Below are 121,896 nucleotides of genomic sequence, written 5' to 3'. Positions count from 1 at the left end.
TTACCAACATTCACCACACGTTTAGATAGTTACAATGACTTATGATCACTACAGCTCGAGCAAAATATTATCTCTCCATTATTTTTTATTTAAATACAGCTGTACTAACAACCAACTTTGATCGACAAGTAATCTGATTGGTTGGGCATACACCGACCAAAATACAGCGTGAGAGCACTGCCGTGTGAAAAACATTCATAATTACCGCTCATGATAATATAAATTGTAATATATTCTGTACACCTTCATTACATTCATAACATTCACATGCTTCTAAAACATATAATGCCACATATGTCACTATGACAGCTGACATCACCCTTTGATAAAACACTATGATCCCAAATTCGATGCTTATTAAAGTACATTTTCCCATAGTATAATAATTATTAAATACAGTCATTAACTTCTTTCTTTTAAGTCCCTTCAACGCGCAATCGGGTTGAAATGTATGTATATATTTATATTTCTACTGTTGTCGGACGTCATTATATTTAAAACGCTTAGGTCGTCCCCACAGTATCCGATCTGATATAACCAGCATTTTTTATGTTATCTGTAAGGAACCTATTTTATATTTTTATTTGCCCTGATATCGTGTCGGGTAATGTGGAAATGCTCTTTAATTTATTTTTCATTATACTTAACTTGCAATGGTGACATAATCTTCTCGTTTTTTTTTAATTTTTAATCGGCCATACATGATACATGTTACAATTCGCCTTTGCAAGTTTCGTAGTAATAGGGTTGTAGGATTTTTCATCATTGATATATCGATATCGATACACAATCATGTTAATCGAAGCTCATCCATTTTTCTTACACAGATAACATCATAATAATTAATTAAATGAAGTACCATATGCATATTAAGATAAAATATATGGGGTTAAATGTCTCTACTAATTATATATTATTACATTTTAAGAGAAACAATAAATGAATAATAAAACTCCTCGCTCCCAAACCTTCGTCTATATAAAAATTGATCTCGTTCGAATCTTGCATCGAATCCTCTCCAATTACCGACTTCGCGTAAACGAAAACATCAAATTATCTTTGAACTTCGTAAGTATTTTCTCCAAAAAGAAAATCATATGATACAGATGAACAGTCAAAAAGTTGTCCTAACTAAAAATTATAAATCATAATAATCGGATGCAAATCAAATACGGATTTCAATTCCGCAAACATAAACGGTTTCGACTAGTTTCCTAAAAAAAAAAAAAAACAAAATAAAAGCAATCTTGTACAGCTGAAATCATTAGGAACATACATCTGTCATCTCTGAGCAACTCTTTGAGAAAAATCGTTCAAGAAATTCAACTCTACACTAACATACTTATCACAGGTTAAGGGGACAAGAGAAAGTATTAGTGTTCTCTCAATATAGCGATTACGTGTAAAATAACCTAATACAACTTAAGGATAAGTCCGCGCGTTATTGGCGAAATTAAAATCGTTTTAAAATATAAACTAAAATTAGTATAAATTGTAAGCCCACTGCCCAACGCTGGGCGGCTGAGATCGATTACTTATGTATATGTAACCACTGGCGGTGCTCAAGCGCTTGAAGCCTTATGACAATCGGTCAATTCCGCAAACTTATAGCCTATCGAATCCAATTCTTTCGATTTCCCATCGAAATCGCCAGGAACGGTCGTCGCCGATATCCCAATAATAATTTTTATAGTATGACAAAAATAATCTCTTTACGACGACGGCCGATTCGGGCGACATCGTTCTGTCTGTGTTACATCGGTAGGCGAGTCGGTCTCGCCTGTGACGTCATCACGAAGGTTCGAACCGGCGTGGTGCGCTCATATCCTGATCCCGATCGCTTCACATCCCTATGCCGATCGGCTGACTAATTGACTCGAGGCTTGGTCCGTTCATGTCACAGCACTATAGTCCGGCTCCGAGCACACACGTCAACGTCCGGCACTCAGTCCCACCCGTTCTCTTTCACCATGTGAGCGAGCTCGATTATGAACTTGCCCTCTTTGTATTTCTGACTCGACTCGAAGGCATACTCCTGGAAAATAAAAATATAATTAGATCATGCCATGATGAGCAGAAAATGAATTTAGTTTTAGACCCATCCTAAAGTATTGTAATTATTTTCACATTGATCCCCATTAAGTTATTCTTAATGCTTTTGAAACTTTCAATAATTTAAGTCAGGATTTTTTAAGGATTTTAATTTTTTTAGATTTTTTGAATTATCTGGTAAGTCATAATTATAAACACATTAATGCCCACTACACGGCACGGGCCTCTTTGTCAGAATGAGACAGGATTAGGTCGTAGTCCATCCACCACGCTGGCCAAGTGAGAATTTAATGTTTTCAGTTATCGTGAAAGACACAGTTTAATTGCTTAAATTACAAAGGCACATAACTCCTAAAAGATCAACCTCGGCCTCGGCCCTCGGTAAGTAGATACATTGTAGCTATTAATTAGGGTTGTGAAGCACCCTAATTTTCCGGGACGACACGACGTCCCGCTTTTTCAACTCAGAGAGAATTGAAGGCCATCGGGGACAACTAAAATATTTTGCGGATATCCCCTCGTTTCTCCATTAGATTAGGCTCAAGGCACTCACATATTTCCATCCCAGCATGGTCTTGCAGCACTCGCAGTAAATGTCTGCCACGGCGTGCAGACCTGTCAGCAAGACACGCTCCTCAGCCGGACCGCAGCCCACGTTTACACTGGAATTATTAAAAATAAAAAAATAAGGTTTTATTTACCTAAAATTAAATTTAAATTAAAAATTTAAAACCTCCAACACTAGTCAAGCGTTTTCATTTGATACACATATTGAGGGAATTGTAAAAAGATAATATTTCGTTATTTTGTGGTGGCGGCCATCTTTGTTTTGAAATGTATCATAGAAAACAGCTACAGGACAAAAATAAATAAATAAATAAACAACTAATAACTTAGCTAGGTAAGAATTGGCATTATTGTGGGTCACCTCATTAGTTCTGCGTTGCAGTAGCAATTCTCAGTAGCCTTTTGTAGGCGCGTATACATACATGCGTACTTAAATCAAATAAGTACTCAATAATGTCTCCATATAAAGATTTGTAAAAAATTTAACCGAAAATTTTAATTAGATAACGAAGAAAGAAAAACGTATTTCAAGTAGTTAGATGTGATTTTGTTTTTTAATTTTTTTCCAACATTTTAATTAAATCGTATATAATTATAACGTAGTAAGTAAACGTATTTTTTTTTTTTTTCTATTGACAAAATTTTGCTGAACTGTGTCGGCAATTTCAACCAATCAAAAATATGGTCAAGATAAGGTAAGGTTACCTTTATTTTTTTCGTTGTAAAGAACTTTATAGATTTTAATAGTTTTAATTCTTTCAACCTCATTTAAACATCATTTACTTTCAAGGCAAGAGTGAAAAGGCTTTTTTAGGCTACCGCGGCCCAACTTATTATTGTTTTCCATCAGGCATGATGGTCAAGCGAAAGCCTATCTAAGTAGTATAAATATAGTTTGCTCTCAAGGATTCAGTGCATCTTAAATGAAATATGCTTGACAGTAGCCCAATGTAGTGAAGAATTAGGCCGAGTAACGAATAAATTACAATATTGAGACAATTTTATGTGTAGCTCGCTTCATTCGATGTTACATTCAAATTATTGTGCAAATAGGTTGATAACTATAGTATGTACCTACCTATCTTCCTACTTGCGCAAGCTTATTTTGTATTATACTAAGTACCTATTATATAATACACACACACACACACACACACACGTAACATTAATATAAGTTATACACTGCCGCTACATACTTCTTCAATACATATCATTGTAGACATGTCAAAAGAAAGATTCACAAAATGGGATAGGTATGCACAGTGGCGTGCACTTCACACGGGCACAAAAGTACTGCCCATCCTAAAAATTTTTGTGTCTCATAAAGGAGAAGAATTTTTCCATTTCATGCCATCTTCCTTACCCGAGTCAAAAGCCCAGCGGCGTGCACAAAGTGTGCACTCAGCTTATATCTTAAATTATAGTCGCAATTTTATATTATTGCTAATTATTTGTCTATAATTATTTGACAGTCACATGTTATATATATATACTACTATACTCATTTAAGGCTTAGCGATACTGAATACTTTAAAAACAAAATCAAACTCAGACGAAGTCGCGGGCAACAGCTAGTTGTTCAATAAAACATAGGTCAAGTCACATTACTACTGCACAATAGGTATAACTTATATTAATGTTGGGCGCTGGGCTTTTGACTCGGGTATGCAATATACAAGGAACTAGTTTAGTTTGATGTAGGTAGTTCGTACAACTAAAAAATAGCATGCAAATTTTAATGATGTAAACACTTACACTGAATTGAAGAGATACGCGCGCCCCTGGCTGCCTTGGAACGACTGTAAAATAACAGCAAACAATTTAAAACTACAGCAAAACAAATAAGACGGTTAATGAGTTAATTTAGAAACATCACGAGTTGCGGCTACGGTTTGTGAAGAAGGCTTCATGCAACTTTGTTGCTTTCTTGACAAACTCGGATTAATGATTGGGAACTGCGCTTCTAGCAGATACTTTTGTTGAAGAAGGAATTGTGTCTTGGCCACGGGACAAATCGCCATGTGCGACTTTTTAAAAATTTAAATTTTTGTTTCGCTTTTTTATTACCTCCTTACCGACAAACACGTGTTGCTTAACTGCGATAGCCCTAACAGGCAGTGGCGTGCACTCGGTTTCTTGCCAGGGTATGCATACCGCAGTAGAATTGCATAAAATGGCAAAAATCCTGCTCCTATACGAGTTATATATCAATTTTAGGGTAGGCAGTGCTTTTGTGCATGTACTAAGTGCACGCCACTGCTAAAAGCTCGTTAGCATCTTAGACTGCATCATAACTTATCAGCAGTTGAGATTGCAGTAAAGGGCTAACTTGTAGTGGAATTAAAAAAATAAAAACTGTCATTTTATAATAGGGTACAGTGAGAGCTAAGAAGTCAAATATGTGGTTGAAACAGGGTCTAACAGGGAAGAGTAGAAAAAGGAAAATCATTATCACCATCACTTTAACAGATTGTCGTCCACTCTGGTCATAGTGGACATAGGTCGTTTTAAAATAAGATTGTTTATTAATTTCGGGTAAATATTGATGTTAATAAAAGATCGACTTGCGATAACAGAGAGCTACCGTGTAATGTTCTTGTTTCAAAAAATGCCTTCAGCACGAAGGCAGGCTCTCATCTAGGATATAATAAGCTCATCAGAGCTTAGTATTGCTTTTTTAGCGCAAAACAGGTGGTAAAATCAGCTACCTTCGTCCAGATTCCACTATTCAGATTGGACTATATTATAGTATTGCAACCAGTAAAGCCCCACTCAACTCAACAACTCTTTCATTTACAACGTGTAAATGAAAACCGATATAATACTTCACAGGCTGTAGAGGTACATTATGTACTGTCTCTGAGACTTATCTGTGAAACCGAAAACCTAATAGTGTTTGAGTGAACCACTGCCATAGTTTTTTATAAAAGAAATCGGACACAGCCCTAACATCACATGCAAAATGAAAATCATTAAGACTCCGGCCACTTTACTTGGTACGCGTCGCGTAGTGTAGGTAAAATGCGCGTGTCGATTTTTTCTTTTCAATAGTGCTGTCATAAGTAAACACTTAGGATTAAAGATTTTAAACTAAGATTTTCATGGTTGATCAACATTTCTTAAATATAGTTCAACTGGTACATACCACGATAATATTTTGGATTTGTCGATATTTCGACCCAGTTGCAAAATATTGTCGTATTATTAAAGTATTATCGTTATGTACCCGTTCAACTATATTTAAGAAACACTTAGGATGTTTTGAATTCGTTTGTATGGGATAAAAAAATGCTTCTTTAGATTTAATATATTTACAGGATGATTCTTTATGAAATATACTTATGCACACCTCAACATTTATTTCGTAATTCGGTTACACGGTGTCAGTGGCGTGCATAGAGGGTATGCAGCAGGGCTAGCACAGGTAGGAGATAAAAATCATATACCCCTATTATATCCCTTGACAAGGGATATAATTAACAGGTCCACCGGATATAATTCACATGTCCACCTGCCATTCACATGTAAACCACGGGAACATCGAATAGGAGAAGTTTACCCCCGTTTATAATTACACATATATTGTCTGGATATTATTTCCCCTTGTGCGCCAATGCTCTGAGAGTTGATAAAGCTATTGGAGACGATAATTTTTTAACTCTCCTGCCCATGCTAGATATAGAATGAAGAAAATCTTCAGTACGAGTGATAAAAAACTTAAGGATAGGCTTTGTAAGAGTTATACAAAGCATACTCTTGAGTATTTATAACTCGTACTGGAGATTTTCTTAATTTGGTATCACCTGCATACCCTGTGCATACCCTCTATGCACGTTGTGTATAATAGTAATGTAAAAAAAATGCCTTGAGCACGAAGGCAGCGTCTCTCACCTTGGATATAAGCTCGTCGTGGCTGGCCAGGTGCGCGCGGCAGTGGATGCAGCTGTAGGTGCGGTGCGCCGGCGGCAGGTACGCCTGGAACGTCTTGACGGGCGTGCGCGCGACCGCCGCGCCCTCGCCTGCCACCCCGCCACGGTTAGTCACCCCCTCACGCATGAGTGCCTGCTAGCTACCAACACACGACCCGTCAGCACCGCCTCCGCGCCCCCGCTCCCGCTCGCATTGCGGACGTAACACGCGCCTCGCTACGCTCTGTGACGTCAGCTTGACAGTTCTTAAGGCGTAGACAAATCCATTTTCCGGTTTTATTACCATACTACATTTAGCTAGGTTTTATGAGATCTGATTTCTTTCAATTATTGAGGGTATTTACTTATTGATCTTTGTGTAACTTGCACCAAAAAACATTTAATTCTAAGACTCCGGCAAGCACTTTCCAAGTAAGTAATTCTCCCTTATAAAAATTTAGATATGATTTTTCCATTTCCACTTGATGTAAAACACACGCACAAGAGATTTTTCGGAGAAATGATGACACCGATCAAAAAAAAGAAAAAAAATATGCGCGTGATTCACTCGTGTTTAAAGGTAAGCCCTGACTGATATAAACTAATACTATTTTTTTTTAAATAATATTATTTCTTTCTATTACTAATCCTCGTCACAACAAACGATATAAGAAAACTTATCAGATAGAAAATTTGAATTATTTTACATAGGAGAAATTTACAATACATGTCATTTCGATTACAATTCTATTCATAATTTTGATCTTGCTTCTTTAACATTGGCAGAAAATGGATTCAGTTTACAAGTTCAGTTTTATGTCAGTTCTGTGACATAATTTGACGTCACAAAATGTATTAAAAGCGCGTTGTTACGACTCCAATACCGTAGAGAATAAGGGTTCTGTGTTACCAAACTCGTGAATGCAACGTGATGCATTGCAGTTACCGCAATCGTTAGTATTGGCGGAAATCATGCTGTTATTGCGAAAACTTTGAATTTTAGCCAATAGCGTATTAGTATCGGCCAATAAGAACAATAGCGACAACAGCATTGGTTGCATCATCGTTTGGTAACCCAGTGGCAGCTTAAATCAACAAACTCGTCCCACCTCCAATCTCGAGTTTGCCCTAAGTGCACTATATACAACTGCCATTGGGATTGCTTTATTCAATTATAGATCCAGATTATACACGCGGCAAACTGACAGATGACATTTCACATAAAGCAAACAGACTTGACAGTCAGCATTCAAAGCCTTTAGCGTAAGTTATAAAGTAAACAAACGTCATATCCGCGGCGTCAGATGAACATTATATGTTGTATGAACGTAAAAAAATACCCATTTAATACTACAGCGGTAACTAAATTTACAATCGGTAGAAAATCCATCCGCCTGGGATAAATTTGTTACATTTTATATGCAACAACTGCCAAAAAGTTTATTCCTTAGTTTTAAATTACGTCAAGGCGATTGAAAAATCAGCACTAAATCTATACCTAAAACGTATTCCGAAAAATATTTTAGAAGAGCCGATTTGTTTAAATGAAAGCAAACATTTTTAAACACTTGATAATTTATTCTATTATTTGCTTCCCATTATTTTTTACGCGTTAGTATTAACTGTTTCCGTAGCTTTTTAAAGTTAGCTATTAAATATAAGAACAATATCTATCATTCAAATTAGTACCTGGGATATCGACTCTCTAAAGACTTCGGAACTTATCCCAACATTTTGAAGTCAACGTGAATAATCAAATGTTAGTGAAAAGTTACCGAACTAAATTTCCAACAACAGAATCCCGATCGCAGTTTTCTCCTTCTATAGTGCACGTGGGGCATCAAAGTAACAGCACTCATGCGTTAAACATAACAGTAGCAACATATCATAGTAAACTGTATACACTGTAAACTAAACAAAATACCTCTCTCTAATTTTACTAACAAAGCTGCAAACCTACTAGAATAATTAACTAGCTTAAGAAACTAAATAAAACAAATTCTAAAACTTCGATAGCACCGCAAAGGGGCATAGTTTTCGAGATGCAGTAGCATTGTCCCTTTGAATCATCATTATCAACGCACGTACTGGCTCACTATAGGGCACGAGTCTCCTCGCAGAATGAGCAGGGACAGGGTTTAGACCATAGTCCACCACGCTGGCTAAGTCCAGACTTCACACGCCCCTGATATGGAGAACTCTTAGGCATGCAGGTATCCTCGTGATGTTTACCTCCACTGTTGAATGAAGTCATATTTAAGTGCTTAGAACGCACATAAATCAAATAAGCTATAAACCTAGGAAAACATAAGCAAGCTTTGCATAAAGCAGCTTTTGGAGTGGATGCCAACGAGGAAGGGGGCACCAGCTATTTTTAATGAATTGGGGGAAAACGGTTGACGAGTCTACGGGGGATTCTAGAGCTACCAGTTATCCTGGCTAGAGAATTATAGCTTGGTTATACAAAACGCATTGCTATATAATTATAGCATCTTAGGCACTATCCTCGTTGCGCAAGCTTCGAAGACGTTTCAGATTTTTTTTTTAGTATAAAGATTACTTAAGTTAAATTTTCTTTAAATGTGTGTAATCCACAAGAATCGTATATATGTTATGTGCGCTATCCAATGTCTGGTCACTAAATTAATATGTATTTCAGGCAGCGATAGAAAAACATGTACCCATACCCAATCCGCATCAAACTCATCAAATTGCCATCAATTGTAGCAATTAAAATCACTGTACCTACCAGTTCCTTTGTATACAGGATGTGTCGTATATACTGTAATAATCTTACTGCTGCATATTATTATGTTAGCCTAATTTAATATCGAACTATGAAATGCTGGTGAACTTTCAGATTTATGAATAACTAGCTTCTGCGTGGACTTCAGAATTAGGTCTGAAGCTTCGTTCGTTAACAATCTTTAATCCTACCACGGGAACTTTTTGAGAGATGGGTATAGAAAGTATATATCCTTTTCCATAGCATAGGTGACATGCATATCAAATTGTAAAGCTGTCTGACGGGGCTTAGCTCGTAAACTATTTTTATTTGCCATCGGGAATTACTTAAGGAATCAGGATAAAAGGTAGCCTATGTTTTTTTCCATGTCAAAGGCTACCAAATGCATGACAAATTTCATCCAAATCCTTTCAGCCGTTTTTGCGTGATTTAGTAACAAACATCCACACTTTCACATTTATAATATCAGTAGGATTAAAGAATAAAAAGGGAATTATAGGCATTTGGTAGTATCCTTGTTATACCTTTTCTAAGGTTCCAAAAATTTAAATTTCTTATTTCTTCAACGATATCAAATTATCTTGAGCTATTAGCTGCGCATAATGCTAAAAAAACATTTAAAAGATAATGCCTGCATTTTGTATAAAACTTTAAAAGGCGGAATTTTATAATTTGATGTCGGTATACAAAATCTCAAGATAAGAATAGATTTTCTTATTACTAATGACCAAAACAACGACGTTTTATAACCTAGATATTAAAAATGTCTTTTATAGATAATAACTACTATCTAGCAGTATGTATCAAGGCCTACAGACCGTTATCTGTACGTCTGTCCATTAATAACGAAACACTCTGTTTATGAGTAGAAGGCTACTATTCATTTGCATAGAAACAATAGAGCGTTTCTAATGCACAGTTGATATTAAAACATTTGTGTCTATTGTAAGATATTACACTGTTTCTGTACGCATTACAAGGGCGCTGAAAAGAAATGGCCAGAAGGGCTATTTATGACGGCCGATTGGCGCAGTGGGCAGCGACCCTGCTTTCAGAGTCCAAGGCAGTGGGTTCGATTCCCATGTTTGTGTGATGAACATGAATGTTTTCTGGTCAGTGTCTGTATGTTTATCTATATGTTATATATAGTACTAGCTGTTGCCCGCGACTTCGTCTGCGTTAGATTTTGTTTTTCGATCACAATCATCAGATCTACACAAAGTTTGGGCAAAATTAAACACATATTATAACCTCTATAGTACAAGTATAATTATTCAAATCGGTTATAATTTGTCCGGAGTGGAGTTATAGTGTAAAATCGTCAAACATTTTCATCCGCTCTCCCAAAGGAACCGAGCTTAATGTAGAGATAAAAAGTATTATATATTACTTCTAACACTTCCGAGAATATGTGTAAAAAAATTCATGAGGATCGGTTAAGCAGTTTTTGCGTAAAAGCGTAACAAACAAACTCATAAAATTATTTATCAGTTATCTTAGTACCCATAACACAAGCTGCGCTTACTTTGGGACAAGATGGCGATGTGTGTATTTGTCGTAGTATATTTATTATTATTATTATTATTTATATAATTGTATCATCTCCATAAGCCTAATAAGTGTCTCACTGTTCCGCCTATGGTGAGGTGCGACCAAGAGAAGCTAGCAATACAAGCTTCCATCTGTTGTCGTGACTACGACCGCATGATTTTCGTTTCATCAATAATCTCGCTATGCAAAGTTTCAGATGGATTTAGCTTTGAATTTACCGTGTAAAGAAACAATTGTTTGTTTCAATACACGATAAACAACTAAACAAGTCTGTCGTGAAAATTCCCGGGGCCTAAGCCCTTCTAGTTCTGAGAGAAAACCCTTGCCCTGTAGTTGGCCGACAATGGGTTGATATTGATGTTTGAAGAATGACTCCCGTGAACCGTTCCTACAGTTTAGTACCTACTGCACATCTCACCATATTAACTTAAAATAGTCGTCTATAGTCTTAACTATCCTAAGAGCCAGTTACATGCTGACAAACTATATTGTCACTAGATGGCGCTCTGCCGATTCCATACCAATCGTCCTTAATTTCCACGCGATCGAATAAGTTCACGTAGGTGGAAAGTTTCACACATGGCACCAGTGTTTATGGTGCAGACCCGTTATGGCGTACTATTTCTTATATATCGAACCGTGGCCGCCGTATTGGCGTTACCGCCGAATCAAAAAATTAAGAAAAAAAAGGTTGATTTGTATATTAAAATAAAGCTTCTTTTCGAATAATTTTTCTTTTGTCGGTTATGCTAATTCGGTTATTAAGATAAATAGTACGCCATAAATTCTATGCTTCTATTTTTCCGATAGATCTTTATACTCATCTACGTACACCCTAGTATTACAATTTATTGTACCTAAGTTTATATATCGTACCTTAGAGAGAGGTAATATCATATAGATTAAGATCACAAAACTAAAAGTAAAATTAAAGTTAATAAAAAACTAAAAATAGTGCCAACACAAAATATTGACAATATTTTTAACCAAAAGTACTCTTCAATAATCAGCATATTGTCAATAATAGAAAATCCTATTATAATATTAAGGATTACTTAAACGATAAAAAAGCTTGGGTGGGAATTGCTCTAGCTTCATAGCTTAATATAAATTTACTGTGAGATGGTGATAACAAAAAAGATTTACCCGGCTAAGTTTGTTGTGGGTTCTTCTTAGACCAGGGCGCGTTCGGAACCCTCGTAGCTTTAGGTTTAAGTTGGCGAACGAAGTTATCCCCATCCTCTTACAATTATGTAAACATATATGTATGAACGCTTCATAAATGATAGTTAGGCCTGACGGTGATAGGCCTACATGAATAAAGAAATTTTGAATTTGAATTTTGAATTTAATATTGACGTATGGAGCCTATGGGTGTCGCAATAAAGGTGTATACAGACCTGCCTGGCGCGAGCAGCACGCACCCGCCGCCCACATGAGCCGCGCGGACCGCCGGTCACCTGCCGCGCGCGCCCTCGCGCCGCGCCGCGCGCTCCTTCCTACCGCCCGCCACCCTCTGTCGGCAACAACAACATGTGCTATAGACAACATAGAAAAAAAAAAATTGTGTGTACTTATGTACACGCGTTAGAAGTTATACTTCTTTGGCGTAACCGGATAAAAATCTTTTCTTTTAAGCTAAAAGGTAATATTCAAACTTATCTTAGTTTTAAGCTAAACTGTAATATTTTTTGAAAGGCCTTAAAGGACTTGAATCCATGGACGTAAAATAAAAAAAAAATCTATTCAAAAATTCTTTAATCTTTCGCTTTATTCTACGCTTCTAGAAAAATACGACACTAACAATAGTAATGTACTATTTAATACATTGGAAGTTTTATTATACCGTATTATCAAGTGAAATATAGTTTATTTAAATATCACATAAAATATATTTCTACATAATTAAAGAAATAGACATAATAAAAATAATTAAATTTGGAATACTAATAGACTCATTATAGGGCAACCAAGTTTCACTCAAGATAAAAATTTGAAATTTTTGTGCTATTGAATCAATTAAATCACCGGAATGAGTCCGCAGACCCTGGCAATTGAAAGTGTACACTGTCAAACATAGCTAACTTCAGGGTGTCGGTTTTTGGTAACGGTGGTGCGCCGGGGGAGGCGCGCGCATCGTAAAAATTTAAGTATCGTTATTTTTCCCTAACGAGCCAAAAGAAGGACAACTTCACAAAATAAAAAAACTATAAAGTGCAATGAAATTAAGCTTAATTTGCTATACTCCGCGAGAAGCAGGAGAATCAATATTGTGTTTTTTATAAATTCCTCAATCTTTATGCTCCACACCAAACATATCTTTCGCTACGTATTCTCCACGCACGTTTCGCTCAGACACCGGAGCATCCTCAGAAGATGTTGACTTTACAAAGACAACATCTTCTGAGGTGTTAAAGAAACAGTAGATTGCACAACAAGTGCATAAAACAAGCTATTCTATAACAGAGTTACTTTTTTTGGATTTTGATTGTTACAAATACAAATCTTTAAAAAAATATATATAAATCATCAATAGCTTGCCAGAGTCCACTGCTGGGCTAAAGGCCTCTCTCAACTAGACGATTTTCCCATAATTACCACGGTGGGTTGACGGGTTGGTGATGGTGGTGCAGTAAATGGTAGTAGTAGCACAAAGGATGCTGCTACGCGTTCTCCGTTACATGCCCTTAGTCGCCTCGTACGATAACCGCGGGAATAGGCATGGTGAATACACTGTGCTTATTCTGTGGTTGCCGGTTTTATTACAGGCACATGAGGTCATCTTTGCCTGAGGTTGATGGACGCATTGCGCACTATTGCAGGACGTGTTCCGTGCGTGCCCTTCGAAGTGTTGCTCTGGTTATAGGCAATGGTTATCATCAGGTGTGCGATCCGCTTTATCCATCAATTATTACTAAAAAATGTAGTCCAAAAAGTAGTAAGAAATCATTAAAAGTTATAATCAGATAAACTGTGACTCAAACTCATTAGACAGTAACAAGTTCATCGCACTAAATGAGGAAATATTGGGTTCAAAAGTCTACGAAATACGAATCAATCAGCGGAGCGGCAATGCCGTAACGCACTGTCACCGTGACACGAACCGCGACGGGCTAGGTACTGAAAACGTGCAAAAAAAATAAAAAAGCTCTTACTCTATTTAAGGTTATATTACTTTTAAATGAAAAAAAAACATTTGCTACCGAATACAATTTTTTAGTGCTAAAAAAAGTAATAGTATTTTTTAAGTCATTAAACAATTAATGAAAATTTAATTATTTAAAAGTACCTACTCTTTTTAAGGACACTACAAAAGTTAATTATAACGCTTTACATGTACATCACAAACGTTAAGGACAAGAAATCTAGAGAAGTAGGTAAGTATAAAGTAAGTAGTACAAATGCAGCCATCTGTGCAAGTGAGTTTATTTGTAAAAAAGCGGTGATAGGAGAGTGGGTAAGAATTCAGCTTCTCTTTTCGGGGGACCTAGATCCCGGACAAACATCTCTAACTTTTCGTATTTACCTGTGTGTTAAAATGTTACTAGCTTTGACGGTAAACTAAAACATCGTGAGGAAACAGGTATGCAAATCAGCTCGTCATGTTTTGGAGGGCCTGTGAAGTCTACTCCGCACTTGGCCAGCATGGTGTACTACGGCCTAAACCCTTCTCATTCAGAGAGGATTCCATAGTTATTAATTGGGTCGGTAGGTAGTTAATGGGCTGAAGATTAGTGAAAGGTGTCACATAAACCCTTGAACAACAATTAATTAACTAATTGTCGTTTTCTGCGTTCATTTTTCAAGCGAAAAGTTAGGTCGTATATGTATAGTGAATTGGAGCGGATATTACTCATGGCAAATAGGTTCGTTAGGGAAATGGGTGATGGCATTGCATGTGGCTCTAGTTAGCCATTAAGCAAATAGAGTCGATAATACTTTTGTTGTGGATACAGAAATTGTGGTCAAATGATCATCACTATAATGAAGTTTTTTGTTATTAATACCTATTGGGACTTGAAAGAAAAACTTCAGGTAAAGAACCTTCTATTATTAATTGAAGGTTACGCCGTTGGATATGCAGCATAAGGTGGTGATTTGCGAAACGGTTATAGAAGGTAAACTAAGAAGAGTAAAGAATAGGAATGTCACAAGTGAGATTACGACGGACGATCGGTCAGTTGTTTTGAGAAACCTTATAGAACGTACAAAATTTTAAATTTTAATTTTTGTCAACGCACATTATTGAGAAAAATTTAAAGGTTCTTGCCGCGGTTCGAACTCGCTCCCCTCGAAAGTGAAGACAAAGTCCAAACCACTGGGATATCGCAGCTTATCAATTTGCAAGCTATAAATAAATAATCCTCTGAAAAAAATATTTTATTTTATTGAGGTATTTATTTATTCTCTTTATTTGTACACCCCATCATGCAGAAAAAAAAAACAAACACTTAAAGAATGTAGTAGGATACAAAAGGTGGCCTCATCGCTAAGTAGCGATCTCTGCCAGGCAACCTCCTTAGGATTAGGAAAACTAAAAAGAAAAACAAAAATTAATGTTTTATTAAGAAAAATTATGCTTAATAAAACAATTCAACTCTTGGAGGTAGTGTCAAGGCTAGCTACAAAGAACAATATTTGGTACGCCAGTCACGCTTGTGCAGTTTGTTTAACATATTAAGGCTCGTAAAATTATTATATAATTTGATATATTGCTACTAGTTCTTCCCGCTACTACAACCGCGTGTAGGTTCTTATTTTCCACCACTGCTCAATAAAGAAGTGTAATGTTATAAGCTGGCATAGCCTTAAGTTATGTACAACGCACGCAACTCCCTAAATTATGTACGACGTATGGAGTTACACACTCCGAAAAGTTAGAGATGCGTGCTGAAATCGTACTCGGTGCCACAGAATAGGGACCAGGGGAAAAAAGGGAAACAGGGACCAGGGGAACACAAGGGAAAAGGGGACCAGGGAAAGAAAAGGGAAGAAGGGACCTGAGGAAGAATAGGGAAAAAGGGACCAGGCCACTGGAAGAAGTGGCAGAAATCGTACCCGCTTCGTAAAAATTTAATCGCGAAAAGATAATTTGATGTAGCCTTAACCTAGATTTCAGTTAACCGGATTTATTCCAGATATATAGTTCAAATCTCAAAGGTCGACTGTAAAGTCAAACCATTAGGTAAATGAGTTAATGTCTAATGTAGGATGAAAGTTAGCTTTTCAAAGATTGCACTGGTTTAATGTTTTTTTTTTCTTAAATAGGTATTTATTTTTTAACCCTGACGTGTCTGTCTTTGGCATTGTGGCTCTCGAACGGATGAACTGATTTTGATTTTGTTTTTTTTTTGTTTGAAAGGTGAATAAGTCGGGAGTGTTTCTAGCTATGTTTAATGAAAATCGGACCAAGATGGCCGCCGCTACAAAATGGCGGATTTTTTTGTATCAAATGTATGGAGGGTAGAGGTAAGGAGAGTCATCTTATATTGGAGAAAAGTTGAAAAAGTGTCCAGTTGTATGCGCTAAATAACAGTTCAAAAATCCTCCACAATGGCGCTGGTGGATGCACAGGGTATGGTATGAATGTAGCAATCGTAGATGAATTGAAGTATGCCGAGTTAAAAAATTTAATGTCATTATCGACTAAAGTAGTTAATTATTGAGAATTTCAACAACTTACGTTGTACAAAATATTGTGGTAAATATAACCTTACTTCCTTGTTTATTTTTCAAGCCTACTCTAACAATATTTATATTTGGCGCTTCTTTTAAGAGTTACCTTGATGCAAATGTGGCGCCATCCTAATTTAATACATTTTGACGACACTTTTTCATATACACAGATGATCCTCCTTACCTCTACCCTCCATAATCAAATGAATGGTCTTGACTAGTGCCGGGTTTAGTAAATTTTTAAATAGCAATAACACTGGCAACCGCACCTTTCAGACCAGAAAGGCTGCTTGACGGCAGAAATAAGCATGGCTAGTACCTTCCCCGGACGGGCAACGTCACAAAAAGCTGTCTTACTGCCATTATCATAGTAATATGAGTTTAATGGCTGATATGATCTGAATTCGTTTTAATGGATGTTTATTGAAACGTTTCATTTTTAGAATAGAAGAAGAGTGGAATAGCTCTATTTGCTGAAATACAGTACATTTGGTCTAACAATGAGTTGTGCCCCTTTACATTCACCTCATCATCAGCGATAATTTCATAATTTAATCGCTTAAAGCAAGTTATTTAAATAGCTTTTATTAAAAAAGCACATAACTCTTCGCATTAACGGCTTCGCACGCTCAGGTTGCCTATAAAAGATAACTTTTAGTGATTAGTCCGCCTTTGCATCCTAACACTAAGTGCTATTTGATAAACGACCCGGGAGGTATCTTTCGAGTCCGTGTAGGACTGAAATGAATGAAGTATTTATATCAAAATACCCACCAACTCAATGTCATGAACATTGGTTTTTGTCAAATATAATTTTGATTGTTTCTTGGAAACTATTAATTAACTAAATAATGATTATTAGCATATTTGTAAAAACCTAATCAATTTAATAAAATAACTGGTCAATATAAATTTATAGTTATCATAAGTTTAATTATTTACCCACTTTATAAAATAACTGTAGCATATTGTGTGTTTCTTTTGTGTTGCAATAAAGTTTTTCTATTCTATTCTATAACTCTGAAAAGTCAGTGGTGAGTGCCGGGGCTCGATCTCGATCTGCACGAAAGGAAAGCCGAAGCCCTACCCAATAGGCTATCACCGCTTCGTAGTCATTAGAGACTAAAATCATCGGGTATCGAAGATTTTTGTAGCCTTGTGTACGACGGGCCTTTGTTGACACAATCGACGCGGGCGACTTCTGTCCCGCGTCCCGCTCGGTTTGAACAAAGCTTTGGGATACTCAATACTCACTGTACGCAATGTTCACCATTGTTGCTTCTATTGAAAGAGGGGTAGATACGTATAACACTGTGAAGTTAGTTCGCGTAACCTCACGCTGTGAATAAGTACAATGCCAATTCGGACAATACGCTAAGCCTTTTCAACGAGTTACCGAGTCAGACAGGATAGAAAAAAAAAACACCGGTATCCGCTTGTCTTTGAGGAATAATATATTATGGTTTAATATATCCTAACCTAACTATAGAAAAGTTGTCCGTTTTATTTTAGGGCCAAGTTAAGTCAGAATGGTATAGGGCTAACCTGTTTTAGGTCATCATCGTCATCATATGAACCCTTTACACCAGCCCACTACAGGGACGGGTCTCCCACAATAAGTAGGGGTTAAGGACGTAGTCCACTATGCTCCGGGTATGGAACCCAGAATCTTCAACTTAAAAGTACACAACACAGCGCTCACCTATAAATATGATAAATGGGTTAGTCTGTCGGATTGTTTATTTTATGAATTGTATGTTACAAGTATTATACAAATTCTTATTGAAATACTATGTATAAGAATATTTTCATAAAAATATTCATCAGCCATCTTAGTACCTACCCATAACACAAGCTACGCTTACTTTGGGATTAGATGGCGACGTGTGTATTGTCGTTTATTTATGTATTTATATTTAATCCAACCATTAAATTTTCCGAACTGACAAACACACTTTCGCATTTATCATATCAGTTGGGATTTGGTAGGCATCACGTAACATGAGTCATACAATTTGATAGACCATCCGATGTTATCGCGAACCGTGTACAGAATTTAGAGTTGGCCGGTGAGCTTTTGAAACAATAGCAAGTGGTAGTAAAGATCGTTAAGATAGGATTTGAAAACAGAGCAAGATTTATACGAGTTCTTTACGTGTATTTTTTGAATCATATTACAGATTCATTCGTAGCTTTAGGTTTAAGTTGGCGAACGAAGTTATCACCATCGCCTTACAATTATGTAAACATTTATGTATGAACGCTTCAGAAGTGCCTGTAATAGGCCTACATGAATAAAAAAATTTCAATTTGAATTTGATTCTCGTTTATTACTGTCGTAAGCTGTTGGAATCTTTTCGTATGAATCTTAAGAGATAGATGAAAATAAATACGTTATTAGGGTGTTACTTTAACCGTGTTTGCATCGCACGCATCGGAAGCTCCCAAAAGGAATATTTTTTACAGTGGTTTCAAAATTCTTATTTTTGATGATGCGCTCCTATTGGTCGTAGCATGATGGTAAATAGCCTTCCTCGATAAATGGACTAGACAAAACAAAAATATTCTTAAAATTCGAACCAGTAGTTCCTGAGATTAGCGCGTTCAAGAAAACCAAGCTCTTTAGCTTTATAATATTAGTATATACCTGTCTGGCATATCGTAAATGGTTTTGCTTGGTGCATCCCACGCAGAATGACTAATAATATCCTGTCATTCGCAATGCTTCCAAGTTATGAAACTTTTTTGCCATAACATTATGTCGCTGGATACAATATACAGCTCATACAGTTATCGGAATAAACTCCCACTAATACGAACACATATCCTATCATCAGTGGCGTGCACTTCATACATGCACAAAAGCACTGCATACCCTAAAATTTTTGTATGACTCATAAATGCGAAGGATTGTTCCATTTTATGGCACCTTCCTTCTTTATGCATACCCTGGTCAAAAACCCTGTGCACGCCACTGCCTATCATCCATTGAACTCATTTTATTATGAGAGTAGTACAGCTTTTTGTGACGGAGCTCGTCCCGGGAAGCACTTCCGCCATGATTATTTCTGCCGCCAAGCAGGCGGCAAGCATTTCTGTCTGAAAGGTGCGGTTGCCAGTGCTATTTCAAGAACATGATAATGAACACCTACGGCTCAGGTTGATCGAAACAGATCACAGTTATCCACTTACAATCTGTGGAAAGATTTTTATTTGTTTGTATACAATAAAATTTAAAATTCAAAATTAATTTATGTCAAGTCTGTTTGTGTGTAGTGATTCTACCACCGGTTCGGAAGGCAGATTCTACCGAGAAGAAGCCGGCAAGAAGCTCAGCAGTTGCTCTTTTCCAATATCAGCAATTTATATTTTACATTTTAACATTCATTTTTCTATCTTGTGAGAGATGAAAGCGGAGCCGGATGCTTCCAAGCAACCTTTTCATTAAGAAATTCATCAATTGTATAATAACCTCGCTGTAATAAATGTGTTTTAACACATTCTTTAAACTTATGCATTGGTAGGTCCAAAATTACCTTCCGTCCAAAAACCGACTTCATTGTACGTGCACTTCATTTTTGAAGAGTTTCGTTTTTTTCTCCGAAATTCATCACGAGATCTATATGAAATTTAAATGAGACCATTTCATCATAAACCTCTTACGAACAAATAAATAATTTTGCAAATCTGTCAATACAAATATCCGATAAAATCCTCTGCTTTTGTTATTTCGTTGCGACAAAGACAATGCAAGATTTTAATTTGGCCGAGACAAACAAAACTGCAATTGGGAGTACGACCCAACGTTATTAAGCCGAGCTTTACGGAGTCGCATTATAAAAGCGGACTGCGAAGTTTTTATTGATCCTCAGGTCGGACTTGCAATCACTTATTAAGTCGAATGATCGCTTTAAAATGTTACTCTCTTAACTCTTTAGAACTTTGTTTTATACTTCAAACACTGCAGGAATATGAATGAGAACCTATAAAACTGTTGCAAAGCATAAACTATTGAAGAAAGGAAATAATTGAAGTAAATAAGATGTTCTACAAGCAGTTTTTGTATCTCTGTGGATTTACAATATCTTTCCAAACTTCTTTTGCTTCTTTTTCTATTGCTTTTTTTGGCTTTTAGGTGTGCCAAATCGGCACGTTGTATTTCGTCAATGTCACGTATACTTGGAAGATCCACAAAGGTGATTGTCAAAAAGTAAACATTACATAAATATACTTTTTATAAATCTTAGTATTCCAAAATAAGGCGTTCGTAATGGAATGTGGTCTTTGGTTAGTGTTATAATTCAAAGATTTTTTTTATCATAAATCATAATGGTATATATTTAGAGCTTTTCCGAACTACGGAAAGTTGCCATCAAACAGCTGTCAAACCAATATTTTATATTCTGTATTATCAGTAGCCAACAGCTGATAACATGACGTCTTCTCACTTTATCTCGGTGGTTCACCGTTCACCGAGGTTCGGCCTCACATGAGGCGCCCTCAGGCCGACGGTCCCTTCGATTCTTCGAGCCCTAGGGTTCAAACTCTTCCTGGCAGAGCCCCATTCCGAGGCTCGCCAACAAGCCCGCGTTACGCTTTTAAAATCATTAGCGTGAATCAGCTACACACAATCCGACAAAAAAAAAACTGTATCTCGGTTTGCAACTAAAGTATTAAACAAAATTATATATTATACTAATAGTTTCTAACGTTGTTTTAGTATCCACCGAGATTGAAGACAGAAATAACGATATATGTTTATTCTTTAAAAATAACGTTATAAATTATTTATTTGTCAGGATAAATTGACGGCCCGAGAATATTATGTCCCATCTGGTGGTACGTGAAACACTATCGCCTAGAAACATAGCAACGCTTCGCAGGGCATCCTGCGATGAACAGCCCTGTGGCCATCAACATTATCATAGCATGGGCAGGAGACAATTATATAATAAACGGGGGTAAACTTCCATATTCCCTTGCTTTAGCAGGTGGATATGTTAAATATATCCCTTGTCAGGGGATATAATCGGGGGATATAATTTTTGTCTCTTGCCCGTGCTAACGCGAGGCGCCTGTTATTACACCTGCAACCACGTCCTTTAGACACGGAACACAGCATTGCAACAATGCTGCTTGACGACAGAAATAAGCGTAGCTGAAGTACTTCCCTGGACGAGCTCAGTCCAAAGAAAGCCAAGATATAAATAACCAGCCACAGGCGCAGTGGGTAGCGACCCTGCTTTCTGAGTTCAAGGCTGTGTATTCAATTCCCAGATCTGCAAAATTCCTGTGCGACGAACATTAATGTTTTTCAGTGGCTGGGTGTTTATCTTTATATTATTAATATTTATGTATATTATTCATAAAAATATTCATCAGTCATCTTAGTACCCATAAAACAAGCTACGCTTACTTTGGGGCTAGATGGCAATGTGTATATTGTCGTTTATTTATTTATTTACATTTAATGCAATCACGGATATCCCTGAGAGTTTTTATGAATGAAATCTTAAAACTAATAAATTATTATTGACCGAAAAGAATAAAATATTTACGCACCGCACATAGAAATACCTGCCCAGACAGTTAGGCATAACAAATAAGCCGTCAAGAATCAAGATTCACTATCTATAAATATTTTCGCGCTTCGGAGTTCGTTACCCCCCAGGACAATGACACATATTCTAATCTCCTTCACCGCTAAATCGGTTTAATTGAAGTTGCGAAATAATGAACCGTCTCATGAATATTCATCAGGTATAGTTTCGAACTGGTTACTTAAACAATACGCTGAGGAAATAATATACGGCTGTTAAATTTACCTATGTTTTAATTTTGATGTGGAACATCTATAGACCGAGGGTAAACCTGATACAGGCCGTAGCGACGCTTCGCCACGCTATATGTTTGAATTTTTGTATTTCGTATTTAATAATAAAAATAAATATACATTTTGTAATAAACAGTAATTATTAACCGACTTACAAAAAGGAGACGTTATTAATTCAGTTGTATTTTTTTTTTATTTGTGGGACAACTTTGTAATGCTTATCTTTTCATTACGCAATATCTGAGTGCTGTCGAAATCTGTTCATATAACTTATAGAAAACCAATTCGATGTTTTCACATCTGCCAGGCGGCGTCCCGTGGCGGCTCACACATTTTTTAAATATATTTATTTTCAAAATTTCTATTTCTAGTATTACCTAGATTTTCTTATTATTTCAGCAATATTCACCAAAATTGATGAACATAAGTAATTATCTATCATGAAATTATTTTATTGTTGTTTTATTTTTCTATAAAAATCCTAAATATTACAGGATTCGGTAAACAACCCTCGTAACTTACTTTATATTCCAGTACAAAATGGACGGCAATGTTTAACTGTTTTATATAAGTTATTTTGAGCACAACTCTCTATTCGGTTTCATCCAACATCGTACCGGGAAGTTAAATCCCGAGAATATAAATTCGAGAATCGGTCCTGCCGTGAAAAAAACCCGGGACCTCCCACTGTTAAGACCAAGTATCACACTACTACGCCAGGTAGGGTTTCAAATGCAGCAATCAAAGTAATACTTTTAGGTATTTCAAAAATAATGAATGTACCTATATAAAAGAGAACGGGCAGCAGCGTCCCTTGTGCTACTACTACAATCTACTACGATATCGGACCCATTTGCCTAGCGTGGTGACTATAGGCAAACCCTCGCATTGAGAGAAGCGTTTAGACTTACAGTGTACCTACTGGTATAGGCTATTGATTGTTGAAATAATTTTGGACACCTATAATACTTATCATCATCATCATCATCATCAGTGGCGTGCACTTCATATATGCATAAAAGCACTGCCTACCCTAAAATTTTTGTGTAACTCATAAAGGAGAAGGATTTTTCAATTTTATGCCATGTTCCTTCTTTATAAATGAATAGATAAATATACTACGACAATACACACATCGCCATCTAGCCACAAAGTAAGCGTACCTTGTGTTATGGGTACTAAGATGACTGATGAATATCTTTATGAATAATATACATTAATACTTATAATATACAGATAAACACCCAGACACTGAAAAACATTCACGCTCATCACACAAACATTTTCCAGTTGTAGGAATCGAACCCACGGCCTTGGACTCAGAAAGCAGGGTCGCTGCCCACTGCGCTAGTCGGCCGTCAATTTATGCATACCCTGGTCAAAAACCGACCCATTACGGCCCACTACAGGGTACCGATCTCAATCACAGAATGGCGCAGTGGGGTTTAGGCCGTTGTCCACAACGCTGGCCTAGTGCGGTGGACTCCACACACCTTTGAGAACATTGTGCAGAACAATCTAGAAAAGGCATGCAGGTTTCCTCACGATGTGTTCCTTCACCGTTGATGAAGTGATAATTTAATTACATAAAACCCATATAACTTAGAAAAGTTAGAGATGCGTGCTGGGATTCGAACTCGGGAAGTCGAGCTCCTGTGCAATCAACGCTTCTAGCCGCGTAAGAGGCAATGTACATTAAACATTAAAATAATGTCGCTAACAAATGTTTCGTTAAAATTCGAGTGCTCTGAGTCTCATTCGCGGCGACACGGTGACGCGTATACAAGATTTCTAGTCTCTTTTTGTTAAGATCTCTACGGCAAACAAACAGCTGGGCAACGTTTATGCAATATAACTAGTATCTCTTGCATCGGACTCAAGTATCGAACGGGCCAGTTGAAGGCCAAGAGTTCTCGCTGCGAGAAGCCACACACTAAAGTGTCAAGTGCTGGTAGAACGGGGGACAAAAATAGCTACTAAACACTAAAACAGCTACTTCTGTAACACTGTAGGTAACTTTTCTTTGACCCAGTATAATATTCTTCCTGTATTTAACCTCATTAAACTTTTTCTTTTTTGTTTACTTCAAGTTCAACCTTGCCTGCAATCCGACCTGGTATTGAGTGATGATACAGTATAACTATAATAAATAAACTACGCAAATACACACATCGCCATCTAGCCCCAAAATAAGCGTAGCTTGTTTGACGACAGATTGGAGCAGTTGAAGGTAAGCGACCTTGCTTTCTGAGTCCAAGGTCGTGGGTTCGCTTCCCACAACTGGAAAATGTTTGCGCGATGAACATGAATGTTTTTCAGTGTCTTGGTGTTTATCTGTATATTATAAGTATTTATGTGTATTATATTCATAAAAAAATATTTATCAGCTATCTTAGTACCCATAACACAAGCTACGCTTACTTTGGGACTAGATGGCGATGTGTGTATTGTCGTAGTATGTTTATTTATTTATTATTCGAACCGTAAGTAAACATGCTTTCACCTGGACTGACGGGGCAGATTTGAATCCTCATCAGCATCGTCAACACATAACCGGTTCAACAAATTGCACGGGCATCTTATCAGAATCTTCCTATTATAGTATAAAGGATTACGTAAACGATAAAAAAGCTTGGGTGTAAACAATTGCTCTAACCAGGTTGCTTCTTAAATATTTTCTAATGACAATGTGAGATGGTGATAACAAAAAGAACACCCGGCTAAGTTTGTTGTGGGCTTCTTCTTAGACCAGGGCGCGATTGGAACCCTCGTAGCTTTAGTTTTAAGTTTACGATTGTAGTTATCGCCATCACTACTCACTGCTATGTATACATTTTGTATATAATAACGCATCAAAAGTGCCATCTATGTGCCTATTTGAATAAAGAAATATTTGACTTTTGACTTTGAATGAAAAGGGTTAAGAAACCCTCACATAGCGTGATATAAAGACAAAAATATAAATTTGTTTGCTTAATGGATTAGACTAAGTTAATTTTACCTTACAAAATCATCGTTATTAACCGATTGTTGCCCACTGCTGGACATGTAGAGAGGTCTTATATGTAGAGATTTTAAAAATCCACTCGTTTACGTAAAAAAATACGTATTAATCAAATTGATAAATAACTAAAAACTAACTAACTACCTAAAAATCTTAAAGAGTGCAAAAATATACAAAAATAACCTTCAAAAAATTACTAAAAGACCATTTTCAGAATAAATCTCAAACTTTACATTTAGAAAATAAAACTTTACTTTTTTTCTATCTAAGAAACATAGAAATTTAATTACCTCACTAACTAGTAAAAGTTTCAGTTGTCACATCTAGTTGTGGATGAATCCATGTTACCTATGCAGTATGCAGTCACATAGCCGCGACTCGCATCAGCAGTTGACCGTCAATATGATTTTGATGCGCGACGGTGCTTCAAAACTACCCACTTACAATTTACAATTTATTTATTGTGCGCTCGAAGATGCAATTTTATATAATTACCCTCTTTTTGTAAATTAGCCTGTAAGTTCCATTTAAGTGTAAATTCCTTTATGGAACAATAAATATCTAAAACCAGAAATATACTGCACCATACAGGCCAAGTGCTGTAGTTGGTAGACTTCACACGTCTTTGAGAAGGTAACGAAGAACTCTCAGGCGTGCAGGTTTCCTCACGGTGTTTACCTTCACCGTTAAGTGACATTTTAATTTCTTAAATTAGAAACGCACATAACTCCGAAAAGTTAAAAGTTCATAATGGGGCTCGAACTCGGTCCCCAGAAAGCGAAGCCGAAGACTCACCGACTAGTCTTGCAACGTAGATTTGAATAGCTTTCGCGAATTATAGTAAACTGAACTTTATGCTCATTGTATGTCATGCATTTCCGCAAAGTACCGCCCACTTCTATCCAATACGTAACTCACTATGTACATATTCTTTGTATATATAGTTACTGTTATATAATCTAATATGAGGAAGTGCAATCGAACCAAACTCTACATTAGGACACGGACGCTCTCGCCAACGCCTCGCATATTTTGGTCTCTTTATTATTAGACGATCGTCGGCAGTAACCTTGTGTCAAATTAAATTTCAAGTTCAATAACTATTTGGTTATATACTGCTTTCATATACAGTTTGTTAACAGCGTGAGATTACTGCGTAAGAGACCGCTCCGGGCAGCAGTGGACAAAGACGTGACCGCCGATAAAAGCGAGTGGAAGTAAAAGATATTATTCTACCCTAAATAGCGTCGTGATATAAAGACAAAAATAAAAATTTGTTTGTTTAATGCATTAAACAAACGTTTAAGTTAATTTTACCTTACAAAATCACCCACTGCTGGACATAGGTCTAATGTAGAGAGTTTAAATCCACATGTTTACGTAAATAAATTCGTTTAAGTTTTAAAAATAGTACTCGTATATCAGAATTAGCACCAGTGTTTTAATCAAATTGATAAATATTGATAATATATGATAATTCCCTAATTACTATTTTTATCGAAGTATCTAAAGTATACGGAAAGAAAACATTGTTATTTGTTATTTATTAGGAGACCATCGTGTCTGGGAAACATGGCGTTATCACCCGTTGATAAGAAAATACGGATATTTTAAAATATATAGGTCGACTGTACGTCGTAAGGTTTAGTTTGGGTTCAGGGCGAATTGCGTCAGAGCGAGTCCGATAAAGACAACGTGATGTTATGCAACAAGATAACGGAGACAATAATTTTAATCTACGCACAATTCTACTACATAAATGGTAAACAGCACGGTCTATATTCGGTTAATGGTAATGCGGAATAGATGGAAAACGCAACTGAGTCGTGCACATGTGTACACAACTGCACAGTTTAGTGATGTACCTAACGCTCATGATGTTATGGTATAGTATTTGGGTATTGTTCATCATTATCAATAAACAGAAAATGCTTTTATAACTGAAAAATAGTCTGCAGTCCAAACAACAAATTTTTAAAGAATCTTTTTTTGAGCACCTTAGATGTTGTACTAAGAATAAATCTTTATTTATAATATTGAGGCAACGGAAAGAGTTTAAGAGTAAAAAAAGCGTTGCCGGCTTTTTTGTTTAAAATCGGATATATTCCTTAGTAGAAGTGAAGCGTTGATAGCCTTGGGGTTAGGGTTTCGATTTTCCTTTTGGGAGTAGGTAGGTACGAGGCCGATTTCGCTTTCGGAGTTAAGTGCGTTTTTAATTTAAGCAATTAAAATATCACTTGCTTAAAAGTGAAGGAAAACATTGTGAGGAAAATCACATGCCTATCTAATACCCACATAACGTACAAAAAGGGGCGTGGAGTCAGTGGTCCAGCGTGGTAGACAAAGGACTAAACTGTTCCCATTCTGCAAAAACCCGTGCCCTATAGTGGGCCAGTAGATCTAATAAATGCGAAAGTGTGTTTGTTTGTTTGTTTGTATTTTTCTGCTCCCTTCACGCCATAAGCGACCAATCAACTAGGCTTATGGCTTAGACTTATTTGAGAGGACACCGAGTGACATAGGCTACTTTTAATCCCAGGAAAAGAAAAAGCGATTCCCACGGGATTTGTAAAAAAAGTAATATACAAACGAAGCACGCGGATAAATGCTAGTATGTTTGTGATGGTGATGATGATGATTCCCTCGTAGCGAAAATCAGTACGTGTCACATCACTAGTGACTTTACATAAGCGCAACGGCTGCATGCAGCAAGGCACGTTAAGACTCAAGGACTTCGCGCTAAGGATTAGTTTCGATTGCATAAGCAAAGAAGTTTATTGACTTTGATATCCCATTCGCAATACCTCGCAGTGCAGACTACTTCCGCGATTAGAACGAGTTGTTGAAGTACTGGCAGTTCCTTGCGACTTCGTATGAGTATAACTTCTGATAAGTTTTTCCCATACATACTTTTATAATCTTAACCCCGAACCGTCGGATGGCATCGTCTTACTTCGTTTTTCTTTTTTTGTAAAGGTCGTGAATTAAAAAATAGCCTTTTATATATATATATATAAATAATTTTAATCGAACTGGTATTTACTAAGTTAAGCGCGTTCCAACCAAAAAAAAAATCATCCCCTACTTAACTCCTCTCAGGGGTTGGTTTTTTATAAATTCTGAAACCTAACTTCCTCTATTTAACTCCCCTATGGGGTAAATAATGAAAAGGTATAAAGCCAAATAGCCTTCCCCGAAAATTAGACTACCGTATTGCAAAGAAAGATTTTTTCAACAAACAAACAAACTCTTTCGCTTTATTATTAGTTAATAGATATTAGTAGATAGATTGGTATGGAATGTAGCCACGTGAAGAACTTAATCTAATTAGTTTTTTACTAGAGACGGGCACTGGAAACCCGTACTACACTAACAAGTTTATTTTCATCATACAAAGTAACCTGTCCATTCGAGGGGACCGTGTTCGATACCCGGCACGCACCTCTAACTTTTCGGAGTAATGTGCGTTTTAAGCGTAAAATATCACTCGCGTTAACGGCGAAGGACAACATCCGGCGTTAAGTCGAAGTTCTACCCACTGGGCTATAACCGCTTCACCTTGCCCTATAGTGGGCCGGTAATTGGTCGATCATGGTGATGATAAATTTAATATCAAAATAGTGTATATTTAAAAAAATAGACACATTCATAACAGTGGCACAAGGTTTAATACCAGGGTAGGCATAATTAAAAAACTTGGCAGATAATGGAAGTATCCTCCTACTTTACGAGTGAAATAACTGTGTAGGGTAGGCAGTGCTTCTGTGCATGTATGAAGTGCACGCCACTGATTCATAACAACGAGATATTATCATTACCTACCTTAGAATACGTATGGAAGACGAAACAAATGGATAAGTTATATTTTTTTTATTGAAATGCGACGTTTACGGGCATTAAATTTGCGTACAATAGTTTTTATGTTCAAACTTTAGTGTAAACATATAGTGAGATCACACCCGTTTCTATTTCTACACGTGCATCTTGCAACAAACGTTATAGTGAAGTATCTTAACCAGTTTATCTAAACACTTGCGTTATTACGTATAACTAGAATTTTACTCCACCTGGCACATATTCCATCTGGTTATTACGAACGATTAACACCTATTAATGTTTATTGCAAATTTCTGTCCATATAAAGAGGTTTCCCACCTGCTACATTAGCTATGGCCATAAGAAAAAGAATATAGCATGGTATCTGCTTTGTGCGTGCCCCAACACCGCGTCAGAAACATTACTTCCCCTCCAATTCCGCATCACCCCGCTGGCGTCTTATGGATGCGACCAGGGTTGTCACTGTTTTTTATTAGATCAGAATCAAAAAAGTTCGTACTTTGAAAGTTTGATTTACTGATAAATCATACTTCATGACGGTATATTAGATATGATGCAATTTAATCAAAGTAGGTATTAGTCTTTGACTTCTCGGTAACTGCGCTGGGGCACTCGGGCGCAGGTTGAAACCCTCAGAAAATTTGTAATAGAAAAGTTGTAGGTACGCATCATAAGTCCCCTTTTTTAAGCTTACATTATGACTATTTGACACTCAGAAGGCTAAGCGGGTGATGGAGAGACCCATGCTACGTGATCATATCTGAAATTTTGAGATCCTAAGAACAACTAGAGTTACGGACTCAAAGAGTCTCGAAACTGAAGTGGGCGGGGCACATAGCTAGCACTGGTAAGACCAGTATTGGTCGACTCCAACGAGGTCTAGTGCGTCGCAGGGAACCGCTGGACACAAGTGGCAGAAACCGTGGAATTTAGAACTCCCTTAAAATACCTCTATCCAGCAGTGGACGTCTATCAGCTGATATAATCTTCTTCCTCCAACTTTAGGTTGGTCGGCTCCCCTAATTTTCTGGCGCCAAGACAATCTGTCCTGGGTTGTCAGTCAGGCAGTTCCTCCTACAATAGCAGTTTCGTTCTGGTCCACAACGTATCCAGAGGTCCTTCTCTGCCTATCTTATGTTCGGGTAGTTGCAGTACTTTCTTTACGACATATTCCTCGTATCTTCGCATCACGTGACCATACCATCGGAGACGGCTCTCGGTTAGTTTTTCTGATATATGCGCGACTTTGAAAATACCGCGGACACGCTTCTTTCACACTCTGTCCAGACTATCAGCTGATATCATGATGAGAAAATCCCAAGAAAACCTACTTTTTCGCTTGTTTGTCTTATTCTTGTTCTGGTTTTTTAACGTTATTTTCACGGAATTACCGCTTCGACGAGGAAAGGCTTTGTTTAGAATTGTTAGTCAACTAATCGCTTTTAAAGAATGTGTGTCAACTGTTTTCCATTTGCTTTGTCCCCGGCGATTTCCGGAAGAATTTGTTGTATGCATGACTCACTCACTATTTCGCTTGTTATAATTGAGTTTTGGGCCAAATTCTTCCCGATACAGTCATATTTAGTTTAGTCTGATACAGTCATATTTAGTTTAGTCTTTTCGTTTTTCTATGTAGTTTTTCTAATCCGGTTGCCTGCTCCAGAGATCGCTTAGCGATAAGGCCTCCTTTAGTATCCTACGTAATTCTTGAAGTGTTTGTTCTTTTTTTTTTGTTTTTCTGAATGATGTGGTAAACATAAAGAGTATAAATAAATAAAAAAATATTTAGGAACACTGTTTATAACGACAGTGTCTGATTGTTACAACACTAGCAGTTGCCCGTGTTTTTTATCCGCTTTTAGTCGTCTGGTTTGTTTAGATCCCGTGGAAACCGTTTGTTTTCCTGGAATAAACAGGAGTCTATGTGGCGGAAGGAGCTTCCTTTCAACAAACTCTATATGCCAAAAATCAAGTTGATCGGTTGCTTAGTTAGGACGTAAAGGAAAGGGAAACAAACACACATTCACATACACACACAAACTTAGATACGCTTAAAATACATAATATGGCAAATTTTACCTCTCTTTGCGCAAAAACAACTTAAGAAAAAGAGCGCCGCAGTTGTGACTTTTTTATTACGCGTTGTTTTATTGAAACTTTGCAACTACCCGTGCCCGAAGACAGAAAGAGAGTGACAGAGGGGTGGTTGGGTAACGAAGATTGATGGTTTGGTGTGGTGGCGCTTCTTGGAAAAGGCCTATGTTCAGTGGACGTGGACTTCCGCAGACCAAAATGATGATGATGATGATAATATTTATATCATCATTTCGGTGTGATGGTATTTTGACTTTCTGACTTTTTAACTTTCTGAGTCCAAGGCCGTGGGTTCGATTTCCACAACTGTAAAATATTTGTGTGATAAACATGAATGTTTTTCAGTGTATGGGTGTTTATCTTTATCTGATTATATATTATAAGTACTTATGTGTATTCTATTCATAAAAAAATATTAATCAACTATCTTAGTACCCATAACACAAGCTACGCTTAGCTGGCTGGCTCGATGGCGATGAGTGTATTGTCGTAGTATATTTATTTATTAAAAATATATATATATATATATTATATATATATATACTGGGACAATTTTGTTACAATTTTCCATTAGGTTAGGGAACTAAACTAAAGAACTAAACTAAAGTGTTTGTACTTGCATTAAAACGGTTTTATGATATTCCATTAGTCTGTGACTCTATGTGAACTATTTGATATCTATTTATAGTCAAACAAATTAGTCGCAACTCGCAAGCGCAACATCAACATCACGTGAAAAGGTCACGTTTCGCTCTATAATAGGTACCTGTTTATTTCACATTCAGAACTACGTAGTTAGTTCATGCAATCTATTTACCTTTACATGAAATAGTTCTACTAACTGTACGGTTTAGGGTGAGAGTCCGAGTTAGAATGAGAGTCTAATCATCGTCATCATCATCATCTCATCATCACCATCTGCAGCTCAAAAATATCCTGCTGCTGTCCATGCTGCTTAAATGTTGATCTTTTCTAAACAATCCTATTAATTTACTGCTTGCTGCCCTCTATGAGATGGCAGTCTCATTGCTTTTATGAAAATTAAGCTTAATTTGCTATGTATATATTGACTTTAATTATACATTGTAAAGTCAACATCTCCTGAGGATGCTCCGGTTTCGGTGCGAAACGTGCGTAGAGGGTACATTGCCGAAGATCTGTTTGGTGTGGAGTATACGGATTGAAGTAATTATAAATTACAACATACAGATTCTGTGTGGCAAATAAGCTTAAAATTCATAATCCGTTAAATTTTAAATATTATTTATTGCACCACCTACCTCTTTTCTATGTTTTTTCCTTTTACGCCATTGGTTGCCTGGAAGAAATCGCTATGTAGCGATAAGGCCACCAAATTGTACTCTCTTGATATGTATTTATATCTCTGTAACTACTCTTTTTCTTTGGTGTACAATAAAAGTGTATTCATTCATTCATTCCGTTTCTTTGTCTTTCCTAACGTCAAAGGTTGTTTAGTGATAAAGCCGCCTTTGCACGCTCTATTTTCTATACTAAGTTTCTTCCGTATATGTGTTTACTTTGTATATTAATGTGTTTGTGCAATACACCTTTCAAACAAACATGCAAAGAAACAAGTAAATTATTTAATCCTTAAATCAAAAACGTACATAACTCCAAAACCAGGGACCGAAACCAGCCTGAATGGGAGGCTGAAGCTCTAACCACTAGGCTACTACCAACGCTTAGAAAATCAGTAATTAACCATTTAAAACCGTCCTCAAATATACTTTTACTTCATTGTTTAGTTTGTTGTAAAAAAAAACATTACTCCTATATTAGTACAAAAAAAATGTATATGCAAATAACTGACGCTCCAATCCATTTGAAATAGCACAGCAGTGATTCACAAACCTGCAATACAACTTCTTAGCAATCATCTGTAGGATGCTGTTGGTGCTTACCCGCAGCCTTCGCACCAAGGAGCCACATCTTTTACGCATTGTGGCTTAAAAGCAGTAAATTATCCTTTCCGCAAAGGGCCCTGATGCGTTACAGAAGCGGGGCAGCTTCATCAACACCCCTAATAAATATAAATAAATAATATAGATAAATATACTACGACAATAAACACATCGCCATGTAGCCCCAAAGTAAGCGTAGCTTGTGTTATGGGTACTGAGATAGCTGATGAATATTTTTTTATGAATATAATACACATAAATACTTATAATATACAGATAAACACTCAGACACTGAAAAACATTCATGTTCATCACACAAACACTCTCCAGTTGTGGGAATCGAACCCACGGCCTTGGACTCAGAAAGCAGGGTCGCTGCCCAATGCGCCACTCGGCCATCAAAATGCATTACTATAGTGTATCCGGAATGCATTGTAAGTTTTCCGAGAGTATTTGGTGCACAGGCTGCACGTCTAGAAATTAGGGTAAGATTCTGAACAATTAAGAGACTGAAATAAGAGACTTAACAAGATTCTGTGACTTTAACAGCGTTATAACGTGCAAACACACAGGCCAGCATATTGGCTCTAACTGACAACGCTCTCCGTCCTCTCTGGATGTCGATGTCTTATTGAACAGTTATTATAAATTTTGATTTCAAAACTTATATAGTTTTTTAAGTTGCATAAATTAATGAACGCTTGGTTTAGGAATTATGAACGCCCCGTCCCGACCTTTTCAGAGTCAACGGAAGCTTTTAACTATAAACTATATCTCATCCGGCGAGTCTTCATAGCCCACTTAAATTCTTAGTAGCATAAAATGTCGATGCACTTACAAGTACCTACCTACTGACCTACATAGGTCAAAACTAAATATCTGTCTTCCGAACCGGTGGTAGAGTGATTACAAACAGACTGACTTGACGTTACAAAAGTGCTTATAAACTAGGCCTACTTGAAATAAATTAATTTATAATTTTAAATTTTAATTTAACAATATACCTGTCCTAAAATTTTAAAATGCCCGTTTCATGTCTCGTTGGTTTATTGGTTCAACTACTGATCACGAGGTTCTGAATACGATTGTCGGGTCAGGCCCAAAACACAATCGTTACGCAAATCAGCACTGGAGCAGCGTTAAACGAAAGCGAGAGTGTAGGATCTCAACCCTCTCTGCAATATAGAAAAAAAAACGTGAGTTGTCTTACGTACAAGCGTTAAAAATTATACCTTGGCGTAACAAAATAAAAATCTTTTTAAAAATTTTACTTTTCGCCTTATTCTACGTTTGTAGAAAAAACTAAACTAACAATAGAGAAAAGATATTTCATACATTGAAAGTTTATTATAACGCACTAAACAAATTTTATTTAAATATCACAAAAAAACGTGTGTGTACTTATGTACACTCGTTAGTTATACTTCTTTGGCGTAACAAGATAAAAATATTTTCAAAAATTTTATCTTTCACCTTATTCTACGTGTGTAGAAAAAACTACACTAACAATAGACAAAAAGGTATTTATACATTGAAAGTTTTATTATAACGCATTATCATTATCTAGTTTAATAAAGTTTATTTAAATATCACAAATACGTATCGTGAATACAGTTGTCAGTTGTCGCGCAAACATAGATTTCCTTACTTTTACTTTGTTGACTATAGCTAACTTCAGGGTGTCGGTTTTTTGTGACGGTGTGCGAGCGCATCGTAAAAATCTCATTATATTTCCCTAACGCGCCAAAAGAACTATTACTTCAATAAAATCTGATGAATTAAGCCCCTCCTCCTTTTTTTAAGTCGGTTAAAAATAAGGTATATGCGTGTTTTACTTAACTATGTACTTACTCTAACGAAACCTTCTAAGTTGGTTATTATAAGGCTGTTATATTTTTTTTTTTTTTTTTTTTTTTATGTGTTCCTTCCTATTTTCCTCCGACATGGCGGTCGGAGACTGTTCTAGGTCGGTACTTACAATTTCACTCAGTTATTGTATTTGCTCTGTTTTGTGTATTTTCATAGACATTAAGGTGCAGATTTGTCATTCGGTGTACATTCTTATCTAGCATGCTGATTATACGTATATACTACTTTTACATGACACAAGCTAATAATATTTAACCATATATATATATATATATATATATATATATATATATATATATATATATATATTTTTTTTTTTTTTTTTTTCTTTTACAGTTGTATTTTTTTTTTTTATTATTCTGTTCAGTATTTTTTTTTTTTTTTTTTTTTTCCTCGATGATATCTTTCAAAGATATACCATATATAACAAAATTTTATTTTCTAAGTACTCATAAATATTATGACTTATTCCAATATTTACCCGTTCATGTTTATAGTTAAGTGTTACTTTGATATACAGTTGGTGTACATTAATTATTATGTACCCTTTGCAATCCAGTTTCATAACGTTTTGCTTAGTCTAATTTACTATGTGCTGTCCACACAGTAGCTAGAGCTCTTACATTTACACATTTTTGTTTTTTTTTTTTTTTTTTGGGTTGGGTTGGGTAAATAGTCTATTTAATTGTTGCAATATTATTGCAATATGCACTATTGCAATCCTCTTTGTATTTTTAGTTTGTACTTATAAATTGAAAATTAAGATAAAAAACAAAATAAAATAAAAAATTAAAATAAATTTTGTCTTAAAATTTGTATACTTGTAGCTACCTGTTATCTATTTATCCGTATCTATTTAATATTTATTAATATTAAGGTAATCAGTTCACGTTTTATTTTCTTTTATTATCTTTTCTGCAATTGTTACGCCAAATTCCAAAAAACTTTGTCTTTTTTCTAAATTTTTCATGATCTCCTTTAAGTTTTCAGGTGTTACTTTTATTCCTATCTCTATCTCTAGGTCTTGTCTTTCCCTGCCGAACCTCGGACAATCTGTTAGCAGGTGAATGATATCTTCGTTAGCATTTGGATCGCATTTACAACTTGGACTGTCTTTACACTTAAATTTGTGAAGGTAAAAGCCAAAACCTCCATGCCCTGTTAAGATTTGCACTGCAGTTGAGGTTGGTTGGATCTTCCGAATTATTTTATATGCGTCTCCACACGATGTTTCAGCCACCGTTGAAGCAAGTGATATTTTAATTTGCTTAAACCGCACATAACTTAGAAAAGTTGAAGGTGCTTGCTGGGATTACAACTCGACCCAAAGAAAGTGAAGCGGAAGTCCTAACCAAGCTAACACTTCTTACTAGGCTATCACCGCTATAAGAAATATTTTATTTTGATCCTACTATCCTACTATATATCCTACTATCCTACTATATATCCTACTAATATTATAGATGTAAAAGTGTGGATGTTTGTTGCTCAATCACGCAAAAACTGCTGAACGGATTTAGATGAAATTTGGCATGCATGTAGCCTTTGACGTGGAAAAGAACATAGGATTCCTTTTATCCCGATTTCTTAAGAAGTTCCCGAGTGGAAATTGAAAATTGTTTACGAGCTAAGCCTTTTAAATTAAAAAATGGACATGTCCTTTCTATACCGATTTCTAGGATAGAAAAAGATTGTTAACGAACGAAGCTTTAGTCCCAATTCTGAAATCCACGCAGACGAAGTCGCGGGCATAAGCTAGTAATATATAAACTCCGAAGGATCATGATTATGAACAAATTGAACCAAACATTTCGCAGTCGTATTCGACGCCATTGGTAATACCAATGACCTTTAATCAACGCGGCCTGAAAACGATGACAGTTATATAGATGAATACGCTATAAATTTACCGCCATATATCACCGAAGTGATAATTTATATGAATTTGTGCGACGTCACAGAACGGCACTGGCGTGTCACAACACAAATTGTGGCAGCTGCTATGAAAGGACGGCTGATCCTTTCGTAATGTATGATCCTCCAGCTAAAGGTTGTGACAGGTAAAAAGAGCGCTGACAATTACCAAAGAAGGAAAATTAAAAAAAGTATAATGTAGTTAACATATAACTCATATTTTACTTAAAATATAATTATATGTTTAACGTATTCTTACTTATGATACTTATGATATATACACTGATATATATATATATCATCAGTGGCATCAGTGGGATTACTACAAAACTTTAAAAAGCTGTAATAAAAGCCCAAGAAGAACGTGGAAATAGCTAGTGGATTATAGAAGTAAAACGATATTAAAATAATTTTAAATCGAAGGTAAAGCTCGCGATGACGCTACTACCCTTACCTTTGACGCGAGATAAATATTGCTGTGTATGCATGGCATTCGTAATATGAAAATTAAGCTTAAATTGCTATACATACTCCGCGAAAAGCAGGTGAATCTGTATGGTGCAATTTATATTTTCTTCAATCCTTATACTCCACACCAAACAGATCTAATGTACCCTCTGCGCAGGTTTCGCTACTGTACTGTTGACTTAAAAATGAATAATTGTTAAGCTGTTATAATAATAACTGTTGTTTGTTATGGCTTATAGTTAAATAGAACAAGTAAGTTTGAGCGATTATAAGTATAGCTACATAAGTTATTTTAAGTGTAAACGTTTTCTCATGACTTTGGTCTTTGTATAAGTTATATATATCTCGCAGGAAACTCTCCGACCATTATATTTAATGACGTGTATATAATGAGTGTGTATTTTAAATAATTATTTCAATATTGCCTTGACATTGATGAATCAGTTAGCCAATAAAGCAAAATTGCTGCTTTTGTATTTTGAGATCGTTTTAAATGGACCCATTTGAGTTCTTGCAGTAATTCCTCAAATGCACGCCTATTGGGACGAGAAAATAATTTAAGAGAGACCCATTGAGTTTGTTGTCGGTAAAAAGGGCTAACTGCTAGGTTTCTAATCGGTTTCTTCTCGATAATTTCCGAACAGGTTTCATGTTCTAACATGTTCGGAAGGTATCGAGAGCCACTACAAACAGACACCCGACTAACTACCAGTGGATAGATAGGTAGAGGGTAAAAAAAGACTACTAGGCCTACTTTATAAGCAGAAAGTTGTAGTGAAAAAAGCAAACCTACCTAAAAGCTAACCTACTTTAAAGCAGTGGCGTGCATAGAGGGTATGCACAGGGTATGCAGATTATATAAAATGAAGAAAACCTCCAGTACGAGTCATAAATAAGCTTTTTATAACACTTACAATGCCTATCCTAAGTTTTTTAAAACATTTTAGCCCGCTACCATCTTAGACTGCTTCATCACTTACCAGGTGAGATTACAGTCAGGGGCTATCCTGTAGTGTAAAAAAAAAAATTATACATACCATAGTTACTTGAAAAAAATACTCTACACGGTCCAAAATCTTTTAGATTACAATATCGATAATGTGGCTCTTGGAAACAGAAATCGTACCACAGAAATCTGGTGCCGTACTAATTCATCCAACTTTAAATCACGTGCTTTGACATGGCAACACGCCAAAGTAAAATGCAGACAATAAACCTGAATTGTTAAATCGTTGTCCTAACAGGCTTCCAATAGCTAAACAAGGAAATAAATTCAAGTGTCTAGTATTTTAGTTCAACATGACATATATTTTTCTTGTGCGCCGTTATGTACAGTTCAGTCAGTACAAATACTTAAGCGAGTTTAAAAATATTTCAGTATAAAATAAATTAAAGTGTCTAGTCTTTTAGTTCAACATTACATATTACCTATATTTTATTTATGCAAAGGTAATAAAGCTGAATTGTTGAGGTTCTAACAGGCTTCTAATAGCGAAACAAGGAAATAAATTCAAGTGTCTAGTATTTTAGTTCAACATGACATATTTTTCTTGTGCGCCATTATGTACAGTTCAGTCCTGTACAAATACTTACGCGAGTATAAGATGATTTTAGTTTAAAATAAATTCATACATAAATTCAAGTGTCTAGTCTTTTATTAACCAAGCTCTTATTAATTTCGCCCCAGCATGGCTAGCCTGCGCAGGAGACAATTATATCTCCGGCGAAAGGATAAAAATTTATCTTCTCCCATCTACTCTCAGAGCACAAAGTGAAAATAACATCCAAATAATATATGTGCCTTTTAATTCATTTATTTGCTTAAAATATAAAAAAATAATATACATACCACATACATACCTATTTAGTCGCTGCCTACGACCAGCAAAATACTTACGCGAGTTTATTTTAGTATAAAATATATTCATAAATAAATTCAAGTGTCTAGTCTTTTAGTTCAACATCACATATTACCTATAGTTTAGTTACGACAAGCATATCTTAAGCTAGGTAAATAAAATTAATTAAACATTTATACCATACAATTGAAAATATAAATAAATTAATACATAAAATAATTATTCAAATATCATCTTATGTGTTTGTGCGGGCTAATATTATTTGAAATGGCTATAATATTTTCATCCCAAATTCACAAGAATGTAAAGCCTTGTTGCCAAATTCACAAGAATGTAAACCTTTATTGGTATAAACCATCCGCACTTGTGTGGTGGAATAAGGCTTTAAACACATTCTGAGAGGAGACACGCGTTTTATAGTGGGACATTATCGTCCCACTATCGCGTTGATAATGGTGATTATAATGATGAATTAAAACTACGTAAAGAAAGTAGTATTCTATTTTATTGTATTGTATCACTAGTAGTATTACGGTTTACTAGGTATATCAATAAAACTACTCCTTTAATCGTCAATGATGTGTGCACAACCGTATTCATTTTTCATCTCTCACAAGATAGAAAAATGAATTTTAAAATGTAAAATGTAAATTGTTAATGTTGGAAAAGAGCAACTGCTGAGTTTCTTGCCGGCTTCTTCTCGGTAGAATCTGCCTTCCGAACCGGTGGTAGAGTCACTACACACAGACAGACTTGACGTTTCAAAAGTGCTTATATTAGGCCTACTTGAAATAAATGAATTTTGAATTTATTGACTGGCACAACTATCCACTATAAGATATTGCTGCCAGTCAATATATTATATTTGCAGGTGTTTGGCACGCTCCTGGCGTGCCGATACTCGGAACTTCGAATTGTTCTAGGCGTTACGTTACGTTACAAACAATTGGGTTTGAAATTCGAATCCTTGACTCCTTTGTCTAGACTGCACTGATCGAACCTTTCGAACTATTAAAGTAAATCTTGGAACTTAAAAAGATTCAAATCCGACGTCTAAAATAGCTCGCCCGTTCTAAAAGCTTTTCGTGTGATGGCGGACGTGGCTCTTCCTTGAAGAGTTCGCAAATGAGTGATTTCGGAGCGTTCCGCCGAGTCCCGTTCACGGATGATTGGCAACCAATTAGGTGAACGATGACGTTCATAATGTTTAGTTCACTTTAGCTGTCCCACAGCTAATGGCAAACCTGCTCGGATAGGCCAAAAATTGTTTAGGTATCAATATTTTTGGTTAATATTCTCGGAAAACACATTCACCGATACACATGATACCCGGTTATTTATTTCCTTAACTTATAAAATTAACACTCAGTCATTGTGTTACACAAGTAGTACAAAAACCATTTTTCTTAAACTGTGATCTACTAATTAGGTAGATTGATACATAAATAAATATAATACGACAATACACACATCGCCATCTAGCCCCAAAGTAAGCGTAGCTTGTGTTATGGGTACTGAGATAGCTGATGAATATTTTTTTATGGACCGGACCGAAACTGGAGTATCCTCGGGAGATATTGACTTTACACTTAATAATTGTTGTTACTTTATTTATTGTAAACCTGCTTGGTTGTATCTGCTTTTCGCGTAGTGTAGCAAATTAAGCTTAATTTTCATAATACATATATTACCAGCAACTTCTTATTTATAAGGTATGTTTACGCGCTTTATTTCCAGGGGCTTGTTAATTTACCGGGGCTCATAAGTATCCCTTTCTGAAAAGTATCTCCAGGATTAGCTCAATCTCAATGCAAAATTTGGCCATGATCGATTTAGCTGCAAGAACGTGCACGCGTAACAAAGGGGTAATTTTTGAAATTAATATTTTTTTGACGACCTCTCTGGCGCCGTGGTGAGCGGTGTGTTCTTATTAGTCCTCGGTTCGATTCCCAGTGGGTGCTATTTAAAAAATAATAAATTCTGAATTTTTTTTGGTCCGGTCTGGCTATGCTTCATCATTCATCCATGGATTGTTACCACCCTACCGACAAAGACGAACCAGCAGCCAAGCGCTCTAGAACGACGTCTTGTATGTAATTCGTCATTTTGCGGTGGCGGCCATCTTGGACCGATTTTCATCAAACAGCACAAAACTGCCTAATTCACCTTTCAAAAAAAACAAAATAGTTTCATCCGTTCGGGAATTACGATGCCACAGATAGTATCATTATAACACCCCGTCCTTTTATGCGTCAGGGAATTAAAAAGAACAATAATGTTGAAATTAATTATCCCAATATATCCATGAAGGTAGGGTTCAAGAGTTTAGAGTTACCCATTTAAATTTAATTGCAGAAACCATTACGAGAGAAAACTTTCGAGAAATTTACCACAACACGGTAAAAGTTACGGTACGTATCTCGTTTCAATACTTACACTAACTATGATTTTTTTAAATTTACTTTTTAATTGGGTAAATGCAGTACCATTTATCTACTTTGAAACGGAGTTGGGACGCAATAACTTGGCAGGATACTTCATCATCAACATTAACCTAATTCCGGCCCACTGCAATGTACGGATCTTGTCTCAGAATGTGAAGGGTTCAGATTGGTGTCCATCACCCTGGACAAATGCTGATTGGTAGATTTACATGCCTTTGAGAACGTTTTAGAGAACTATCAGGCATGCAGGTTTCTTAACGATTTTTTACCTTACTGGTGGACTCAGGACGTCTTCGAATCGAGCTCATATCTCACTTACCTACTCTATAAGGATGACCTCAAGCTGTATGCTTTAAAACGATCAAAACTTGTGACATTTTTAAAGATAACTCAGATGTTTAGCAATGACATAGGAATGGAATTTTTAGAGAATATTTTTTTTTTAAAACGTAAAAGTGTCGGCAAAAGCTAGATTTTTTCGGATTTCCGTCCTACTTGAGTCCATTCCCATGACTTGTACAAACCGTTTTGTACTTGGTTTGACTTTTCCTTAAAAATATTTTATTAGAATAGAACAGAGTTTTATGAATGTTATCATGCGTTTGACTTTTAAATAGCTTCTCTACATCTAGAGCTTCTCTAATCCGAGAGGCACAGTCTATTACCATTTTTAAAAAACTTGTCAAAGATCATTTTCTGTCTGCATCTGCGGATCTTTAACTTGCCTATTCCCTTCTGTTTTATTTGTGGTTTGACAATATTGTATATATTTATTTATTATTGATATTAATTATATAGGTATATATTAATTATTATCACTATCTATATATTTTATTGTAAGTTTGTTATATGTACATATTATATTTGTATATATAGGTTTATGCATGTTTATTTGCAACACAGTACAGTTAAATGCACCACCTACCTCTCTTCTTGAGCTGTTTTTAGCGCCTTTGGTTGCCTGGAAGAGATCGCTATGTAGCGATAAGGCCGCCAAATTGTATACCTTTTGTTAAATTTTTACTGTTAATTTGTTATGTTTATGTGGTGTACAATAAAAGTGTATTCATTCATTCATTCATTCATCTCTTCTCAACATAGTTTCAGATAAAGTTTCTAACCGCGCCTGTCTGTTCCTAACCGCTAACTTCTCTGTAACAACGCGACGGATTTTGTCGCGGTAACGCGTAATATAATTTCACACAACATTATAGATATAATATAATAACTTATTTAATGAAGCACAGCTACTTTCTAGATATAATATAATAACTTAATTAATGAAGTTGTTTTATAAGTAGAAAAAACTAATGTTTTGCAAAACGTAGTCGTTGAAAAACATTTAAAAGGCATTTTTTTTTAATTTATACCTGTGCTAAGCCCAATAATGAGATGTCAATTAATAAGACATCAATAGAATGCACCAGCGATTTTTTACAGCAACAGGTATAACAAAGAAACCACAAACCGCTACCAATGTATAAGCGATTTAAAACCGCTTTTAATTTAATAGAATTCAATAGGTTTCTCAATGTTTGCGTGGTTTTATTGATACCCTGTGGCTATGTGAATGTTGTGGTTTTGAAAACGGTTGCGGGAAAGTACTCAGGTACGTTCATATTAGGACGACGTATTTGCATCGGGTCGCAGCGCAAAAATCGACGTAAATCACGTTCATAGAACTTATGCGCATATTACTAGTAATAATAAGTTTATTCATATACAAATTTACTTTCAAATTTATTGCCCAATAAAGTTACAATTTTATTACAATTCCCCAATCCTACTAATATTATAAATGAGAAAGTGTGGATGTTTGTTACTCAAACACGCAAAAACGGCTGAACAGATTTGGATGTAATTTGGCATGCATGTAGCCTTTGGCATGGAAAAGAACATAGGCTACCGTTTATCCCGGGAAATAAGAGAGTTCTCGCGGGAATAAAAAACCTCCCCCCGAATGAAAGAATAAAAAATCCACGCGATTGAAGTCGCAGATAACAGCCAGTAAAAAAATTAAACTTTAAGTGACAGAGCTCGTCCGGAGGAGTACTACCGCCACGCTTATTTCTGCTGACGAGTATTGCTGTATTGTCTGATCTGAAAGCTGTGGTTGCCGGTGTAATTACGAGTACAAGCACGTGAGACTTAACACCTACGGTTCATGGACACAGGCCACTTTTTAGAATGTGTTCCTCGCACAACCTGCTCTGTTAATAGGCTGTGACCGACAATTATTCCTATAAAAAGAATACATATAAACTATCACTATATACACACACACATAATTTCGACAGCTGATTGGCGCAGTGGGCAGCGACCCTGCTTTCTGGGTCCAAGGCCGTGGGTTCGATTCCCACAACAGGTAAATGCTTGTGTGATGAACATGAATGTTTATCAGTGTCTGGGTATTTATCGGCCTGAGCGGCCTGCATTACTGTGCGGAGGATTTCCGAATGCGCGATGCGACCCGCTAACTTAACCGCTGCGGTCCGTCGGACTCAGCACCTCCACAATCCATAACGTCTATTTTCTATTGCAGTTTTAAAATCCGTTATTAAAATATCCGTTATTTTAATGAGAAGCAAAAAAGAAAATTGCTAAAGATATAACAGAGTGGTATCCTAGAGACGGTAAGAGAAGAAGGGGAAGACCATTCCGAAGGTGGGAAGTTGACTTAAAAGCGACAGACTTGTCGCGAAGCATCGAAGAACCTGGGGGAGGCCTATGCTAAAACAAGACAATCAAGCGTAACCGGTGTCTCGATAAGTAAATAATCAGTAAGATAAGATTGTTGAAAAGGCTATAAATAAATAAATAAAAAGATCCGTTATTGCGTTGCGATTCTGCTAGCTCCGCGTTGCAGCGGCACGTCCTAATCTGAGCGTACCTGTACAGTGTGTTCGCTTGTTTGTTTACTTGAAACTCAAATCTTACGGGAAAAAACTGTTTGCTATCAATCGCTAGTGCTTAATCCAGAACTCCAGAAGAGTCAACGGGTAGCGTCGCGATTCGCCTAGTTCCGCGTTACAGCGGCACGTGCTAATCTGAGCGTACCTCTACAGTGTGTTCGTTTATTTGATTACTTGAATCGCTAATCTTACAGGTAAAAACGGCTTTTAATAGCTGTATATGCTAGATCCAGAACTCCAGAAGTGTCAACGGGTGTTTACCTGTAAAAAAAGAAAAGACAATTAATGTCTATTTTCTATCAAAAGATAAACACGACACGGTAAATGTAAAAAGTAAATAAACAAGAGATATGTCTGCCACAAAAATAAACATAATAATGCTTTGAGAAAGTCTACGCGATTAAGAGAAGACATCATTTGTGATTAACTCGATGACCCTTAGATTGTATCAATAATAGCAAAAAATAATTGCAAAAAATTTGGAAAATCCTAAAGTGCACGACTCATTAATAAAATAGCTATCCAATTATTTGTCAATAAATAACGAAAAAAAAAACACATGAGTCGTGCAAAATAAAAAGAAAAAAAATATATAAAATAAATAAAACAGCTGTACTAGGAAAGTGATGCACAGGCGCCCCTGGTGGAATAAAATGTACATAATATCTATAGATATAGATATACAGTCTTGCAGTTTTCGTTTTTTATTAATTGCAATTAAACTGCACTGAATTAATTAATCATTCGCATTCAGTGACCTACAATCGTAGATTAGAATTTAAAAAAAAATAATTTAACTCAAATAATGGATTTTTTCACAAGTTAGAGTGTTTTCGGGTTTCGCACATGACGGACAGGAAAATTTTTTGACCTATTTTGGTGTTTGTTTCCAATTCTATTGCAGTAAATCAATTTTTTAAAAGTATGGATCTAATCTCCATTAAATTATCTCGACAATAGTATGCAATATATCTTGATTCCGTGAACTAACAAGGCTATAATAATAAAAATAGCCGCCGAAATGAGGCGAAAAAAATTTTTCGATCGTAAAGCACTCTCTGATGCTTCGCATCATGAGTCGTGCAAAAAAAAAAAGTAAATTACAACAGTTTAGATAAAATTACAATATTTGTCGCTCTTTACGATCATAAGTGAACGGAGTTCCTTGACGTTACTTAAGATAGGGAACATTTGATGCAGGTACTAAAACGACTGCGCCACAGCTAGATAAATAAATTAAAAATATTAGTTCAAATTATTTTACTTACAGAAGGATATAATTGAATGTCAACTGTAATCTTAACTAATATTACCTACCGCATATTGTACCTTTAGTATAAGATTTGCTCGTTTGCAATCGAGAAGTCGTTTTCGAGTATTAAAGTACTTTAACATCAGAGTAAAATAAATTTTATGAGTATTGTTTTAAAGCTCAAATTTGCCTGCCATACTTCAGCAATTGCTTTTCGCAAGCAACAATAAAAATCAAATATGGTATTTGCGACTCTAAAATGAGTGCGATAAGGTACATTTTTCATTGACGGTATTCAGTTTGATATGCGAAAACGACTCCTCGATTGCGGGAGAGGAAATCTTGTACTAAGTCTACTGACGTACAACATGCAATAACAAGAATAACGAGTATACGATATCAACGCACACGTTTCCAGCGATCCCTTTGTTTACACGTAGAACAGCTGAGCGGGTTGTCGTGACGTGCAAAGTGGTTATCGATACACGCGTGTACCTCCCACAGAGGTTAAGACGGAGTAAATGGTGACCGATAGACCACCCACGTGCTAATATCGCTCTCAACCAATAAATATAGGCTCTAAGTGTTATTGTATCAGGCTTTTTCTTAGAGGATATGATTGTCTTGCAAATGTAACCTTAACGTACTCGTAAGTGATAGTAAACTTCGAAAGAAGTTAATTATTTAATGCCTCTTTGATCTAGTAGTTATCATGTTCAACTACGGATCACGAGGTACCGGGTTCGAATCCCGGGTGTTGTGTATTTTATTTTAAAGATTATATACCGAATTTGTATATAATTTAGTCCGTGTCTAGACAAATTCTTGTAGCAACACCCGAAACCTCGTCAAACCGGTCCTATATATGGGTCTCGAGACTTCCGCCTTGTTTCCACGTGGAGTTATTTTTTTTTACTATAAAGTAATATTTATTTGTTTAGGCTCGGTTTCGGGTCAGATACCTAGTGCGCAGAAACAGAATAGTAAACAAAAAAAAATTGTCAAGAAAGAAAAGACTTTGTAAAACAACTTTTTTAGTTGTTTTACAGCCAGAAATAAATATTTTTAACAACAATTTTAAGTCGGTGCGAAGGTAACATGTAATGTCTTTTTACAGGCTTTTTATTAGCTTCACTTGTATGTATGTTTGTATGTTTGTAAGCGACTTCTTTGGGCGCGATTCCCTTTGACCATTTTGAACGATCAGATTTGATTCAAACTTTGTAGTCATATCGAGGGACCGATGACAATACACTACTCTGAGAAGATTATTCCAATTTTCAATATAAAAAATAAGATTTTATAGTTTTTTCGAACTATTAATTACAATAACTACAGCGCCATCTAGACCCTAATGTAAAAAACCCTAGACTCAAATGTAAAATACCTATGGCGTTTCCAACAGATGGCGTTCGCGTACCTAACAAATTCCACAGAAAACATTAAGCTACTAGATGGTAGAGGGCGTTAGCTGTAACTTTTTAATGGGCTGTTTTAAATAAGTTATCACGGAATTGATAGTAGATTAGATCAAATAACAGTTTAAAATAAACCAAACTAAAAAGTAGAAAATAATTATAATTTAATAATTTTTATTTAAAAAAAAGCGTGGGGTGCTTTTTAAGATATTATCAAAATAATATGATGATGATGATGAACCACTCTACTCATATCTGTCAATAAAATATTTATAACTATTGACACCATACACCCCACGCTTCTTTTACAATAAAATTATTAATTTATATTTATTGAAATTTGTACCACTATTCTTAATTTAAATTTATTAAAATTTATTTTCAATTTTTTAATTCGGTTTTTATATAAAAAGCGTGTTTTTTAAACTATTATTTATATATAGTAGAAAGTATCTGGTAATTTTCTACATTTTACTTGGCACCGACTTGTCATAAACAGTGATAGTGCAGTGGCGTTTACCCCAGGACGATTCTATTTATTTACTTACAGCAAGTTGGCCCATAAAAGAAACACATAAAATACTACAAGTGTTACAGCATCTCATTCGGCCGATTTATATTAAGTATCTCTAGTAATATTATTCACCTAACGTGACTTGGTTTTTGAACGTTAATCGTTTTTACTTTATCCGGTCCGACATTGAGAACCAATAAAATAAAATTAAAACGATATTGGACAACTTTAAAAGGCTGCGAACATTTCATTAACTTATTTAGTAGTACGGGAACATGATTGGTAAGTGTAGAAACCTGTACTTTATACATAGCGTATTTATTATCAATGGTAGTAGCTCGGAACCTTATTTATACTAGCATGTTTACTTTCTGTCACGCAATACCACAACAGTAAAGTTGAAACTCATCAAAATGTGTATTTATTTTCATTCTACATAGTTAAAGCTAGTAAAGTAATGAAAAATAAAAATACGAGTACTTAATGTGTAGCTTATTTCGAGTTAACACAAATAGAGTTCACTTATGTAAATGAGGAAATTATCAAGAGATAAAGACTAGTAAGCAGGTAAATTTTTTATAATATATATTTCTTGTGTGCGTGTGTATGTCACTGAACTCCTCCTAAACGGCTGGACCGATTTGAATGAATTTTTCGTTATGCGTTTGGATGGCACCCTGGATGGTTTAGATTCACAAATCAGCCCGACAGATGGCGCAGGGGTCAGCTTGTTTTTTTATAAAGGTATTGATTTAGCAGACTACCTTTTTCTCACGTTACAAAAAAAAACATAAAATGATAGGTTCGTACACCTATGTAAGATATACTCATCTCACATTGGTGTATATATCGTTGTGGCTACTGGAATTGTAAACTAAATATAGTAATATTGTTTAGTCTATCCCAACGTTTATTTGGCGAAATCTTACTGAGAAAGTAAGATCATTCAAGATTGGTTTTACGTCGTTAGTAGCAGGAGAGCCTTTTGCGACAGAGCTCGTCCGGGGAAGTACTACTACAACGCTTATTTCTGCCGCGGAGCAGCAGTGTTGAAATTCTGTGTTCCGTTATGCAGGGCGCGGTTGCCAGTGTCATTATGTGAGGCTTAACACATTGATGGACACAGGACGGCATGTTGCCGGACATGCACCTTGCATGCCCAGTGAAGAATTGCTCCGTTTATAGGCTAGGTATTTCCACGTCAATTATTACTATAGAGAAATTAAGACATACATTAAATCTTGGCTAAAAGATTACGATTATGAGGGTACAGAGAAAATATTTCATAAGAATATCTAATTTAAATAAAACAAATTACAAATTAAAATTGAAACAAAAAAAAATTACACACAAACACACACGCACACACACGCACACACACACACACATACAAACACGCTCACACCCCACAAACAAATCAAATGAACCTAAGCACCCGCCTCAAAAATTTATATAATTTTCTTTTATTTTTTCATTTATTTATTTGTTTTTTTTAGTATTACAATTTACAATTAGTTTTGCGTACAACGTTATGCATTTTAAGTTGTTATTTGTCGTTGTATAGCGTTATTTATAAAAATATTCATCACTTTGGGGCTTGGGGCTTGGGGCTTACTTTGGGGCACGACGGCGATGTGTGTATTGTCGTCGTTATAAATACGTACAATACACGCACGAAAATCAAAGTCAAATTCAAATCATTGCCTGCCCTTGCCCGTACCTTTTCTATTCAAATAGGCAGTTTTGGACCCACATTTTATCATTGCCATAACGTGAATCATGATCATTTTACAGTTGCCCATGACTGCAATCCCATCTGGTGGCAAGTGATGATGCAGTCTAAGATGGTACCGGGCTAACATTTTAGGGAGAGTGGCCGTTGTATTTAAACCATATCCCTAATCAGTTTCTAGGCAACATCGTACCGGAACGCTTAATGACGTAGCGGCGCATCTTTGTTGGTACGGTGGTAACTAGCCACGGCCAAAGCCGCCTATCTGACCAGAACAGAGAAAATTCGGAAATAACAAATTCGGGAATCGAACCCAGGACCTCGAACTTGAAACTACAGCGCTCACCGCTGCGCCATGGAGGTCATCGAAAACAGATCATCCAAAATTACCATAAAATATTATTATGATCTCGGTATGAAGGTTGGCGCCAATCAAGTCAGTTCGTTTGTTAACTGTTAATGTTACTCGTTTTTTTTTAATTACAGCAAAACGGTACCTGTGCGAAACACTCAAAATAATATCCACAGTCGAGAGTTTGCGTTTTTAAAGCCTCATTATTATAACTGTATTACATAACTGTACAGGCGAATTCCGAATTACAAAATAATGTGAGAAGCGAAAAATGTTCTATTGTAAAGAGTTTCTGGAAGTGGGTTAATATATTATAAGATGGGTCCGATAAGAAAGTTCAGAGTCACTTAGCGGGCTACCACTCGGTACATTCGTTATACAGCTATCCCATAGCTGTATACCGAAAGTACGAAAAAAAGTAATTTATGGGAGTTATTTAGATATATAAATAATATTTATTTACACCCCATTGTAGGTTTCTGATAGGAATCTCTTTCTAGCGATAAGACTTAAGCGGTTGTAGCCCAGTGTGTAGGAGCTCGACTTTACTTCAGGGGGGGGCGAGTTCGAATCCCAGCACGCTGACATGCATTACGCACCATTTCCTTTTCTAAGTTATGTGCGTTTTAAAAATCACATGCTTCAACTTTCAACTTTTCTGTTTCTCTACGATTCATATCAATCAATCAATCAAAAGACAAAGGCAAATTTTTTACTTGAATGAATGAATGAATACACATCTATTGTACACCAAAGAAACAAAAAGTAGTTACAAAGATATAAATACAATCAAGAGAGTACAATTTGGTGGCCTTATCGTACTTATTTTACTTATTAATTATTCATTGTAAAGTCTACATCTCCTGAGGATGCTCCGGTTTCGGAGCAAAACTGGCGTAGAGGGTACATTGCCGCGGACCTGTTTGGTGTGGAGTATACGGATTGAAGAAATTATAAATCCCTCCATACAGATTCTCCTGCTGTTCGCGGAGTATAGCATATTAAGCTTAATTTTCATGACTCATTTCATCTTCAGTTCGATACTAAAACTTGATAGCTCTATCCATTACTGTCGAAATATTTAAAAATAATAATTAATTTTATTCTCTATTGTAGCTACATATAAATGATTGCATGCCACACAGGCAAGTGACCTTTTACGTACAATTAAAAAATAAATAACTTGACTGACTTATCTTATCTCGAATCTTATTAAATAGTTACGGAAGGGGAGGTGGCTACAATCAATTAACTAATTAAACAGGTACATACTTAAGTAGCTCTTGTATATCTTGGTTATATCTATAATTATATTAAAACGGTTATAGCGCAGTGGGTAGGAGCTCGACTTCACTTTCGGGGGGCCGAGTTCGAATCCCAGCACGCACCTCTAACTTTTCCAAGTTATGTTCGTTTGAATTAATTAAAATAACATTTGTGGAAAACATCGTGAGGAAACCTGCATGCCTGAGAGTTCTGCATAATGTTCTCAGAGGTGTGTGGAGTCCACCAATCCGCACCGGGCGAGTGAGGTGGACTACGGCCTTAACCCATAGTGGGAGGAGACCTGTGCCCTGCTGCAGTGGGTGGTGGGTTGGTACGATAATGATAATTATATTTCCTTACTATCGGCTATTAACGTGTAGCGGCAGAAATAAGCATGATGGTTCCCATTCTTCTTCCCCGGACGAGCTTTGTCATAAAAAGCTCTACTCATGCAAATGAGATTTATCTAATTTGACTTGCATATAAGCAAATTCACAATTTTTAACAACTGTAAATGAAAAATGAAAATTTTTCTTTTCCTTTCCATTTGCAATCTTTTATCCACACTAATCCTAATAATATTATGAATGTGATTTTAGATTTTTTTTATTAACGATAGGCCAGCGCTTGACGACAATCATGCCCGTTAGAAAGCAATGATGAGGTCTAGGTTGGAGCACGCTTGCCTAGAAAAAGCCTATTCACTCTAGCCTTGAAGGTACTCAAATTATACGTGGCAAGAAACACAGTTGCCGGGAGGGCGTTCCACATCTTAGCGGCACGTATCAGTACGTGGATAAAAAACGTTTCGTGCGTGTTGATGGAATATCAGCCATATAAGGATGCCATCGCTCACGGTGGCTCGCTGTTCTGTGGTAGAACGCAAAAACAGCGTTGAACGGATTTAGTCGAAATTTGGCATGCAGCTTGAAAAAATAAAGAACATAGGCTACCCTGTTATCCCGGAAAATATAAGAGTTCCGTGGGAATAAAAAACCTTAATCCACGCGAATGAAGTTGCGGGTAACAGCGTAGTATTAAAAATAAGAAAGTGTTTTTGTTTGTCGTTACTTTACGCCTTAACCAAGCACCAAATCGGCTTGATTTTTGCATAGAGTTAGTAAAAACGCACATAACTCCGAAAAGTTAGAAGTGCGTACCGGTGATCGTGCTCGGAGCCCACGAAAGCGAACGTTAAAAGAAACCGAGCAATAAGAATTATTGTTCTAACCAACCAACGACCTTGCAGAATAAGAAATGCCAGTATGATTTTTCATGTGTGGGTGTGCCCGAGACGTAATTTTTGCAAGTCCAAAATGGACACCTGCTAATCTTCAGTTTCATGAATTATTTATTTCGGTCACTTGTTTACGCGAATTTATGCGTTGTGTAATATAACGGCTACACTTGGCACTGATATCAGTGGCCAAAACAAATCAGAGTCGAAGCGTACGCCCAAAACAAACACGGAATAAACTAGACTATGTTTTTTTTATTAAGACTTCAGACTACAACCTTATCTGGTGTCTAAGTGAGCTAAGATGGTAGCTGGTTGACCAGTTAGCGGTATGGCAGTTATATTAACTCCATATTCCGCATCATATCTACGCGGTATCGTGCTGGATTCTGATTCCGATGTACCTACACAATCTCTCCATTAAACTAAATTGACAGCTTTAAAAATAACACCATTCCTTTTCCACCAGCACGGCTAGCAGTGGCGTGCACTTCATACATGCACAAAAGCACTGCATACCCAAATTATTTTATATAACTAGTCTTGGAGGGGAAATTTTCCATTTTATGCCATCTACATGCTACCCTGGTCGAAAACCCTGTGCACGCCACTGACGGCTAGCATGGGCAATTTATCTCCTCTCACAGCTTCATCAACTCTCAGAGCACTGGCTTACAAGTGGAAGTAATGTCCAAATAATATGTATGTGTAATAATAAACGGGGGTAAAGTTCTCCTATTCCATATTTGCATGTTTTAGCAGGTGGACACGTTAGTTATACCCCCCTCAGTCAGGGGATATAACTTTTGTCTCCTGCCCGTGCTAGTCCTGCAGGAAAAGGTAAGGCTGTATAAATACTGCAATTAAGATGTGCGCAAATCTCTTAACAAAGTAATTTACAGCACTGAAATAGTGATATATCCTTTTCCAAGGATTGTGAAAATAATAGGGTTATTTTAAGTATTTTTTTTTATAGGACCAGGAACGAAAAATTCTTATCGGCTTATCGCTATCGCGGTGGAATCTGACTTCCAAACCGGTGGTAGAGTTACCACAAACAGACAGACTTGACGTTTCAAAAGTGCTTATAAAGTGGGCTTACATGAAATAAATGAATTTTGTTTTTAAATAAATAATAATAATAATTAGACCAATACCCCTAATCTGTTTTTACAATATGTTTTATAGTTTAGTTTACAATCGAATGAGAACCATTGTGTATTCACGCGCAATTTCCGCAAGGCTCAAATGCGTATTAAATGCTCGTGTTAATGAACCCGACACGAATATAGTTTAGCTTATCTCGCCGCGTGCCTCCAAGAACGTTAGTATATTGTATACGTGTAGAGCATTGAAGATATTTTGCGAAGTTAGTTTAAACAGAAACGCTAACAGCGCAATATGCGTTCGATTGGAATGACTGATGAATTTATGCCGTGGCAATCTTATAATATTTCATATTTCTTATAATAATGGAATAAGAAGAATTCTACCACACACTGAGAGCTATGGATTAACGAAAATGAGCTTAAAATTTAAGCTTAATTTTCATAATATATCATGGATTTCCGCAAAGTAATGCCTGCTTCTATCCAATAGACATTTTCTACTCATATTATAAAAAACAAATACTCCCACCGGGTTGGAAATAATATCCAAATAATATGAGGGTAACCTTCTCCATTTCTCTAACACTTTGGTATATATATAGTATTTATGTATATTTTTATATATACATATATGTATATGCACCACCTACCTCTCGTCTTGGGCAATGTTTTACGCCATCGGTTGCCTGGAAGAGATCGCTATGTAGCGATAAGGCCGCCTAATTGTATATATACATCGTGTAAACTAGTTTTATATACTTTTTCCTGTATTTTTATGTGGTGTACTATAAAATATTAGTATTCATTCATTCAATCACTGTGCTTTGGCAGATGTAAATTGCGGCCGATTGGCGTAGTGGGCAGCGACGCTGGTTTCTGAGCAAGGCTGTGCGTTCGATTCCCGCAACTGGCAAGTATTTGTGTGATTAACATGAATGTTTTTCAGTGTCTGGGTGTTTATATGTTATTATTCATGAAAATATTCATCAGTTATATTAATTAGTACCCATAATCTACGCTTACTTTGGGGCTAGATGGCGATGTGTGTATTGATAAATTAAAAAAAAAATGTCTTTTATTATTATCAAGGGATAAAATATCTGTATACTGCCTTTGCCGGTAAGAGAGAAGGCCTATAGGACATTTTAATGCACTGAGGATAATGCTTCGTTTATTTTCACAACGAGATTCCAATTTTGTCAGTCGTACAGATTTCTAGAGTAAACAAAATAAACGTTGCCGCTTCTTTGCTTGCATTGAATATAGATGGAGATATTTTGTGGGACCCTGCGGAGTGAAATAACAATTTGTATGATAATGAATTCCGAACGTTCTTTCCATTTACTCTATGGTGCATTTATTTTGAATTTTAAATCAAATAAGTAAAGTGGGTGGCTCCCAGTGACATGTTATTACAGAGGGAAAGACTTCAAGGTTGTGGTAAAGCTTCGAAAAATCAAACTCATCAATAATTATAAAGATTCGACATAACTATTTTTTTAATTGAAAAATTACTCCATATTTACGTCGAATCGGATTTTTTTTATGTCATTTAAAAAGGCGTACTGTCTTGGTTTAATTTAAATAGTATAAAAACCTTATGCAGATTTTAAACTACATAAGAACTCTTTGACTGCTGTCGTAAATAAATTATAATCTCAACCGTAACCTATTATAGTACTGGTTTAAAGTATAGTATTTACTATTACACACTTTTAAAGCAGGCTATTGTTTATGTTTTTTAATACTAAAATATTACTACAGAAACTCATATATGTATTTGACTCATGATTAATTACCTTAAGAGTAACGTCATTTGATATCCTACATCATCCCAAGCTTGACGCTTCACGCATGCATCCTAACGTTTGCCCTGGTTCGTGTCGGTCGAAATTGTTTCATCGTTCAGTGCGGACTCTACAGGCAATAGCATCTCACTGGTGACGGACGAATGATATCACATACCAATTAGCATTAGGTTTAAATAGTATCCATAATGTATACGCTATAAGACTGTGTTTACTTACAATTATTCTATTTATACCAATTATACACATTAGTCATTTGCTTTGTATTAAATAAAAAAATAGAGTTTGGTTTAATTTAATTCTATTTCCGTTGGGAATGATTTGGGTCTTTATAATTATTTAATACGTTTTAACTGTTTAACTGTTAACTCGTAAGCGTTGCGTTTAATAGATAATTCTTTGGCCTTTTAATTTTCTTCTACAAGTTAGCCTTTGACTGCCTATCATAATATATTATGATAATTAAGCTTAATTTGCTACACTCCGAGATGTTGACTTCACAATGAAAATAAACAATTATTCATTGTGAAGTCAACATCTCCTGAAGATGCTCCGGTTTCTGAGCAAAACGTGCGTAGAGGGTACATTACCGAAGATGTGTTTGGTGTGGTGTATAAGAATTGAATAAAATATTTTAATTACACCTACATATTATTTTTAATGCTGTTCGCGGAGAACAGCAAATTAAGCTTAATTTTCATAATATATTATGGATTTCCGCAAAGTAACGCCTGCTTCTATCCGATGCAGCATAAGATGGTTAACCTGCGGTTTCTACGCGGCAACACACCGGAACACTAAATTTATTGGTATCGCACATATGTCGTAATGGCCAAAGCTTCCCACTACCCTGGATCAGAGAAAAATTCAGAAATAATAAACTCCCAAGTTGCCAAATCGAAACGTCGAGCTCCCACTTTTAAGTACGCTCTCTCTACATCGCATCAGTATATATCTTTGCTGAGCACCTCGACCATGATCCGTGCTTTATAGCTACAAAGAGTTGTACGAAGAGGTGTCAATAGTTTTCTCCACTAAATGAATTAAGATTTCGGGACATTTACGTATATTCATTGCCTTGGAATCGAGTAGTCGTTTTTTTTTTTTTTTTTAACTTGTTGACCCTCATAAATAAATATGTTAAGAAATTGAATATATTTAAATTTCATTTGGCCTTCGTCGTCAACTGAATTGATTGAATTTTCATTTGCACAGGTGCTATCCTACGATGCACAATAGGCTCTTGTAATTTTTACTAAACTACCTATTTAATAACACAGTAGAGTCAGATGACAGAGTCAGACATGGTAGAGTCACACAAACATACATACTAGACGTTTCAAAAGTGCTTATAAAGTAGGCCTACTTGAAATAAATGAATTTGAATTTGAATTTAGTATGATGCATATTAAAACTCATACTCATTGGAAAAAAAACATAAAAACTTCCGCTCTTTGGTGGCCTAAAGTGTCAAAATAAATACTATTGTATTACTTGTAAGTACATGTAATATACGTATCAAAAGTGCCATCTATGTGCCTATTAGAATAAAGAAATATTAGAATTTGACTTTGACTTACTAGCGGTCCCTCGCAACTTCGTCCGCGTATAAGCAATCAACCTTAACAGATAGACATATGCTGTTACGGACTTTTTGTATACCATATACATTATTAGACGCTTAATATATGGAATTTCTATTTACCCGCGGAAGTTAACATTTATTTCTGAAGTCAATGTATAAAAGTTCTAGCTACCAGTGCAAATTACGTGAAATCTATTTAATCACCATCATGGTAACCCGTTAATGGCCAACTACAGGGGATTTCGGCAATATAATCAAATTTGATTCTATTGCCGACATTCATGGTAAACAAAACGTATAGAGATTCTAAGCTACACAAAAACTGAGATCTTTCATACTGCGTGAATAGATTAACCGAGTTAAAGTAGCTCACACTACTCATCTACTACGGAAACATGCATAATATCTCAGAGAGGGTTAACTAACTGTGTCTTGCCTTGCGGTGTCAAACATAAGCATAAAATGCATATGAACTGAAGTCCTCAGATCTCAGGAGCGAGGGTTCTAGTGTCGTTCACCCGTGTTATCAAAGAACATAGAATAGACAGGGGAACGTTATCTAACCATAGGCTATAAAACACTTCTCGTGTAGGCTGTAGCATAATATGACAGAAAGTTGCCATGGGTTAAACTTCTACGGTCGTATTAGTAACGAAATAACTGGCGTTCGTCTGACTTAAAAATATAATAATAACTGCTAGCTCCTTCCCGCAATTTCGTCTGTGTAGACTTCAGGATTGTTTCTAAAGCTTCGTTCGTTAACAATTTCTAATCCTACCACGGGAACTATTTGAGAGATCGGTAGGTATAGAAATTACATGCCATAGGCGAAATACATACCAAATTTCAAAGCTGCCTGCCCGCGGCTTAGTCGTAAACAATTTTCAATTTTCCCTCGGGTGCTACTTAAGGAATCGGAATAAAAGGTTGCCTATGTTCTTTTCCATGTCAAAGGCTACATGCAAGCCAAATTTCATCCGTTTAGCCGTTTTTGCGTGATTGACTAACAGACATCTACACTTTCACATTTATGATATTATAGTAGGATAGGATAGTAGGATAATAAAAAATCATAATTACATACTAAAACATAATACATTAACAACTTATAAACGAAACAAGGGTGTAATGGCGGGCTTTATCACTGATAAATATGTGTAAAATCAAAAATTGTTTTCTTTTCTAGCCTACCACACCTCTAAAAAATTTGTTGGTTTTTAGGCTAGTTTCTGGAAGTATTTATTGTAAGGAATTTTAAAATGATGTTGGCAAGTCTTGTCGACTTCTTGGTAGAATCTGTCTTCCAGACCGGTGGTAGAGTTACAACAAACATATTTGACGTTTCTAAATTGCTTATATTTTATTAATAAATTAATATGATGTTTTGAATTTAGGAATCATTTTTATCACAGTTATATTGGAAACAGAACAGTCGACTGTTAAAAATTTTTGTAAACTCAGTGATATCATTCTTCACCTCATTCAAACAGCCTTGACGTTAATGGTTTAATATGATCATAATGGAAAAACTATAATAATGCAACAAGTTTTACAAACAATTTCGCAAAGGTGAACGTAATCTAGCGAGTTGAGATATCGATTCATCGGTTCGCCGTGCTCTCGGGTCAACGAAACAAGCTAATTGAGTACTTTGCCGCTCGATAAGCCAGCGTTTCCTATTGGGGACTGAAGTGACTTGTTGACTACTGGTTGCTTATGATACCTTAGTACCTACACTAATTAGACATACTTATAATAAATATATTACTATACCTCGTTCGTTGATTGGTTGCGTATTACGTGGTCTTTGGTTCAATTATTGAAGTTAGGAAGTTAATGTGAGTTATGTGCATTTTAAAAACCAATTAGAGAATTATCATCCATAGCCTATAACAGTACACTGTTGGCCTAAAGGACTTTTGCAACGGGAGATTTTGCCCATAATCACAACGCTGCGCAGACGGTAGGGTTGCCAGATCGATTCTTCCTGTTATCGGGATCAATAACCGATTTTTCGGGATTTCAGGGCTTAAATATTTATAATTTTTTTTGTGTGTTGTTTGCAAGTTTCGTTTGACGAAAATGTGAACTTAAAATCATCGAACTTGTTTTTCGGGAGATTATTTGGTTTGTCGGGAGTCGGGAGGACATACAAAAATTCGGAAGAATCCCGCCAATTCCCGACCGTCTGGCAACCCTAGCGGACGGGACGCTGCTGCCCGCTCTCCGGTATATACCCTTAGTCGCCTCGAACGAAACCCGCCGGAAGAGGGAGAATCTGTATTGCGTTATTTACGGGGCACTGGTCCAGCTTGGTGGATTAGGTACGACTTATTGTATTAATACGATTACGATTTATTGTAATAATTGGCGGACTAAGCCAAAGACCCAACTGATGCTAGGTGGAAAAACATCGTCTATAAACAGTGCAACACTTTGCAGGGCATGCAAGGAGCACGTCCTGTAACACGCTGCTCTGTGTCCACCAACCTCATGTGCCCGTAATTACACCGGCGAACCGGTTTCATACTGAAACACAGCATTGCGTCTTCCTCTCTAATACGCACCGCAAAGGTCTGGAATGCCCTTCCATATTCCCTCTTCCCGGATAACTATAATCTGGGTACCTTAAAACCAACAGTGAGTAGGCATCTTCTAGGCAAGCGCGCCCCGTCTTGGGCTGCATCAACATTTACCATCAGGTGTGATTGCAGTCCAGCGCTAGTCTATATATTAAGAAATAAAAAAATTGCAACAATGCAAGAAGCATGCAGCTAACTTTGGATCCAGTAATAACCACTTCACTTTAGCATGTGACAATTCACTTTCGTCGCAGCCAATAACCCGCATTAGCGTACATACTAGAAAGCCGCACTAGTAGCTCAAAATCCTTCCCCCCTATGAGAGAAAGGGGGCTATACCTTCCACTAAATAAATAATGATCATGATACCTAAATCGACTGAGGTTGTATTTGTCTAATCTATCAGCCATTCATCATATCAACCCATTACCGGCCCACTGCAGGGCACGGGCACGGGTCCCCCCGGTTAAGGCCGTAGTCCACCACGCTGGGCCAGTGCGGATTGGTGGGCGAGGCTATCAGTCATTTAGTTACTTTAAAAGTCCTATACTGATACCTCACTGTGTTAAGATCTTGTCGCAATAGATTTGTCTTGATACAACAGTTACTAATCAAAAGTCAACATGGCGGCTATTAAGCGCCATCTTAGAACAAAAGGAATAGTGGGAGTCGATGAACTATGTCACGCCAGGTACATTACATAGCAGTAGATAGGTTTCGGTTTTTGAACTTACATGTTTTTATCTGTTCACGTACAGACGTTAAAACAAATGGCCGATAAGGATATCAAAGGTAGGTTATAAGCTATTAATAATTTTACTTATCCTATTTCTAAATAATATTATAAATGGGATAGTGTGTTTATTTGTTTGTTCGTTCTTTACGCCCTAACTAAGCAAACAATCGAATTGAATTTTGGCATAGAAAAACTTAGTTGAAAGGACGGAGAGTTAAAGCAAGAACGGCTAAGACTCTATCTCTGCAACGTCTAGAGTCTCATACAAGAGTGTACTTGTCAAAATACCCACAAACTCAATTTATGAACATTGGCTGTGAATCAAACATAATTATTACTGTTTCTTGAAATCTATTTATAAATTAAATAATAATTATTAGCGCATTAGTAAAAATCCTAAGTAATTCAATAAAATATCTGAAAAATATAAATTTTATAGCTATCAAAACTTTTATTATAACCGTAAATTCAAAATTCAAATTTAAAATTTCTTTATTAATGTAATGTAGGCCTATCACAGGCACTTATGAAGCGTTCATACATAAATGTTTACATAATTTTAAGGGGATGGTGATAACTTCGTTCGCCAACTTAAACCTAAAGCTACGAGGGTTCCAAACGCGCCCTGGTCTAAGAAGAGCCCACAACAAAATTAGCCGGGTAATTTTTTTTTTGTTATCACCATCTCACAGTAAATTTATATTTAGCTATGAAGCGAGAGCAATTAAACAACTTGTTGTTGGTAATAATTATATTGATTTTATATCGATTTAGTCGAACCAGTTAACCACTAAGTCAACAAACGAGCGACTGAAACTCTTTTATTACATTACTCTTAAAACCTATTTTCCGCCGAGTGTCAAAGTTTCATTGAAAAGCAAAGTTTTCCGCCGATGGTAGAGATAAAAGTAAAATTATTTCAGGTAGGTACCTAAATTACGGTAACTTCGGTCCGGGTCAAGAACCCTTACGTTGAAAATAAAAAAAACCCCGAGGTCTTATCGAGTATCGGCCCGCTTTCAGTTTTAATAGTCTTATTTTTGCTTCATATAAAACCCTAATGCGATACGATGGATTGATGTTTAGGTCCGACTATGGAAGGGTTATTTGTTCCATTATAATTAATAAATAATGAAGCGGCGATAGCCTAGTGGCTAGAACTCCGGCCTCCCTGGTAGGGGGTGCGAGTTCGTCCCCCGGGGCGCTCTTCTAACTTTACGAAGTTATGTGCGTTTTTTGTTTATGGAATTAAAATATAATTTGCTTGAAAAGTGAAGGAATATATTGTGAGGTAACCAGCATGATTGAGAGTTTTACATAACATTCTCCGAGGAGTGTTAAGTCAATGCCAATCCACGCTGGGCCAGAGTGGCCCAATGCCTTCTTGTTCTGAGAGGAGATCCGTGACCCATGCAAACACCCGACGCAAAACATAATAAGCTGGGAGTTTTCTTAGCTAAGTTTCATGAAAATTGGTCTATGATTGCCGCTACCACAAAATGGCGAATTTTTTTCACATATCTCTCAATATGAGTATCAAATGAAAAGACTTGACTTCGAGAGCCCGGAACCTTGACGCAGCAGTGAGCGCTGTCTTACAAGTTACTCGTAGGGAGTTCGTCGAAAATTCTAGTATTCAACTGAAATAGTGAAATTTCAGCGTCTGGTCTCGCTAGCGGAATTTAAAACCCGCCCTCAAAATAATAGACTAAACTTCTAAAGAGATCTGCTCGAAGCTCCCGAGCGAACAGACAGCCGGCCAGCGTTTCCGAGAGCCGGAAAGTAAAGCAACAATTTCCGAGCGAGACGAATTGAGATAGATTCTTCTTTTGTTAAAAAATATAAATAACTACCTGCGCCCCTCGGTGGAAAGTAAAAGTACTCGTTTGGTTATTTTGTTAGGTTGTGTAGGAAGGACGATATATGTTTGTTTGTAAAACTTTATTGCACACACATTTAGTAATACAGAAAAAACAAAATAACAGTAAAAAAGAACTTAAGATAAACATTTTTCGTGCTAAGGCTGTTTGATCGCTAAAGATCTCTCCTAGACAACTTTTGGCGAGAGGACATCCCACAGAACCGGAATGTGCGGCAAAAAAACTACTTCTCATCTTCATCATCACATGAACCCGTTACCGGCCCACTACAGAGCACGGCTCTCCTCCCACAATGGGAAGGGGTTAAGGCCGTAGTCCACCACTATAGGCCCATTATGTAGAACTCTCAGGCATGCAGGTTCCCTTACAATGTTTTCCTTCACCGTTGAATCAAGTGATATTTTTAATTAAACGCACATAACTCGAAAAGTTAGAGTTTCTGGGAGTCGAGCTCCTTTTTCCCAATGCACTATCAACAGCGAGGAAGAATAAAAACTAGCATTTAAAGTTAACTGAATGAGATATTAGATACCTTCTGTACGGATTTGAATAAACTTGAATCGGTATAGAAATGGCTTTTATGGCTCCGGAGACAGTGGACAAAGAGAGATCGTCGAGGCCTTGCATTGTGCACACCTTTCTGCTACCATAATACAATGGGCGGCACGGTCGCCTTACTTCTAATCGCAATAACCGGTATTGAAACTGGGGAACATTATTATCTTCGCTTTAAAACAGTTGTGACGTAACTGTGTCTCTGTAAATCCATACTTCTTCATCATCAGCAGCCTATATAATATAGCCTTTCTAATTTGTCTTATTGAGTAAACTATCTTTTTATTACTCTTAAGTGTCAAATTATGTTTTAAAGCGATGATAGCCTAGCGGTTAGGAATTCGGCTTCACTGACGGGGGGCCGAGTTCGAACCAGCACGCACCTCTTAGCTATGTCGGTTTTAAAATATCACTTGCTTTGACGGTGAAGGAAAACATCGTGAAACCTGCATGCCTGAGAGTTCTCCATAAAGTTCTGAAAGGCGTGTGGAGTCCACCAATCCGCACTGGGCCAGTAATGGACAACGGCCTAAACACTTCTTATTCTGAGAGTTTATTTTAATTGTTTCAATTAAACTCAACTCCGGAATGATGCGTCTCGGGATAAGTACTCGGCCCCCCCTTAAAGGGAGTTCGTAGCCCTAGCCAATGGGCTATCTCCGGTTAGCTAGGCTAGATAATGCTTAAACATAATAGCCTCTAATAACCGACCACGAGTCGACCGAGTGTGTGTCGGGTTCATAGACTTCACACGCCAATATTATAAAGAACTCTAAGGCTTCCTCGCGATATTTTACTTAACGTTAAAGTAAAATATAATAGTTTTAAACGCACATAACTTTGAAAAGTTAGAGATGCGTGCCGGGAATCGAACTCGGTCTCCAAGAATGTGGCCGATGTCGTACTACTAGACTTGACAACACTAGGCTACATTGTTTTACTTGGTTGAATTTTTGGTACTTTGGCGGAATAAAATTATTTCATTTTATTCAAGACAGGTTGTTCTTTAGACAATACAATGTAGTAAAGAAATTCGTCTCGATATTTTAATACGCTCGCGTGTCGAAAGCGATTCCGCAAAGCGCACCATTTACAAACAGGATTCAGGAGCGGATGACAGAGTCTCTTTTATCCAGTAAGATGTTATTTGCTCTAGAGTGCGCATTGTCGCGCAAGAGTATTATATAGAAGTAACCGAATTATAATTCGTGACAAGTTTCTTAACAAAATTTTAACGATTGGAGGCTGGGCGAGTGAGTCCGTGCACTGCATTTGTGTGCCTCACAAAAGCGGTAAACATTTTTTTTTTTAATAATTTACTGAGAATATTTTACAAAAAAACCAGAACGTCGTGATCCGCAGCTGAACATGATAACCACAAGACTAGCGAGGCAGATGGTCTGTCTTAATAGATGGCTTAGTAATTTAATCCTTAACTGACAATAGAAATGGTGATAATAATAAGAATATCCGGCTAAGATAGATATGGGAGATTTGAAAAGGATAAAAGTGCTTTAGACCAGCGTTAAGAGCTAACGTACATTTACTTTAAAATTTACAACTGTGCTCGTAGTGATCACCTTCAACTCACGAAGTTGATAACTCATACACAAATGGTTATAAAATGGAGTTTATACAACAAAATAAAGCTTACTGATATTATCTATTTCATTTCCAATTTTCTGATCCATTAAAGGTTGAAAGGTTTTCTGATTGAGATCTCTAGAGGTTTTACCATCTCTCTGATTTAACTCATATTATATTTGTCAAGGATGTTTTTGTTCGCGCTTCAAACAAAGCTTCGGGCTTGAGTCATTGCAGTTGCGCAGTTGGCACAACTTAACTCTGCGGGTAACTTCGCAGAATCAGAACGTATAAAAAACTCCACGTTAATAATAACTAAACAGTCACTGGTCAGGCAAATCCAGGCGTAAAATAAATTAAATAAGTTAATTTCATTCCAAGGGCGATCTGCAACTAAAATTAAGAGAATATACAGACATAAAATGGATAGTAGGATGGTGGCAGGGTGTTTAATAGTTCTAGAGTTTAAAGCAAACACGCGCGTCTAGACGGGGAGGTGGTGCAGTAATTTCATATATTGCTATTTACAACATTGGGCGAGAGAACGAAAGAGTACTTTACTCACTTACCTGCAAAATTGAGTTCGTAGTTTTAAACTTACCAGACGAGACATTTTTGCGCGACACAGCATAAGACAGTAAGATGGAAGCCGAACAAAGAGGAGGGTTATTATAGGAAATAGAAATGGTGACAAGAAAATAATTTCACATAATTAATATGCACACGGTGAAAACAACGACTTATTTAAGTGTAAGTATTGAATTGCAACAAAATTTATGCATCCAAAAACATCTGTCCGTCATCAAGACTGAAGAATTCATGATATAAAACTTACGAACTGTAGCTTCTGTCTTGCCATGTGCTTTTGAGCTTCCCATCTCCAATCAGTTAAAATCAGAAACTTCAGCAGTGGAGCCGAAATCAATTGAAAACTTTGAAGCGGAACATAAAAGTGCAAGTTAAATAAAAGCTTTTAAAGTGAACAATGGATAGGGTACCCATAAATTTGAGCTAAATTGCTGTAGTCTAACTGCAGCCAGACGAGTTACATTTGAGGAAATAAAGACACCACGGCTAGACAGGGTGGGGAAGGAAGGTGTTGCAGTAGTGGAATTTCAAACGACCCCGTCTAGACGGTCGCTCTGGTCTATAATGCTAAGCGAATTTGTTACTTTCTATTCAACCGCAGTAAAGGAAGGTAAGCACAAGTTTAATGGAGTTGAAGAAGGATCACTTCAAAAATACATGGCAGATAAAATTGAACAGCTGAACGAAAATCGCAAATGGAAGATAGAAATATCATTCAGCTATATTATCCATTTTAAAGCAAATTTACTATAGCAAGACCTCCACGCGTCGTGTTTGAAAAATTAAAACCTAGAAACTGTAAGTGAAGAAATGGCAGGCTATCAGAACTAGAATTTTAAACAAGTGTCTCTAGACAGCCTCTCTATTTTTTGACGCTACAAAATGAAATTATTTCAATGCTTTTTAATATTTAAACTTCTTTTTCATCTTTTATGTTTGCAGTTTTCGCCTTTTTCTATATTAATTTCAACTTTAACTTTGTTTGTGACGTAATGTATTCCAATAACTTTCAGTAAGTATTTAGATGATAATTAGTGTATTATCCTTGGTAATCTATTTGACTTATTATTTTAATTACAATATTATTATAATCTTTCTTGGCAATTTTTATTTTTACAATAATATATCCCTTTACGCGTATTTCAGTCTGATTTATTCAGTCAGTCAGTTAGGATCACTCCACGTCCTCTTTCTATAATTTTATTGGCGGAAGTAGATGTTCAGATCAACTGGAAGATTTTTGACTGGAGTTTTAGACTGGGGAAGAAAGTGAGCAATGTTTGTGAATATGGATGTTTTCGACATCCGTTATTTTGTGAGTTATAGAGAGATCGAAGCACTGAGATATTGACGGAAATGGCGAGAAGTATTCTTACAGACGTTGCAGTTTGTAACATAAGTTTCTAACACTCTTTTAAAAATTGTATGGGAAGCGAAATCACGTTAAGATTTTACATTTTTACGAAAGGATTTACTTGCGTTTAGAAAGTGAGACATACCTATCTATATTTTTAATGAAGCGGTTAAAGTTGTGAAATAGAACAGAATATATTTGTTTGGTGGAATGTGGTTCTTACGAATTCTATACATTCAACTAATTTAAAAGTATCATTTAAATTAATCACTAACATAACCATAAAATAGTTTTTAATATCTCTAATTTTAACAAGTTTATGTAAAAACAAGCGATTTGGGGCATTATGAATGAATTAATAAATGAATACACTTTTATTGTACACCAAAGAAAAAAAGTATTTACAGAGATATAAATACATAGCAAGAGAGTACATTATCAGTTATCACGCGGGAAACACAGTTGTAAAAATAATAATTACAATAAATAATAATAAATAAATAAACTACGACAAAACACACATCTAGCCCTAAACTAAGCGTAGCTTTTGTAATGGGTACTAAGATGATGACATGTTATTCATATATATTTTTGAATAATATACATAAATACTTATAATTAACATATAAAAACGCAGGCACTGAAAACTATTCATGTTCGTCACACAAACATTTTCTAGTTGTGGGAATCGAACCCACGGCCTTGCACTCAGAAAGCAGGGTCGCTGCCCGCTGCGCTAATCGGCTGTCGAAAACGAATCTCGATTTTTTTTATAATTCGCTCAGTGACCTACTATGTACATATACAAATTGAGATGTTCAGGGTAAAGTGTGTTATGAAATACATAAGATTTAGATTCTCTGAAATCCATTGTTCGTCCGTTTGAGTAAGCCGTTGTTTTTATGCACATGAATCATTTATCTGGTAGTTATTACTCATTAATAATATGTATACGCTTCAATAAATTGGATTAACACACGATGTTTACCCATTAAACATCACGTTTAATTTTATAGTTTATTAAAATAAAATTTAAAAAACCCCCGTGTTTTAATATAGTGTACATTATTCTACTAGTCAAGCCCTTTCATTTGATACGCATATTTAGGAAGTTGTGAAGAAATATGTTAACCGCTATTTTTGGTGGCGGCCACATTGGATCAATTTTTAACAAACACAGTTAAGAATACTCCCGAATAATAAAAAAAACTAAAATAAAATAGAACAATCCGTTCGGAAAATACAATGCCGCAGACACACACAAAATTTATTGTTTTTTTTTTTAACATGAGCTGTGTTATGTTGCGATCTTGATTTAAGAGTACAATTTATTTATATTTGTTAAAAGGCCTTTGTAATGTATTCGGGCTCGGTATTTCTGTCAAGACTCTTTTATTATTCACCAACTCAGGCCAGTTTTTCGAACAGAACATGAAGTTCCATATCCCAAAAGTGACAATCATTCGCTCTAACAAACCAAAACAAATCGCTATAGCTCAAAAATCCGGCAGCTATACGTGCTCTACGAGGCAAGGATATGTATCAACGGTAATCTTTTTTTAGTAGTTTTATGAGCTTTATGTTTAGTTCGTTGTGGGCTTCTTCTTAGACCAAGGCGCGTTTGGAACCCTCGTAGCTTTAGTTTTAATTCGACGAATTTAGTTATCGCCATCAACACACTTCTATATCATATTTTATATGTAATGTACGCATCAACAGTGCCATCTATATGCCTCTTTGAATAAAAAAATATTTGACTTTGACTTTGATGTATGTAAATTAGTATGTATATAAGCAATACCGAACCAGACGAGGAATTATAGATTATACGGTATACAGTAAGTACCTAATTCAAGATTTACAACGCAAATATGTAATTGTAGACGATAAAATCGCATTGTTAACGATTAATACTGTATCACATACATAACTAGCGACCCGCCCCGGCTTCGTACAGGTGCAATATAGACTTATGTGGGGCAGTTTGGAGTGATTGATAATTTTATGATTATGATAAGTCTATCTACAATTCCTTGGTGCGTAAATTTGATCTACTTCGTACAGTTCAACCAGCGCTTGCAATGTAGGCGCACAAAAACATGTTTGTTACAAATCTGTGAATTTCTTGCTTTTTTCTCATATAATATGTATGTGCGCTACATATTATATGAGAAACCTTCCTCTTGACAAGCTTATGACAAGGTTGCTTGGAAGCATCCGGCTCCGCTTTCATCTCTCACAAGATAGAAAAATTAATGTTATAATGTAAAATGGAAATTATTGATGTTTGAAAAGAGCAACTGCTGAGTTTCTTGCCGGCTTCTTCTCGGTAGAATCAGCCTTCCGAACCGGTGGTAGAGTCACTACAAACAGACGGACTGGACGTTTCAAAAGTGCTTATATTAGGCCTACTTGAAATAAATGAATTTTGAAATACTCTGTCTATTGCTGAAAACTGCATTAAAATCCGTTGCGAAGTTTAAAGTTCAAACGTACTAACTACGGGAGCGACTTTGTATCATACTATATACTATGTAAACCTTCTCGATGTTTTCTCTTCATGTATTTAGTTATTAATACATTGAGGCTAATAGAATATTCAAACTGCAGAAGTAAATACCAGGCACGCAGCGCTTTGAGGTGTCAAAGTCAAAGTCAAATCATGAAAGGAGTCACGTATGCGTACGTACTGTAGTAACTAGAACACCCTTAGTATATAATTAGTGAAGTCGTTTTCGACACACGAAACACTATAAATTCAAAGTTAAATCGTCATAGATCGTTTTACAGACGACGATTAGAGTGTACTTGAGGCTTAGTACCATCGTCATCATTATCTACCCATAACTCACTACAGATCACGGATTTTCTCTTAGAACGAGAAAGAAGGATCCGGAGTCATGAGCATTTAAATATTGTAATATTAAATAGTAAGTATTAAATATTTGACGGCCGATTGGCGCAGTTTGCAGCGACCCTGCATTCTGAGTCCAAGGCCGTGGGTTCGATTCCCACTACTGGAAAATGTTTGTGTGATACAGTGTCTAGGTGTATATGTATATTATGAGTATTTATGTATCCTATTTATAAAAATATTCATCAGTCATCTTAGTTCCCATAGCACAAGCTACGCTTTGGGTAGTATATTTATTATTATTATAAAAAGCTTTTTATTTACTATATACACCCCCACTAATCGGTTTCCCTTGGTTTTGCTAATCCTAAGGTTGTCTGGAAGAGACCGCTACCAAGCGATAAGGCCGCCCTTTGTATCCTACTTGTTAAGACAGAGAGGAGACGCGGACCCTGCAGTAGGCTCGTAATGTATTTATCATGATGAAGCTGGATACATTGTACAATTCAATTCGAAAAAGAATACATACGCCGAGAATATAGATTTTAAGTGGGTAACAGTAGGAGTGTTAAAATAAAATTGCGTGACTAACGTAACGTTTTTAGGTATTTATGAATAGTAGGTGAATGACAAAAAAATTCGAATAGCTGTAATTTAATGACGCTGAATCAATGTCACGAGGACGTAACTGTCATTGAAGCTTAACTCGCACGAACCGTAATACAATGAAGTGGTGTGTAGTTGAAACAACAGTACTTTTTTCTTTGCAAAATTTTCTTTAGGCATACAATTTTGGATATTATAACTGTTGCTCTTCACAGTACATTATTGACGACCGATTGGCGCAGAGGGCAGCAACCCTGCTTTCTGTGGCCAAGGCCGTGGGATCGATTCCCACAACTGGAAAATGTTTGTGTGATGAACATGAATGTTTTTCAGTGTCTAGGTTTATTTATGTATATTATGAGTATTTATGTATCCTATTTATAAAAATAATCATCAGTCATCTTAGTTCCCATAGCACAAGGTACGCTTACTTTGGGTAGTATATTTATTATTATTATAAAAAGCTTTTTATTTACTATATACACCCCCACTAATCGGTTTCCCTTGGTTTTCCTAATTCTAAGGTTGTCTGGAAGAGACCGCTACTAAGCGATAAGGCCCTTTGTATCCTACTTGTTAAGTTGCTTCTTGTTGTGTCCATCGTTTTTTTCTTTCTATTTGTGGTGTACAAATAAAGTATATAAATAAATAATAAAAATTACCGTCCCAACGTTGGTAACTTAAATACCCCGACTCATTAGAAACAATAGTAATATGAAATATTAACTTTAATTAGAAAAATGTATAATGAAATCCAAGGTCTCCCTGGGAGTGAAGAGGCGACTGAAAATTTTATTGTGTTCCCCGCCAACCCGCCACGCTAATTCTGCACTTTTGATGTATATGTATGTTGATGAAGTTGTGTACAATTGTATACGTCGTTTTGTTATACTTTTCTTTTTATATGTACTTTTTGTGGTGTGCAAAAAAAGTATATTCATTCATTCATATTTAACAGTATAAGTATATAATCGGCTCTTAGATTAATTAATAACTCATAATTAACAAGCATTAATCTTATAAGTACTTATTAACTATTGTCTTCAAACGTTGAGCGTGTATGAGTTAAGTTGAACAAAGATATATAATAACTAGCTGTTGCCCGCGACTTCGTCTGCGTTTGATTTTGCTTTTAAAGTATTCAGTATCGCTAAGCCTTAAAGGAGTATAGTAGTATATATAATACCATATTATTTATAGACAAAAAAATTACAATAAAATAAAATTGCGACTATAATAAAAGATCTAAGCTATCCTATCTCTTAAGTTGGACCAGACTGCTTACGGTGTGCCAATTTAATTTAAAATCGGTTTAGTAGTTTAGGAGTCCATCGCGGACAAACATCGTGACAGGAGATTTATATATATTAAGATATGCTGCGGCCAACGGCGCAATTTCTCTTATCGTCTTTTGCGACTTCCTTGTATATGCGTACTGTTTATATCGTGTTTAAAGGGACATATTTACTATTTATATACAACGATCGTAAGTTATATTTACCCTATCATTAAAGACTATAATATAATTCTCAATCGTGCTACAGAGTTTGCAGTTTTCAGTAGTTTTTGTGTCTTTGTGTCAAGTCTTTTTTGTGTTTCATAGCTCAATTAACGGCCATTGGGTGAATAAGGGATGAAAGTTGGCACAGAAGTCCGTCATTCTCGAAATATATAACGATCGTACGTTCTATTTACCCTATAATTAAAGACTATAATATAATTTTTAATCATGTTACAGAGTTTTTCTTTCACTAATATGTGGCAGTACTGGACAGCATAGTTTGAAGTATTTTTGTGTTTGATAACTCAATGCATGGCTATTTTGACATTCAGTGAATTCTAAAAAAAAAAAATTCAAAATTCATTTATTTCAAGTAGGCCCAATATAAGCACTTTTGAAACGTCAAACGTCTGTCCGTTTGTAGTGACTCTACCACCGGTTCGGAAGGTAGATTCTACCGAGAAGAAACCGGCAAGAAGCTCAGAAGTTGCTCTTTTCCAAGACTCTTTTACAAGAATGAGGGATGAAAGTTTGAAGTCCTCATTCTCTAAGGTATCTATGAAAATTGGTACTTACGTTGACTATTAAAATATGCTTTCAAGTTTATAAAAAACAGGAAATAAGTTTTGACGCTCTAAACTCGCAGTACCTCATCAAGTGGCTTCATTATATTTCGTGGATATCAGCATATTATATGTTACAAGTCAACTAAATATAATATGTTATAGTAATGTAACGCCATATTACTGTAACATTCAAATGTTGCGTACAATAAATACTCATGACACAATGGAGTTTTCGCATGGAAACATAATAATTATTACTGTACCACCTACAGTCCTATTGTCCGCGATATATGCAATAATGCATAAATGGTAGATAATCAAACAACAAATAAGAATTCTTAAAAGAAAATCTAACGCTGAATAATTTATAAATGTTCTTTTAATTCTTATGTCCTTCTAAGCAATTAAATATCTCATGCTTGAACGTTGTCAACATCGTGAAGAAACGCCTGAGTATCCTCCCTCCTTCCATAATAAAATAAATAAATAAATATACTACGACAATACACACATCGACATCTAGCCCCAAAGTAGGCGTAGCTTGTGGGTACTAAGATTACTGTAGAATATTTTTACGAATAATATACATAAATAGTTATAATATAAACATATAAACACACTGAAAAACATTCATGTTCATCACGCAATCATTTTCCAGTTGTAAGAATCGAACCCACGGCCTTGGACTCAGAAAGCAGGGTACACTGCTCACCGCGCCAGTCGGCCGTCAATGGTTTCAAAAAAGGCGTGTGAAGTCCACCAGTCCGCACTTGGCCAGCGTGGTGGACTAAGGCCTACACCCTTCTCATTGCAGAAGGAAAACCGTGCCCTGTAGTGGGCCGTTAATGGGTTGATATGATGATGTTTATTCATATATTTATATGAATATACATAATCATATCAACATATAGGAAACAATGCGTAGTAAATAAATTGTCACGAAATCCTACGCGAACAGCGCATTTCCTAACCCCGCCTGTTTTGTTTAATTTCACCTACGACCGGTTATTATATATCCGGTCAATCTGACAACAAATTACAATCTGTGCCGTAGTGAAAGTTATTGTGAGCGATCCGGGATATAACCCAAAGCTTTAGTGAAATCGATCTAAGGTTACTGCTATTTTTTTCTTTTCATGATATTATGTGACGGTTCCTCACTACTGTCCTGCTAAGTTTCGCGTACTAACTTTCATTTGCTATTTATTCTATACTTCATAATATATCTACTCTGAGCCCGACGCAATGCACAGAGTCGACGCAATGCACCCGCTTCTTCATCTAGGTATTTAACCTTTATCGTGAGTGATATGATTGATTGATTTATAATCTTTATTAGTGTTTTTACTTACACTTGGAGCAATTATTAAGTATTAACTTAAAATCATATCAAAATGGATTTGAACCTGCGACTCTCTGGCAATCGCGGCATGAGCTCTTCAACCGAGATCTCCAACCGTCGATGCAGAAAATAAGTATACGTCTTTAACATCATTAGCAACTGTAGCGCCATCTAGTGAGAAACATTGCAGTTTCGATCTACTTTTCCAAAAGTATTCATATTACAATGATGTTTATATGATTAATCTGATTTGTTTGTTTTGATTTCATTTCATTGATTTGATCGATTTGATTTGATTGATTCTACACATGCTACTTTTTATCACAGGCAAGAAATCAAACTGTTCTTATTTGTAACAAACCGTAATAAAGGCGGACGAAGAATGCGGGCAAAACCTAGCAAGTTTATAATATTATTATGAGATAAGGAATCCGAGCGACGAAAACAAACCAACTTCATAATTTTCTTTAATTTCTCTAATTAACTTACTTTAAACGGCAACATCAGGTTCTTTTAAGTATAAAATCGGCACTCATGCGTTTACCGTTCAAGTAAGGCACAGTACAGACAGAAAATCGGTCAAAAGGTGATTCATCTCGGCATCGCCACGCCATGACCAGTAATGAGCGTGGACATGTTACATCGATGCATATGCCCCGTTATGATTAAGCTGTTCGCACACTCCTAAAAGGAGTTAATCGATTCGGGTGAATTTTTTTGTTATTTATGCTCGGGCATAACTCTGACTCTGCGTCATTTTTCTTTACAAATGTATAGACGGATTTTAAATTCGTATTTTTATTCGAAATGTGTTTATTCCGAAAAGGTCACATTTAAATTTCATATATATATATAGATGAGATGAAGAGTTTCAGCGGAACTTTTCAAAAAGGACAGCAAATCATAAATAATACCCTACGCGGTTGTTTCCTCGAAAGGCTTGCGCAGATTTATTCAGTAGGAATATTGGGGTACACCCACAACTTCTATTCAAAATTAGCTCTATGTAGTTAAATAATAAATATTAAATATTTTTTGGATCGTCGCCGCTGTAGTTCAGTGGGAAGCGGTGATACCCTAGTCGGTGATAGCCCAGACTTCGACTTAGTTCGAAGTTCGAATCCCAGCAAGCACCAGTGAGGAAACCTGCCTACCTGAGAGTTCTCCATAATGTTCTCAAAGGTGTGTGAAGTCCACCAATACGCACTGGGCCAGCGTTGTGGACTACACCGTCTCATTGTAGGAGGTGACCCGCGCCCTGTTGTGGGCCGGTGATGGGTTGATATGATGATGATGATGAAATATTTTTTTTCGACTGGAAACTTGAGAGTCGTAGCACATAATATTCAAACTTGAATAAAACAAAATTTATTCATTTTCTAGTTGGTATGACATTAATTTCAAAATTCGGTCGGAGATCAAACCCGAGACCTCACGCGTAGCGTTCACAGCTGCGCCGGGGAGGTCGTCAAAAACGTCTGTCCACGACGCTGATTTTCGGCTGGGACCCGAATGACGTCACGGCTAAAACTATTTACAGACTATGAAATCATTGGGAAAGCACACAAAGCAATGTCTTTTTTTGGTTTCGTGCTCAAATATTTAATCCCTGTGGTGAATACTGAATATCTATTATCAATGGCTATTGTGTATTACCGATCGATATAATTCCTTTTGTTGTTAAGCGGTTTATACACGATACAAAGCACTGCACGCCCCATAAACGTTGTAAGTCAAATACTTTTAAGCCGTATTATACGTAACCAGTAACGTCGAACATCTGTATTAAACCAAAATATTAGTTTTTATAACTAAATGGCCTGAGTTAGGGGTAACGTTTTAACTAGTTTCAAAATTATTCCTCTACAAAAACCAGTGTAACATAATTACATTTGCCAGACTAAAGATTGAATAATATGCACTAAAAGAAGCAGCGTAAGCTTCAAAAAATAGAATCAAACGATGAAGTAACGAAAATAATTAGGATAACTTTTATGGCATTAAACTGAACTCTTACATTTGTTTTTTGTTTCTTAGTAGTAGTAGCATTTTAAAAGGACAATTTTCTAACCTTCAACGTTTGTGAGTTATATAACTTTAAAGCTTTACTATTGTAATCTTTTAGTACCTTCTTGAAAACAAACAATAAAGGAAAAAGAAAAAACTATTGCTCACAGCTCTTTGTGTTCTTGTACTACAGGTTATTTAATGCAGTAGGTACTTACCTAAACTTTAATAAGTAATATAATAAATTTTTGTGACCGGACATATTTTACCTAAATGACTACATAATTTTCATTGATGTATTATTTAAGTATCTAAAAACCTGTGAGTATTCATGGTACCTAATTGGTATTAAAATCGTTCACTTAAATGTTATACAAAGAGCACTGACCTCATTAAAACTATGTAAGTATTTTAAAGACGAATGAAAGTTGCTTTACAAAGTCTACTTTATAAACGTAATTTTGAAGATTTTTTAACTTGTATAAAAAGTTATATATGACTTTACATCGTCGCAAGTCGTATACCTAGGTATGTGTTGGTCTCGAATAGGTATTTAATACTAAATTAATATATTTTTATTGACATAACTTGACGCGGGCGAGCATCTTTTACATGTCTTTAAAATAGTACTTATTCAATATATATTAAATATTTTATATTGGCAACCAATATATTATAATAATAAATATAAGAGTTCTCATGGATGGATGGCAGGATGTTTGTTACTCTTTCGCGCAACGCCTAAACAGATTGGATTGTATTGAAATTTAGACAGGAGATAGATTATACCCTGGATTGGCCACTTAGGCTACTTTTCCCCTGGAAAAATGTCTGGTTTCCACAGTACTCATGAAAAACCAAAAAACCCGGAAGAGTATTGATAAGTACAAACTTGGGATCAATATTGGATATTCAGTGCTGTGCCATCCGATACATGAAGATATTGCTTTTTATGTTGGTATTGCCTACCCCACCAAGTTGCATCGTATGCGGTACGCCTTAACAAGAGCAGACATATTATGAGGTACCGTAAGGCGCCTTGTACGGCTTGGTCGCGGGGCCAAAATAACTGTATCTAAATTGAAGCGAAGAAAAACAGTTTTGATCTCAAAAAAGTACTAGGTACCCATTTCGCCAATGTCAAGTATACTTGGAAGATCCACAAAGGTGATTGTCAAAAAGTAAACATTACATAAATATACTTTTTATAAATCTTAGTTTTCCAAAATAAGGCGTTCGTAATGGAATGTGGTCTTTGGTTAGTGTTATAATTCAAAGATTTTTTTTATCATAAATCATAATGATATATATATTTAGAGCTTAATTTTGTTACATAGTAAAAACTATTATGTGTCCTATTAAAATGGCTATTCTGTAAATACAAACGCGTCATATCAAACGATAACACTAATGAAGTAGGTATTACTTAGTTAGTTAAGAAACAATAAAACGGTACGCTAAGTGCTTATTTAATTAAGTTAATATATTGTCAAACTCTTCCATCAATAATGTTCTACATATACAGGAAAATACAAAATTGAAATTTTTTATTTCCGGTTTTTGGTTATTATTCTTATTGCTATCTGTAATTATTTATTTATAATATTGAATATAACTTATCATTACTGGCCCACTACATGGCACGGGTCTCCTTCTACAATAAGAAGGGGTTATGGCCGTAGTCCACCACGCTGGCCCAGTGCGGATTGGTGGACTCCACACACCTTTGAGAACATTATGTGGAACTCTCAGGCATGCAGGTTTCCTCACGATATTTTCCTTAACCGTTGAAGGAAGTGATATTTTAATTGTTAAAAAACACACATAACTTGCAAAAGTTTGAGGTGAGTGCTGGGATTCGAACTCGCCCCCTTAACGTCCATCCCACAGAGCCATCACCGCTTCGTGCAGAAATAAACAATGTGTAACGTTGAATCTTAATTAAAATAAGATATTCCATCACTTTGCAGTGTTTTTATATTGCCGTTCTTATTTTTGACGGACACTATAGAGAATAGAAGGTAGGTACTGTACGAGTGAACAAAGGGGTAAAGATGGTAGATAATACACAAATAAGATTAAATGAAGGTATTAAATGTATCTGCTGTGATGTATGAATAACTGTTTCTTATCCAAATACACATTCAGAAAGAATTTTTTTTGTTCGAACTAAGCTGGGTGACAGTTAAACTAATTTTGGGACTGCAGGCAGTTTCGCGCATTGTTCTTTTTTTATGAGTCCTTAACATTGTATTGTTTTACTTGCAAAAAGACTTATCCATTTGTCTATATACTAATACATAATACATACGTATTATGTGTCTGAGAAATATATAGATCATAAATACCTAGTTTGTAAGTGGACATAGGTACAACCCGTAAGCAGGAACTTTCCTTAAAGTGAGGTCTCACTTCACATACCTATGTAGGAAGGTGAAGTAAGGCCTAGGACATCTATTATTTTCGACTGTGTAGTCTTTCAGGTAGGTAGGTAGATACCAATGCACATCGTGCCAGAAACTTAGGTATACGTCTAGAGTTATTCGTATTCGATAACTATTTAAGTACTCACAGCTACAAAATTGATAAGGAAGTTACCTACATAATATTGATACAAGTGCACACATTTGCTCTGATAAATCCTTAAGTAGGTAGGTAGGTAACAAGTACTTACTAAACTTCCTTCATTTAAAGATAATTATTTGTCATAGTATTGTAGAAGTAAAGAAACGGTCAATATCCAATTCCGTAAAGTACCTAGATAATCCAAAAGGGTTTACTGTTTGTAGCATACCTACCTACTAGGTACTAATAATGAAAACGTCACAAGGTAGGAAATCCCATATTAAATCTATCAGAAAAGGTGTCCGCTTTTTGGTTTTATACCTACTGAGGTTTATTAGTTTAAAAATTCATATGACTTAAAATATTTATATAAAAATTTAAATTAAAATGTATATAGTTATATGCGTATGTTATTCTCTGAGATCTGAATTACCACTATGCAAAAAACCACATCATGATCGGTGAAAAATAAATCAATACAATATAGCTTAAATAAAATATCCCAGCACTTTTATTGCTTTTTTTTTTGTTGGTACTAATGGTGAGCACAAGCTCATGGCTTTTTCACTACTAGCAAAGTTACATAGGCTCCCAATAGGTACCTATATTACGGAAAATTTATTTCGCACGGATACTTTCCTGACGACTCACCACAAGCACATCTATAAAAAATGTTGATCGCTTTCGTCCGGCGAGAAGCTTCATTACCTATATTCATCAAAGATCTTCTTCAGACCATTATACAATTTAAATGCTTCAATATATTAAACTAAAACGTTTTTAATTATTAGAAAGTTATAAGTAGATATAATAATTAAAAAAGATTTTGGTACAACATCGCCAATAAAACATTTACAGTGAATTCATAAAATTAATTTGTTCTTTTTAGAATTCAATTTAAGTAACTATCCAAATAGAACACTAAAATCAATAACCAAGTTCATTGTCATTAAAGCAAATGTAAACGCGGCGATATATACTAGCTAATGTATACCTAGCTCAGTATTGTACTGTAACTTACCTTTTGGCACGGAGAAAGAGTAATTTTAGTTGTTTGCGAAACAATCACAAATGCACGCAGATTGCAGCACAAAACTTCACTATTCACAATGTAGGTTTAACACGAAGAAGGTCTTAAGCCTAATATAAACCACACAAACTGGAAATCCAATGAACCAGTACAGTAGACGTATATAAAAAACGAAAGTTATTACGATTTGTTTGAGCGGAGAGCACACGACTGGCGCGGACGAACGCACGCGCGAAGTCTCGCGAACCAAACAGAAATAACAGAAAACAACACCGCGGTGCGGACTCGACTCCGCTTGTCAACAAACAAAGAGGGCTCGGTCGCGGACGTCTGCGCAGGCGCAACGACGCCGCACGCACACTACGCCACGCGTGTGAATGAACACGTAAACATTAGAGTATAGTTCGCCACATTGTCTCTACAAGGCTAGTCGGAAAATGGGGTATTACACTTTTAATGATAATGAAAAACATTTGTTCCACAATATATTCCTTGAATCAATACTTTTAGAGATACAAACGTACAAAGTTTTCATTAAAAAAAAACGCGGTGACAACCGTAATATATTTACATTTAAGATTAGATGGGGTCACAGAATACTTAGATACCAGGAAAACGAGTAATGTCCTAGATGTTCTCACGCACATACAAGCAAATGCAATATACGTTACTTGAAAATTTTAATTACTTATTACTCGAAATCGAGTGTTAGTAAAACTTTTGAAATATTTTTTGTAGTCCTTATACTGTTACGATGTGGTACTGAATACAGTCTTCTTTCGAACTACTTTCCAATTGTGCACTTCATAAATGCACTAAAGTAGATTAACTTTCAATATGTGGATAACAAAATCAACTAAAATGGACATGAGATAGTCGTACTATTTTCAATCCAACGTATATATCCAACTATTAGATCTAATTAACTTATCCGGGATAAACTGCTTAGCTTATCTTATGTCCATATCCGGGATGCAATAACAAGATCAGTGCAAAAAATAAAGATACCAACAAACAAAAAAAAATAAACAAACAAACCCACTTTCGCATTTATAACATTAGTTTAGATACGCTCGTGGAATTACATTATTCCTTAGGTCTCTAATAGCAAGTAATGTAATTATTGCCTGAAACGAAACAAAGAAAATAGAAACAAAGTAAACGTATGATTTTATAAATATGAAACTGTATGAAACATTATATTCCATTAACATTGATATGTTTATTGAGAATTACGCCCTTCGTGCCAGTATGCAAATTACAGCACGCGCTCACTATATTTTAAGCCCCTCAACACTTGATTGTTACAAATATAATAAAGACCCTTGCTAGTTGGTACTCGGTGCCTATTCCGAACTCGCCTCGTGTTTTAGTTTATTGATTTTATAATCTGGCAAGTTTTAAAAACGGGCAGGGATGTTTTATCTTGCAGCCAGTGCCAACCCTACCCTATTTTTTTTAAACAAGGATGGGGTTTTTAAAAAAATACGCGGTGATAAGTGGTAGCCATGATATCAGTTTTAACAATCAATAGCTTATGACAGACCACTGCTGGACTTAACTTCCTCTCCTAACCGGAAGGTTTGCCGATAATCACCACGCTGGGCAGACGGGTTGGTCATCGCATTAGATAGTAGCAGTGCACAAAGGACGATGCTGCCTGTTCAACGGTATATTCCCCTAGTCCTTTTGCACAACACCCGTGGGAAGAGGAGTGGTGGTGGTGACAACTGTATTCTAATCTGCCGCTACCACAAGGCGTTTCAGCCTTGTTATGTGCGTTGTAAGGAATCTAAAATATCACCTGCTTCAACGGTGAAGGAAAACATCGTGAGGAAACCTGCATGCCTGAGAATCCTCCATAATGTTCTCAAAGGCGTGTGATGTCCACCAATCCGCAATGGGCCAGCGTGGTGGACTGCGACCCATGCCCTGTAGTGGGCCATTAAAACAAGTGACATACTAATTACTTGAAACGCACATAACTTTGAAAAGTGCGTGCTGCGTTTCGAGAGGTGCGTGCTGAGATTCTAACCAATATATACAATGGAGTATAGTTAATTTCAATCGGTGATTTCTTAGAGACAATTGTTTTGACATTTAAGGTCAATTGGAGTCACGGATTACTGTGGCATTAGAAAAAGGATTGAGGTTCTTGATAATATTATTACGATAAATAATTCATCCATAGTTCAAGTTTAAATTTAATTTAAATTTATTAATGAATTTCCATATTGATAAAGTATTTAATAGATGTTTTGTAAAATTATTATACAATCTAGCATATCAAGGCAGCTATTTTATAATAACTGAAATTAATATTCTTAGTTATTTAATGTAAAAAAGTGTTAAAATAATTTTAACACGCCAATCTTGGCAGGATATGTGACACTTATAAAAATTAATTAACATCAATGTAAACGTGCAGCATGTACCATATTCAAGCAAAATAAAAATTGATTGATTGATTGATTAGTTCCAAAGATGTCTAAGATGTAGCGATTTTATTTGGTACGTTCTCTATGATCACATACATACGCATCATATCATAAATATGTTATGTGTACGCATTAGTTAGGGTTTACAATTTTGTTTTCGTTGCTTTTATAAAAAAACTGTAATATAAAATAAACGATACCTAATTGAAATTATAATAATTTCTCTTATTCGAGTGTTAGTGAAACTTTCTCTAGTAAGTTTTTTTTCCAAATGACATTTTATAGTTCGGAAGGGAGAGGGGGCATACGGAGGTTTTTCACAGGGTTTTTTTTATTATCTATCTTGTAGTGAGGCCCGCTTCAGCGGATGCACTTCGACCCTCCAGGATCTTTTGTGCTCAAAAGATCCTGGAGGGTCGAAGAAGGGTTTTTTTTATTATAAATCACGTCTGTTAATGAATCCCGGACCTCGTCATTTGTAGTCGAACGTTATAACCATTAGACTACCAAGACTTACGTTATATCGTCCTTTCCTGACAAAAAAATGAAATGGTAATTACGGAAGGTAATGAGATGGAAAACTCATGTTCCTAACAACTCTAGTATTAACTGCGCATAAGTGAATTGTAATCACTGACGTCACAGCACACAGCCACATAGTGCTGGTTGTACCGCACCAAAACAATAACAACTCTTATCGCGAACTCCTTATCGGACGGCAGCTCACAGCTGTACAGACTGCAATGTAAGTAATTGTATACAGTATAGGTACAAAACAGTATCTTGGACTGCCATGCAAGCCTGTGAATAAAGTTGTCTGGAACTTCGTAGTTATAAATGTAGGGGCCTTAACAAAACAGCATTATCTGGAAATGACATTCCATTTGACACCTTACGGATTATAACTCTGAAACAAAACGTCAAAAATATTACGACAATCGAGAAACCAAATATTCGGTTTCGGCGGTAACTATTAGAGGTGCAATATATTATGTTTTGGTTCGACTTTGTTTATATAGGAGCTGAAAATTCCAGTTTGCTGTAGCTTTTAAGATCTGAATATTTGGTTTCGGCTGATATTAGTAGATGAGCAAAATATTACGTTTTGGTTAGAATTAGTATATAGACGAACAGAAAACTCGGTTTTGCGGTAGCTCGGAGTTCGACTGAAATTCATATATTAATCACTAATCATCACATCGACCCATTACCGACCCAATACAGGGCACGAGTCTCCCCTTATAGTGAGAAGGTTTTAAGCCGTACTAGCCCAGTGCGGATTGGCAGACAAGAATAAAAGTTATGAAAATTAAGCTTAATTTTCTATACTCCGCGAACAGCAGGTGAATCTGTATGGTCTAATTTATAATTACTTAAATCCGTATACTCCACACCAAACAGATCCTCAGACCGAATGTACCCTCTACGCCCGTTTCGCTCCGAAACCGGAGCATCCTCAGGAGATGTTGACTTTACTATGAATAATTAATAAATAAATAAATATACTACGACAATACACACATCGTCAACTAGCCCCAAAGTAAGCGTAGCTTGTATTATGGGTACTAAGATGACTGATGAATATTTTTATAATTAATATACAATAAATACTTATAATATAAATATAAACAACCAGACACTGAAAAACGTTCATGTTCATCTCACTAAAATTTTCCAGTTGTGGGAATCGAACCCACGGCCTTGGACTCAGAAAGCAGGGTCGCTGCCCACTGCGCCAATCGGCCGTGAAATTGTTAAGTACGTAGTAGTAAGTTATTTTGAGGATACGGATTGAAGTAATTATAAATTACACTATAAAGATTCTCCTGCTGTTCGCGGAGTATAGTAAATGAAGCTTAATTTTCATAATATATTATGGATTTCCGAAAAGTAACTTCTATCCAATATCAAGTATAAAAGATAAATATTCGGCCAAATATTATTAAGGAAAGTAGTATAGGAGCCAAATATTCGGTTTCAGTTGAACCTCGTGCTTAGACAGACCTACCTCCCTAGAACCTCGTGAGTCCTAGGCAATTTAATTATACGTTATTAATTCATACTTGATAGTGTTAGTAATAGAGTGTTAGGAATTGATGAATCTCGTGGACCGAGTCCGAGGGGCAAGGTCAGTTCGGTTTTATAACGGGAAATGTTCTAAAGAGTTTTTGCCTTATCACCGGACGTTTTTTCTGCATGCCTTAGAAAAAAAAAATATGGGTGTCCATGGAACCAGCACTCGTCTACAGTATTGCCTTAGCAGAAACTCCAATTCCGGCGAGTCAGATGATGCGATCGCTTCCTAGTTATAGAAAAAATATTATTAAATAAATAGTTGACATAAATAAATCTAAATCTGCAAACGTAAATATACAAATTTATTGGATCTTACCTAGGATTTAATTATTCATAAGTTTATTATGTTAATTTGAGTGCCTTTTAATACTTAAAAAACCATTTGCCAGACATCAAATAATTATTTTTTTTTAATACTATAGAGTCAAAAAGAATTAAATTATTTATTAATGCAGTGACATACATATCTGGCGACGAGATTGATTTAAAAGTCTTGATAATGACCATTAGTGGAAAAGATCCGAATTGTGAAGGACATAGACAGGCCAAGAAATTAATTATGCAACGATGAAAAAATCTTTTTAATGTCAACATTACTTATTGTGGGAGTAAAATTTTTCAATTTAATCAAAAGTACTTAGTCTTTTTACACGACATTCAAAAATAGAATGTTATTCTTCTAGGGTTCACGCATGTACGAGTATGTATGCGAGTTTCTTTATTCCACAATAACTTCTAATTTGCCTTAACAGATTTGGATGTATGAGTTATAACTAATCTAACAGCAAAAATCAGTTCAGCTGGTTAAATATTCATGGCACTGTTACCATAATATGCTCGTGAAAGGTCACCCTTTCGTGTTCAAAATGTTGGCACGCACTGCTTTAGCAGCAATTAGACTTGAACTCGAAATGTGTAGAAAAGAAATCCGGTCTTATGTGTACGCGCTTTACGTTCGAGTAACAAATGGGGCAGCAGGCAATAGAGAGATCAGAGAACTATGTTCGGAGTATCTCTTCCGCAGTGTGGGGGGTAGGCCTACTTGAAATAAATGAATTTTGAATTTTATACAGGATAGATATGACAACTCTACCTATAGTGGAAGGTCTGCGTCTCGCGTGATCTGCGCTAAGTTTTCAAATGCATAATTCATTTATTTCAAGTAGGCCTACTTTATAAGCACTTTTGAAACGCCAAGTATGTCTGTTTGTAGTGACTCTTCCACCGGTTCGGAAAGCAGATTCTACTGAGAAGAGCCGGCAAGAAACTCAGCAGTTGCTCTTTTCGAACATCAACAATTTAAATTTTACATTTCAACATTCATTTTTCTATCTTGTGAGAGATGAAAGCGGAGCCCGATGCTTCCAAGCAACCTTGTCATTAAGAAATTCATCAGTTGTATTTAATGTGTACCTCGCTGTATTTAATGTGTTTTAACATATTCTTTAAATTTATGCATTGTTAGGGGACTGGACTGTATATAAGGAACTTTCACCGTATTTGACCATCCCGTCCCGTTTTACCCCGGTTTTGTTGTAACAAAATACAACATCAGGATATGAAATAATTTAAACGAACTTTTTATTATTTTAAACTTTTGATGCGGTTGAGATCACTTGCACATTAATTAGTTAAAGTATGTATATACGGTGTAGTTTTAAGACACATGACGGGATTTCCGGGCATCGGAGGAGAAAACGTCCTAGAAGTTATGGCAACCTTAACTATAGGTGGATTGACGTAATCAAGCGAATCGACGAGAGTGTTGAAACAAAGGAATGGTTAAATATATTGAAATTATGATTACGATGGTGATAATGATATTTATATTGTTTCCGGCACCTTTCGTTATCCGCAATCGGCTTCAAGAATCGAGATTAGCGGCATTTCATGATTTTTAACCTAATCGAATTCTATATTGTTCTTATGGTCACGGTCGGTCGTAATGATTCAGTATCGGAGACGTAAAAAGTTCCTTGCCCGGCCGTGAGTCAGAAATAGATTGTTTTTTATGTGTCTAAGCCATTGACACTCGGCACCAATCGTCGATAAAACACTTGTGAAATAATACACGCGTTTATTGATATCATCTACTTACATACTTACCAACGTTTTAATGTATTAGAGCAGCGTTGGGACTAGCGACTTAAACCCTCCTACATTCTTCACTAGTTAGTTACTTCCCAATATTACACCGAGTATTGCATCAGCTGTGAATTTAATTAAAAGTTACCAGTGACCTACTGGTAACTTTTAAATAGCTCGTTTTACTCGTATCTTTTGTATACACGGGATCATAGGTAGAGATAATTTTCTCGTGGCATCATATTGTATGCTTACAATCATAGGTAGACATAATTTTCTTATGGTATAAGTATAAGATACATAACAAGATTACTCGCCATAGAAGTGATCTCTTATGATTCTCCTTGTAATTTGTTGTATCACGGGCCTTTTAGAACGAAATAGGGTAAGTTCTCCCTTGCCAATAATATCCGACATTTATAACGATTGCGTAAAAAAACAAAAAGAAATAGACTAATTTCATAATAAATACACTGACTTTAGGCGTAAAATTATTGACACTTAAAATAAATACTTGGCTTCTTATGTTATCAAATATTTATTATTATTAATAAGCTTAAACAAACTTAGATTTTGATGTTTAATTTTTATTTAAATTTCATTTTATTTTATTTTGTAATGGAGTTATATTTAAAAAAAAACCTGTAATAAGCTGATCATTCACTAAGCTCACAACACAACTTGGATATGAAAAAAAATATTAGCTGTTGGTTTTCCTAGATAAATAACGATCCTCCGTCATGAGGGACCGACTAAAGAGAGAGAGAGAGATAGAGAGAGACGTATAAGAGAAGGAGATTGAGCTAATGGCTAAAATTATAGCTTTCGACTACCGAGACATTATCACGTCACAGTAAAAGATAAATGTTGATCGTTCCAGAGTCGCTAAATTAATAGTTAACTCCGCCAAGAGCGCTCGCTGCAAACGTGTAAGCAAATTTGAAATTTTCTAGCCGATTAGTACGTTAGCAATAGGTTTCATAGATTTCGTACCGCATTTTACTAACAAGCTTTTATTTCAATTAAAATTTAAATTTGGATGTTTTTTGTATAGATGAAATCTTGCAACTGTATTTTAAACCTAAAAGTTAAAATTTGGCTTGGACGTCGATGCATAGTAGGAAAGTGCCACCATTCTCAATCCAATATTGTGGACTCAGTGTGTAGAGAAGTTTTATCACTTTGTGAGTATTTTTATACGACGGTAATGACGTCTACTAAGATGTGTAGTAATTATCGCCTTATCGCGCTCATTCCACATGCTAGCAAAATCTTACTACACGTACCAAACGAGCGTGTGTCCAAAGAAATTGCACGTGAACAAGCAGGTTTTGTTAAAGGGAAAGGTACCAGAGAGCAAATCCTCATCGTACGCCAAATTATTGAGAAATCTCGTGAATATAACAAAGCAATTTACATTTGCTTTGTGGATTTCTCAAAAGCGTTTGATTCTGTTAAGTGGCCTAAACTTTGGAAGACTTTGCTTGAAATGGGTACACCAAAACATCTTGTGCATCTGCTCAGGTGTTTATACGAAGATGGTACTGCATCCGTTAAGGCAGACGGCACATTGTCCAACCCCTTCCACCTAAGTGCCGGCGTTCGTCAAGGATGTATCATTTCCCCGCTACTGTTTAATATCTACACAGAAATAATAATGAGGCGCACTCTTGAAACTTGGAAAGATGGAATCGTAATTGGAGGCCAGAGAATTTCAAACTTACGCTATGCGGATGATACAACCCTATTCGCAACTAGTATCCGCCATATGGAAGATTTTTTGCAGAAAATGGAGGACGTAAGTCTTGAATTTGGCCTCAAGATCAACCGCAGTAAGACGAAAGTTATGATTGTCGACCGCATGAACAACAACTTGCCAGAAGTTTCTAAAATAGCAAACTGTGAAGTCGTCCAATCATACGTCTATTTAGGAGCGTTGGTCTCGAACAATGGAGGTTGCATAGATGAAATTAAGCGACGCATGGCGATATCGAGGTCCGCTATGGATAAGTTGCAAAAAATATGAAGGAACCGTAACATAACCAAAGCCACGAAAATCCGGCTTGTTAAAGCGCTTGTGTTCCCCATATTCCTCTATGCTTCGGAGACGTGGACCCTGCGGGAGAGTGAGAAAAAGAAGATAGACGTTCTTGAGATGTGGTGCTGGAGAAGAATGTTAAGAATACCTTGGAATGCATTCCGGACCAATAAGGCCATTCTTGAAGAACTCTGCATCACGCAACGTCTATCCTCCATAGTACAGGCTCGTATTCTCACGTTCTTTGGTCACGTATCCAGAAGAGACAACGACTCCATTGAACGTCTGGTTGTCCAAGGAAGAATCGAGGGCACCAGATCACGCGGAAGATCGCCCATGAGATGGGCTGACCAAATAAAGGCTGCAGTGGCTGTCCGCTTACATGAGTGTGCAAGAAAGGCAGCTGCCAGAGAGGAGTGGCGACGAATAGTTAAGCGTGCCACAACCCTTAAATGACGACCACGACCTCTCTGACAAGAGCGAACCGACTGAGAAGAAGAATGACGTAGGTACCTACTTTGGAACCCGTTTTCGAACCATTATGAAGGTACTTTCTTAGCAGGTGTAGTTTAAAATATAAAGTTACAAAGCGTCATCAATTTACAAAGACGAAATCAGTTTTCAAACTTCGCGCCTCTATTTACTGAACTTTTAGTTATAATGGGAATGTATTGCATCGCGTCGGTAAAGAAAGATTGTCCTAACAGATCTGCACAGATAATGCACGTCTTCCACTAGATACTTAGGGCTTGAAAATAAATAGGTTCCACTTATGATGAAAGTATTTTATAATCATTCGTATGAATATCTGTCATTATTCATATTAATGATTGAAGGCAGTGGCGTGCATGGAGGGTATGCAAAGGGAATGCAGATGATATAAAATGAAGAAAATCTCTAGTACGAGTTATTAAAAACTTAGGGATAGGCATTGTAAGAGTTATAAAAAGCCTAACCTTAAGTATTTATAACTCGTACTGGGGATTTTCTTCATTTTGTATCATCTGCATACCCTGTGCATACCCTTTATGCACGCCACTGATTGAAGGTATTGGAAATGCCTACATGAGGGTTAGTATTTGTGCGTTAAATAAATAACAAAAAAGTTTAAGTTAAACAACTTTGTAGGAACAAAGCAACTTGGTACTATACTATCAATAGGTACTTAAACATGAATTGAAAATACATTTTGAATAGGAGCAGACATGATTTTACGAAAGTCCATAATAATAAAAATATATTAGGTTCAAGGAGCTGGGCAGACGGACAGCACTAGAACTGCACGCCAGCAACAGCTGCTAGTAACCTAGGCGGTAAAATATGGGTAGGTATGAAAAGATAGTTCTGTTTTTTGATACCCATATTTTACCGCTTTAGGGGATGAGTTTTCAAAAATAATTTCTTACTACACGCCTACGTTATAATAGCCATCTGTATGCAAAATTTCATCCTAATCTGTCCTTTAGTTAACAGACGTGCGTTGATGGATCAGAAAGTCAGTCAGTCACCTTTTCCATTTAAATAAAGACTTAAGATTATTAAAGATTTCAAAGATTCAAAGTATACCTATATTTGTATCAAGGTCAAGTTTAAATTGCACAACGCTGATAAATATTTTGTCACCTTCACTCACCTCGCTAAAGATAAGGCGTAGGTAGTATATATTTAAAGATCACGTTCAAGAGAACACGCTAAGTGATGGGGCCATCGATACATGTGTATTTTTATATATGCAATATACATATATACATGTGTATTTTTATATATGCAATATACATATATACATGTGTATTTTTATGTATGCAATATACATATATACATGTGTATTTTTATATATGCAATAAACAGGCACGGGTTTCCTCCAACAATCAGAAGGGGTTAAAACCGTAGTCCACCACGCTGGCCCAGTGACAGTGACGGAATGTTGGACTCCAAACAACTATGAGAAGTCTTGAGAGGTGCGTGCTGGGTCGAACTCGACCCCCCAAAAGTAAAGTCGAAGTCCTACCCATTGGGCTATAACCGCTTCATGTTTACGACATCATTAAATATATACTACGACAATACACACATCGCTATTTAAGCCCCAAAGTAAGCGTAACTTGTGTTACGGGTACTGAGATTGCTGATGAATATTTATGAATCTAATACACATAAATATTTATAATACACAAATAAACACCCAGCCACTGAAAAACATTCATGTTCATCACACAAACATTTTCCAGTTGTGGCAAACTAACCCACGGCCTTGGGCTCAGAGAGCAGGGTCGCTGCCCACTGCGCAAACCGGCTGTCAAATACAAAACAGCCCATAAGTATCCTTCAGTAACCTATCACCAACTGCCTCTATAAATCGTAGCGAGATCTGGCGACATGAAATTATCTTGAAACAATTTTTTTTAGTTTGTACTTGTATGGCTGCAGACGTAGGTGGACGCTATATGATAATTTTATCGGTTCCTTGCTACACACAGTAGGTACATTGTCCGATCGCAAGGTTGTGGCCCGTGAGTTATATGTTGGCTTCTACAACCATTGTTAGCCGCATCAGGTACTACTTTTACATATATAAAACATTTAAAAGTGCTTGTACAAAGTAATATATCTAAATATTTTTTCGTACCAGCCCTGATTTTGAAAGTGGCGGTGATTCACCCCCCATGCCTCGGTTTAGCGTATAAGCAGTCGGTAAAGCCCACCAGCCCATATTCGAGCAGTGTGGTGGGTGCTCTAAAGTTTGCGACCCCGCAAACGTACCTACATGAAGCTTTGAATCTTGTGAATCTACCACTGATTCGGATTGCTGATTGTATTGAGAACCAACCTAACCAAACTTTTGTAAACTATAAATTCATAATTTATAGTTTTACCCCCTTTATAAAATTACTGTAACAGATATTTAATTCCTAAAATCGGTTCCTAGGTCATAAATATAAGAGGTGCGTGCTGGGTTTCAAACTCGACCCACCAAAAGTAAAGCCAAAGTCTTAACTACGAGGCTGTCATAGCTTTTTTTTTACGTAGTAGGTTGTATAAGTCTTCAGTTGTCATTTAATGACAGATATCGAATTAGTGTCAAAACGATACAGTACGTAATAGCTGCAACGAAACGGCCTTGGATTTATTATTGGGTTCCAGTTGCTGGTTGCGCATTATTAAAATGGATAGACATGCTCGAATAACTCAATAATATAACGTAGATTACAATCACTGACACCTAGTGCGATTTATTAAACTTTTCGAAAACGATTCTTTAATATAGTTTCAACGGGTAGAAAGAAATGAAATGAAATGAAAATACACTTTATTGTACACCTAACAGAAATTAAGTTATAAACAAAAACAACAAGGGGTCTCTTGAAAATCGGTAGTGACTGCGCGCGCCTAATTTGAAAGGGGAGAGAGTTCCATAGCCAAACAGCTTCAACTGAAAAGGATTTAGAATAGAAAGAAGTACTATGGGAAGGAATTTTTAGGATAAGATTATCTTCATAACGGAGAGAGCGACAGTGAGAATCACTGAGAAACTCAAACCGTTCTTTAAGATATGGAGGATATGGAGGGTATATACATACCACGATAATATTTTGGATTTGAATTTGTCGATATTTCGACCCAGTTGCATGGATCGTGGTCACGACGGGACTGCGTAGGTACGAGATGTCAAGGTGGTATGTACCCGTTGAACTATATTTAAGAAATGTTGATTAACCATTAACCAAAAATCGTAGTTTAAAATCTTTAATTTTCGAAAACAATATTCATTTTCGTACTTATCAGAAAATGTGTATTTAAACTCACTTATGTTATGATTACTGAGTTAAGTATATGATATAAAAACAGTACAGATCTTATTTGCCGGCCTGGAGTTTGATTTCAGAAACTTTTGCACATGAGTCTGCCATGTATAATATCACCATTGAATCGTGATTCGAGACTTAATATAATACGGCCAACTTAGATCCCGCGAGACCTTTGAATTTTTTTGATTTGAATTTGGAATGTTAAGTGCGACTGACAAGAGCATACTCTTAATATATACCATTAATTGTCAACATCACCAGACATGTATCCGGGGAGCAAGTAGTAACTGGAATAGCAATTACCATTGAGTTATTAGTCTTACCTGGCTGTAATGTTGATATTCAAACTTCAAGATAGCAGCATAATATGAGAAAACTGGTGACAACAGGGTTGCAATAGCATGTTGGACAGTTAGACCATAAAACAAATAACGTTGGTTTTGATTTAACAGCAATTCACAACAACTGACAATACCTACCGATCGATAAACGGTGCAAGCAGCGTCTTGCTCGACCCTTGCCCTTAACTTTCACTGGCGACTTGTCAGTTATTTAACAACCTGGCTAGTTCATTGTATTATAAGAAGTAAAGCATGCTGTTTGAATTTAATTCGGGTCGAGTATATTGATACATAACGCACGCATAACGCATTGCAGCTGCGAGACAACTTTAACTCACCTATCTAAAGAGATAAGTTAATACAGTAATTACTAAGGGAAACTTGTGTACGGCGAAGTGCTATAACTAGTTCATTGCTATAGGTTCACTATAGTCACTGACGACAGAACATCGATATTCACGAAAACCATAAAAGTTTTCGAGCCGCTGGAACTCGTACTCCTCGTGCGATAATTTTTTTTAATAGTTAGTGGTTAATAGTAGGCCGTGGCCGCTTAATTACTTTTCATATTAATTTTAATAAGAACTTACTTATAAAATACTTAATTAGATGTTTATCAGCCAATGATATTATTTTGTTTATTAAATTTTTGCCTTGACTTGCTACAGGGCGGACGTAAAAGTTTGTTTTGACAAATTAGATTTATTAACATATGTTGTTAGTAAATTGCGTACACATATAAACAAGTGTAGAGTAAGTATGGGTCTGGTGTGGTGGGAGCCTTATGCCGTGCCTAGTTCCCACCCTACCGACACAGAGGTGCCCGGCAAGCGATTTAGCTTTCCGTTACGATGTAGCGTAGAAACCGATTAGAGGTACGGGTTTAATATAACTGCATACTCCTAAAAGGTTAGACCTACAGGTGAGATTGCAGTCAAGAGCGTACTTTTAGAGGAATAAGAATTAACGGCCTTTTAAATAAACATGGAATAATGTCGAAATAGTTATTCAATGTTTTATCACGCTCAGACCCTTAGTACAAAATTTGTTCGGCAATCGAGGAGTCGTTTTCGAGTATGAAAATTAGAACGCCAGAGTGAAATGGCTCTTATTGTCATTGATTTCAAGCTCAAAGCGATAAACAAATAAATTGAATTAAAAATAATCAAATTCCTTACTTAAAAATAATATTAATAATAAAAAAATCTTTTTTTGTGTTTAAAATTAAGGATTTTTCAATACTAAGCGGAGTAAGGAAATTGGAGGTGTCCTTCCCGTGCCTCGGAGAGCACTCTAAGCGGTCGGTCCCCGTTATTTTCACTCACTTGTCGTTTAAGCCAACCAATCCGCATTGGAGCAGCGTGGTGTGTCCGTGCTCTAAGACCGTGTCTCCTATGAGAGTCGTTAAACACAGACAGACTTGACGTTTCAAAAGTGCTTTGACAAAGCCTTTGACCAGCAGTGGGACATTAATAGGCTGCAGATGATGAAAATGAAATGTAAATTAACTGAACTGAATTTACTGACATAGCTTAAAAAGCAAATGCTGACGATAAGTTTGTCCATATTGTAACTTGTTACCAAGTAATCAATTACACGTTTTTGCGGTTTCCCGATGTGATTGGGCGTATAATTTATTTCGCCGCCATTTTTTGCACCCCATTGAACTGTATTGGATACAATGCTTCGTAATAAAGCGATCGGATAACCTTGATCAACCTTTAGTGCTATCACGGAAAACGTCTGGAATATAGCACTGTATAGATTTTTTTTCTTTTCAAATAAAAACTAAGTATGTACGTTTTCAACTATTTATGAAAGTATTTAGGACAAATAAAAAGAAAACAAATACATTACTCTCATAAACATATCTTTACTTATTCTGGATACTATTACTACTGTAGTAATAATGAGTACCTACTTTAATCATATAGCATATTATATCATAAATAGTCTTCTCAGCGCACCCCAAATAATGAATTTCATAGGCAAAATACCACTGCACTGGTCGCATTTTAGCTTTTTTTAAGGTTTTGTATTCTCGTTTTTTTATTCGATACATATATATATATATAAACAAATAAACTATGACATTACACACATCGCCATCTAGCCCCAAAGTAAGCGTAGCTTGTGTTATGGGTACTAAGATGCCTGATGAATATGATTAATTAATATGATTTTTATGAATTATATACATAAATACTTAGAAAATACATATAAACACCCAGACACTGAAAAACATTCATGCTCATCACACAAACATTTTCCAGTAGTGGGAATCGAACCCACGATCTTGGGCTCAGAAGAGAGGGTCGCTGCAAACTGCGCCAATCGGCCGTTAAATATGTTATTGTATGTTTTTACTTCCTGATAATTTAATTTTCTATTGGTAAAGAAATTGTTAAAACAGATCCAATCGTATCAGTACAAACAAACAAACAAAAAGTCTTTCTCTTTATTATATTATGTATTGTTGATATATTTATTTTATATTATTTATTTATTTATTTAATGGACAATCAACAGGTTACTACAACTCGTATAAAACTAAACAAAGATGAAAAAACATATAGATATATAAATTTGGCTAACACACATTTTTGTGTTAAACGCAGTAGTGAAATTTATAACAGGGTTTATATTTTATTCTCAAACAATACTGGAATGGAATTCAAAGACTGCTAATGGTACCCACTGCAGAGCGGGCGACAAAAACAGCCGAATACAAACAATCACTTGACGAATCTATGGTAAAAAGTAGACTAGGTCAAGTTGGAGAAAGAGTGGCCGCCATATTCATATCGGTCACCAGCGTTGGGGCACACTGTGGCTTATTGCGGCCACTTGACCCAGTTGTAGCGGAATTTCGCGTACTTTGTTTTACTTATCTGCAGTTTTGTTTCTGCCTTCATAACCGCTGGAGGTACCACTCTTGATGCGTCATTTTTTTATTTTGACTTATTTTTCCGATTATCAACATCCACATCGTAAAAAATTGACCCACTGCTGGACACAGAACAGAGGGATTTAGAGCATGACCCATGCTGCCTTAATGCAATGGTGGATTTTACCATTATTATTCACATGATAGTTATCATAACCGGGACATCCTCGATAAGTCCTACTTAACGAGGCGTGGTGGTGGACATGATACCTAACTCCGGGCTGCTAGGCAAAAAAATCTTAACAGAAAAAAACACTGTCTCACAATTTTCGGCCTCGGGGAGGCTATCCACTAGACCAACGAGGAAACAGATGGAACCCTTTAAAGTGTTTCTAAAAGACGTTATCAACACATTACCGGCCAACTTCAGGGTACGGTTGCTCTCAGAATGAGATGAGTGTAGGCCGTAGTCCAACGCACTAACCAAGTGCGTGTTGGTAGACTATAAAAGACTGTGAGAATATTACACCGGGCTCTCACACATGCAGGTTTCCTCACGATGGTTTCCTTCATCATTAAAGAAAGTGATATACGTCCAGCCAGTATTACGTTGTTTTGTATAAACATACTCCAACCAAAACTCTCTTGACACTAGTGAGGTATCTATTTACATTTTGCTTCTCATCTCCACTCACAGCATTAAGTATACGGAAAGATTGATCTCTGAATATTTTATACGACAAATGTGCCTCCTTTGCAACATATTACTGGCAGTTTTCGTGTTCATCTTTTAACATAGATTACATTTTATTATGCGTGCTTGTAAATGTATATTTATCTGGTACTACTAACTGATAGGAGCGCCGGTGATAGTTCAGTGGGTAGGACCTCAACTTCAATTTCGGGGCGGCCGAGTTCGAATCCGAGCACGCACCTCTAAAAGTTATGTGTGTTTTTAGCAATTAAAATGTCACTTGCTTCAACGTTGAAGGAAAACACCGTGAGGAAACCAGCATGTTTGAGAGTTCTCTATGATTTTCTCAAAGGTGTGTGGAGTCTAGCAATCCGCAATGGGCCAGCGTGGTGGACTATGCCCTTAGACCCTTTTCATTGTGGGAGCAGACCCTTGCCCTGTAGACAGTGGCGTGCATAGAGGGTATGCACATTGTATGCAGATGATATAAAATTAAGAAAATCTCCAGTACGAGTTATAAATACTTAAGGCTAGGCTTTTATAACTCTCACAATGCCTATCCTTAAGTTTTTTATAACTCATACTGGAGATTTTATTTATTTTATATCATCTGCATACCCTGTGCATACCCTCTATGCACGCCACTACCGGTAGAGGCATGTAGTGGGCCGTTAATGAGTTGATATTATGATGATGACGTCTAAACCAATTTTGATTTTGAGTCTTTTGAAGTTATACCTCTTTTGGCGCGTTAGGGAAAAATGGTGAGATTAACTTTTTTACGATGCGCGCGCACTCAGTCAAACCGACACCATGAAGTTAGCTATCGTCAACATTTTAGTTTTTCTAAAAAAGGTTTGACAGTTGTCTTTCAATAATTCAAACAATACCTTTTTCTATTGTTAGTGTAGTTTTCTCTACAAACGTAGAATAAGGCGTAGGATTATAATTCTTGAAAACATTTTTATCTTGTTGCGCCAAAGAAATATAACTTCTATCGCATGCACATAAGTACACCCACGTTTTGAAGTTATACATCTTTTGGCACGACGGAAAAAATTGATGAGACTTAATTTTTACGATGCGCGGACACCGACACCTGAATTCTACATCGTAAAGTTAGTTCTAGGTGGCATGAAAATCGATAACTATGTTCAAGTTGTATATTCTAGTATTTTTATAATTAGAACAAGTGTTTCGTAACAGTACAAACAGTGTGAATGAATAAATATTATTACGTTAATAAAACCTTTTTTATTTAAATAAAATATTTCTGATTAATTTTAATATTTATCGTTAATCACTAGTGCATTTTAGTTATTTTTTTTCCATACGCCAAAGAAGTATAACTTCTAACGCGTGTACATAAGTACACACACGTTTTTTTATAGTCATAATTGACAGACCAAGCAGATAGTGGATACAAAATCACCGTGAGTCAGTCAACATGAGGCGTAGGTGTTAACCTAGTGCTTGTAATTATTTGCTTCGCGACAGAAATTAGCTTGGCGGTGGTACATTCCCGAACGAGCTCCGTTACAATTTAAAAGAGCTCTCTGTAATGCCCTTAAAGTGGAACACTAACTGTCTACACAATGATCTATGGCTTAATACCGCGCGATATTTCCTAGTGTCTAACTTCAAGAGTTCAACGTTAAAACAGTTGCCAAGATTAGGTGTGTCAAGGCTTTCACATAAATGAAAAGGGGTTCAAATTGATGAGTTTTAAGTTTAAAAGCACAGCAAAAATACCTTCCCAAACTATATCTATAAACACCGACTCGACTCAAACGGAAAGAAACAGAGAAATCAGAAAAGAAATTACAGAAACATCCTATTATAATGTTAAGGATTACTTAACGACAAAAAAGCTTGGGTGTGAATTGCTTTAACTTCATTGCTTAATATTAATTTACACAGAGATGGAGTTAACAATAAATATAACCGGCTTAGTTTATTGTGGCCTCTTTCTTCTAAGACCAGGGCGCATTTGGAACCCTCGTAGCTGTAGGTTTAAGTTGGCGAACAAAGTTATCACCATCCCCAATCTATCCACAATTATGTGAACATATGTGTATGAACAGTGTAGCATCTAGCATAAGTGCCTGTGATAGGACTACATGAATAAAGAAATTTTGAATTTGAAAAGGAGTTCAAATTGATGTCTTGCGTTAAAGAGCACACAGCAAAAATACCTTCCCAAACTATATCTATAAACACCGACTCGACTCAAATTAAAGAGTATCAGGGGCGTATTGTATTACTGAATGTTACAGTTATTTTATAAAGTGGGTAAATAATTAAACTTTTGATAACTATAAATTCATATTTGCCAGATATTTTATTAAATTGATTAGGATTTTTACGAATACGCCAATAATTATTATTTGATTAATAAATAGTTTTCAGAAACAATTAAAATAATATTTAATTAGTAACCAATGTTGTTTTGATATAAATACGTCTACATTATCGATACACTTCAATACTGTATGGACTTGAAGGATGCAAAGATACGTCCCGGTGTCTCAGTGGGTATCATAAGATATGCTTAGTTAATTAGCTTATTTTGCAGAGCTAGTCCGGAGAAGTACTACCAACTACTACATAACACAAGCCACGCTTACTTTGGGACTAGATGGCGGTGTGTGTATTGTCGAAGTATATTTATTTATTTATTTATTATTTACTAGCTATTGCCCGCGACTTCGTCTGGGTTTGATTTTGTTTTTTGATATGGCATACAATTTAGTTGTAGTTCTAAGGAAGTTTAAAATATTCAGTATCGCTAAGCCTTAAATGAGGGGTTCCCTGAAGAGTTCTGTCCTCAATCTCCAACCACATTCATCAGATCTACACAAAGTTTGGGCAAAATTAAACACATATTATAACCTCTATAGTACAAAAATAATTATTTAAATCGGTTATAATTTGTCGGAGTTATGGTGTAAAATCATCAAACATTTTCATCCCCTCTCCCAAAAGAACCGAGCTAAATGTCGGGATAAAAAGTATTCTATATTACTTCTAACACTTCCAAGAATCGGATCGGTTAAGTAGTTTTTGCGTGAAAGCGTAACAAACAAACTTACATTGACATTTATAATATTAGTAGGGATAGGGATAGGGATTTATTGCTGTTGTTTGTCTAAGTGGCGAGGTTGCCTATTCAGTAACAGGCGCCTGACACTTAACACGTAAAGCCACAGGTTACTCAGGACCTCAGGACACAGGGTAGTAATTTGTAGGGCTTTTGCCTTGTATGCCCTGTGAAGTGTTGCTCTGTTTATAGGCTATGGGTTTCCACTTACATCAGGTGATTGGTTCGTCAATAATTACTTCAAATGAACAAATGAACCCTGAATTAAAAGAATCTTATTAACTTTAAAAATTAGCGAGGTTGATGTTTTCAGTTACCAAACCAGCGTTCGAGCTTCTGGTCGCTCGGCTGTTTATCTTCGGATTTAATGAAGGAGGATTGAATGATAGTATAATTCTTGTATTTCTAGTTAAAAATATAGCATCCACTAGCAACTGCAATATTAGGCAAACAGCCGATAACGGCGAATGGCATAGTTTATTAAAGATTATTTATTGCATCCCTCCCTCAGTGCCTGAAGACCAAAGTCTTCGAACAGTGCATGTTGCCAGAGATGACTTACGGATCAGAGACGTGCGAGCGATCACTCAGCGAGCGATGCAAAGAGCTATGTTAGGAGTGTTTTACGTGATCAAAACAGAAATGAGGAGATCCGTCGAAGAACTAAAGTTACCGGCATAGCTCAACGAGTCGCGAAGCAGAAGTAGGCGGGGCACATAGCTCGGGGTACCGATGGACGTTGGGGTTCCAAGGTGTTGGAGTGGCAACCCCGCAATAAGATCACGATGAGTCCACCACGCTGGCCGAGTGCGGATTGGAGGACTCCAAATACCTTTGAGAACCTTATGCTGAACTCTCAGGCATGCAGGTCTCCTTCACCGTCGAAGCAAGTAATCTTTTTAATTACTTAAAACGTACGTAACTTAGATAAGTTAGAGGTGCGTGCTGGGATTCAAACTCGGCCCCCTGAAAGTGAAATCGAGCTCTTACACTGCGCTATCACAGCTTCGTGTGCGCAATAAGTGCTAAAAATAATCATTCATAGGGCATAGCTCATGTTCTGAATTATTGCATTCGATTCCGCGTATTTATTGTATAAATAAATCGATTTAATTAGCGGATTCCCCAACGAGCACTCGCTTTTATCCATTTCGATGCATATCGCACCCATCGGGGATATTGCTGCCATTGGAATTATATTGTTTCATTATCCTGATGTCAGAACCTTCGATGTAATAAATAATCATCATCATCAAACAAACCGATTGACATCCACTGCTGGAGTCTAGGTCTTTTGTAGGGGGGTTCCACAATCCACGGTCCTGGACCGCTTGCCTCAAGCGGCTCCCAGAGTCCCAGTGACCCGCCTGATGTAGTCTGTCCACCTCGTTGGGGGTCAATCTACGCTGCGCTTACGGTGCTCTGTCGCCACTCCGGCACCTTAAGACCCCGAAGTCCATTCTCTTTCACTTCAGCTTAACATTTATTTACGTAATCTTAAAGTTATAGGCTTTTGGTTCCGTATATTGCCGTTATAACACCGCACTCATATAATGTGGCGACGGGACGTCAAAAGTCCCATAAAATTTCTCTCAGGCCATAAACATCTGTTATTAGGTTGGCGAATGGCGCGGATTACGTTGAATCAGGTAACATTTGAGATTTGACTCATCTCTCATAAGCCCGTCTAAAATATTACTTAGTCGGCGTATAAAAGAACCTCTATAAACCCTGTTATATTTATTGTACCTACCACTTCCCGAATTATGAATTGCTCTAACTTCGTGGCGTGCATAGGAATTTGGACCAGGGTAAGCATAAAGAAGTAAAATGGCATAAAATGGCAAAATCCTCCTCCTTTGCCAGTTATATGAAAATTATATATAAATATAGGTATTTAATATAAATATAGGTATGCATTGCTTTTGTGCAAGTATGAAGTGCACGCCACTGCATGCATAGTGGGTATGCACAGGGTATGAAAAAGATTTAAAATAAAGAAAATCAATAGGACGAGCTATAAACAATAAAGGGTAGTGATTTTGTAACTTATAGCTCATACTTGAGTTTTCTTTTACACTTTTATCATCTGTCCGCTTAGTGCATACCCTGTCTGTATACACACGCCACTGACTGTGAGGTGGTGATAACAAAAAAAAAATATTGCTGCAAATTTGTTGTGGGCTCTTAGACCCGAGAGCGTTTGAAACCCTCCTAGCTTTATTTCGCTTCATAAGCTCCTGTGATTGGTCTATACATGAATAAAAAACGCTTTGATTTGTATTGTGCAAATTGCAATTTCTACCTTACCTGCTCTGCTGCAATAACAGGGTTTTCTTTTATTAATTTGAACTGCCCTGTTGGTGTAGTTAGTTCAGTTTGATTGGTTTTTTTATATGTATGTGTGGGTAATTAATACATTTGGTGGTATTAGGAATACATCGCATACATACATTTAGACAGCCGATTGGCGCAGTGGGCAGCGACCCTGAGTCCATGGCCGTGGGTTCGTTTCCCACAACTGGAAAATGTTTGTGAGATGAACATAATTGTTTTTCAGTGTCTGGGTGTTTATCTGTATATTATAAATATTTCTGTATATTTTTCATAAAAATATTAGTCAGCCATCTTAGTATCCATAACGCAAACTACGCTTACTTTTGGGCTAGATGGCGATGTGTGTTTTGTCGTAGTAATTATTTATTTATTTATAAGACATAGCCAATCGAGTTGCGAAGCTAAGTAAAGCAGGGAGTCCATTGCGGCCAGAGACGGTGGAGTGAGAGGAAAATGGAACTACTGACAAAAGACCAAAGATGATTTTAAATACAAGCTTAATTTATATTGTTTGTGCGCCACAAGATTGTACAAGCGTCAAGGTCGCTTTCTAAATATGATTAAACATGTCATTACTGCCGCGTGGCGAGGCACGACCACAGTTATCAGTCGATCGTCCCTGTCCGATGTTACAGTATTGATTGAAGACAGTATAAGCCGTGTCAAATCAAAAGAGCGCCGACTGCCTTACTTCTGGGGGTTATTAACAAAAAAAGTTGTTTATTTTTTAACAAACTCAAAAAAAGAAGAGTTTCTCCATTCGACTTTAAGTTTTTCTTTGTATATTCGTTACTCGATTACTCTGCCAATTATAAACAGATTTTAATTATTCTTTTTATGATTGGTACGTTATACCCAGAGGTTAAAGTGAAGATTTGTTTGAGGGATCCTGAAGAAATTTTTTCTCGGCACTGACTTAAAAATGTTGTAGAAAATAATTATTTCTCGCTGCCATTAAATGCGATCTCCAAATCGTCTGTCTTCGTGTGTTTAATCCAGCAGTGGACTGTTATAGGCTAGACTATTATGATGGCGTGAGATTTTAGGTCGCTTTTTAAATAGGATTAAACATTTCATTACTACAGAGTAATGAATGACATGTTTCAGCGACGTACAATCAAATTGATCTTCCAGTTTTAATTGGTAATGGATGGAGAAGGCGTGTCATGTCAAAAGAGCGCTGACTACACTATGCTACACCTATATTATGTCTGTTTGTTTATTTGTGTGTTACTTATAATCGATCTTTGAAACTTTGCACAAAGATAGCTTGCATCCTAAAGATGGACATAGGAATAAGGTTACTTTGTGTCCGGGATTGGTCTTTATTAAATAATGGCTATTTTCGTAGGCACGGCTTCAAAGCAGAATCGATCGATGCGAAATATTGCATTGAAGTAGCTTTTATAGAATACTTTTGATCCAGGGATACCTAACGGTTCTCGCAGTATTTTCAAAAACGCGCACAAAGTCGCGGGAAACCACTAGTACACCTATACAAGGTTATACACGAATGTAATTATTATAGCTACACCGTGGGCATTAAGGTCGCTTTGTAAATAGGATTAAAACATGTCATTATGAGCGTGTAGCGAGCCACAACCACAGTTATCAGGCTGATCGGCCCGATCGACGTTACTGTATCGATTGGACACTGTATATGTCGTGCCAAGTCGAAGGAACGCTGACTGACTTTTAGGCGAATTTTTAAATTCCAAACAAATCCGTGCGTCTTGTTTATTGTTTTGTTACAACGTTTAAACACTCCCATATCATATATCAGGGAAAGTGAAACTCCTCACAAGTACTCCTTCGTACAAAAGGTGATTTATTTATTTTGCAAGCTTCTTTCTACTTCCTACACCTTTCGATTGCCTCGTTGGTTTAGTGGTTTTAAGGACTAAAGGTGCGTCACGACATCTTGGGTTCTATTCACGGCGAGCACGTTAAGCGTCGCGTCCGTTTAAAGTATTATCATAAAAAATGTGAAAATACTCCGGAAAGTGGCGCTCTCCTCGTATCTTGCCTGGGCGAGTACGTCGAGCTTCGGTCTAAATTATTATCATCTAAACGTAAAAATACTCATTAGCGCCCACTAGCCCAGATTGAAGCAGCGTGGTGGGCCCAAGCTCTTCATCCATCTCTCCTATGTAAATGAAGCCAGTGTCCAACAGTGGGACATTAATATATATATATATATATAATTCAAATTCAAATTCAAAATTCATTTATTTCAAGTAGGCCTAATATAAGCACTTTTGAAACGTCAAGTCTGTCTGTTTGTAGTGATTCTACCACCGGTTCGGAAGGCAGATTCTACCGAGAAGAAGCCGGCAAGAAACTCAGCAGTTGCTCTTTTCCAACATCAACAATTTACATTTTGTATTTTAACATTCATTTTTCTATCTTGTGAGAGCTGAAAGCGGAGCCGGATGCTTCCAAGCAACCAACAAAAAACAAAAAGAATTAAAAAATTCATCAATTGTATAGTAACCTCGCTCTAATAAATGTGTTTTAACAAATTCTTTAAACTTGTGCATTGGCAGGTCCAAAATCACCTTAGGAATCATATTATAAAAGCGTATACTCAATCCCACAAATGATCCCTGTACCTTACGCAGACGATATGCAGATGACACTAATTTATGACCATTTCTTGTAAGTCGACTGTTTATGTCCACTTTTTGTGTATAAAGACTAATATGTTGTCTTACAAATACTATATTGTTATAAATATATTGTGAAGCTACAGTAAGTATGCCTATTTCTTTAAACTTCTCACGGAGGGATTCGCGTGATTTAAGTTTATATATTGACCGTACAGCTCTTTTCTGCAATATAAATATAGTTTCGATATCAGCTGCTTTACCCCATAACAAGATTCCATAGGACATAACGCTATGAAAGTACGCAAAATAAACTAGCCTAGCTATTTCAACGTCAGTAATCTGTCTAATTTTTCTGACTGCGTAGGCAGCCGAGCTTAGTTTACCCGCTAGTGAATCTATATGGGCACCCCACTGTAGCTTATTATCCAAGGTCACGCCCAGAAAAACTGTGGAAGTCTCTATTTTTAGTGATTCACCATTTATCATTATATTTTTATCAATTTTCTTTACATTTGGTAAGATAAATTCGACACACTTTGTTTTTTTTGCATTTAAAAGTAAGTTGTTAACTGTAAACCAGTGCGACACATGCGACATAACACGGTTTACTTCGTCAGAGTTATCTTTACTCCTATCAGTCTTAAAAATTAGAGATGTATCATCTGCAAACAATACAATGTCGCATGTTCCACTGACATGGTACGGTAGATCATTTATATACACTAAAAATAGAAAAGGACCCAAAATCGAGCCTTGTGGGACACCCATTGAGGTATTTGAACCCTGAGACTTTGCATCATTTATGCAAACTCTTTGGGTTCTATTGCTGAGATAAGAGGCAACCAAATTTAGTGCAACGTTTTGGATACCATAGTGGCTTAGCTTAAGAAGCAAGGTTTTATGATCAACACAATCGAAAGCTTTAGATAGATCACAAAAAACACCCATGGCGTTCTGTGAACATTCCCAGGCATCATAAACATGTTTTATAAGTTTAGCGCCTGCGTCCGTTGTGCTACGACCTTTAGTGAAGCCATACTGCTCAGGGTGTAGTAAGTTATTTACATTAAAATGATATAAGAGTTGATTTAATATAATTTTTTCAAATATCTTACTAAGAGCTGGTAAGATTGAGATAGGTCTGTAATTGTTTATATCATTTTTATTACCAGATTTAAATAGAGGAATGAGTTTACTATGTTTCATTAGGTTCGGGAAAGTACCTAAATCAACACATTCATTGAAAATTATGGCTAAAAGAGGAGCAATGACGTCAATAATTTGAGATATTACCTTTACCGACATTCCCCATATATCACCTGTTTTCTTTAATTTTAACAACTTGAAGTTTTTACTGATATCCGATGCATCTATATGTTTGAAATGAAATAAAACTTTGCACTCATTAATGTTGCCTCTTAATAAATTCTGAGCTGCAGTAGGTGAGGAATTTAGTGAATCTGTTAACAAAATAGGAACATTCTGAAAAAAGTTTTCAAAAGTACTAGCAACTTCTGTATCAGTAGTTACCATATTATTATTAATAATTAATTCAAAATTTCCGTCTCGAGATTTAGTTTTCCCAGATTCATTATTAACAATTTTCCAGGTTGTTTGTATTTTGTTTTCAGATTTTACTATCCGATCTTTAATGTATAGCGACTTAGCTTGTCTACAAACATTTTTAAATGTTTTGGAGTAACTTTTTACATATTCAAGGAAGGTTGGAGTCTGATTGTATTGTTTTTCATCATATAGCTCATACAACTTATCCCTCCCTATATATATTTAACGAGGGCTTGACTGCAATCACACCAGATAGTAAGTGACGATGCAGCCTAAGGTGGAGCGCGCTTGCCTAAAAGATTGCTATTCACTCATGATTTGAAGGTACCGGTATTATAGGCTGAAGATAATGATAAAGAAATGATACAGCGAAAAATACCTTTGAAATCATAATAAACCTTTTTCATTCAATCTTTATCAAACAATAATTTGAATCAATAAAGTTTATGATACCAGTAACTAAAGTAACAAAAGACCTAAACATAATTGCATCTTCAAAGAACACGCAAGAATATCTTTAGTATATTTTAAAATCAAATGAGCAAAGTTTTAATACAATTTTTAATGATATTGTATGTATATTGTATCGGCAAGCCAAAGAGGGCTGCTTTCAGTAAGACTGGACGATTTCAAGCCAGCCTGCAGATATTTTTATAAACACAAGCTCGAATCTCAAACTCCCAAATTTTCTGCCAAGTATCCTATCAAAAGAGCTGAGTAGGCATGTCGCAGGCATGTAGCAGCATAAAAGATAAATGGTTCATATTATTCTAAATCAGTTTAAGAATGAGTTCTTCTACAGAGCAATCTACCTATTACTGCACTCCTGGTATAACTATTATTAAAATCCAGGATTATTACCTGTACCTGATAGGTAGGATGCGCACTAATGAGCGCAACCGCTACCGCCAGCCAGATAGCCCAGACTCTAACCGAAAGTGCAAGAAGGAAGACATATCACAAAATCAGCTCACCTAAAATTCTTACTTTTCAAACGTTGCTAGCTCCCGTACGAATAACTCTTTATTTGTTCACGGCATCAAGTAAAGGAGATATTCAAGGAATACAGAAATGAAGAAAAAGAAGTAGAATACGAAAGGCAGCCTTATCGCTTAGTAGCGATCTCTGCTAGGCAACCTTAGAATTAGGAAAAAAACGAGAAAACACAGTGCCGGCTGTACAAAAATTTTAAAATACATACGTGCGAATAAAATTATTTATTCTATGTATGTATACTAACCCAAATAGAAGTCACCATCACCATCATCACATCAACCCATTACCGGCCCAATACATAGCATGGGTCTCCTTCCACAATGAGAAGGGGTTAAGGCCGTAACCAAGCAGGCCCAGTGCGAATTGGTGGACTCCACACACCTTTGAGAACATTATGTAAAACTCTCGGCATGCAGGTTTGCTCACGATGCTTTCCTTCACCGTTGATGCAAGTGATATTTTAATTACTTAAAAAGCACATAACCTACAGAAATTAAAGATGCGTGCTGGAATTCGAACTCGGCCCAAAAACATTTAATAAATATAAAAATAAACTATTAATAAATACTCTTTTAACTTTTAAGAGTTATTATTAAAATACTACCTTGTTGAACTAAGTGGCGTGCACAGGGTTTCCAACTAGGCGAGCTTAAAAAAAGCAACAATACAAAACAGAAAAATCCTACTTCAATATGGCTTTGAGAAGGGAACTTTTAACAGAGGTATTCATGAAAAACACGAACAAAAATTGGAGTCAACAACGCAAACGAAATTTGGAGAGTTATCACAAGCAAAATAATTCGTTTGTAGAACTTACAAAAATAAAAATAAAACACCTAACATTCATAACAAACATTCGAAATATTTAATTTTTTTCTATGCAATGTATTTTGTGCTGAATATTTTATAAACTAATTGAATTCTTCTTACACGAATAGAATAAAGAATTTTTGAATTTGAATTTGATTTCGAATCGAATCTAAATATCTTTAAAAAACATGAATGTGTTATCAACTGTCATCAAATGTCTAGCCTCCGAATAGTTCATATCTACATATTTTCTTCTTTTTCATTTCGTTCTTTTCATTACTGTAGTTATAGTTTAAATAGTTATTTTGCGTTGTGTAACCTTAGTTGCCAACCGTGAAAATATTATACCATCTAAATCTCGGTGGGAAACTTAGGTTACAGTTAGGTAATATGGCAGATGGTGAACTAGTATGAGAACATTCATTAACATTTTGTAAATTATAACATTGTCTGTCTGTTCCATAACTTCAAACTTATGTATATACTATATTACATGTTTCTGTTTGTTTGTAACTATGTTTGTTTTAATCTTTCCCCAAACTTCATAAAATGCGGCACATACCTAGGTATACCTTGTATCGTTGAAATTTGTATAAGTTAGTTTTTTCTCGGCTTTTTTGTTCCAATATACAACGTGTTACGTAATTACGAAATACTTTTGCAGTGTGCATACGTTAATTTCATAAGGATCACCCTGTAAAAATAATAAATTAAAAGAAGCATATTTCTATTTCCATACAAACTAATTAAAAACATTTTAAGGTTTACTTATGACAACCCTATTGAAGATAAAAGACTGACACTTGTATAGTACATACGCTAACCGACGCGTACCTTATTAAGTGACAGGAGTCACTTGATTTTACTTTTGCATGTTATATTAGGGCTGTATCTGATTTCTTTCAGTAAAAACGATAGCAATGGTTTATTCAAATTATTATCTATTAGCGTTTCGGTTTCACAGATAAATTTCAAAGACAGTAAATAATGTACCTCTAAAGCCTCTGAAGTATTATTTCGGTTTTCATTAACAACAATATTATATAATTCTTGGTTTCAAAACACATTATATGTTCGTCTCGATCGCAAGCATGCTGTGGAAAAGCTTCTTGGCAATATTATTAATACAGAAAAAATTGTATTATATTTACAAGGAACCATGAAAACAGATTAACGACTTCCTACTTCGACAATATGTTAATGTGAGACTTATTTCGCCGGGTATCGCTGAATAACGAATTGCATTCCCTACCTTTGTCCACCTATGCCTATTGAGGAAACTTACAGTGCTAGTGGGTGCAAGCCACACCGTACTACACAGTTTTCCCCAACGAAAGACCGAAGAACGTTTTTAAAAGCAATCAAATGCAGAAACAAAATCTCTGGATTTCAAATTCAAATGAAGATCACAATACAGTTGAGATGACAATAAAACTCCTTTCACAAACGATTCTCATGGTATTAAAAAAACCGTAATAAACTTGGACAAAGAACGCGGGCATCAGCTAGTATCATTATATTTTTGAGATAAACACAAACCTTTATGCAGAGGCGCCGCAACGCACAATCCGACTACATGTTAAAACAACAAGGAACAATAAAAACAAAAAACATGTGTCATGATAAAATCATTATAAACAAATTCCAGAGTCGAGGCAAGACTTTTTTGCGGGATTTCGAAAAAAGAGCGTAATGGACGATAAAACATTAAAAGAACATCTCTTATACTTGATTTACGGTAAATTGTTCTTAAAATTCAAATGAAGATTATAATATCAATATATTTCTAAGATAAACACAAACCTTCCTTATGCAGAGGCGACGCACCGCGCAATCCGACAACTTAATAAAAAACAACAAGGAACAATAAAAACACAAACAAATGTTGCCGCGAGCGAACTTTCGCGGGGTTGTCGAAAGAAAGAGCGCGTGGCGCGAGCGACCGCGACCCAACGTGGCGTCCGCTCAACTGGCGTCAGGCAGTAAGCACTGAATTGAATACTCAATGCAACCTGCACAGTGCACCGGTCAAAGGATAAGTAAGGCTACGTTTACAAGCCTTATTATAATTTCATTTCATTAAAGGCTCTTCTCCTATAATGCGGATTTCTACACGCGTGCGGATATAAACCTTTTTCCTATCACACGGGCTGCACTTATGCGGGCCGCACATTATTGTAGGCGTGTTATCACACGCAAGCGGATAAGACCCGCACGCAGGCAAAAATCCAGCTGGTAGTAAAGGGCCGTAACTCTCAAATTTATACGCATCTAATTAGCATCTGATTAGAGACAATCAGTACCGTCAAGCGATTTATGCTTCCAGTGCGATGACACATAAACTCATATAAAAAGGATAAAATATAGGGTCTAAAAAAGTATATACAGTGTTTCGAAACTATCTGTGAAAATAGTTAAAATTGTAATCACTTTACTAGATACAAGTAAATGATAAACATGTTATTTGCTTTCAAATCTTTTTTTACAAAGACGCATACAGCACTGCGCAATAATACAAGGAACAATAAAAACACAAACAAGTGTTAACCGCGAGCAAACGCTTCACTGGGTCATCGCAAGAAAGAACACGTGGTGCTTAAACAAAGGCATACCTTTGTTTAACTGGTGAGGTGCATTAAATGTAACCTGTCAACCGGTTTGGTTAAATTAAATACTTTGATGAATACGTCCGTACTTTGTAAAGTTTCCACTAACAAACTTCCAAAACTGAGACTAACCTCGTTCATACAACTGATGTCTGCAGCGTACTGCTTGCGACCATTCACAAGACCTGCCAAAACCAGGGCGGCGCGGCGAGTGATTGGCCGTATGTGCTAGCACTAAAATATTTTATGTGTGTTGACTTCGTTGAATAAAATCTTCTGTATATCTTCAGAGACCCTCTCAAAAATAGAAATTGCAACACATGAAGAAGATATCGCATCCGAAACAAAGGGCAACAAAGGGTAAATATTGCTTTGTGAACGTGCCCTAAGCGTATATGCATCGATTCCACATCGTCTCGTCTGATAGTTTTAGTATATTACCTACATACAGTGGCGTGCATTGGGTTTCTTACCAGGGTATGCATACAGCAGGAAAATTGCATAAAATGGAAAAATCCTCCTCTTATACGGGCTATATTTCAATTTAAGGGTATGCAGTGCTTTTGGGCATGTATGAAGTGCACGCCACTGCCTACATACCAAGGAATACACCTGTAGTTCTTATCTCTCTAAACATTAAGATGACAGTGCAATGCAATTTGTGAAAGTGCATTAGTATCTACAGACAAGCCAACTTTGAACTTAGACAAGATGTGCGTAGGCGGCTTCTGTTTGTCGCCAGCAGGTCGTCTAGTAAGTAGTTTCGACTCAGATTTCGAAAAAATGTATTACTTAAAGGCAAGGGTTTTGGAAATACTTTCAATACAAAATAATTTTATTTTTTTATTAATATGGGAGCCGATACACGAACGATAAACGTAAACATTGCTGTTTTAAGGTAACCTATAAGTACTCGTATGTGCCTCGATTCTACTTCTTATTATTAAACTTGTAGTAGATTACATAGATACATAACAACAAAGAGATCTAAAGTTCTTTCCCCTTTAAACATTGCGATAGTAGAGCTGCAATTTGTGAAAGTGCATTAGTATCTACAGACACGGCAACTTCGACATCCAACTTAAATGGACAGACTTGGCTTCCTCGATGGGTCGACATAACCCTTTAGTCCCGTTTTTCCAACACTCAAATAATTATACCTACCTTACAGAATCATATGTCGTATTATGTGTGCGAAACCGGGGAAATAAATATAATTAATGCTACTTTTTAACTGTAAGTCGTTTCCAAGTGTTGAGATATCAAAAGATAGATTAAACGAAAAATTAAACGGCAAAATTGAACCATTGTTTGACAAGAGCACTAAAGTTTAAGGATATTTGGAATGAATATACTTGGCACTCTGTTACAATGTAATGAGCAAATCTATTTCAAAAAATGTTCCAAACAATTTTAGAATACGTAGAAAGTGTATAAATTTTTAAATGGAACATGTCGATAGTAAATTTTTTCGTAAGGCTTATTGTCTATTGGCTAAATGTCTATCAAAAGAAGTGACATGGAAGAAGTTTGTACGAGGAACACTTATTTCTGATTTATTACAGTTGGGTAGGTAGCGCTAGTTATCCCCAATTTGTCGGCACGTGTGTAGATGGTGCATTATGCCGGAGACGGTGCAGACACATAAAACTGCAATATCCTTTTATTTTCACTTCTTGCAATTTATAGCGCATACCTACTTGCTCGGCTAGACGTAAAAGTTTACCCGACGGCAATAAAAGCAGAAGATGGCTGAAGATTAGAATAGTCTTAATAAAAAGTTTAATGAAATTGTAGAACGTGGAGCGTCATAGCTCTATAGCCTTCCCTTCTTTGAGAGGAAAGGGATTGTACCCCCGGTGTGACTTTTCAGATCAAAAAACTTCTTTGGAGATTATGGAGTTCTTTTTTCTAATAATTATAATTGCTGGAGTAAGCAGATCGCCTACTTGATGGTATGTTAAACACCATTGCCTATAAAACCAGCAAAACTTCGCAGCGCTTGAAAGGAACAGGTGCCTGCAACGTGCCGCCCTGTGTCCGTCAATACACCACCGCAACCACACCTTTCAGACCGGAAAACAGCATTGCTTGCTGCAAGAAATAAACATGGTGGTAGTACTGGAAGCTCCACTCTCATCTCGCACAAGATAGAAAAATTGTAAAGATTGTAAACTGTAAAATGATGTTAAAAAGAGCAAGCTGAGTTTCATGCCGGCTCTCATCGGTAGAATCTGCCTTCCGGTGGTAAAGTCACTACAAACCATATAACTTTACGTTCCAAAAGTGCTTATAAACATTCTTCTTCTTCTTGCGGTGCCTCTCCGACTACTGAAGGTTGGCAGTCAGCTTCATAAATTCTTTCGTCTATTTTTCGCGAGGCGAAATAATTCTGCTGCACTTGCGATACCAGTCCAATCTCTGATGTTACGATGCCAGGACTTTTTTCTTCGACCAACGCCTTTTTCCTGCAACTTTTCCCACCATAATAACTTGACGGCGCAGTGGGCAGCGACGCTGCTTTCTGAGTCGAAGGTCGTGGGTTCGATTCCAACAACTGGTAAATGTTTGTGTGATGAACATGAATATTTTTCAGTGTCTGGGTGTTTATCTGTATACTTATTATAAGTATTGATGTGTATTTTATTCATAAAAAAAAATATTCATTAGCTATCTTAGTACCCATATCACAAGCTACGCTTACTTTGGGGATAGGTGGCGATGCCTGTATTGTCGTAGAATATTTATTTAAAAAAACTAACTTCCCCGCACGAAAAAGTCTACTACTAAAACTCTGCCCGTCAATTTTTAAGGATAGATTCTCAACGAACCCAAGACGTGACTTAAGCCTTCAGCTAAAGCTATTATATAATTAATTTTCTAAAAATCGTTAATTTCGCAAAGACTCAGAAACCTTAAAAAATTCGGTGCGAAGTTCGAATAGTCCGATATTAATTCGAAGAATACAGTCTGGAGATTGAATTCAATTAACGTCTTGCATCGTTAATCAAAATCAGTGCAATGAGTGGTTTCAAGCGTGGGTGTAAGGGTCTGTCCGTACTGAGCGGTTGCGAGACAAAGCGGTGTCAACGCCCCGCCGCGAGACGATGACCGCGGATGGGAACGCTATCGCACCTTTTAAGGTTTAAGCGTACTGGACGGACAGAAAACAATTTCGATGTTTCAAATCTGTCAGGCGTCCTGTGACGGCTCAAACGTTTTTTTTCTTCTACTTAGTAATATTCACGGACCATCCAGATGGCTATCTGCTCGTTCCCTGATGATAAGAAGAAAGCCATTGCCTATAAACAGAACAACACTTCGCAGGGCGTGCAAAGAAAATGTCCAACAATGTGCCCTCAACCTGAGGCGTAGGTGTGAAACCTCATGTAGCTGTAATATCACCAGCAGACACGCTTTTCACAGCAATCCCGCTGGGCGGCCAACCAAGCTCAACTGCTACTAACATTTATAATAAACTAGCTTCGACAGCGTATTTCTGGACTTCCAACTGCTTCAACTAACTTAATAAATGGCTAGACCAATCAACAAACTCAGTAGGTAGTCAGTGCAGTTTGCGATTCGAAAAATTGCACTGCGTATTCCGATCACTTATAATAATTAAGAGTCTGAGCGTACTGCGTGGTAGCGAGACAAAGTGATGTCCGCAAACGGAAAATTCAACCGATCGCAAACGAAACCGGCGAAGCAGATGGCCAACCTAATAGTATTAGGAAAATCGTCGCCTGTAAACTGAGCGAAACGCAGGGAACGCAAAAAAACACACCCTACAAAACCGTAGATGAAACCTCATGTGCCTTTTATTACAACGACGCTCTTGAGATCAGAACACAGCGATGCTGCTAGGAGGCAGAAATAAGCGTACGGGTAGTACTTCTCCGGCCGAAGTCTGTCACAAAAAGCTCCACTACTACCAACATTAATCAGAAACTAGCTTCGTCAAGTTCCAAAGGATTGAACTAATACGAACGTTTTAAATTGCTACGTGAAAGAAAGACTGTCAACCACTAATAAACAAACTCATTAGGTACATGGTGCAGTTTGGGAATATTGACCTCAAAATGCACTACCGATTCTGATCACTGTTAATATAATTAAAGGTCTGACCGTACTGCGCGGTTGCGAGACAAAAGCGATATGAAATACTTACATTTATGAGAAACTAGCTTCGTCTGCGTGTAACCCAACTTCAAACTGATTCAACTAACGCGAACGCTATAAACACTACGCGCTACGCGAAAGAAGGACTGTCAAGTTGTCAAACACTAATCAAAAAACCTAAGTAAGTAGGTAGTTAGTGCAGTTTGCGATGCACAAATTGCACTACCTATTCGGATAACTGTTAAAAATGTAGGGTCTGACCGTACTGCGCGGTTGCAGGACAAAGCGATGTCAACGCTCCGCAAGCCCAGACGATGACCGCAAACGGAAATGCAACCGATCGCGAACGAAACTAGCGATTCGGCACTGTTGAATATTAGAAGGTTCGGTGTGGACCGACGGACGTGCTGTGGAATTTAATGAGCTCGGATCGATCGGAATGGTATGGAAGGTAAACGTTTCTATATAGACGTTTATAGTCCTTCAGCACGTATCTTACGTTTTTAACCCCCGACCCAAAAACAACGGGTTGTTATAAGTTAAACGTGTCTGTTAGAAAACCAAGATGGCCGGCTCCCCCAATATGAACATTGTAGTAAGTCAGAATTTTTTTTTTATATATATTATTAAATACCGCGTACAAGGCAGTGGCTAACAATAGGGTTTTGTTGACCTTCATGGCAATAGTGAGCGTTGTGGTATTTGTTTTTTTTTTTATATATATATTGAATTTAAACATTAGATGTTACCAGGCTAATGGCAGTTATATATGGCAGTTATATTAAACTCGATCCCCTAATTAGTTTCTACTAATTCTACCCAACTTATAATGATGATGACGAAATTTTTCTTTTTTATATTTGTTAAAGTATAACATAGTTATTACAAAAACACAGATTGTAGCCCAATTCAAATAAACAAGATGGAATGGGCCTTTCCATCTTGTTTTAGGTACAGATTTTTTTTCGATCGATACTTGGTCGATTTGCATTCGGTTTTTTTTGGATTACACAAGGTACCAATCATCTTAGAAATGATTGATGTTAAAGATCACTAGAATATGACGGTTTTTTTTAAATTTTAGTATCGTATTTTTGGAAGACTTACACTGTTACGATATCAAAAACGTTCGCGCTCGTCTATAACTTTGCGTACCTGAAAATAAAATAACAACGATTATTATTAATAATATTAAATTACTTATAGATAAGTAAGTTGCTGCACCTTGAGGGTTTAATTTAAATGGCAGCTAATAATGTTATTTATGGGATTAACGTGTGTAACCTTAAAGGAAATTAAATGAAAACTGCTTAAACTCTAAGGTAAACGGCCTTGGGTCATGCTATCACTTATAAAGTATACCTTCAGCCTTGGCTCATGTAGAGTTGCTCCGTTTTACCGATTAAAAATAAAATAAGAGAACATTTTGAATTGTAATTAAGTAACCACATGCTAGAATATTCATTCTTAGCAGCGGATTGTCTTTAGAACACCCTGCAACGCTATTACCATAACCAACTTAGCCAGAGTCAAGGAAAATAGCCGCTGGGGATTAGGGGACGTAGCTTTTACGAAGGCTCCGAGTCACTCAGTGGACAATGAAGATAACTAAGCTCGGAGTAACTCTGCCTGTTAAATTGAGGATATTCGTAGAATAGTTACCAATATAACTGAACAAGTTGCAAAATTATAGTGGCGATAGGTGGGACACGTTGCAATAGATACAGAAGACCGATGGACGTTGGTGTCGTGGGGTTCTGGGGTGGCGACTCCGAAGTGCTAGTAGACCCCGATAAGGTTAACAAATGATAAAGATATCCAGCAGTAGACATCTATCGGTTAAGATTATAATGATGATCGCTAGTGACCCAAGAGTTTATTAAACTCAAAGCCCAGCTGACAAAGACACACTTTTTTGGACCCCGTGCGAATGTTTATCTGGCGCTTTTCCGGGATAAGAAAAAAACTATATCCATTTTCAAGATGCTAGATATCTGCCTAATTTCAATTAAATCAGAGCAGTTTAGCCAACCATACGTAATATTATCATAGTTTAGATATCACAGCGCAAAGTAGAGAAGTCAGATATCCCAAAGGGAGGAGAAAAAGAAAGGCTGCAACAGAAAAAGATACCCTTCTTTAAAAGTCTAGAAGCAGGCAATCATATACAAGATCAGCTTTATCCAAACCCAAAGAAATAAGCAGTTCATCGTGAAGTGAAGAAATGTTTTTAACCCCCTTACTAATAAAACGTTGGAAAACGATTTTATACTTGTGTTGTTTTATAGTGTTTTGCTTTCTTCATTCGAAAATCAAGTTTATCATGACAGACCGAGAAATAACTGTATCAACTATTCACCAGTTATACAACGTTTATAAGTAAAGCCGTAAGTAAGCTTTAAGTAAGTAATTAATGAATTATTTGGATAAACATCGTATGTTTTGTTTTTTAAAGGCAATTAAACGCCAAGTGCTGATAGTCCTAGAGGTAAGAACCTTGGGGCACGCTATAACCACAGCCTTGCCAAGTGTACGGTTCTGCCCTGACACCGATATAGAATAACGAAATTAAAACCAAGTTAGATTGCACGCTTACTTTGCTGTGTAGGTGTGGTGTCTGGTGTTACTTCACACTTCGCCGGTCGTCTTGAGATGTACCTACCAACAGTTGGTGGCTGCTTCAGGAGCTCTTAGCTTTTATGTTAAACAGGGCTTATTTTTATTACCACTACAAGTTAGCCCTTTGATACGACATTATCTGGTAATAATGATGTAGTCTGAGATAGTGGATGGAGGTTAAAGATTATTTAGCTACATCTATCATTAGAGTTATTGTTTCGTTAATCGGTATTTTTGCGTACACCGTCCATTACTAAAAAGAAAGTTCGCTATAATCGCCGGTTTATAATTAAAAAGAGTATCAGGGAACGGTTAATGTGCGGTTTCCTTTGCGACAGAATTGACTGGGTTGATTGACCGCTCGTGTTCGATCTCGCCGCGGGTTGCGGGCGCTCGTTGGATTTCTGACCCGTGTACACGTGCAAGAAACCGATTAAAACCTAACTTAGGTTTGATATACCTGTCCCGATTTAATTTACTCTAACAAAGCCGATATTTAACCCGTAATAAGAATTATACCAATACCTAATAATTAATAATTATACCTATCCCAAATTATAGAAATAGACAGAATAAATTTAAAACGCATCATCATCAATTTAATTCTTACTCCTCTTAAAACTAATCTGAGTGATGGAAATCTGACTACTGGCTAGTTCTACCAAAAGCAACTCTGTAAAACTCAATCTGCAAATGAATTGAATTGAATGCTTTAATACGGAATGTTGAACTGAGAACATAGAACTTTTAGCCAAGATTAGTAGGTACTGATGGTAACTAATATCAGGAACTGACTTTACGTGGTCGCAAAGGCCAGGGGAAAGCCAAAGCCCAAATTCGAAGACAATATTGTAAATTGTCGAAGTTGAGTGATTAACTTAGTTTCAAGTTGGTAAAGTCCAAAATCCGAGTTGGATCAAGAGTATTCAAAAAAAAATAATTCAAAATTCATTTATTTCAAGTAGGCCTAATATAAGCACTTTTGAAACGTCAAGTCTGTCTGTTTGTAGTGATTCTACAGTAAAAGGCCATACCACATGGAAGTTCGGAAGTTGCACGCGGACGAAGGTGCAAGAACCGCTATTGGAGTACAAATTTATTTATTAATAAAACATTAATAGGGATATAACTGATGATGACATCTCACTCAATTTCATTATTTGGATTTACGCCCTAACCAAAATAAAACTTAATATTATAAATAAATTACTTAATGAATGTTAACAAGATATAAACTTTATGTTAAAAATATATATATGATATTATTACTTGAATGAATGACTATAGCTTTATTAAACCTATATATTCATATCATCATCATCATATCAACTCATTACCGCCCCACTACAGGGCACTGGTCGAACAATGAGAAGGGGTTAGGCCGTAGTCCACCACGCTGGCCCAGTGCGTATTGGTGGACATAATATATACGAATATATTTTTTGCCCTGAAAACCAAAATAATGGCATGCATCTTGTGTGGAGAGCACGCATGACGCAAAACGACGGTTGTGAAGATAAAATATTAATATAATTAAGTAAGTGCTCACAGAGTGAAAACTACGGAGCCAAACTATGTTAATATTCTCACTGTCCCATCCTTATACATATTTGAACTTGCATTATTTCTAAGAAACTGAGAATTTATTTGAGCGGCATAAACGAGAACGCTGTAGGGATAAGTTTAGGTTTCCCCCTCACAAAACCGCGTTCTTTAACAAAAGTGTCTGTGTGATGGCTATACAAATATATAATAAGTTACCAAAGATCGTAAGGGAAAATAATTTAATTAATTTTAAAAAAGACTGTTTTAAATTTTTAGTTAACAATACATTTTATAATATTAATGCATTTTATAATTAGTTTAAATATGACATTTAATGTACTAGTTCTAAATAATTAACTTTAGTCTGTAAAATATAATACCTACACTGTAATGGTTGCACGCCCAAAGAGGCAATATACATTGGGACTTCATACTTATAATTCTATCCAACCTGACCTGTAATATGCAATAAATGAATTTGAATTTGAATTTGAATTTGAAAAAAATTGGGACAAATGGCAACTGTTTCACATCAAACTAAAGAAGAATCACGAAAATCGGAACATAAACCTTAGCATAATCAGTGTGCATACATAAGAAAAATGCCAATCGAGAAACTCCTCCTTTTTGAGGTCGGTTAAAAAAATCATTAAAAGATACTTCACTCCTCATCTAGGCGAGGTACATTGATACGAATGCAAGTACATTTTCTACACGTATTGCATTGAATTAACATATCTCACACGAAACGTTGGATCCGCACTAATTCCCCTCGTGCCCGTTGAATCCAAACAGAATTAGTGCTTGTTTGCCAAGTGCTTCTAGCAAGGAACATGTATGCAAATTTATGTTTTATATGGACAAGATACTCGTCTTCATTATACGCCTTTAAATTAATTTTGTAGAAACCATGACTGCCACTGAGCGTGCGCTCAGGTATTATTTATTTATTAGGAAGCCAACGTGCATGCAACCATCTTTATATTATATATGGAATCAATCAATCAATCACATTTATCAATTGTTTTATAAAGTTGTACACTCCACTTAAAGGCCAATTCAGCATGCATAACATAAGATACACTCTTTCTGTACAACCTAATTTTGAGAAGACTCTAAACAAAAAATAAATAAAAATAATAGGTTGTTACAAAAAAATAAAAAGAAAATAAAATGACTAACTGTAATGCAGTATTTTTAAAAGATTATGTCCTCTTTTGTGAGAATTTTTATTGCTACAAGGATGACATGGGCTCTAGCTTATAGCCACCTTCTTGCCTTTATCCCACTTTAGGTGCGGTCGGCACAACATGCTTCATTCATACATCATCTATATATTTGTCTAAATATCTCGGATTAAATCTATGATTGAATATTACAAATGAGACAGTGTTTTTGGACTCAATTCACGCAGCAATGGTGCTACCGATCGATGCAGTTTTTATTTGCGTTGAGTGAGTGATACCGACAAATAATCTTTCATCACTGATTGCAATTGATACACTAGGTCGCTTCAAGCTATTCTTGCTTAGGCCCTGTCTTAAGTTGCGCTTCAAAGTTAGCCTTAGGGCAATTCATTGACGTGGCATAACATCGGTACAGTAACCCTGTACTTTCCCACGTTCTGAAAATTTAACGGAGTCACAGACAATTGTCACAGAAGTGTGACAAAATACTGCATGACTTTTCAGATTTTATACCACGTTGATGAATAAGGCCGTAGGTTCCTCCAAAGTAGGTGTCATAATCTTCCTGTCAACCAAAGGTCGTCCACTGCTGGATGGAAGGTCTTTTAGGGAGTTCCAAGAACAACGTTCTTGTGCCGCTTGGGTATAGCGGCTCCCTGCGACTGTCGTTTGAGGTCATCCTTTCACCTCGGGGGTCTACCAACGCTGCGTTTACCGGTGCAAGGTCTCCATTCTCATCACCACCACCACCTCAACATCCATCGGTTCTATGAGATATTTGCCCAACCCATTACCACTTCAGCTCTGCGTTAAACTACGTTGGTAACTTTGATGGCTGATTGGCGCAGTGACCGAACCTGCTCTCTGGGTCAAGGCCGTGGGCTCGAATCCCACAACTGGAAAATGTTTGTGTGATGAACATGAATGTTTTTCAGAGGGTGTTTATTATATGTATAATATAAATATTTATGTATAAAATTAATAAAAATATTCATCACTCATCTAAGTACCCATAACACAAGTTACGCTTACTTTGGGGCTAGATAGCGATGTGTGTATTGTCGTAGTATATTTATTTATTTGGTTCTTGTACGGATCTCCTCATTTCTTATTTGATCATATGAAGATACTCGAAACATAGCTCTCTCTATCGCCCGCTGAGTGACCCTGAGCCTTCTTATGAGGCCCATTGTTAGCGTTTCAGAGCCATAAGTAGGTATAAACTGATCTAAATGCATCTAAAATTCGCAAACAATGAATGCAACATTAGTTCACATCTCGCAACACCTACTCGCGACGCTCTACCGTATCTTATGAATCAGGCAAAAGATAAACTCTTACAAGTACAATCGTGCAAAAGGCGATGTCCTTATGTCCTTGGAGTTTGTAGCTGTGGTACAATTTAAAAGAATAAAGCAATTCAGCGTAGCATATGAGATATAATGAGTCGATATAATTAACATAATAAATCTAAAAAAATAATAACAAATAATGCAGTTCGTATTTAAATAAAGCTTCTTGACAGGACGCTGACTTCAAAAGTGAATATTATGTTAAAACATTAAAGTAAATTCTCATACATCATTTTTATTATTATTACTTTTTTTCGCTCACTACAAGTTCTTAGAATGAACTAAGTTTGACTGGTAGAGACTAGAGAGTGCTAAGCATTAAATTCGCCTTCTGTATATTGTATTTTTTCTTGTGCAATAAAGTTTACAAAAAAATATATATATATATATCCGGGCGCAACGGTGAGCGCTGTGAATTTAAATAGGAGGTACCGGGTTCGATTTCCCGTAGGGGCAATGGGAATTTATATTTTCTGACTTTTCTTTGGTCTGGTCTGGTTGGAGGCTTCAATATCGGAGATTCGGCCGTGGCTAGTTACTACTCTACCGAAAAAGATGTGCCGCTAAGCGATTTAGTGTTCCGGTGCCATGTCGCGTAGAAACCGATTAGGGGTATAACTACCATACTCCCTAACAGGTAAGCCCGCTACCATCTTAGACTGCATCATCTTACCACCAGGTGAAATTGCAGTCAAGGGCTAACATGTAGTGGAATTGAAAAAAAAATTATTAAAATTGTTATTGAGATTTGCATTTGATAGTAAATTTTTTGTGGGAGGGTATAAGCTATTCAGAAGACAGTTAGAAGGAAATGTACCAAAAATGTAGGTAGACGACACGACGCATTGCCCGAGGGTATATATAGTGTGTAGATTACCCGCGGCAAGATCTTTTAAAGGGTAAGTTATCAGAAGTCGCGGGCAACAGCTAGTTAATAAGTAATTATGAGAGAGATGAACTATTGAAATACCTAAGATATTTAGTGTCTTTGATATACAACAAACAGCCAAAGTTACAGCGATGGCTACAAGATGTCGTTCAACTTTGGGAATTAAATGCTTAGTTAGAAGTGCATCAAAGCTACGAGTACCTACGTCTGGTTTGTTAGACTATTCCATGCATTTTATAGCCAGTCTCAAGTCTGATAAGAGAACTATAATATTAATTATCCAATCAGCGCTAACTTTGCGCCCAAAGTGGGTATCGGGCGACTTCAAATCTTCTAAGTAACAATACCTACTGCTCTCTTAACGTCAAAAATCTTGCTTTACAAAAAGTGATAAAGTTTTGGATGAAAATCGTTCTGAACGGACTGGTAACTGCCGGTGTAATTATACGCACATGAGGGTACACCTACGTCTCAGGTTGATGGACACAGGACAGCACTTTGTAGGACGTGTTGCTTGCGTGCCACGGGAAGGTTTGCCTGGTGGAAGCGATTTAGTGTTCCGGTGCGATGTCGCGTAAAAACCGATTAGGGACTACCATACTCCAAAAAAATATTCAAAATTCATTTATTTCAAGTAGGCCCAATATAAGCACTTTTGAAACGTCAAGTCTGTCTGTATGTAGTGACTCTACCACCGGTTCGGAAGGCAGATTCTACCGAGAAGAAGCCGGCGAGAAACTCAGCAGTTGCTCTTTTCCAACATCAACAATTGACATTTTACATTTTAACATTAATTTTTCTATCTTGTGAGACATGAAAGCGGAGCCGGATGCTTCCAAGCAACCTTGTCATTAAGAAACAGATTAGCCCGCTCCGTAACAGATTAGCCCGTTGCAGTCGAGGGGTAACTTGTAGTGGAATAAAAAAAAAAGTGTTTGACTACTTACAGGCGATGGTTTTCCACTTAACGTCCGCTTTACTATTAATGATTAATATATTTAATAGAGAGCCAATACATAAGAAAAAAAACCAATTCCTACTTTGTAATTCATAATATAGCATCAGTAGACCCGTCAGAAGTTGATTATAAGCACACGCGCGCGCCATCTATGGT

The 121,896-nt window shown here is 36.4% G+C and overlaps 1 protein-coding gene across 3 annotated transcripts; it reads right to left on the bottom strand.

Moving 5' to 3' along the window:
* Window positions 1–682: 682 nt before the first annotated feature.
* On the bottom strand, window positions 683–79,006 carry LOC120628564 (protein yippee-like CG15309). 3 transcript variants are annotated; one of them, XM_039896993.1, is made up of 6 exons: window positions 78,671–79,006; window positions 12,225–12,340; window positions 6,511–6,638; window positions 4,375–4,418; window positions 2,606–2,714; window positions 683–2,035 (listed from the first exon to the last, which is right to left on the bottom strand). In XM_039896993.1, the coding sequence occupies exons 2-6, from the start codon at window positions 12,259–12,261 to the stop codon at window positions 1,946–1,948; spliced, it is 408 nt and encodes a 135-aa protein (XP_039752927.1). In that variant the 5' UTR covers window positions 12,262–12,340; window positions 78,671–79,006; the 3' UTR covers window positions 683–1,945. The 3 variants fall into 3 exon arrangements, with proteins under 3 accessions (XP_039752927.1, XP_039752924.1, XP_039752926.1); XM_039896990.1 differs by lacking the exon at window positions 78,671–79,006 and having other exon boundaries at window positions 6,511–6,688; window positions 12,225–12,294; XM_039896992.1 differs by lacking the exon at window positions 78,671–79,006 and having other exon boundaries at window positions 6,511–6,684; window positions 12,225–12,290.
* Between the last annotated feature and the right edge of the window lie 42,890 nt (window positions 79,007–121,896).

This window comes from Pararge aegeria, chromosome 13, assembly GCF_905163445.1.
Source record: "Pararge aegeria chromosome 13, ilParAegt1.1, whole genome shotgun sequence".
Taxonomy (NCBI): Eukaryota; Metazoa; Arthropoda; class Insecta; order Lepidoptera; family Nymphalidae; genus Pararge; species Pararge aegeria.
The sequence above is the reverse complement of the archived record's forward strand: the minus strand, read 5'-3'. Positions and strand labels throughout refer to the sequence as shown.

Coding starts and splice junctions, on each gene's coding strand:
- LOC120628564 (XM_039896993.1), bottom strand. CDS start 12,261: ATGTGGGCGGCGGGTGCGTGCTGCTCGCGCCAGGCAG. Junction 6,639..12,224: donor GTGCTGCTCGCGCCAGGCAG/GTCTGTATACAC, acceptor GCGGGGTGGCAG/GCGAGGGCGCGGCGGTCGCG. Junction 4,419..6,510: donor ACGACGAGCTTATATCCAAG/GTGAGAGACGCT, acceptor GTTATTTTACAG/TCGTTCCAAGGCAGCCAGGG.